Source organism: Caretta caretta, chromosome 3 (assembly GCF_965140235.1).
Source record: "Caretta caretta isolate rCarCar2 chromosome 3, rCarCar1.hap1, whole genome shotgun sequence".
Taxonomy (NCBI): domain Eukaryota; kingdom Metazoa; phylum Chordata; order Testudines; family Cheloniidae; genus Caretta; species Caretta caretta.
The window spans coordinates 64,010,923-64,155,101 of record NC_134208.1 but is presented as its reverse complement, the minus strand read 5'-3'; the positions used below and the strand labels follow the sequence as shown (position 1 = coordinate 64,155,101).

Below are 144,179 nucleotides of genomic sequence, written 5' to 3'. Positions count from 1 at the left end.
GGTGAGTAAAGATACTCAGTCTGGATCAGGTCTTTATACTGGCATTTTCATGATAGAGGTGCAAGTTTCAGCTCTGTAGTTAAGAATGAGTTAAGTTTTTCACTTAAAGGAGGGATTCAACTATTTAAATACAGTATACCCTCTCTGAACTACATCTCTTAATCTTTGAGCACAGAATGAAATTTCTGAGAACTTACAAGTACGTTCATTAGAGTTAATTAGTTGTAAAATGGGTCCTTAAATAATATTTAGCACCTTGTGCCAGACTGTGACCTTAATGATCTTAATAACTGAAAAATGTAGACTATCAACTTCATGTGGAGTTAAATCTCAGGCATAGGTTACATTTGGGTGTGGGGGATAAGGAGTAATGGTAATTTTTGACACTCATAATTGAAAGTTTCTAATGTTCTACTTCAGAGAATTCCATGGAGAACTTTTCCACTGGCTTTTATCTCTTGTAAGTCTCAATGAGCAACAGGCTGCCCTCATTTAAGATGTCCTTTTCAAAATGACTGCCATCTCCCATTATTTACAACAGGAATAAGGTCATATGCTCCTGCCTCCAACTGCTCTTCACCATACTTTTCTGCACTTCCTGACAGCATAAGAGGTTGTCACAGCTTGTGTGTGGGAGGTGGCCATTTTGGAAGAAGGCATCTTACATGAGGGTAGCCTAAAGCGTAAGTTCTATTAAGAACAATAGGTGATGGCAGCCATTTTGGAAGAGGAAAGTTGTTTGTTGAATTCTCTGAAGCAGAATATTCTTCAGCCTCTGCTGAAAAAGATACTTTAAGAGTAAGAGGGACGTGAAGATGCTCTCTGAATGCAGGAGAACATGGGAAGTGGAACTCAGGGGAGGTGCGGGGGAGCATGAAGGGCAGGAGGGAGAAAGAAAGAAACTGGGATGTATGCTCTGGCTGCTTTGTGCTGCTCTGATGATGCAAAGCTATTGTAGCCCAAGTTTAGATGGCTACTATGGTCTGGCTGTTCTGTACTGCTCCAGAGCAGCATAAAATATCCAAAGCCTAGTAGTGAATCTGGCCTTAAAAATTAAAATTGAAAAAAAACTGTTTAAGGTGGATACAAAATATCTTCAAATTAGAACGATCACATCATAACATTCTTTTGGGGTTTCTTGTTTAATGTTCACATATGAAATGTTAAACAAAACAACCAAGGGAATTACTAAATTGCGATGCAGTTAAGGCTGAGAGTACAGCTAATGCACCTAAACAACCTTACTTCTGTTCTGTAGTGACACCTTGAGAAAAAGCAAAGAAAAAATCTAAGTGGAATAACAATCAATTTGGTACCCAAACTCTGCATGTCTAGCCTTAATGTGTTAAGCTTAATTTAACTGAATTTCCTGGGTAGATAAAGCTTGATTTTGGTATAAACTTTGTGACGGGATCCCCAGAGGACAACCTGGAACTGTGGGACTGCTGTGCCCCTTTAACTCTCCAGCCTGGGTTGTCTCTCACAAAGCTATGCCATTGACAAGCAGCTAACCCCTCCAGGTGCTGTGATCACTCAGCCATCAACATGTGGAGCCCCACACCCAGGTAAATTGCAGGAATGCTCTCTGAGCCACTCAAAATGATACAGAGAGGGGCACCAGTGAATCATCCCAACCCTCAGCCTTGCACGTCAGAAATATACCATCTTACACTGCTCAAGAATTCCTTGGGCAGTGCAAGCTCATTAATTAGCTACTCCAATAAAGAGTAGTGGATGTGCAACAGCCCTTGTTAACCTGAGCTGAGATTCCCCAAGCACTTAAACCCAAAACCACACTGTTTTAGGTAAAATATAAAAACAGATTAACTACAGAAAGATAGATTTGAAGTGATTATAAGTAGCAGGCACAGAGATCAAACTTGGTTATCTATATTCTAACTTTAACAGACTTAACAGAATTTGAATCAAATAAACATTCTCACTCTAATAGATGTTACAGGCAGTTTTAAATTCTCAATAATCAAACTGAACTCCCTTTCAGCCTGGCACCAATTTCCCCAGTTCAAAGTCTGTCTTCCAGACAATCTTCCAGGTGTTGGGATGGGGGAGGAGATAGCCAAGTGATGTCACTGTCCCTCTTTTATAATTTCTTCCATATTCTAGAAACATCCTCGCTGTGACATGGGTTAGGCCGCCCCATAAGTGCCTTCTCTGAGAAGCCTCTGGAATAGTGGATTCTTCTTGATGGGCAATTAACACCTGTCTGGCCTGTGATGGCTGCTCCTTTGTTGCAACTGAAAAGCCAGCTATGAGTGTTCCCAACCTCTCAACATATTTCAGTAACACATATATCAATACTTCATAAATTCACATACAGGGGTAGTACATACAATCCACCAGGAAATTAATGTTCAGCAGATCAAGATTTTTAAAATGATACCTCACAAGGCATGTTTTGTACAAAACACATCATAGTCATATGACTAGTGAATATGGGGGCTGTAGAGTTCTACTGTGATGTACAGTGTGTCACAAGTTTGTAATTTTATCCTAATCTACTGTTTATATATAAAATTCTCAAACTTGACTCCATTTTAACAGTTTTTTGTCTGGGAACATTAATGTAGGATCCGGAGTCTCATATTAGAACGTCGCCTTACAAACAATTCTGCTGTGCTAAAAGATGGTAAAATCTGTTCCTTCTTTCATATATAATGCATAGGTACATATACAGCTTAGCAAGAAATACAAATGTTTTATAAAATATTTACAAAATTGCACACATATTCTTTAGTCATGGATTTCAAATAGTCTTTCATGAACAAAACTGTTATTTTGTACAAGGGAATATCTCCTTTCAAAATCAGTGGTGCGAATATTTAAGCTGTAGTTGAGTAATCTCATCAGTTAGAAATTGTTCAGTGCTTAATGGTCCTAGAATATTTGAAATTTGGCATTGCAAAAAGAAAAACCCGTCTAGCCAAAATGAGTTGTAACAGAAATGACCTGTAATAATAATAATAATAATACTTAAGAAAAAAATGTTACCCAACAGGACAAACTATTAAGGCTGAACTGAGGTAAAAATGAAAATGATTATGTGCCCCAAAGTGTGTGTGCCTTAGTGCTCAAATAAAGTGACATGCTCTTGTTTAAATAATCTTATATTGTAGTTTGACATGATACTACAAACAAAATGGCTGGGAGAGGGTAAACAGGGGTCACAGCAATGAAATTACACTGTTAGCAGCAAAACTAGTGCACAGCATGGTGGAGCAGAATTTTTTTTAGTAGCTGAAATAAAATCTGTTCACTCATTTTTTAGGTATCACATCAAAGGTAGGTCATGGGAGAGGGGGACAATGACCTGGGTACAAGTTCAGGGACAGCATAGAGAACTGTGTGAAAAAACTGGAGACCAGAATGAGAGGACACAAACAGCGCATAGATCCTGGCATCACTGGGAGAGTGGGGAGGGCAGGACACTACGTGGTAAAGACAAGGTCAGATAAGTTGGGAAGGGCCAAGTTCTGCAAGGCCTTGAAGGTGTGGAAAAGAAGTTTGAATATGAAGAGGTAAGAAGGCTGAGGAAGATTCTGAGGGCCAGCAGGAGAGTTTTAGTAGTGTGGACTGAGCAAAAATGTCCGATCTCAGAAGTGTGAAGGAAAGATTTGGACATCTCCTAGATGGAGCAAAGATATCTCCCAGGTAGTGGGCTGAATAACAGGGAGTATAGTGGTGTTGTCAAAAGAATGGCATGATGACAGGACGATTTCAGAGGGAAAAATAAGGAGTCTGGCTCTGACCATATTAACTTGAAATTAATGATGAAATGTCTAGGATGGGATATCAGAGAGACAGGTTACAATGAGGATTTGGAAGGAAAGAGATGGACCATGTCTGGATACGTAGATTCCTGAGTCATCAACACAAGACTGGTTGTGACAGGCTGCAGAACCTGCAATTGGAGGAATCTTAGTCAGAGCACAAGCTTCTCGCTCCTCCACACTTTATATAAGGAGTGACAGGTTTCAGAGTACCAGCCGTGTTAGTCTGTATTCGCAAAAAGAAAAGGAGTACTTGTGGCACCTTAGAGACTAACTAAATTGGTTAGTCTCTAAGGTGCCACAAGTACTCCTTTTCTTTATAAGGAGTGAGTAGGTTATGCTGAGTTTCTCTCATTTTGTGGCTCCAAAGCCCTCTAGGCTTGATCACTAGCAGTGTGGAACAACTTCCCTTTCCTTCTCCCTTACCTGCCTCCTACAAGTGGTGAGACATAAGTACATGGGAGATAGCTTAGCAGAAAGGTGGTGGGTGGGAATTATTATTCTTTTCTGGCTTTTGCCTCCCAGTTCCCTTATATTATGCTCCTGTGGCAGTCCCTGCCTGGCACCATTTTCTGCTGCAGCCCTACCTAGCAGCTAACGAACACCTTAAACTGGCCCCCACGCAGAGGAGCTCCTGCCTTCCGCCCCCTCCCCCCATGAGTCCCATTCCCTCCCACAGAGTTGCTTTTCTGATTGGCCTCTGCCACTCCTCCACCCATAAAGGTAAATGTCTGCCCTCTGTCAGGACTTTCTCAGAGTCCCTACCTCCCACCAGCTCCTCCCTGTCCTGACTGTTGTTTCCTCGGCTCCCTTGATTTCAAAGTGTTTCCTCTCAACCCCTTTACAGAGCTGCTCCACAGACTCTGAGCAGGGTTTCCTCTACCCCATTCCGAAAGAGCCGATTCTGTTCCAGACTGGTGCTTCTTTTGCTCCCATTCTCCCCAATCTTCCTGGCACCAGCTGCCCTTGGAGGTTTCTTCTAGGCTCTCTCACCCCTAGTAGCATGTGCTGCCCCCAGGCAGTGGCTTCCTTCTTCATTCTGGTGCTACCCTGCCATTTATCATTGTGTGCTGCTTTCTTTCCCCAGAGAGCTTGTCCCTGCATACTCTCTCCACCTCCCCCCCACACTTGTCTCTGCTGCCCTTCTCTCAAGCTCCCCACAAAGACAGTCTCAAGATAGATACATACATAAAGAAAGAATGAAGAATTGTAATTAAAAGATGGGGGAGGGGAGGTGATGAATCATTTGTAGGGGACATTGGATAGAGAATTAAACGCATGAGAGCAGATGTGATCAACTAAAGAAAGGGGTTGGATAGAGAAATGGATGAGTCAAGGGCAGGGCTCTGTGGCACCCACACCAAGAGTGGGAGAGGGAAGGAGCAAGACCCACCAAAACAGATGTTGAAGGAGTGCCCAGAGAGGTGGTAGGTGAAGCAAGAGAGGATAGTGTCACCAAAGCTAAGGGGAGACAACATGTCAACCAGGAAGATGTACTCCGTGACAAAAGCAATAGATATGCTGACATGATTACAGCAAGAGAGAACAACCTAGCATTGGGATGAGGTAGAATGAAAACAGGATAGAACATAGGGAATAAAAGCTATACCATTTCAATAACTGAGGGTGAGAACATGCCAGAAGAAGAAACTAATTGAGCTGGAGTAGTAATTAAATTGAACATTTTATTAAAATAAAAGGGAAGAATCCTGCATTCTCCTGCACAGGCAGGGAGATACACCAATTATATGATGACAGGTTTCAGAGTAACAGCCGTGTTAGTCTGTATTCGCAAAAAGAAAAGGAGTACTTGTGGCACCTTAGAGACTAACCAGTTTATTTGAGCATGAGCTTACGAAAGCTCATGCTCAAATAAATTGGTTAGTCTCTAAGGTGCCACAAGTACTCCTTTTCTTTTTGCAATTATATAATGCATCCTTTCGATCTCTGTCTTTTGTGAATCAGTTTAATTTAGCTTTTTACAACTTCCTGTGTGGAGAGATGGAATTGGGAACCCAGATTTGTTGTAGGATAAGCCAGGCAGAACTCCATATTAGACACAGCATGATTTATTTGTGGTAATGCAAGGATACAGAATTAAAAGTTCTTTCTTTACCAGTCCAGAAGCTCAGAGATGTATGCGTAGTGAGCTGGAGAATTCCATTGCCTCAGGACATTGGAGAAGTGCTCAGGAAACCTCCTGGTCAAGTGTCATTGATCCAAAAATGAAAGTGTTTTCATTGTAAGCCAAGAAACTAGTGTGTGCTGCTTGGTTTGACATCAAGTGTCAACCACAGCAGCTCCCACTCCCCCCAGGCTGATGTTAAAAATAGTTGTCATGTTAATGTAGATCATCAACTGTGTTCAGTATGTTTTGTAAGAAAGCATGAATCAGCCCTTTGCTCTAACAAGGGTGAACCATGTTTTGCTGAACTTGGTTGACCTTGTACACTCCAGTGAGACAACTGAGTGCAGGAGTTTGGTGGGTGGTAATGAGGAGTCATGGTGGACTTACTGTGTTGAAACATGGCTGGAATTTTAAAAATGCAGGGGAAAAAAATAGTGTCAAAGCATCAACAGGGAGCTGAAGGTCAGAGTGAAAATTACACTGGTTGATTGCTGGAGAGGAACAAATGTAGGTGATATGTCAGAAGACAGAAAGGGCCTCTGATGTGGTCTGACAGTAGAATATGGTTGAACTAATTTCATACATACTCACACCTAGTTACCCAGGTGCACCCTTTGCAACATGCAGTATGGGATGCAATTGACTAAGCAGAACCAGAGAGACAGTTTATCAAAGTAATGGACTAGACAGGAAAATCATCCACTTTATTTTTCTGCCATGCAGTGTCATTTACATTAGAATGAAGAATGGAGGCCAGTTTTCATTTTCAGCCTGATCTGACAGCTAGAAAATGCACACTGGATTTTTACGTGATGTTCTGCAGCTTTGCCACCAGGCAGTGAGCGCTCTGAAATGGGTTTCTGGCTGTTTTAGACAGCCAAACAGTAGGATTTTTCTGGCTGTGACTTGATTTGTAGGTTGAAATTTACCACCATGATCAACTTCATTCATATGCACAACTGGGAAAGAATGAGATGTGGAAGAAGCACAACAGAATACCAATCCAAAATATTCTGAACCAGTGATTCTGTTCCATTTTTCTTGCATTTCAATATGAGAGAAAAAAAAGAAGGTCTTTTGGGCAATGCTAATTAGATATAAAGAGTCACTTGTGGTATACAAGTTAAAACTGATGACCCTTATGTTGCCCCAGTCTTTGTTATATCTCCTTAGGAATTAAAGTACTGGTATGAGCAGGTGGGGAAGAGACTAATTGCAACCTAAACACACTTTTCATACTATATAAACTGAGCAGATTAAAAGTTTTTGCAACAGTCAGTCAAGGACATTTGTGGAAGGCTCATTCTGCAAAGCTCCTCTTTCTCTGCAAGGCTTAGGGCCCAGTCCATTTCCCACAGAGCTTAATGGGAAGACTCCTTATTTAGATGGGAGTTGTATATGAACCTTAGTGGGAATTCTGCTTTGTGCAAGATCCTCCACTTTGCAAGTCAGAGCCTCTGTTGACTCTTAACAGCTCCTTTGAGGAAATATTAAATCAGTATGAGAGCAGCTCCTTTGAATTTATATTTTGGCTCTCACCTGATGAGGTGAATGCACTGCACAACAATTAAAAATCCAATTGGGATTCCATTGACTTTTATACAATACGTGTCCATGGAAACTTATCAGGGCCACAGGATCAGACTTTGTGCCATTTCTCTCATAAAGTATTGAGATATGTCAATATGAGATCTGGTCATAAAATGGAAAACAGAAATGCTGAAAATATTGGCTTGGAAAGAAAAACATTTCTATGAGGTAAAAAATCTTTAGATAATGTTGAAACATAAATTTAATATCTGATATTAAACTATACTATAAGCTTTAAAATGCAATCAACATGATAGTCAAAAGGGAAGGTTTTGGCATTATTGAAATGAGAAAATCAAAATAATTTGGACAGATGACATTTTTCCCCAAAAAATTCCATTGAACTGGACACATTCCTGCAAAAACTTTGCTTTCTATGGACTGCATTGTCCAATTTAAAACTATTCCATCTAGGATTCCTTGACTCACTGTAGTCAGTAAGTTGTATGTACCAGGCTAGAACCGTTTAAAATTATAGAATACTATCATTAAATTTTCAATAAAAATCTGTACCTGAATGTATGCCTCTCCAACCCCATTTCTACTCTTTAATTACCTGTCTACAAGACATGTGCCATGGTATAGACTGTGCAGCAACATTGCCATAGGTAAAAATCAAAGTAGATATTCACCATTTCCACAGACAAACATAGGGTACCAAATACTGTAAGTTAAGGAATGTTTGTTGAATTGATGGTTGAAGTGCATGATAGAACATTAATTCAACACTATCTAAGGACCATCAATCATTCCTACTGCACAAAAGAAAAGATTTGATATGTTTAGCCAACAATCCAAACCATTAAAGCTGTGAGAATTAAATCTTCCCGTAACCCATATGACGGTCTATTCCGGATAATCCTAAACATGACACTCAGTATGTGCACTTTTTTGTGACAGAGGAGGAAGTAGAGATTGGACATCGGGCTCAATTGTGGCTTTCATACTGAGGGAGGATCAGAGTCTCACCATCTGTGTGGGAGCTCCAAGAGGGAAATTGCTTCACTCCTGGAGCTTCCAGCTATGCAGGAGGATGAATCCACCACTCTATTACTTAACCACTATTTCCCAATATTTTCCACTAGTATTCTGCTGTGTTTTCTACATCTCATACTTTCCCAGTTCTGCATGTGAATGAAGTTGACTATTTCATACTCTCCCTAAATGTCCAGCCAACTCAGCTGGCCAGTGCAGTTGGGGGAGAGGCCAGAGCTATAGAACCTCACCCATTAATTCCTGAATCCAACTCACAATAACTTAATAGAAGCTCTGCACTTGTGGGTTTAGTTGTTTCCCTTTAGTCATCCTCTCCTCTCCCGTCCTCATTTTCTCCCTCTACAATATACACTCATGTTTAAGCCAACATGCTATCTGTCAAGGTGCCAGGCTCATCATTGCAATATTTGCAGGAAATAAATGTGACATCTATGAAATGTATTTTTACATTCTAATTATGGGTAGGGGAGTTTATATTGCAGCCTACTGCACTATAAATACTATATAGTAGGAATTATCTAGAGCTTATCTGAACTTTCTTGGTAGGGAAATTGTGCTGTCAGATTAGGTTTTCTCCAGAAAATTCAACAGGTGCTTCCTTAATTTAGCCAAGAAGAAATACCCCAGAACTGTGAATGGGCATGTGAAAATATTTACAGTAAAATTTTCAAAAATGCCTCAGAAACTTAAGTGACTACATACTTAAGGCCCAGATTTTAAAAGATATTTGGGGATTGCTGTGCTCAGTCTTTCAACACCTAAGTCCCATTTTCAAAAGTGAATAAGGCACTTGGGAGGACTAAATCCCATGAGTCAATGGGATTTAGGCTCCTAAAGACCTAAATCTCTTTTGGAAATGGGACTTAGGCATTGCAACTTTTAGTGCAGAAACACCTAAATACCTTTAAAAATCTGGTCCTAAATTGCTTTTGAAGCTGGATTTAGGGCCAGATTTTTAAAGAGATTTTCAAATAGGATTTTCCAAAGCATATATGTGCCTAGCACCCATTGACATCAGTGGGAGTTAAGTGCCTAGATGCTTTTGAAAATTCCAGTAGGTGCCTAAGTACCTTTAAAAATCTAGACCGGGGGCTACTTAGGCACTTCTAAAAATTTTACTGTTACCATAAATGTTTTAGAATCTCCAGAAAGGTTTGAGTTTGTTTTGAACTTTGGGCAAAAGTTTGGATCTATTTCCTCTAATCCAGCTTGCCCTTCCATACTTAATGCCAAAGCTGTTTAAGACCTTGATCCTGCAATCTGATCCATTCAGATGAGTCCTTATGCTTTCAGTGAATCCCACTGAAGTCAGGAAGGCCTGGGCACAACCAGCCTACCCTGAGAAGAATGCAAGATCGGACCCTAAAGCCGGATAGTGCTGTCCTTTGAAAGGTGTGGTGAACCCATGAGACAAATTACAGTGCATTTTGCAGAGTCCTCTATAAGCCCTAACCTTCCAAATGATATTTTGTATTCAATACCAGATGAAGTGAATCTTGCCATTCTTTTCAGTGTTTAAAAATCAGTGTGTCTGATTCACATAGTTCATGGGTCCTCTTTGCTTTATCTGAAGAGTAAGTACAAAATGGCAGCCATGGTTAGTACATGCAGGTTACATGATTTCATAGATTTAGATGTATTGGTCAAAGAGTAAAAACACCTTTTGTGTTATAGTGGCACTAGTTTTTGGAAAAAAAGTGGAAAAATTCATTGCATTTTATGAAAAACAAAAAGAAAATTTGCAAAATATTGTGGAAATCTGGTGACACTGCAAAATTCACAATGAAACATTTTGTGAAATGTTACTGGATGAAGTAGTTCAATACTGGATGAAGTAGTAAAAATTTTAGTTATAGGTAAAGTTTCATTGACAAGGGATGGACTCAGCGACACTTAGAGTTCCCACGTCTCTAATATCTCCCTCTTGGATTTGTTTAAATGCAAGTTATAACAGTAAAAAGTAAATTAAACACACATAAAATCAGTGTTAAGGTAACATTTAGTCTGAGGCATAAAGTATATTTTGGGTAAAGACAGCCTCAGGACTCTAAAATCAGCTTTTTTTATGCATTAGGCCTTGCAAAACTTGTGGTTCTCTATCAACTGGTCCCAGAACACTGCAGTTGTAAAAAAAGGCAGCAAATTGGATAGTGTATGTACAATATCAAAATCCAGTGCTGTAAAACCATCAGGGAGCCTAATGTTTTGTTAAGCAATATTAAACTTAGTGAATTAAGTTAATATTAACCTCCTGTATTTCCCATGATGTGTCTGGGTTCTGAAAGGGAGGGCTCCATATAATGATGTAAATGAGTTCCAGGGGTGAAAAAAGGCTTGCCCTGCAAGTGCAGACAAGAAGATTGACAAAAGGACTTGCTGAAAAAGGGTCCTAAATTGTAAACCCAAACTGACTTGCATTGAGAACATCCTTGGCATGGTTCCAAATCCCTGCATATGTCAGAGATCCGCTATCTATTTCCTCTTGTCTTTGTCGCTTTAATGCCTCAGAACCATTAATCCAGATCACCCTTTTTTTCAAGTATGAGATTATTCCTAGTGTTAACAATGAAGAAAACATAAATAAAGCTAACTGTGAAAGTAGATTTCTAAACTTTTACCCCATGTGTTGGCCAACAGGCTTTTAAGCAGCCGTTAGCAGTATAGTGTAAGCTTTTATTATTCCTTCTGTACAAATCCTGTGCATAAGTGACCTTTTCCTGTGGCTGCATACCCCAAATAGATACAAAACCAGGGAGGCACATTTATTATAAAGTACAAAATACAGCTCTGTATTTAAAAACACCCTTGAAAGGTATAAAAAATGTGTACATCTTAAACACTAATTTTTGCTAGCTGAAGGTACTTTTTATGCACACTAGACAAAGTTTTATCTAGTAGGTTTCAAAGTATAATCTGTACATCTTTTAAATATTTTCCCTAAAACTCTGGGTGAGGAAGGAGTCTCTGTACTTAACTGTAGTCAGGCAAATGTTAGACCATAATGAAGAGCAAATATTCTAAGACACTCAGAGGAAATCCAGCCCATCCTACTCTAGAAGCTCAAAACTATGGTCTGAAAATAGATCCATGGAGATACATGATGGCATTATTAATAAATAACCACCGTTTCTGTCTGATACTTCCTCACTCTGTCAGCTTCCCTGTTATACCATAAAAGATGCTTCAGTTAAATACTACTGCTGAAAAATCTGCTTCTTATGAATAAACATTAAGTACAAGCTCTTGTTGTTACCCAGGCTGACAGTGCTCTTCAGAGTAATAAGAACACCCAGGTCTTAGTATATCTCTTGGTGCCTCTACAAAAAAAGACAAACACAAGGGAAAATCACTACTGACAAGCCAAATAACCAATCCATATTCACTGTGGGTCTGATCCAAAGCCTTCAGTAAAGTGCAAGCTTGCTAACATTGTCAGCTTTTGGTGATAATTTAGTTTGTTTATCAATTTGTGCTGATCTGCACTTTGTCTCGAATGTACTCCCAGAAGAAGTCCTCCTTAATCTGCGTACTTGATAAACAACATGAATATCAATACATATAGCTATCATTTAAAGCGCCAGACTGCATCTGTGCAGTGCTTTTCCTATTTTCATCTGATATGAGTCAGAGGTGATTAGCATGGTTAGAAAGTAGCTTGACAGCCTGCTGTTTCCCTAAGGGTTCTCTTTGCTGTGGGAGGAAAATCCTTCAGCAAGAGTGCACAATGGGAAGCAAAAGTATTTTGAAATTATGTCATTCACCTAATGCTTTGATGGGGAAGTAAAAGATTTGTTTGATCTGCCCCAGGATAAGATTTTTTTTTTCCAGAATGTGCAGTACCAAAGAAGATTCACTTCTTCATATGAAATTCTTATGATTATGTAAATCCGTGCTTTTTCTGTAATCAAAGTTGAACAAAAGTGAGGACACTGGAGTTTGTGAAAATGATTAACAGCATAATAATAAAATGTTACTGTCACCATCTCAGCTCTACCAGTGCTTGAGTGAAGACGATCATTAGATTGTTTTTAATACAAGGTTTCAAAATATAGTACAAATGAGCTCTGTAAGGTTTGATCATTTGACAGCAAAAGCTTGTTAGGTGGAGAGTAATCTAAGAGCTCTTCCAGCGCCGTAAAAAACCCACCTCCTTGAGGGGAATAGCTACCAGCACTGGGAACATGTCTCCCAGCGTGGGTGCACTGTCTACACTGTCACTTTACAGCACTGAAACTTGCATCGCTTGGGGGGTGTTTTTTCACACCACAGAGCGAGACATTTGCAGTGCTGAAAAGTGCCAGTGTTGACAAGCCCTAAGTCATGGGGAACTAGCCAGTTGGCTGTGAACAGGCAGCAGCTGAATGGTACATCATTATATTCTGTAACAATGGCATTTTACTCATGAGTGTAGTAGTCACTTCAAAAAGGCTGATAATTTTCTTCAAACTTAAATGCTTCAATGGTTTTCCTTAAGCTAGTTGTAATAAGAACATAAGACTGGCCATACTGGGTCAGACCAGAGGTCCATCTAGCCCAGTATCCTGTCTTCCAACAGTGGCCAATGCCAGGTGCCCAGAGGGAATGAACAGAACAGGTAATCATCAAGTGATCCATGCCCTGTCGCCCATTCCCAGCTTCTGGCAAACAGAGGCTAGGGATACCATCCCTGCCCATTCTGGCTAATAGCCATTGATGGACCTAATCCAACATGTGTCAGTTAAGAGTATGAAACAAGCCCAGTTTGAAATAGTTAGCTTGGTCATTTTTGAGTTATGCAAACATAGAATTTCATCCTTAATCTTAGAGATTTTTTTCCCCACTCTGCCATAAATGAAATTTAGCTGAATGGATTTTGCTCAAAACACTTTTATGCTGAGATTTAAATAGTAGTCAAGTCAATGAGGTTGCTCACGTGAGTAGTTATTTATGTGAGTAGGTGATTGCAATACTGTGGTCAAAAAGCACCGCTATTTCCATTACTAAAACAACAATAGGCCTGCAATTGTAAGAAGATAATGGAGTATTAAGAGTTTTTTTGTTTGTTTGTTTTACATAACCACATTTATAGCATTGCCAATGTAGCAAAATGGCCTGTTGGCCAGAAAGAGTCTGGATTTTATTCTTAAGTGTTCCCTCTTATCTCGCAGATTGCACCTACGGAAATGCTTCTTAGGGTAATATTAATAGGAAATATATCACTGAAGAGGAAGATTCTCCTGTTTAAACAACACAGGTTTCTCACACTTTTCCTGGAACTGAACTACAAAAGGGTGAAGAGGTCAATCTGCTGCCACTTTTCAATTTAAAAAAAAATGCTTTCTACTTTGAAAGTTGTCTGCATTAGAAGAAATGCAGACTGGAAATAAAGTAATACACATTGGTCAAGTAAAGATGATCTGTTCAGTAAGAAACCTGAAGTTGAGACAATTTTGTATTGTCCCTTAGATTTACATCCTGATAAACTGAATAAGTCATCCCATACTGTGTGCAACACTAAAGTTTTATTTTCATAGGACAAAGACTATATTATGAATTATACAATTCATTTAGTAAATCAGAGATTTTAGGCTGACTCATAAGCATTGGAAACAGAATTAACATGTAAAGTATTCTTGATAAGTGAGTCGATTCTGAATATTGCTACGAATTTCTGGTATAAGCTGTTTGAACCTGTTTTGTTGTTAATGAACTGGTGTCGTAAAATCACTTTGTATTGGTGTGATAATTGGGACTTAACCTAATTGTGAGCTCAACTGTAAGAAGTGAGTGTAAATTCATAAGATGTCACAATAACCTATAACAACAAATATTGTTGGGAAAAGGTCTGAAAGGGAATTCGTCCAAACCCAAAGGTCTACTGCTATAACTCAAGGGCTATGTTAAGATCATGCTTGGTAAACAAGAAAAGTGTGGAACTAGAAATCAGATAACCAGAATTGGTGTGTCAGAAACTAGGCTTAATTGGTGGACAAGATATAGACAGGGTGAGCTATTCCACCCACTATTCCCTTTGTGGGTCCTTAAAGAAAGACTTTGGGGAGAAAAATTGGCTACTGGAGCAAGCTTCATCATCATGGCTGCCACGCCCACCATCTCCTGGATCCCTAGACCTTCTTCTACTTCTAATCCTAAAAGATGTCCTGACTAGACTGGGCCAAAGAGAGAGGCGTCCAGTTGACATGGCCAGCCCAGCTGACTCCAGCTGAATCCCAAACACCACCATGGATGAAACAGGATCAGACTTTAACAACAACAGCTCCAGCCCATCTCAACTAACTTCTTCTCTTTTCCCCAGAAAGGACAATTATTACCATTTTTATATAATCTAAGAGACTGTCAAATAAGGGGATTTTCCTTCTAAAACCTCTTTCCAGATAAAGGGAAAAGGAATACTGAGTTGTTAAAAAGAAAACCTATCTTAATACTTTACTTTAACTGTTATTCCTTCTTTTCTTTACCTGGAATAAAAAAGTTAAAATTACGTTTAATGGTGTGTTTGCCATGCTACTAATCAGGATGAGGTCTCTGAACACCAAAAATGATAGTCCCTGCTCCAAAAAGCTTGAAATCTAAAATGATGTAATCAGCATTACAGTGGTCTTAATTCTCCATTGACTTGCACATTGTGTAGTTATTTACACCTGGAGAAATGGGGTGCACCCTGTATTCACATCCCACACACTACTGTAATAATCTTTGTACAAAATATAACTTGTGAGGTATAATTTAAAAACTAATAAGTCACTGGTCAATTAAATCATGGTGAAATGTATGTAGCAACATTATATGCAAAATTATGAACATAAACTGAAATTAGGTCTGAAATGTGTTTACCAGAGAAGGCTGGGTAAATCAGTTTCTCAAAGACGAAGGACAAGGTGACACCTCTGGTCAGGTGTCCTCATAGTTGATGGCCAGTCACCTATCAAGTGGCCATTATTTGGCAAGGAAGGGAGCAGGAACAAAGAGATCTGCGTCTTAGCAAACAACAGCATGGAACCTTTTATACCACATCACTCCAGCCTCCCAGTAATAATGAACTTTATCTAGAGGTAAACCACAGGAAAATGCATTTTAAAGGATGACTGAACTATTAAAGTGAGGGGCAAAAACACCCCAGATTATATTTCCCAATCCATCTCTGTCTTTTTCACCTAAGAAGACAAAAGAAACAGCTGTTGGATGTGGGAGTAGATTCGGACCTGAAACTTGGTCAGCCCTGTTGCTGGAAGCAAGTGGTAAGAACCTTATTCTGAATCAAGTCTAAATTTGTTGTTTTAGCACTAGAAAGAGTTCTATTTTTATTTCTCTTGTAACCATTTTTAACTTTAATGCCTTATACTCATACTCACTTAAAACCTTTTTAAAATCTTCTTATAGTTAGATAAACTTGTTTTATTCTTTAATCAAAACTAATACAGTGTTGTGAACTGTGTGGGTGACTCCATTTACAGTACCAAATTGTTATGTATTGATCCCCTTAGAGGGGCAACAAACCTAATAATCTGGACTGTCCAGGAGAGGGCTGGACAGTGCAGAACACCCTTTTTTGGGGAAAATCTAGGACTAGAAGTGTGGTGAGGTCACCCTGCAGGTGGTAACCAAGGCTGGTGGAAACCAGAGCGTGACTGATGTATGGCTGGCAGGCTGCAGTTATACACAGACATTCACGATGTAACCTGCATGCTGGGAGGCTGTTTGTAAGCAGCCTAGGTGGGAGCTTTAATACCCACTATGCACAGGTTTATGAACTACGCAAGGTTCAAGACAGTGGGAAATCAGGCCTATGGTGTAGAGCTTTTGATCCTGAATACCTTGAAAATATGCTCTTCACCACCAACTTTACCTTAACTTCCTAATTTGATAGGTCCCTGACTTCTTCCTGAGCTAGTGAGATGTCATGTGGCATCTTTCCAGGCAGTGTTCTGCCTGAGATGGTGTTAGTCTGAAGTTGCCTTAAGTCCTTACAAGCTTTTTTAATGCACATATGTTAAAGTTAAATGTTTGAGGTTGCAGGTAGCACTGATATCAATTGTAGTTTATTAGACCCTCAAGCAGATGGCTTCCTGGTGGGACAACAAGACACCTAGGATGTCTAAAGAGACAAATCCATTGGAGGATCTAGGACATACCAACATTTAGGGAAGGACATGTAGCCTCTTCAAATACAATTATTTATCTTTGTTAGCACTTTGCTTGGCCTGCCATTCTGTTATTCTGCCTTTAATCATTCTACTTGCTCACTGAAATGGTTGTTTTTCTTTTCCGTGTTTGGGATGCTGTCTGGCCACTTAGTCCCTATCATAGGGTTGCCAAATTTCTGATTGCAGAAAACTGAACACCCTTGCTCCACCCCTTCCCCAAGGCCCCGCCCCTACTCATTCCATCCCCCCTCCCTCTGTCGCTCGCTCTCCCCCACCCTTGCTCACTCACTCATTTTCACCATGCTGGGGCAGGGTGTTGGTGTGCAGGATGGGGTGAGGGCTCTGGCTGGGGGTGTGGGCACCAGGATGGAGCCAGAAATGAGGGGATCATGGTGAAGTGGGGGCTCTAGGGCAGGGGATTGGGATGTCATCAGCATTACAGGGGATTATGTCATCAGTATGTGGTGGAAGGGGAGAGGGCTTCGGCTGGGGATGCTGGCTCTGGGGTGGGGCAGAGATGAGTGTTTGGGAATGCAGGAGGGGGCTCAGGGCTGGGGCAGGAGATTGGGATGCAGAGAGGGGTGTGAAGGCTCCAGCTGGGGGTGAGGGCTCTGATGTGGGGCCAGGGATGAGGGTTTGGGGTGTGGAAGGGGATTCCTGGCTGGGGCCAAGGGGTTCAGAGTGCAGGAGGAGGTGCGGAGTGCTGGCTTTGGGAGGGAGTTTAGGTGTGGATGGGCTCAGGGCTGGGGCAGGGAGTTTGGGTGCGGGAGTGGGTGAGGGATGGGCGCTCTGAGTAGCGCTTACCCCAGGCAGCTCCCAGAAGCATCTGGCATGTCCCTGCGGCCCCTAGGTGCAGAGGCGGCCAGGGAAGCTCCGCATGCTGCCCTCACCCACAGCCACCACCCCTGCAGCTCCCATTGGCTGCGGTTCCCAGCCAATTTGAGCTGCAGAGCCGGCACTTGGGGCAGGGGCAGTCCGTGGAGACTCCCTGCACCTAGGGGCCGGACATGGCAGCCGCTTCCGGGAGCTGTGCAGAGCCAGGGCAGGAAGGTAGCCTGCCTTCGCCCCGCTGTGCTGCCAACTTTTATTGGCCTGGTCAGTGGTGCTGACCGGAGCTGCCAGGGTTCCTTTTAGACTAGGGGTTCCAGTTGAAAACCAGATGCCTGGCAACCTTATCCTCAGGTATCTTTCAGACTATCTGCCAGGTCAGGTCCCTATCCCCAAGTTTTATTGGATAGCAAGAGAATCATTCAAAAGATTTTGGGATTTGCAGTGCAGCTGGTGGCAGAAGTACCTGTAGTGGGGAATGGACATTACTGTTCCCTTCTGTCATATGAGTGGGAGTATGGACTTGTTACCAACCACTAGAAAATCCAATAGATGACGTAGCCTGATCTGGCTCCTTCCTGAAGTTGAATGTGGGGCAAAAGTAGCCAGGCAATGTCCCCTGAAGATCGCAGGAACAGAAGGCATAGTACTACCACCACTGAAGATTCTTAATGGAGATGATAAGGAAGCAGAGCCTGTGTGGCCAGGGACACAAGAAGAAAGCTGATAAAAGTAACATCCAAAGTGTGTCATAGCAGCTGTGTTCTGGTGTGATATTTCTGATATTTTGATTTTGCCATCTGATATGAATTTAAATCCAAGTTTGGATAAAATCCAAACTGAATTCAAACTCTGGTAGCTTTTGAATCCAGATCTGAACAAAGCAACCTTTGCCCATCTCTGAAAATTTATACGCAGGTTGAAAATCAGGCCTCTCTCTTGTAGGCATTCATATTTGAAAACAATGGCCTAAAAGCTTAAAAATATATAGGATGTGCTATAAGGGAGATGAGTATTGTAGTATAAACTTTAATCTTTGTAACTTCTTGGTCTCTTTGTGCTCGATTTTTCAATCTTAACACTGTATTGACATTAACTTGACATGATTTAAATATACAGAGAAAGAGATCAAAAATGGACTCAGTCGGAAAAGTTCTGACCTGGATTTGCTACAAAGAAACAACAAACTACAAAAACAAAGACAGAAAGAACAGCTTTACTTGCGGGTTGCCATAGACATATGTGGATTTTTTTCTCCATAGAACATGCCTACTAACTTTTTAATTCTTTCTATATTCAAATCTTTCCGTAGTAAAACAGTAGATTGCTGTAAATGGTAATGTGCCTGCCATTTCTACAGGGATTCTGATGTAAACTAACATACGGTTGACTATTTTCCCCCCTGACATTTTAATTTTAGCATAACACTAAGGTGTTACTCACGGATAAATGCCTCTTGCTCCTGGAGAATACTGAATGGCATTGTTAACTGAGTAATCTAGCCCTTGTCATGGAAAATGTCTGCCTCATATAACGAGAAAAGAAGAGAGAATTCAGATCCAAAGAGTACATAAAGCAAACCCAGGTTAATGAATTAGGGAAAAACAAAACACTAAGGAAAATGTTTTTCATACAAAGACATCAGTGTTTAAATACTTCAGAACATAGATTTAGTTTCCCTCGTCCCTAGTCTAGTGTCCTCAAACCTCCCACATTCTTAAACATATTTTTACCTCAAAAATCTGTTTCCGTTGTATCTGCTACACCCACAAAAGTCTCCCCCTTTCCCTCTTATTTCATTTACAAGTGTTTGGATCAAATTAAAAAAATAAACGTTTAGTATTATTTTTTAGCATTAACAATTAACCCAAGTTTTTTCTTTCTCTTTGCTCAGTCCACGCTCAAATAAGCAAGCAGACATTCCCTACAGCCTCTGCCACTTATTCCCATTAGGAGGAATGAAAGCTAAAAAAAGCTAAATGAAATATTTGCTACTAAACAAAATGGCTGTTCTAGTATATTATAATAATATGAAGATTCTTAATATTCTTTTGCAGACTCCTCCATTCCAGATATGAGAAACTTTTCAGGCAGTTCATGGCAGCCATGCATATAAAATTCACCAGACGTTTTCTCAGTAGAGATGGTGAAGTTGTGTCCAAAATTCAAGACCTCTTTCAAATTCTAATATTTAACAAATGCAGCAGTGAAGAATAATTTCTGCCTAACATTAGAGTGACAAATTTAGAAAGGCAGATATGTAACTACCTGAGGTGGAATTTGGCCAGGACACTGGGATCTCCTACTTCTTTGAACGTGGAAGGCCATGCTTTTGAAACCACCATGTTTGAATGTGGGCTCATTAACAGGACATACTCAAATATAAATCTGAGCATGCAACTTGTTCATTTTATACATTTATTTGCTGATCTGAACATCCAAAACTTGGGTTGCCCTATTGAGGAGCAAACATCTGAAAATTAGGCTCAACATAATCATTTTAGTTTTAAGTTTCAGATCCAGAATTAGCAAAACCTTAAAACACTTCCCTGAGGTTTTTTTGTTTTGTTTTGTGTCATTTTTGCCCCAAAATGTGCTTTGTTTGACAGAACAGGAACTATGTGCATACTGTGAATGAAACATTTGCAATGAATGTGTAATCCCTGAGGGTTTGTTTGTGTACCCAGTTTTCCCCTGCTGAGCCAGGGAGGAGTCTGTTAAATACAATGCCACTTGTAACAGTAACCTCAGGACAGAATGTAGCCCACAGACAGATAGGTGCTCTGAACTGGAGCCACTCAGGGCTAAATGATCATTTTCTGTGGTTTTATTGTCCACTTTGCATGTTTGACTCCTTTAGATGTAAGTGTTGCTCCTTTTAGTTTAAGTGGGTTTCCCTGTGATGTTTTGGGATGAGGAGAAGGGGAGAGATGCTAAAGTGTACACTCGGCCTCTGGAAACTTTTTCGCAAATGGAGGCACGGTTTTGTAACCACGAAGGAGTGACAAAAGATTCTTCAGCTCCTTACGTTTCTGAGGGTGTAGGGAGAAGTGACTCGGATTATAGTAACGTGTTGCCTAGATTTTTCAAAAGGCTCAGCCTCCAACGTTGTTGTTGGGGGGCTGGTCATCTTTGAAAATCTGGCCAAATATGCCTCCAAAGAAGGGGCTGCTGTGTTGTAGCCATGGGGACTGGCCTGGGGTAACATATTCTTGCTACACTTTGGAGCATGTTACTCTTTTGCTGGCTAGCCTCCTCCAACTTCCACTGTTCCTCATAGGCCCAGCTGTAGCAAGCCCCCATCACCTTAGAGACTCCTCTGTCCCTGTGCCTGTCCCTCACTGTAGGCTTCCCAGTTTAAATCCATCCGCATCAGGTGCTAGCAGAGTAAGAGCGTATTACCATGCCCTTCTATCTGCAGATCACAGCCACTTAAGAGAGACAGAACCAGCTCTTGCCTCTGCCCCAACCTTAGAATTACATGCTCACTCACTGCAGTCTCCCCATTCAGCTCCCTGACACCTCCCACCTGCATGCGCTCATGCTACAAGATCAGATTTCCATAACTCCCTGGTCCCAGTTAGATTCATCCTTCTGTCACCCCTCCAGACACCACCTCCCTCCTCCTCACTGGATATGGATAGAACTTTGCTCTTCTTTGGTGTAGGTTCAACCCACATAAACCTTATGGTAACTGGAGAGAGAAGCATGTGGAGACCAATTCACTGCTCCTCTCCTGCATGGTGTTCCTCTCCCCTGTCCCTGATCTACACAGAGTTCCAGGACCATAAGAGCATTTTGTTCTTTGTCCTTGAAAATTTAATGGTAAATTTATGCTGACTACCACACCATCACAATCTCCTCTCCAGTGACTTTTTTGTACAACTGGGACATATCCTAAGAAGATGTAGGGATTATGTTCTCAATTGAGGTATCTTTTTGCTGTTTATAACCTCCAATCTAAATGGCCAATGTACACTGCTTCCCTATTCCAGGGTAGTTTTATGGCTTCATTGGTGCATATGCACTTCATTAGACAATTGACATGTTATCAGACTTGTCTCTGAGTCAGAAGATCCAGGATTTCTCATTCACTATGAACCATGCCCAAAGGAACTGGAGGCCAGAATGTTATTTTTATCAAACTCTTGGAATATCAGAGCAAGTTTTCCTGAAGAAATACAAAAGGTATTTTTGTTATGTCTCCAAAAGGTGCTGCAACTGGGTTCAAATTAGGTGCTTCAAGACTGGCCAGGAATCGGCCCCTTTCTGGATGATGTGAACTCCTTACAAACCATACTTGATGAGGTTGCACCCTCCACAATATGTTCCCTGTGGCACCATTTACGATTTATTGATCAAGTCAACACACTGTGCCACTTTGTAAAGACTGCTAGTAAATTTGCTACAGGGTGTAGCTAGTTTTATGTGGAAATAAAACATCCCCGTGGTGTCCCTGAGATCATTTTAGATTATTGAGCTACTGGGAAAAGTTACTTTCTAGTTTCTACCTTCAAGGCAAGACTCCTTGGCATACATCCTGATTCTTCATTACATTAGATGCTTCAGCAGATTTGTCCACTTTGTCTCTTTTGGCAGAAGGCCAGACATGCACATCCTGTCTTTACCTCTTAACCTCCACATATCTATGTGGCCTTGTATGCTTTTTATATTTTGAAAAGGCTGCTGAACTAATAAGAGGTGTTGGGAGACAATGCTGTCAATGTTAACTGACTTTGTCCTATGGCACTGTAAAGCGGTTGAATAAAATACAGGATAATTAATTCACGTCTTTGAATGTACTATCAATCCTTTAGTTGTAAAAAGCAAAGTGAAGAAATAAGAGGAGATTTTTTATGAGAAAATGTTGGTTTTTTCCAGTAGATCAACAGTGCATTTCTAGGAAATATGTTCCTGTTAAAGTTCTGCATCATCTCCATTCAGTCTCCTTGAGACATATTCAACCTGAAACACAATACTTGAATACCCATGTAATGTGATGTCTAACCACAACAAACTCCTCTCTCATTCAATAGTGGCATAAGTTGGTTGCATTAAACCCTATTAGCCTTGTTGTAATGCCAGCATTTATATTTGTCTTCTTCCTTCAGATTTCTGGGGGTGGAGTTCTTGCACCTAATGGCTTTTCAGGTTTGTGACATTTGCTCAGGATGTTTGCTAAGCCACAAGCACTTAGCATTTGTCATCTGGCATCCTTTGTCTTCTTTCCCAAGAGCACTTTTAAAAGGTGACATTTAGTATTTTTTTTAAAAAAGTCTCAGCACATTCTATGTAGTTACAGAGGTACAGTGCATTTTACCAAGTGCACGCAAGTGTGTAAATGTAGGCTATTGTTATAAAAAACTGCATTATCTTCCGATGAAGTGAGCTGTAGCTCACAAAAGCTTATGCTCAAATAATTGGTTAGTCTCTAAGGTGCCACAAGTACTCCTTTTCTTTTTGCGAATACAGACTAACACGGCTGCTACTCTGAAACCTGTCATAGTGTACTAAAGATTGAAAGATATTTGTTGTAATGTTAAATAAAATAGGAGAAAACAAATAAATACTTAATTTTCTACTCTGATCTAGTCCATCAGCCTTCTATATTTAAGAAACCTGGGTCAAATTAATCCCTGATGCAAACCTACTACAGACCATGAAGGGATGTATTTGGTCCTTTGTTTATAAATAGCAATGCCGGTTTGGGATTATAAAGTACATGAGAATAAATTCTACAGTCTGAAGTCCAAACCCATTAAATGAGACATTTTCATTCAGCACTGAATACCTGGCTCTTAGCAACAATGCGCACTGGTTTGATACAGTGGAAGGTAGTTTGTACTTTCAGAGGACTGTGTATGTAGACAATTTACTGCTTACGAGGGAGAAGCTGTGGCATGAAGTGGTAACTAGTAAGGTCACTAGCACTGAATGAAGGCTACTTTAGCATTGGCCAGACCCTGTGTGCTTCAGAGGGGGAAACAGAATTGCCTTTCAAAGGAGTGTTGACAATCCATGTTTGTAGGGATGTGGATGTTCTCTACTTGTAACAACCAGGAAACACCATGGGCAGAGACACAGGTTGTGGCCCTGAGGCCACTGTTAATGCTTTCAGGGTTCTTAGCTTCTTGTTCAAATTCTTGGGAAGAGGGCATAGTATTTTTTTGTCTTGCTCTCAGCTTGTTGTTCTTGGTGTCTTGGCCCTACCACCAGATGTGAGAGACTTTTTCTGTGAAGTAACAAGATAATTTCTTGCAGTGGGAAACACTAGGTAGCCTGGAGGCATTCCTGGCTTATGAAACAATATACAGTTTGGAAAAATTCAATGGGACATAACTTACACCTATGCAGAAGAGACATGCTCTCTTTTCGTCCTTCATGGCAGTGGCAAAGGTTTTTTAAAATGTCTTGTGATGGAGTCTGTCTGTACCAAACTCTGTTGTCCATCAGCATCAGCCCACATTTCTTCTTTCCCTTTCTTTTGGCTATTACACAGCAATTGGTCCTGTGGTAAAGAACCTTCAGTGGGACTCAAGGGAACTGAGTTCAATCTTCAAATCTGCCAGACATCTTTTATCTCTCTGAGCCTCAGTTCTCTATCTGCGAAAGCAGGATAACAATAATAAAATACTCCCCTACCTCACAGAGATGTTGAAGATAAATTCATCAATGTCTGCGAGAGCTCCAGATATTACAGGATGATCTATTTAGGTATTTACTTATTTAGGGTCAGGGGATTTATGGGGGCTTTAGGGTAGGAGAGTGTGCCCTGGTGCCAGTCTGTTAATGACCACACCTACCCTCCCAGTCTACCCTACCCCCTAGTTTAGACTAAAGAGGGATGAATAGGAGTGTGCTGCAAAGTGCTGCACTGTAACTCCCTAGTGTAGATGCTTTGGGCAAGAACTAAAAGGTTCTGAGTTTACTCCAGAGGGTCTCTGAAGCGGATTACATTAGTGCAAACTTGGGACCTTTAAATTCATGGCTGTAGCGTCCACACAGGGGGGGAAGTTATCGTGCAGCACTTTGGTGCACACTACTATTCACATCCTTAGTCTGAACTGCAGGTCAGTGTACACGTGCCCACAGTTACTGAAGAGTTGTTGTAATTAGAGTTGGTAAAAAAAAAAATGGCAGTTTTTCCCCAAACATTTTTTTTTAATTACAGAAAACTTTTCAGGCTTTACGGTGAAAACCAGAAAACAAAATTGAAACCTTTCAATTTTTAAGACCATTTTAGGTACATTTTCAGTATCCAGTAAAAATGTTCTGTTTCAAATGATGAACATTATCAAAATCCAAACATTTTTACCAATTTTTTTGTTCTTTTTTGTTTCTGTTATTTCTCAAGAAACTAAAAGTTCGCTTGGATCAAAAAAGCTAATTTTCATTGGAAAAAAACAAACTTTTGATGAAAATATCTTGCCCGGCTCCAGAAGTAATGCTGATTCTTCCACATGCCTCCCTCTTAGTTGGGAGGACTATGCTGTAGGTTTTGGCAGAGTACATAATTTGTAGCAGTTGACCAGGGTGACCAGCTTGTTCTTTCAGGGAGTTTTCTAACTTCTGTCCAAAGTAGGGATTGGTTTTACCAAAACAAGGAGTAATTCTTTTGTTTCTCATGTCCAAATCCAACCCATGATGTGGTATTTCTATGAGTCATGAGTTTAGATGATCATGATGGTCCCTTAGATGATTATGATGGTCCCTTCTGGCCTTAACGTCTGTGAGACCACGGGTTATCTGTGAGGTATCAAAGGTGGAGGGATCAAATAACAGGCTTTGTGGCATTAAAAATGTGCGTAATTAAAACCTGCAGAATATTTAAATAGGCTTTCTAATTTCTAAGACAAAATATGTATATTACAATGAGGAAAAGCAAATGCACTTTTCAATTCTACAGTATAGTTAATTTCAAATCACATTTAAATTGGCAGCTTGCAAGTAAGAACTACATAAAGTATGCAGTGACATTGTTGAATATTATTGAGGTGCTTTACTCTCCCAGCTATGGTTTGCTCTTAAGTAGGGCACACATCTGTCAGCTGCCTCTGCTTCCATTTTAGCATACATTCCCCTTAGGAGAACAATGGTTAATTAACAAATTGTGCACAAGGTATAAAGGCTTTAATGAAAAGAAAGCTATTGAACTTATTGTTCAGGTCTTCTGCATTTTATGCAAGAAAAAAAACTGCTTAGAAAAATAAACATGATCAAAGCAATTATTTTCACAGACTGGAGCTCAGCATTGTTAAGAACAATGCAGAGTTGGAACTGAACTAGCTTTTCACCCTGAGATGGAAGCTGTCCTACAATCAGGCAATATCTTTTCCTCTGTTGTGAGTGGCATGTTGGACTCTAGCTTCACCAATATTTACTCCCTGTTCTGATATTCCCGGAACTATCCTGATTTTATGTGGTTTCTGTGTCTCAGCAGCAACATGACAGTAGGGCCCAAATTCTATTCCTTGGCCTACTAACCATTACAGATTTACTTTAGTTGAGTCAGGCTGAACATAAAGACAAGTAAAATGTTGCTCGAGTGACTAATCTCTCTAAAGTTTAGGAAGTGTAAGTAGTAGCTCATGTTTGGCAGTTAGGCCCAACTCCAGCCCAAAGAGCTCACACCAAATAACCAGGCTGCTAAGGAGAAGATCTGAGAAAGAAGGAAAATAATCTCTTCCTCTTCTCTTAAGCCATTGAACAGCTACAGGGCTGCTCTGTGGTTTCTGCTGCAGCCCAGTTTCTAATACCTCCATACTTCTTACATGTCCCCTCCATCGGGAAGAGTGGAATTCTCATAGCAGCAAATTCTCTAGTGTGGTCCCCACCTGACCTCTGTGCATTGGCACGCAGGTAGTCAAAGATATTGGGAGTTGAGTGCGCTCACTTGACTCCCATTGACTTCTGTTTTACTTTTTTTAAATGTACATCTTGGCTTAGATCTTTTTTGCTAAATCTCTGCTCATAGAAAATTTTCACTACTGCACCATAATGCTATGAGAATCCTAATTCAGAGTCCAAATTGGTTAGTATACATACACACACACACCTCTTATGGTAAAAAAGAATTGTTTGGAAAAGTGCTTCTCACAGTTGTTATTACATTATGACAAGTCAATATTTTTATTATTTGTACTGTACTAGTGGCCTAAAGCTACAATGAAAACTGGGTCCCATTGTGCTAAGCTGTATACAGATATAGAGGAAGCCATAGACCCTGCCTTGAAGAACTTATGATCTAATTTAAGACACAAATTATACAATTTTCAAAAGTAACTTCAATGTATATTGGCACCAAACTGTGCTATGGAGTTCAGACTAGATGTCCTTAATGGTCCCTTCTGACCTTAAAATCTATGCCATTTAACATAAAGTACAAGGTAAGGGGAAAGAAATACATAGGGCGAATTTATAGAGAGAGGCTAAAGTCTAAGGTAGCTAGGCGTTGCTGCGCTCAGCATTGAAATGCCTAACTGATTTAGGAGCCTAAGGACTTCCCTTCATGTACAGTGCTACAGCAGTGCAGCTGCACTGGTGTAGCTGTGCTGATGTAGTGCTTTCGTGAAGACACAACTATGCCCCTGGGAGGCTTTCTCCCATCAGCGTAGTTAATTCACCTCCCCAAGAGGCGGTAGCTGTGTCAGCAGGAGAGGCTCCCCCTCTCGACATAGAGCTGTCTACATGAGGGCTTAGTTTGGTATAACTACGTCACTCCCAGGTGTGGATTTTTCACACCCCTGAGCACTACAGTTACACTGATATAGGTCTGTAGTGTAGATCTGGCCTAAGTCTCATTTTGAAAACGCTCCTAAGTGCCTAAATCCCTTTTGAAAATGAGATTTAGCCTGCTAAATTGGTTAGGTGTTGCAATGCTGAGCCTGGCAATACCTACATATCTTTACAAATCTGGGCCTAACTCTCTTACTCAGATGAAAGGTTACAAATAATAAAACTGCAATATGGTGCAGGTTTAAAAAAAATCAATCAAATCATCACCTACATAAAAATATCAGATCAGCACAATAAATATAGATTCAACTGGAGCAGTTATCCACTGTATTTCCTTCTCTCTCATGGTTCAAGTTGCAGTGGGGGAGGTTTAGGTTGGATATTAGGAAAAACTTTTTCACTAGGAGGGTGGTGAAACACTGGAATGCGCTGTCTAGGGAGGTGGTGGAATCTCCTTCCTTAGAAGTTTTTAAGGTCAGGCTTGATAAAGCCCTGGCTGGGATGATTTAATTGGGGATTGGTCCTGCTTTTGAGCAGGGGGTTGGACTAGATGACCTCCTGAGGTCCCTTCCAACCCTGATATTCTATGATTCTATGATTCTAGGGCAAGGGTCAGCAACCTTTGCATGCAGCCTGTCAGGGAAATCCGCTGGCGGGCCGGGATAGTTTGTTTATCCGCAGCGTCTGCAGGTTCAGCTGACCGCAGCTCCCACTGGCCGCATTCCAGGCCAATGGGGGCTGCAGGAAGCAGCAGTCAGCACATCCCTCGGCCTGTGCCGCTTCCTGCGGCCCCCATTGGCATGGAACGGCAAACCCAGCCAGTGGGGGCTGTGATCAGCCAAACCTGCGGACGCTGCAGGTAAACAAACCGTCCCGGCTCGCCACTGGCTTTCCCTGACAGACCGCGTGCCAAAGGTTGCCAATCCCTGATCTAGAGATTTGAAGATGACTCCCCTCTGTAGCCCTATGCAAACAAACTTTAACCACCAAAGAGAAAAAAAAAGTAACCACAAGGATTGACATGCTGGATCAGTTCAGCTGATAAGGTCCAGATAATCTAGTATACGACCATGGCCAGGACCAAAGACTTCAAAGAAAGGAGCAAGAAACCATGCTGTAGGCAGTTATGGTATAACTGGATCCGTGGGAAACCCACTCTCAAATCCCAATATTTAAAGGCTGTGTTATGCCCTGAAGCATGAGGTTTATTTCCCTACCTAACCCCTTGTTTATTTCTTTCTAACAATGGAAAATATTTGGTTCTGTATCTGCTATGAGCTTGTAGTATATAATGCAATTAAAGATTTTTAAATGAGGATGAAATGGATAAAACAATGATAAAAAATAAGCCCTCGATCCCTACAAGACATGAAAATCTCAGTCAAAATCTTCCTATTGGGGTAGCTGAGGACAAATTGAAAATGCAGGCAAAGTACATTTTTGCAAAAGATTAATTAACATATGTGAGTGACACATGTTAATGGCCTGAGCCTCTCAAAATAATGTGAGAATGCCTAGCAACATCATGGCAATTTAATACATCTGTTAGCTGCTGCTCCCTGCTAAAAGCAAAAGTTCTGTGTAACGTGCATACCAGGTCTCACAGATCAGAAGTGTAATGTCCATTGCTACTGCACAAAGCCCCACTGTGTCAAAGAATATAATTGTGCTTAACATCTACATGAACACAGAGGCACAGTACATTGAAATGGTTCTGCAGCCTAGCAGGATGTGAGTTCCCCTGCCACAATCTCCTGTCATACAGACATGCGGTCAGTCAGTCAGCTAGGATAGCGTACTCTGCCCTGGAAAAGTGTATCTGCATCAGCAGAAAAGCTTTGCACCTGGGCATAAAAAAAAATGGTGTAGTAAAGAACAATGTGGATTTTCAATATACTGAGGGCAGAGTCACTGTAACCTTGTGCTATGCTTAATAAAGTAATAGAAGTGACACCCACCTGCTTTAATGGGTGGGGAAAATTGATGGGGTCAATGGTGAAAGGAGGACAGCCCCAGTAACAAGGGAGGGAGGCAAGTGCCAAAGGATAAAGTTCCTCCCATGGGAGTCTCTGGCACAGATTGGCCAGCTAGGGGACAGGCTGCTTTTTGGCCATCATTCCCCAGCTTGCAAGATTTAGCCCAGCTCAGCGGCCATGTGGAGCCTCTTTTGGCTCTGTTCCAGCCACTCCACCCTACTCACCCAAAGTAGAAATGGTAACCTGGCCTGACAGATGCTGAGGGTATGCTGACCACCTGTTTCGGGGGTCAGGAAATAATTTTTTCTCCCTTGGGCCACATTGGCAGAGGACCAGGGAGTTTTTTTTTCCTTGCTATACCTAAATGCCACAGTGGGTTAATTAGGAATGTGCATGGTACCTAACTGAGGTAATGGGGTGATGCTGCTTATTTGTCGCAACTCGCAGCTGGCTTACAGTGCCTTTAAGAGAATAAAATAAGGGTTCCCAGAGGTAAGAGACCTGGGATTTTGGTGATGGGTCATGGGCTCATGTGATAGGGTAACACCTCGTGCCTTTTGCAGGCCGAGATCACCAACCTGCTGCACCCTCTGTTTCTTTCATGGGGCAGGAGGGTTCTAGGACTCAGAGACAGCTGAGTCCTGGGGGGAGGATAGGCTGAGGAGAGCCTATCCCACATTATGGGTTATATGGTAAGGAGCCCTGCAATCCTGGCACCAGTTATAGGTTATATGGTAAGGAGCTCTGTAAGCCCCTCACTGGAACCAATTAAATGCCTGATATAGCAGAGTGTGGGTGATGGGCAGGTAGTACCTCTTCCTGGTGTTAAAAGTTTAATAAAAGTTGAGGCCTGCCGCATAATTCCATTCATGTGCCTGTCTTCATTTTGCTGCTGTCTCCACATCAAATACTGTTAAGTCTGTCTCTCCACAATGCATTAGCTCTAGACTACATTAAAAAAACCCCTACATTAAAATAACATTAAGGTTGAAAAGCTAAGCACGCACTCAAAAGTTAGGCTATGACAGAAATAAGACTGCCTGTACAACCTGAATTGAGCCCCCATTGTGCGTATGCCTTATGAGGCAGTCTTTAATTACATGATGACATACTGGTTTTCCACAGGACAAAATGTTGAGAAAGAGTAACATATTTTAACTGACAGAAAAAGCAGATATAGAATCATAGAATATCAGGATTGGAAGGGACCTCAGGAGGTCATCTAGTCCAACCCCCTGCTTAAAGCAGGACCAATCCCCAATTTTTGACCCAAATGGCCCCCTCAAGGATTGAACCCACAACCCTGGGTTTAGCAGGCCAATGCTCAAACCACTGAGCTATCCCTCCCCCCATTTCTATTACCTGAAGTCAGTGGGTTTTCCCTTTTCAGGCTATTCCTAACACAGTTAAAGGAGCATTCACAGCCACTGCTTTAAACTACAGTTAGGTAAATGATCACTATAATGCCTGCTGATTGTGTTCAATACTATAAAGCAGTGCGGTTCTCAACCAGGATCCGGGGCCCCCTGGGAGCTGCGAGCAGGTTTCAGGGGGTCTGCCAAGCAGAGCCAGCATTAGACTCACTGGGACTCAGGGCAGAAAGCCAAAGCCCCATCACATGGGGCTGAAGCCTGGGGCCCTGAGCCCCGCCACACAGGGCTGAAGCTGAAGCCTGAGCAACATAGCTTCATGGAGGCCCCTTTGGCATGGAGCCCCAGGTAATTGCCCTGCTTGGTACCCCTTAACACTGGCCCTTGCTTTTATATGCAGAAAACCAGTTGTTGCGGCAGAGGTGAGCTGTGGAGTTTTCATAGCATATTAGAGTGGGCCTCAACAAGAGAAAGATTGAGAACCCCTGCTATAAAGAATGTCAGTTCTCTATATTATGAAGGCAATGGTTCAGACTCCATAATTAAGGTTGAGTTTTAGGATTTAAATAGTGTTTAGACCGGAGCAAGCTAATGCTTTGATTTTTTTAAATTATTTACTGACACAGAAAATTATGTATTGTTCTGGCATCTCCTAGGTTTACCATGTTCAACACAAGGTATAGCTTTGAGGAGCTAGTATGTCATGCAGCACACTAGCACTTCTACGAAGACATCAGAAAGAAGGGGAAGAGTTGTGGTCAGGATTTTCCACTCCTTTCTCATATGCACCTATAAAAAGGGTCATATATGTCAAGATTCTTAAGCAGAATATTCAAAATGCCATGAAATTTCAGACCAGATGCAAATACTGTGCTATCTCCTCCCAATGGAAACAGTGTGGAATTATTGCATGTGTACCATCCTCATCAAATAACTTCAATCAATATTTCTCTTTAGTAATAAAATAAATCTCATTTTCCAGGTAATTTTAATATCTCCCTAGATCAGCGGTGGGCAACCTGAGGTCCGCAGGCCTGCACGCGGCCCATTAGGGTAATCCGCTGGCAAGCTGCCAGTTTGTTTACATTTGCACGGCTGCCGGTGAATCATAGAATCTCAGGGTTGGAAGGGACCTCAGGAGGTCATCTAGTCCAACCCCCTGCTCAAAAGCAGGACCAATCCCCAATTAAATCATCCCAGCCAGGGCTTTATCAAGCCTGACCTTAAAAACTTCTAAGGAAGGAGATTCCACCACCTCCCTAGACAGCGCATTCCAGTGTTTCACCACCCTCCTAGTGAAAAAGTTTTTCCTAATATCCAACCTAAACCTCCCCCACTGCAACTTGAGACTATTACTCTTTGTCCTGTCCTCTTCTACCACTGAGAATAGTCTAGAACCATCCTCTTTGGAACCACCTCTCAGGTAGTTGAAAGCAGCTATCAAATCCTCCCTCATTCTTCTCTTCTGCAGACTAAACAATCCCAGTTCCCTCAGCCTCTCCTCATAAGTCATGTGTTCCAGACCCCTAATCATTTTTGTTGCCCTTCACTGGACTCTCTCCAATTTATCCACATCCTTCTTGTAGTGCGGGGCCCAAAACTGGACACAGATGAGGCCAGATGAGGCCTCACCAATGTTTAATAGAGGGGAATGATCACGTCCTTCGATCTGCTGGCTATGCCCCTACTTATAATCCCAAAATGCCATTGGCCTTCTTGGCAACAAGGGCACACGGTTGACTTATATCCAGCTTCTTGTCCACTGTCACCCCTAGGTCCTTTTCCGCAGAACTGCTGCCTAGCCATTCGGTCGCTAGTCTGTAGCGGTGCATTGGGTTCTTCTGTCCAAAGTACAGGACCCTGCACTTATCCTTGTTGAACCTCATCAGATTTCTTTTGGCCCAATCCTCCAATTTGTTTAGGTCCCTCTGTATCCTATCCCTGCCCTCCAGCATATCAACCACTCGTCCTAGTTTAGTATCATCCGCAAATTTGCTGAGAGTGCAATCCACACCATCCTCCAGATCATTTATGAAGATATTGAACAAAACCGGCCCCAGGACCGACCCTTGGGGCACTCCACTTGATACCAGCTGCCAACTAGACATGGAGCCATTGATCACTACCAGTTGAGACCGACAATCTAGCCAACTTTCTACCCACCTTATAGTGCATTCATCCAGCCCATACTTCTTTAACGTGCTGACAAGAATACTGTGGGAGACCGTGTCGAAAGCTTTGCTAAAGTCAAGAAACTATACATCCACTGCTTTCCCTTCATCCACAGGACCAGTAATCTCATCATAGAAGGCGATTAGATTAGTCAGGCATGACCTTCCCTTGGTGAATCCATGCTGACTGTTCCTGATCACTTTCCTCTCGTGTAAGTGCTTCAGGATTGATTCCTTGAGGACCTGCTCCATGATTTTTCCAGGGACTGAGGTGAGGCTGACTGACCTGTAGTTCCCAGGATCCTCCTTCTTCCCTTTTTTAAAGATTGGCACTACATTAGCCTTTTTTCAGTCATCCGGGACTTCCCCCGTTCGCCATAAGTTTTCAAAGATAATGGCCAATGGCTCTGCAATCACAGCCGCCAATTCCTTTAGCACTCTCGGATGCAACGCGTCCGGCCCCATGGACTTGTGCACGTCCAGCTTTTCTAAATAGTCCCTAACCACCTTTTTCTCCACAGAGGGCTGGCCACCTACTCCCCATGCTGTGATGCCCAGCGCAGCAGTCTGGGAGCTGACCTTGTTCGTGAAGACAGAGGCAAAAAAAGCATTGAGTACATTAGCTTTTTCCACATCCTCTGTCACTAGGTCACTGGTGGCTCCCAGTGGCCGCAGTTCGCCGTTCCCAGCCAATGGGAGCTGTGGGAAGTGATGGCCAGCATGTCCCTGTGGCTCATGCTGCTTCCCACAGCTCCCATTGGCTAGGAACAGTGAATTGCGGCCACTGGGAACTGTGGGTGGCCGTGCAAATGTAAACAAACAGTCTGGCGGCCCACCAGCAGATTACCCTGATGGTCTGCAGGTTGCCCAATACTCATTGTAAAGACTACTAAACTAAGAAATGCTGCAGTATGTTGTATAATAAAATGATGATGATGGTATAGGTGGAGGAGGAAGAGGAAATACAAGAGTATGAAAAGCAGAACAAGACCCAGCTGAAGAAACAGAGGTTCTCAATGTGGGGCTCTTGGATGTGATGGAACTTCCCTTATGGAAAAGTTCTATAAAACTTGAATGGAAAATAATATCTTTCCCATAGGATTCTTGGTCTGTTCTATAGAACTTAGTAAAAAGATATGTTTCAGAGTAACAGCCGTGTTAGTCTGTATTCGCAAAAAGAAAAGGAGTACTTGTGGCACCTTAGAGACTAACCAATTTATTTGAGCATAAGCTTTCGTGAGCTACAGCTCACTTCATCGGATGCATACTGTGGAAAGTGTAGAAGATCTTTTTATATACACACAAAGCATGAAAAAATACCTCCTCCCACCCCACTCTCCTGCTGGTAATAACTTATCTAAAGTGACCACTCTCCTTACAATGTGTATGATAATCAAGGTGGGCCATTTCCAGCACAAGAGTTACCAAAAGAATCTACAGCATTTGCTCAAGAAACTCCCTGAAAAAGCACAAGATCAAATCCGCACAGACACACCCCTGGAACCTCAACCTGGGATATTCTATATACTACCCAAGATCCATAAACCTGGAAATCCTGGGCGCCCCATCATCTCAGGCATTGGCACCCTGACAGCAGGATTGTCTGGCTATGTAGACTCCCTCCTCAGGCCCTACGCTACCAGCTACCTTCGAGACATGACTGACTTCCTGAGGAAACTACAATCCATCGGTGATCTTCCTGATAACAGCATCCTGGCCACTATGGATGTAGAAGCCCTCTACACCAACATTCCACACAAAGATGGACTACAAGCCGCCAAGAACACTATCCCCGATAATGTCACGGCTAACCTGGTGGCTGAACTTTGTGACTTAGTCCTTACCCATAACTATTTTACATTTGGGGACAATGTATACCTTCAGATCAGCGGCACTGCTATGGGTACCCGCATGGCCCCACAGTATGCCAACATTTTTATGGCTGACTTAGAACAACGCTTCCTCAGCTCTCGTCCCCTAAAGCCCCTACTCTACTTGAGCTATATTGATGACATCTTCATCATCTGGACCCATGGAAAAGAAGCCCTTGAGGAATTCCACCATGATTTCAACAATTTCCATCCCACCATCAACCTCAGCCTGGTCCAGTCCACACAAGAGATCCACTTCCTGGACACTACAGTGCTAATAAACGATGGTCACATAAACACCACCCTATACCGGAAACCTGCTGACCGCTATTCCTACCTACATGCCTCCAGCTTTCACCCTGACCACACCACACGATCCATCATCTACAGCCAAGCTCTGCGATACAACCGCATTTGCTCCAACCCCTCAGACAGAGACAAACACCTACAAGATCTCTATCAAGCATTCTTACAACTACAATACCCACCTGCTGAAGTGAAGAAACAGATTGATAGAGCCAGAAGAGTTCCCAGAAGTCACCTACTACAGGACAAGCCTAACAAAGAAAATAATAGAACGCCACTAGCCATCACCTTCAGCCCCCAACTAAAACCCCTCCAATGCATTATTAGGGATCTACAGCCTATCCTGAAGGATGACCCAACACTCTCACAAATCTTGGGAGACAGGCCAGTCCTTGCCTACAGACAGCCCCCCAACCTGAAGCAAATACTCACCAGCAACCACATACCACACAACAGAATCACTAACCCAGGAACCTATCCTTGCAACAAAGCCCGTTGCCAACTGTGTCCACATATCTATTCAGGGGACACCATCACAGGGCCTAATAACATCAGCCACACTATCAGAGGCTCGTTCACCTGCACATCCACCAATGTGATATATGCCATCATGTGCCAGCAATGCCCCTCTGCCATGTACATTGGTCAAACTGGACAGTCTCTACGTAAAAGAATAAATGGACACAAATCAGATGTCAAGAATTATAACATTCATAAACCAGTCGGAGAACACTTCAATCTCTCTGGTCACTCGATCTCAGACCTAAAGGTCGCAATATTAAAACAAAAAAAATTCAAATCCAGACTCCAGCGAGAAACTGTTGAATTGGAATTCATTTGCAAATTGGATACAATTAACTTAGGCTTGAATAGAGACTGGGAGTGGCTAAGTCATTATGCAAGGTAACCTATTTCCCCTTGGTTTTTCCTACTCCCCCCCCCCGAGACGTTCCTGTTAAACCCTGGATTTGTGCTGGAAATGGCCCACCTTGATTATCATACAGATTGTAAGGAGAGTGGTCACTTTAGATAAGCTATTACCAGCAGGAGAGTGGGTTTGTGTGGGCGGGGGAGGGAGAGGGTGAGAAAACCTGGATTTGTGCTGGAAATGGCCCACCTTGATTATCATACACATTGTAAGGAGAGTGATCACTTTAGATAAGCTATTACCAGCAGGAGAGTGAGGTGGGAGGAGGTATTTTTTCATGCTTTGTGTGTATATAAAAAGATCTTCTACACTTTCCACAGAATGCATCCGATGAAGTGAGCTGTAGCTCATGAAAGCTTATGCTCAAATAAATTGGTTAGTCTCTAAGGTGCCACAAGTACTCCTTTTCTTTTTAGTAAAAAGATATATCCTTATGGTAGAAAGCTACAGGATAGTTAAAAAGAACCTATTAAAAGGATAATATTTTCTATTAAATTATATATGTTTTACAGTAATGTCTATCTAGCCCTATTCACTTTCTATATAATGCTACTAGTTCACTCACTGATAAATTCTCTGAGAGAGAATCTTTAAATTGTAGCTGTGGCTCCTCAGGCCCTGTGTCAGTTAAGGCTGCCTACAAGATACATACTTCTGCTATGGCCATGCCCTCTGAAAAGAACTGATGTAACTAGATGTATGAAGGAACCTCTTTTCAGTGCACAAGCACTGTCAGAGACTGAGAATCAAAGAGGAGGGTCAAGGCTGCGTTACCTGGAGTGAGGCAAGGCTGGCTCCAAGTCAGCCACCAAACTAGCTCCAAGTCAGCCCAACTGCTGCTGCTGCTGGCTTAAAAGCTGATGGGCTGACTCTTCCCACCAACCAGGTGGTGTAGCCAATCACACATCTTACTGTAGGCCATCTGCTCTTGCTTGGTTGCCTGGATACTGGCTTTGCTGCCGGTCCTGATTCCTGAAACCCACAAGCTTTATTGGTCCTACGAAAAGCATAAACAATAGAATCGGTTGAAAAGTTTCAGGGGAACAGTCGATGGAATGAAAGTGTTCCACAGGAATGTCGAGTCTATCAAAACTTTTGATAGAGATCTGGCAGCCAGCCTGATGGGCTGCTCAGTTTCATTAGCTCCCAGGCTCATGGGTTGCCTTGGTCCCCAGCCAACTGGGTTGTACAACTCCCCAGGGAGACAGCTGATTTACTGCTTGGGTTGGCAGACAGACTCCCCAAGCTAGCTGGTGGCTCCCTGCCCAGAATTTTTGAAAAATTCCATTTCTGTTCCTCCAAAATTGAAATTTTCATAAATTTCCGTTCCATGGAAAATTTAGCATTCCTGACTTTTTGTTCCAATTCAGAAAATGTGAAACTTTCTGTGGAACAGAAATTCTGCTTCCTGCACAACTCAAATAAACATCGCTGCTCATTCTTGAGTGCTATCAGCTGGCACATTTTCTGTTAATTAGCTGTTTACATATCTATAGATTTATAGCACTCCTGTAATTCCCCCTGCCCAGCCAGTGCTGTATGCTGTTGGAGTTAGAAATAAGCTAGAAAGAGAGCCACCCAGGGCTAAACACTGTTAAAATACTATGACTGAATTAGTTTAGTACACACTTTATAAGGAAGGAGAAGAGTAAAGACAAGAGGATTCTTCTGTTTAAATGTTCACTATCTGAGCCATGGTGAAACAATCAACATTTTTTTCATCATAGGACTTGTCTACACAGTGCATTAGTCTGTACCAGAGGGGTATAAATTCTGGTGATCACTAGTGCATCACACACTAACTGGCTCATGTGGACCCTGCTGGCGCACATAAAAGTTCTTTAATATGTGTTGAGACCGAACTACATTGACACAGACTAGAGAACTTTTAATCCACACCAGCAGGGTCCAGATGGGCCAGTTAGTGCATGCCTCACTGGTGCATTCTAAGTATACAGCCTTCTGGTGCATTCTAATGCACTGTGTAGACAAGCCCAGCCTTTTGAATTCAATGTTGGTTTTAGTTCTGCAGCTCTCTGTATTATTAATTCCACATGGAGAGAGCAATGACATCAAGAAGTAGGATATACTCTGCTGAAAATCCCCATGGAAAGTCATAATAATAAGAATGGTGGATAATAAGTTATTTTAACGAAGATATTTGGCCGCTGAACACTAGATCTACAATCTCTCCTGTCTTTCCAGTCTATTTTACCTCAACTACAATTTAATGATCTCTGCACATTTTCCATTGTAATCTGTAAAATCTTGTCAGATGAGGCGGGTGTCATGAATGCCAGAGTTCCCATTTTATTTCTGCAGTTTTCTCTAAAAATAAGAAAGAAAATTTCACTCCCTTACAGGAAAAGTAATATGGCTTGAAAGAGACAGCTCACGCAGAGGGAATATTACTTTTTGTTGTGACCCATCCACCCCCAGTCTTTATTCAGGCCCAGACCTATACAATGGTGTCATTAATTTTTGCAGGATTATACCATTGTAACATTCAAAAACCAGTAGGAGAGCACTTCAATCTCCCTGGACACTCAATAACAGACTTAAAAGTGGCAATTCTTCAAAAAAAAACCCTTCAGTAACAGACTTCAATGAGAAACTGCAGAACTGGAATTAATTTGCAAACTGGACACCATCAAATTAGGCCTGAATAAAGATTGGGAGTGGTTGGGTCACTACAAAAAGTAATTTTCCCTCTGCTGATACTCATACCTTCTTGTCAACTGTTGGAAATGGGCGACGTCTACCATGATTGCATTGGCCTTGTTAGCACTACAAAAGTAATTTTCCCTCTCTTGATATTCACCCCTTCTTGTCAACTGTTGAGAATAGGACACCTCCACCTTAACTGAACTGGACTTGTTAGCACTGACCCCCCCACTTGGTAAGGCAACTCCCATCTTTTCATGTGCTGTAATATTTATACTGCTTACTGTATTTTTCACTCCATGCATCTGATGAAGTGAGTTTTAGCTCACAAAGCTTATGCCCAAATAAATTTGTTAGTCTCTAAGGTGCCACAAGGGCTCCTCATTGTTTTGACCTACTTAGATGATTTTGAAAATCCCACTGGGTACCTACCTGCATATTTAGGTACCTAAACACCTTTGAAAATCTGTCCTAATGTGTTTTCCTTATTGTGTGGGGTTTTTTTTAACCACTGTAGGAAGCTAATGTTTGGACTGAAGTTTACTTTTCTTTAGTACTAATAATACTAAAGACTCCTCACAGAAAACATTAAGAAATCCTGCTTGATATCAGTAGCATTATCTGTCCCCTAGATTGCTGAGAGAATTACTAATTTGAACAATAAATAAAATTAAAACTATGTACAGTGCTAGAAACTACAAAGTAATAGCAATGCTGGCAGTCATCCATACTAGCATTTAATTTATGCACGTTAATGCCATTAGACCTCCAGCTATTCCAGATGCAGTACAATATTTAATCCTTTGAAGTAAAAAAAAATTGTTCTGAAGCAGACACCTGATTCTTCTCTCACTTACACATATTTTACATTGGTGTAATTTCATTGACATAGTGGACTTCCTTTAGATTTTCACCAGTTAAAGTGAGAGGAGGAGAAGAAGGCCCATAGTATCCATAATATTCGTTTTGGTGCTTTTACCCTTGGGAACAATTGTAAAATAATTCTTAGCTAGCTTGCAAATGCAAGTGAAAACCTGCAAAACAGAAACACAGAAAAGCATGAATTCTGCTGAAAAAATAAAAGGAAAGTTTGATGATGATTATTATTAATCTTGAATCAACCCTCCTTTTTTGTTCGTTAGAACAAGTCTCTACATATTGATGCAGTAAGTTACCAGCTATTTCTTTCCAAAATGAGGTTCTATGTATAAGGTGACTTTAAGTTTAATATGTTGAAAAATGATATCATGTGTCAGTTTAAGCAGAACCTCAGAGGGTTTAAGATTCAGAGAATATAGCTATTGTTCAGAGCATATAAGGGTGTACTTTGTTAGTACTTGTTAAAATTGAGGCTTATGTCAATTCTGGAAATAATTAGACCTGACAAAAGTTGTTCGTCTCTTAAATGATTCCAAAATGAAGTTTTCAGATAAGGATCCTGCTTATGAAAATGGAAAGGAGAGCATCAATGTTGTAAAATAGGTGGGTACGTGTGTACTAGCTAGTCTGATTCAACCCTGTGTTAATAAACTGTTTGCTCTTGGTAGATACTTGCTGTATTTTAATTTCTTGTGCATCTGTCCTGCACATGATAGCAAGATGACTACAGGGCTAAATCTGTCAGTGTTTTTTTTCTCCCCAGGTGATGTAACTGGAAGGGATTAAATCCTTTTGGTTCATATCTTGGCTATGACTTATTGTGATTTATTGTGTGACTTGAGCAACTTGCTTAAGTTAAATTTTCATAAATGTCCAGTAGTTGGGATGCCTAACTTTTTGGGTGCCCAATATAATACAACTAAGGCCTCGTTTCCAGAGGTGCAGAGCATCTTCAGCTTCCACTGACTTGGATTAGAAGCGTGGGTGCTCAGGACTTCTGAAAATCAAGCCCGAGTAGCCTCAGTCTGGGCAGCTAAAAATTGAGGTACCCAAAATGAGCAGATTCTTTGGGGTCTGTGGAGCTTTCCCGCTTTGTATCTAAGTGTAACTATATATAAAGTTAGGAGACTAATATTTACCCGCAGAAGAGGATTTCAATGGAAAGTGCTAATTATTTGCTCTTCAAGAAGCGTGTGCAAGTCCTTGATAATCAGTGGCATTATCTATCCCAGAGATTGTTGAGAGAATTTACTAATTTGAATAATGAATAAAATTAAACCTCTGGGGCAGCTCAGCAGGGTTCCAGATATGCATGTTTGGGGAATGGGGGGAACTGGTAATCTGGCTTGTGTGTACCACAGTTTTCCCATCCCAAAACCCAGAGGGAAACCAACATAAATTATTGCTGAATGGGGGCTTCTGGGAGAAGCCACAGGTTGGGATTGCTACTGGCAACTTTAATTGTTGCAGGAACCATTCCCTCCATAGAAGGCAGGGAGTAAGACATGGGTGGCAGTGCAGAAGCAGTTGGTGCCTGTATAGAAACTCTTTGTGTCTGGTAGATTCAGAGAGGCTGAAGATGTGTGAAATGGACCTCCCCCTCAGACAGATGTATCAGCAGAAAACTGCATGGGTGTAAACTTACACGATTGCACACTCAGTCTACTTGGGTTACTCCTCTGGGGAGGGAAGTATCAGACTATATTATCACAACTTAATCCCATCTGTGCCACATGATAGAGCTGGTGACACATATTTTAGACAAGCCATCCATAATTTCCAGGGGTAATCAGACTATTCCTTATAGTAGAGGTGAGAAATGCTATACAGACACTGCTTTGGAGGCTGCATGCTTCTAGTGGATAGGCAATTATTTGGTTAATGTCACCAGAGTGGTTATTTCCTCAGGAATATAATAAATCTGTGCAAATGACTTATTTTATTTTTCTTAATTAAGCTTCTTGCCCCATTCATACTTCAAGGTAAAATTTACAAGGTAGAGCATAACAAAGCATCCAGAGCCAAACCAGTAATGCTGTGTATTCAACAAACAAACTTTTGATGTAAATGATAAGAATTAGGCAGTTTGTATGTTATGTAGTAACTGAAGTAGCCAAAATTTGGGTAGTTTTAATCCTGCTTCATAATAGTATCTTATTGCTCCAACAAAGGGAGAAAACATATATTGATTTTTGTTGCATATTGTGCATTCTAATACTAATAATATAGCCAATTTACTGGTATTGTTCTAAAATGTTCCTTGAGCAAGTAGTGTTCCATATGTAGGATATCTATTCCTCTTCCTTGTTCTGTTTCTTTTTCAGGCTGCAATTTTTAAAAAAATGTGTATTTGTTTGTGTCTGGATCCATTCTAAAATCGTTTGGAAGTATTGAGGTCTTGCAGGTTCTCATTTTAAGCTTTATTGTTGGTAATATTTGCCTTCTTTCTATCTCCATCTTTTATGAAATAGATGTAGCATTTTTCACCTAGAAAACTGGACAATCTTTAATAGTGTTTGAACTGATTAATTTATTTTAAAATGTCATTTAACAAGGAACCCTTTAAACCAATGCTAAGGGAGTAGAGTATATAAATATGTAACAACATCCATTGCCAAATATAAGAAAAAATACTTTGTCATCCAGATTAACTTTGAGAGATAAAATGTGTGGCTATCTAACCCATCTTTCTAAAGTTAACTGCACCTTAATTTATAATATCAAAGATGGGAATAACTCACTAAATCCAAATCTGCTGATCCAGGCATCCAGTCTGCAATATCACATAAAATAAAATACATCTGCATGGTTTGTTGAACCTAAAACTTTAAATTTGTTATAATGATGAAAGCCTGGGTATAGTTGCCTAGGCAGCTGGTGTACTGTGACCACTGCTTATCATACTGATCACAATCATTTCAAATACTTAAAGTTAAGCGTGTGCTTAAGTGCTTTCCTGAAACAGGACCTCAAATATTTATTTATTGTTCAATAAAGACCAAATCCTACAACCTTTCCTTTATTCTTACTTAGGCAAAAGTCCTATTAAAGTCAGGATTTGGCTTTATGTAAATATAAGATATTAGTACTAAATATTATTACTTTTATTGTTTTAGTTATGTACCTTGTTCTTCGTATTTTGTTTTATTCAGTACTTTATCTTATTTCCCTGTTTATAATAATGCAAAACTGGAGTAACACAGTGGTGAATCAAACCCAACCGTTTTTCAACTAACCTGCTTGTTGTCATCCCAAATAGTTATGCCCTTCTAAGCAATTATTAACATTAAAGTATTGTATTTCTTATACACTTGACATGTAAATTTAAACCTTTTATCAAGGTCTACAAATTGGCTGTTTGAGGACTTGCCAACTAGATACTTAGTGATAACCTTTCCTAAATTGGGCCTTGACTAATAGTGAGCTAAATTTAGCTTTTTTTTTTTTTTTTTAAACAGATTATGAAACTTTGCATTCTGGTCAAATAGCTACATTGTACTGATGACATGGTTGCCAACTGATCTTATTAAAAGGATTATAGTAAAAGAGAGAATATTTAGACATGCTTAAAAAAACTTGGCTTTTACTACCCTGCTTAGATTGCCTCAGAGGAATATGCCAGTGGCTTACTGAGAAAAGCCAAAGCTGAATGGTTTGAAAGAATTCCCCATATCCTACAATGCTAACATTCAACTTCAGGAAAGGGTCAGAGCCGTGTCCCATGTTAGAGAAACTAGACACAGCTTTTTCCTCAGCTGATACAGCTAATCTTTGTAATAATTTGTTGAACTTCTGATTTGAAAACAATATATTCCCTGTTGGTCTGTGATATGGTTAAAAGAAAGTCTCTTTCCGCTGAGGATATTCATAGACCTCTCATTTATATTGTAGATGCTTTACACAAACCCCCAAACTAACCCAAATGGTACCTCGTATATTGAAATTTTATTGTCTGTGCCTTTGCAGCACATATTTCAATGCTGATTCACATGTTTTCCGGTCAGGAAGAAATTTCACCTCAGCAGACTCTCTCTTTCTCCACCACAGCAACTCGTGCTATTTTCTGGAGCATCAGCCTCCATTTCAGGTACAGCCACTGCTTAAATGAGATGGTCCCACAGTTATCAGTAGGGACAAAGAGATAGAGATCCCATTTAATGTAAGTTTGATATTATTAGGTGATTAATTAATGCTGTGATGAGTGTGTTATATTTAGAACATACTGGATCTCCAGACATGCAGTGAGGGAGGGGGGTGGGACATGATTCTTGGGGGTTCTTGCAGGAGTTGAGATTGCTGGTGGGGAAAGAGGGGTAAATATCAGGACTAAATGTTGCCCTTTCCTTCAATGCTGATTGGTCAGGGTACCAGAAAATTCAGCAGAGGGTGATGAGAAGAGAGAAAAAGGTGCATCAGGAGCAGGGAATGGTACTAGAGCTCTGTCCCTCACTTGGGAGTGCCTCCTTCATTTCAGTTCTTCCATTTTAAGCCCTTGTAGTCCATTTATATGAAAATGTCCAGTCAATTTATGAGGAGAAAATCAACTTCTGGGAATTTAGTGATACCCTGAAATGTGAGTTTGAATATTCCAGTGCAATGTTACTTGTAAAAATTATGTTAACAGTGTTGATACCTCTTCAAAAGAAGATTTAAAGCATGGAAAATATCAGTCGATTATGATTGATTAAGCTTTTCTTAGCCAAAGATAGATATTTTTTGCTCTGCTTTCCTAGTCTTACTCAATTTGTTTTCTTCTCTTTCATATGTATTTTGACACCTCTCAGGGCCACAAATGGTTTTAGATTAGGACTGGTAGCCATTTTGGTTGATTGGGGCTGCGAAGCATTTGATATAAATGACCCTGGGTTGTTTCTTTTCCAGTTAAGTTATATTGCTGGGGTGTTTGGAATTGCCTTCCAGTGGTTTCACTCAGATGTAGAAAATGGGGCAGTTGGTGGTAGTGGACAGAGGTCTGGTGACTATGTGCTGCTCTTTCTGACTGAAATGGGTGAGAGCATCTCTTGATGGCTATATGGAGTCAGGCTACATGAGCTACTGCCTCAATTTGTGTTCCCAGTATTCTGATACACAGGTTCTTGGGGGGTCAGCTCCACTAAGAACTACCACAAGAGCAGGTGGCTTTCAAAAGACTGCCAAATGCTTTATCTGAAGCCACAAGAGCATATTTGCAATGGAGAATCAGGGTGGATCCAAAGACATGCCTATTTCTGTGCCTAGCGATCCTGCTCTTCTGTCTCTAGTGGCTCACAGGCTTGGCAATTCTCTGATGTAGGCTACTCTCTTCTCCTCTCTTTCCATGCTCCCTTTTCATGTACTTGTGATGTGGAGCACTCTCCACACTAGCCTTGGAAGAATTGAATTAGGCCAGGTGGGCCCAATCAGCCAATTAAGCTGAAAATGGGGGAGATTTAGGCTGTGTGGAGTGTGTTAATTAGAAGGAAGCTCATCTGTGGAGGAACAGATAGGGCTTTCATAAAGCCAGGAGGCTGCCAACAATTTTGGAGGTGGAAAGTTAAAAGCCTTCAGGCTCTCTCTAAGGTAAAGGAGAAGGAAGGCTCTTTGAGGAAGGGTTTCTCTAGTAGGCCTAAGAGCGAGGGGTCTGACTAAGAAGGCTGGTGAAGGAGAAGCTTAAAGAAGCACCACAGGAAGTAGTCCAGGGAAGAGAGCAGTAAGACTGGCAAAGACCGAGATCTTAACTGTTCTCTATAGGGCCCTAGAGTGGAACCCAGAGTAGAAGGCAGGCCTGAGTTCCCCACCATCCACTGTAGAGTGGTATTACTTGGAGCAGTGAATGAGAAGACTGTCTGAGGAACTGTGGGAGTGGCAGTGGGACTGAGGACTGCCTGTTGCTGCTTGTGCAGACAGACTTTGAAAGACTCTCTAGGAAAGGGAATAGCAGTGTGACCTGGCCAGAGGGGCTGAGTCACAAAACAGCCCTACAGAGACTCTGTGACTGGAGGAGAACTGCTATGGTGGAAGAGAAGAAAGAGGGTGCGGTAGCTCACGAAAGCTTATGCTCAAATAAATTTTAGTCTCTAAGGTGCCACAAGTACTCCTTTTCTTTTTGCGAATACAGACTAACATGGCTGCTACTCTGAAATCCCCAGGAGCTAATCCCCAAAAGGAGGCACCACCAGTGGTGAGTAGAGCAACCAGTGGCCGTATTATATGGCCTTTTTGCTTTTATCCATTTGAATGTTAAGATGGTGACTCCTAATTATGTCTCTCTGATTTAAGGGGTTGACTTTACTTCTTATGTTAATATTCCTTTTATTTTTATTTATTCTATACTGCACCTTGATGGAAGGACGCTTTAAAAATAGAGCTGAACCTGGTTCTACTGTCACTTACACTGCTGTAAATTGGGGTAAAGCTATTAAAATCATTATATTTTCCCTGGAGTAAAACTGGTGTAAATTAGGAGAATCAGGCCCATTATTATGTTTTCTTAAGATCACCTGGCTACCCACTTCAGAAAAGACAAGAACCTAGATAGTGGAGTTTCTAAAAATGCACAGCTGATGAAGTGAGCTGTAGCTCATGAAAGCTTATGCTCAAATAAATTTTAGTCTCTAAGGTGCCAAAAGTACTCCTTTTCTTTTTGCGGATACAGACTAATACGGCTGCTACTCTGAAACCTATTTAAATTCAGGGACACTTGCTGAAAGCTATGATACAATATAAATGCATGGAGTGAAATCCTGATCCCATTGAGTTCCATGGAGCTAGGATATTATCCTGGACCTCCTGTATATTATGGAATCACTATTTCATTACATTTTTGAAAGCTAAACCTCACCTGCAATGGTGAGCTATTTCAACACCAATACATTTGAGCCTGACATGTAGTGGAAATTCCTTTGGGGAAATTAATTTTATAGTGAAAGTGTATGATCACCAAATGGCCTTATTTTTTGCTATGTAAACTGATGCTCTGACTCAGAGCACCATCTGTATGTTGGTATGTGTCAAGGTTCCTTCCCCACTCTGAACTCTAAGGTACAGATGTGGGGACCTGCATGAAAAAACCCCTAAACTTATTTTTACCCGCTTAGGTTAAAACTTCCCCAAGGTACAAACTATTTTACCTTTTGTCCCTGGACTTTTTATTGCTGCCACCACCAAGCGTCTAACAGATATAACAGGGAAAGAGCCCACTTGGAAACTTCTTTCTCCCCAAATCCTCCCAAGCCTTACACCCCCTTTCCTGGGGAAGGCTTGATAAAAATCCTCACCAATTTGCATAGGTGAACACAGACCAAAACCCTTGGATCTTAAGAACAACAAAAAAGCAATCAGATTCTTAGAAGAAGAATTTTAATTGAAGAAAAAGTAAAAGAATCACCTCTGTAAAATCAGGATGGTAAATACCTTACAGGGTAATCCGATTCAAAACATAGAGAATACCTCTAGGCAAAACCTTAAGTTACAAAGACACAAAAACAGGAATATACATTCCATTCAGCACAGCTTATTTTATCAGCCAGTTAAACCAAACCGAATCTAACGCATATCTAACTAGATTGTTTATTAACCCTTTCCAGGAGTTCTGACTTGCATTCCTGCTCTGGTCCCAGCAAAAGACAACACAGACCGAGAGAACCCTTTGTCCTCCCCCCTGTCCCTAGCTTTGAAAGTATCTTGTCTTAGCTTCTTAACCCTTTACAGGTGAAAGGGTTGTTCCTCTGGCCAGGAGGGATTTAAAGGTGTTTACCCTTCCCTTTATATTTATGACAGTATGTAAGTACTGCATGAAGGTCAAGTGAACACTTGGTAATCTAGCTAGTTTGTTTTACAAAACCAGCTCTGTTTTCGCATTTGATTTTTTTTTTTTTCTAATAATACTATGCTAATGTAATCTTTTGATGTAGATTTTTGCTTTTGTTGTACTGAGCTTAAAGTCCTCATGAATAAAAATTAAAGCTTTTTGAAATTTTCTTTAGTTACACTTTATGATACAGTGACCAACAAAGAAATAAACTTATCCTTACACTGTTTTTATGGTGGTTCTTTGCAGCACTTGGCATGCTCTGTGTCTCAAAATAGCTGGAGAAAGTGTTATGAACTCTTTTCTATTTATAAAAGAGGCTATTGAATGAACTGCAGCTGGAGGGGGTAAAAGAAAGCATACTGAAGAGATGGAGACAATAGGACAATTCCTCAACAGGTGTAAATCATTGACTTCAATGGAGTTACTGATTTATGCCAGCTGAGGAACAGGCCCAGAATGTACTTTCAGTCAGCTTTGCACATAGCCATCAGGCGAAAAAGACAAGCTTTTCCGTTCAGTAACCTAATTTTCAACTGAATTAGCACTTTAAAAATCACTTATTTCTCTGACCTTGGCTTCATGCAATTGTTTGCATTTTCTGTCACCTTTCATATCTATTTTCATTGTGTAGCTCCTGGTAGAAATTCCTTAGCTATGCTCTCAGATTAGAACAACACTGTTAGGACACCTTGCTGAGAGAAAAGGGTATGACTTCTGGCAGCACTTGAGTCCTCATATTACTGATAAATTACCAGAAGGAATGTTTCCTTTCCATGACTCAGTACTGGGTGTCTCAGATTCTCAGAGTCTAAGAAGTGCTCCTGTTTGCTGGCTCTGCTTTCTGTAGTCACAGTCAACTTCATACCTACTCGTCAACAGAAATCTCAGGCACAATGAATCATTCAGCCCTCGGTACAAGGAGGGAAATACTTGGATGGCTAGAAGGCAGGATAGAATTTCACTTAAAGCTGCATGAATTTCCCTAAAAACTTTCTTAGAAAAACAGCTTAATGCTGTTTTTGATGTGTTCTATTTGTCATTCAGAAACACAACACATTAGCAACTTTGATCCTCTGGGCCCTAAAACTATTTAAGTAACATAAGCAAATTGAATGAAGGACTGAATGAAGCTTTTTAACTCAAAATATTCTTCAGCATCTTTCCACTTCCCCAGTTAAAGAGTATAGCTCTTGTAAGGGGCAGAGCTACAGAACGTTAGTCAGCCAACCTATACTAGACAGTGTAAAGAAGAATTTGAACCAAGATAAATATCCAGACAGGTTTTCAAGCACAAGAATGAAGAACACTCTAAAATAAATAAAATATGCTGTTTGGCTTTTTAAGTTAAGATTTAATCCTTTTTTGGGGGGGGGTGTAAGAGTTTGTCTTAATCATATGGATCTTTGTTCCCCAAACCACCAGAATGCTTGCTATGGGGCAGGGAGGCGGTAGAGGAGCTGGAAGATCCCACTATTTTTGTTGCAGTGTCTGAAAACAATGCAAAGTCAAATTGCTCAACCAGTGTGACAAAATTCTACATTTAAAGTGTCATTTATTTACAAGATATGGTGTCTTAAAAATCTTTATGGGAAACTATGAGAGGGTTTTCCTAGTTTTTAACACATTGACATTTGTGCATTCAGAGAATTGACCTGTTTGTGGTACATTTTGAGTACACATCCAATGTGTGCTGTCAGATGCATGCCACTGTATATTTTCATGTTTGTGCAGCTTTTGCCAAAGGAACAGGGCTTCTGCGGATAGTAGCCCTTTGTGGATCCTGCATCATGGCGTGGTGGGGGGGAGAAAGCAATGATATACTGGATGGAGTACGTTAAGTCAGCATAACAGCGGAGAAGGATTGTTCAATAGACACTGTTTCCTTGTACGTCTGTTATGTATAAGGGCATTCTCTGGAATGTTAATTAGGTGAAGCAAAATTGTTAGTGTCCTGAATTCCTTCAAAGAAATGTATTGTTGGGATGTTTTTAACTCTTCATGCTGTTCAGTTTTAATTTCTTCCACCCATATATATTAAAATATGTTCTTAACTGCACTTTCATTGAAATGTTATATTAGAAAAATACTGATAATTTATAAGGGATTTTATTTAAAAGAAGCCAGTCATGACCAAGTTTCTTGAGCACATTTTGTTCCTCAAAATGAAGTTATGTTCATAATATTTGAAGAAAAAAGTGCTCCAAAGAGGAAGCTATAATTGAAATACATCTTAAAACAACATTTATGGGCCAAGCAAATGTCTGTCTAAACTTAAACTAGTGTCCGTTCATAGTCTTGCTAAGAAAAAACACAGGCCTCTGCTAGAAGGGAAAAAAGGGTATGTAGCCAAATTAACCTGAATAACAATAAAACCAATAATTATGGAACAAAGAAAGGTCTTGGGGGGAGAGAGACTACAAATGTGAAGAAGGGGTAAAAATAGGTCATAATTAGCACCAGACACAGCTATAAAATAAAAATGGTGAGGCACAGGATATAGGAAACTATTTCAAATATTTTAGCACTTTAAAACATCAGACAATTTGAGACAGTTTTGGAGGATTTATTCCCTTGGTTTGGAAGACCTATTAGACATGCAATAAAATTTGCAAGAACAGTAATACAGTACGGTGACATAGCAAGAAGAAACAAGTGTAACAGTAATACAAGCCAGTATTTTGTAATCTCGATCTCTGGGAAGAGACAAGGCAACTTATGGTATTAGAATCAGAACAAACACAAACATTTCTGAATTCTCTGCAAAATAGAATTCAGGGGAAAAAATCAATTTGGATCAATTTCAACTTTATTTTATATTTTCAATATGAAAAGTCATTTCAAAACATCATCCCATTTCAACATCATTGTTTCATCTTTCCAAAACAAAATTTCCATGATAATCAACAGGCAAAGCATTTCTGTTTCAGTGGAACGTGGGTCTATCAAAGTATTTCCAATCAGCTCTAATATACATATTAAGTATGTGTTCCTATTCCATTTTAGAACATCCTTGCAATGATACATATCTGCATACTATAAACATAGCCTCCTTAATTGAACAGATTAAAATGATAGAAACAAAATGGTTCTTGAGAACTAGAGGCAGGCAATTTACATGAGGTGGAACTGAAGACAGCATCTTCATTCTTGCTATGGTATGCTGCTTTTGTAGAAATTTGGCAGTTATAACTGCTCCTAATCCAAATGAAAGATTTTTCTCTAAAAATTTTCACTCACTGTTTCTCTTTCAGATAAATTTTATTCCCTGCACCCCACACCTTTGTATATCCACGGACCGTTGAAGTAATTAAAGAATAAAACTTGTAATTGCACAAAGAAAAGGAGCAGAATCTCTATTCCTTCCTCCCAGAGAATAGGTGTGAGGTTCTCCCAGGACGCTGGATCCATTTAGGAGCTTTTGTTCTGCTGTCCCAGAACACCTAAGAGGTAGAAATTCCACAGTGGGGAAGGGGAAGATGTTCAAATTAATATAAACTTGGACATGAACAGATTTGCTCCTGCAAGTTGTTGAAGAGTACCAGAATTCCAGCAAGCAACACAGCTGGCCCCTGTAGCCCCGCCCCATTCAAGCTTTGTAGCCAGTTAATTTTGGGTGAGAATTTTCTGAATCCCAGCACAGCAAAGGGAAAAACCTGCAGCTGGCCTGTGCCAGCTGACTTAGCTCACTGAAACAGCCCCTCAACCGGAGCCTCTTGAACCTATCTCCAATTTGTTGAAACCAAAACTTTTAATAGAAATGATCAGTTTCTATTAAATTAATTGGGAAGGTTTCTCAGGTGGAATTTCTTGCCAGAGAGAGAGATCAGAATTGGTGATCGCCCACTGGAGAGGGAACTCTCTGAGGATCAGCCTGATTCAGAGCAGGGATTTGACACTGGATCTCTCTTATTTGTCAGGTGAGAGCTCTGATCACTGAGCTATGGGCTATTCTGAGGAAATCCCTCTGATTTCTCTCACAAAACTTTGGAAGGTTGTGGTTTTTGTTCGACATCAGAATAGAAAATGTCCAACTCAAAATTCTTTGTGAAACAGACTTCTTATTTTTGGGGCCAGCCCTATTAGGAGCACAATTCCCTTTGACTTTCAATGGGCCTTGTGCACATAAGTCACTTATGCTTTTGAAAATTCCACCCTTAATTCTTATGAAAGTTGCCAGACTACCTTTATGTATACAAATTATTAGTACTAAAACAGGAATATCCTGCCTGCCTAAAACTCCCCAAGTGGTTACAATTGAAAGTACACACTTTGAGCCCTGAACTGCTGTGTAACATTGCTTAGCAGTGTTAAAAGGATTACTGGGTATTTCAATGATGTCTGAAACCATGTGTCTATATATATATAGTAATTTGTAAATCAGTTTGTGAAGTTTGGAGATCTATGGTTGAAAAGGACTATATAAATGTCAATAATTAATTTGTAATAAAAGCAGGTGAGAGCCTGTTCTGTCATACAGGTGTAATTTATAAATTTAAAAAAAAAATGGATGAAAATGGCTGAGAACTTTGAAAATAGGCTGGTAATAGCTTACAGATATCAGTGGTGGTTGATCCTTATGGTATTCTAATTAAAGAACTCTCAGCCATGCTTGTGAAGCAATGCAACAAGCTACATTGACTCTACATTTCAGAGTGACAATCCTGGAATCATCATATATAGAACTGTGTACTGGGGAAATTACCTGTTTTATATGACCACATTTCCAAATAGTATGTTGCTTTTCTGGCTTAGTCCCTTTGAAAATGCCTCAGATGGACTATGTATAGATTAGTTTATGTGGAGGAAGCATTTAGCTCAGTTGAGCATCCAACTCCCCAGCTCTCCTTTTAACTCTTCTTTGTTTTGACGGTCGTTCCCCCCCCCCCTTCAGATCGTGTTTGAAAAGAATGCCGATGAGACAGATTGGCAGTTTTTTCAGTTATTTTTGGTGCAAAAATTTTCACTGAACAGGCAAATTCATGAAAAATACTTTCACTGGGATGGTTTCTAATGCAAAAGATTCTGAAAAATGTCCATACATCATCCTAATAACAGTGACACTTAGGGGGAGGATTTCACCCTCGATTCTTATTGACATCAACAGGAAAACTCCCAATGACTTTAACAGGGCCAGGATTTCATCAAGAGATTGCTCTGTGGCATATTACCAGTGTAAAATATTTTAGTTCTACAGTTAGTTCATCTGAATCCTCCTTGATTCCCAGTTTGCCCTCAGTGAGCATGCCCTACCTGCAATATAAAGCTGTGCAGCCCCATCTAGAGAACAGTTACTAAGGGTTTGGTCCCACAAACACAGGCATACTGCAAGAAGTCCTACTGATTCCTAGCATTCATAGTAATAAGCAAGCACCTTGTAAGCATTTGCAGCATTGGGCTCTAATTTACTGCACTGAGCTGTATAACTTCCTATTCCTACTTAATCTGAATTTCAATTATCTGTACAGCAAAGTAAATTCTAATAAAGAAAGCTAGCTTGCCTCCCATTAAGTAATAAACAGTTAAAGTTGGCTGCACTTCGACTCCCAATTACTTAAAAATCAAACTATTCTTTGTTCATCAACGATATGAAATAAGTGTTATTTCAATTCAACATTGTCTGTAAATTTCTATATGTCCACTGATGACAGACACTCTTCCCCACAAGTGCTTCTGCTTCTCACCCTTTGTCTATCTTGTCTATTTGGATTGTTAGGTCTCGGGGGCAGAGGCTGTGTCTTGTTGTGTGTTTGTAAAGCACCTAGAACAAGGAGTCCCCAATCTCACATATGCCTTTGTTACTGTAACCATAACAGTAATAGATCAGGGAATTGAACTTCTGAGTCTTAGTCCAGTGTCTAATCCAGAAGATTTATCCTTGTGGTATGAGAAAGTGGTCACATTATTTAGGGCTAAATTCTACATGGATTCACACCCATGCAACTCTAGTGTCAATGGGTACGGACAATACCCGAGGACAATGAGAATTTGTCCCTAGGACAGTGAATTTTCCAATCATGGATTTTGTGATTTCCGGTTTTATGGCACTCCATGTGCCTAATGAAATGGCTTAGCTCCCTGCAACCCTTTCTGTGGCAGGGATGTGAAGAAGGAATTGCCAAGGAGGAAAGAAGGCTGAAGAGACAAGACTGAAGAAAAGAAGGAAGAAAAACATGGAGGACTGAGACATTTTAATTAAATTGTTTATTGAAATTTTCTTCAACAAATCCGCTGTCCTAAATGTAGTCTGGTGAGAACAATGGGAAGGTGTAGGGGACATTAGCCTCTTGAGCTCCTTCTTGTGGCTGGTTGAGGTATTGCAGTCCTTTTCCTGCTCCTGGTGGCTCCTGTACATGATCTGTCCGCCTTTGCTAATCTTCTGAGGCTCAGTCTTCCAGCCAGGTGTCACAGTCAAAAATGAATTCCTACCAGGGCAGCAAATAAACAGTCTATCTGCCCTCACAAGGGCTTGGTCTGAACCATTTAAATTCAGCCCTTCAACTGGGCTGCCAAATGAGCAGTCCCTTGGCCCCTTATTGGGCTTAGGTTAGGCTTCCTGCCCACCCACCCACTATTCTGGGTTCAAACCCAGGGACCCTAAACACAGTGGCCATTTACTGCTCAGTTCAATTCATTGCTGCTACATCCTTGGGCCTCTTCTCACCTGGCTTGTTTATCTTCACCCTTAGCTCAGAGCCAAGGTTCTTAGGTTCCTCTCTCCCTGGAAACCCAGCTATGCAAGTGCAGCCAGAGAAAAATCCTGGCTAGTCCTCAGGCTCCTTGGCCCAGAGAGGAACATGCTTCCCTGCTCCTCTGGTCCCAGTCACGGACTGCCTGCTAGTGCCTGTAACTCCTTTTATCTGAGCCTGGCTGTTGCTAGCCTTTTGGGCCTTTGGAAGACCAGGTCTTTGCAGTTTCCAAGATGGCTGCTCCAGAGAAGCCTCTCTAGGAAAGCCTGGAGGATCCACCTTCACTGCTCTGTTCCTCCAACGTTTCTTCCTTCTGGGGTGGGGTGTAATAAGACTGCAGGACCTCCTGTTGGGAGCTGCAAAGCCGCCCATCACAGATGGTAATTCTGTTTTTAAAAACCAGTGTCTTAATGGAAGTTGGTGGTGGTTTGTTTTTTTGGGGGGTTGAATTTAAAATATTCACTTGGAACCTGGGGAGTGTAAAAACTACAGCTTTGCTCCTCTACTATACAGATATAGTGGAGGTTGTCTGTGCTCTCTGGCCCCTGCACATTTGCAGAGAAGCCAGGCAAACATGGCCCTTAGTGGGACTGACTTCCATGCATAAGAGCCAAAACAATGTGGCATTTCTTAATAAACAGGTTGGAGAAATAGAGCAATCCAACTAATTCCCAAGATGATCACATTATTGGCTAGACTGTAACTCTGAAGATGCAGCTCTTGATGGGATGTTTTGTCCCTACTGTGGGGCTGTAAGACAATGGGAAACATGCTTCTCTCACACTTCACAGTGGTGACTTAGACTGTGTCTACACGGGCATGCATATTAAGTACTGTACATGCTCCCCATACCTGTGTGGAGTCTCCACTCTCCACATTATGCTGTACTGGACATGGGTATAATGCCTTGTAAACATACATAACCACATTCACACTGCTGCTCTGGTTCTGCAACATTAGCACTACCATTTCAAGGGTGGTATTCCCAGGGTTCTGTGTGTCAGAAGGAGACGCTCTCTGGAAACCACTTTGCAGTGCCAACAACACAAAGCACCTACCTTCATACATGCCAATGGCAGTTCCTGATCATGTCACCCTTTCACTGTTATTCTCTAACCAACTGGGTGGATAACCTGGAGCAATTGCATGAGGATCAGTTTCTGGTCCTGCTCCTTATTGTAGGACAAAAGGTTATGTAGTGAAGTAGGCAGCTGGGGAGATGCTGGATTGAATTTGGGCAGAATTTGCTGACCTGTTGAAGACAGTGAGGGTCAATGATGATTCGTTCAGCTCTCATGGGACAGATATGGTGAATGTCAATATTTCCACAGTATGCCCATGGGTGGACTGTTCCTTTTGATACAGGATAACTGGCACAGTGTGGTGGGATCGCCTAATTCTGGAAACCTGAGATGATCAGCAGTCGCTTCAGAACTTCTGAATGAGGAAACAAATCTTTATGGAGCTATGTGAAGAGCATGCAACAAACCTCCAGTGCCAGAACAATTAATTCAGGGAAGCCGCACCAATTCAGAAATGGGTTACTATTGCCCTGTAGAAGCTGACAACATCAGATAGACACAGGTCCATTGCAAACCACTTTGGGATTGGAAAGCCCACTGTTGGGGTTTTGGCTGTGCAGGTTCATGAGGCAATTAACACTGATCTACCCTGGTAGTTGCTATAAGAAACTTTTCTGAAATAATAGCTGGATTTGAGAAGATGGGTTTTCAGAACTGTGCGGTGGCCATCAATGGCACCCATATCTCAATAGTTTGCCTATCACAGGGGGCAAATGAGTGTGTGAACTGAAAATGTTACTCTTAGGTCCACTGAGCCATGCAGAATGAGCTTCAAAGCAGATCAATGAATATAAACATGGGGAAATACTGGAAAGGTTCATAATGCCAGGGTGTTGAGGAGATCGGGATTGTACTTGAAGGGAGAAGGGGGGTGTATCTGTGGCAACTGTAGTTTTGGGGGACCCTACATACCTGCATCTAACTTGGCTCATGAAACCGTACCCCAACATCAATGACCCTTGAAAAAGGGAATTCAATTAAAAGCTTAGTTGTTGCAGACTGATTGCTGTGTGCACATTTGGTAAACTGAAAGCTCCGTGGCGCTGTTCACACCCTGTACGTGCACATGCCAATAATGCACATAAGGGAATATTTTCACACACTTGTGGGACTAAATAGTTTTGTGAGGGTTTTGCTCATGCGTAACTGAAGGTCATTAGCCATTTGTTCATGTGATAGTGCACATATTAAAGGCAATTATAACAGCCTACCTCCATTTAGCTACCACCTTTAGGATTGGGTTTTGGTCTATGGAGGAAGAAAAGGAGTACTTGTGGCACCTTAGAGACTAACCAATTTATTTGAGCAGAAGCTTTCGTGAGCTACAGCTCACTTCATCGGATGCATAAAGTGGAAAATACAGTGAGGAGATTTATATACACACAGACCATGAAAAAATGGGTGTTTATCATACACACTGTAAGGAGAGTGATCACTTAAGATGAGCTATTACCAGCAGGAGAGTGAGGTGGGGGGGAGAAAACCTTTTGAAGTGATAATCAAGATGGGCCATTTCCAGGAGTTAACAAGAACGTCTGAGGAACAGTGTGGGGGGAGGGGTGGGGAGGAATAAACATGGGGAAATAGTTTTACTTTGTATAATGACTCAACCACTCCCAGTCTCTATTCAAACCTAAGTTAATTGTATCCAATTTGCAAATTAATTCCAATTCAGCAGTCTCTCCTTGGAGACTGTTTTTGAAGTTTTTTTTGTTGAAGAATAGTCACTTTTAGGTCAGAAATCGAGTGACCAGAGAGATTGAAGTGTTCTCCGACTGGTTTATGAATGTTATAATTCTTGACATCTGATTTGTGTCCATTTATTCTTTTACATAGAGACTGTCCAGTTTGACCCATGTAGATGGCAGAGGGGCATTGCTGGCACATGATGGCAAATATCACATTGGTAGATGCAGGTGAATGAGCCTCTGATAGCGTGGCTGACGTGATTAGGCCCTATGATGGTGTCCCCTGAATAGATATGTGGGCACAGTTGGCAATGGGCTTTGTTGCAAGGATAGGTTCCTGGGTTAGTGGTTCTGTTGTGTGGTGTGTGTGGTTGCTGGTGAGTATTTGCTTCAGGTTGGGGGGCTGTCTGTAGGCAAGGACTGGCCTGCCTCCCAAGATTTGTGAGAGTGATGGGTCATCCTTCAGGATAGGTTGTAGATCCTTGATGATGCATTGGAGAGGTTTTAGTTGGGGGCTGAAGGTGATGGCTAGTGGCGTTCTGTTATTTTCTTTGTTGAGCCTGTCATAGAATCATAGAATATAAGGGTTGGAAGGGACCCCAGAAGGTCATCTAGTCCAACCCCCTGCTCAAAGCAGGACCAATTCCCAGTTAAATCATCCCAGCCAGGGCTTTGTCAAGCCTGACCTTAAAAACCTCTAAGGAAGGAGATTCCACCACCTCCCTAGGTAACGCATTCCAGTGTTTCACCACCCTCATAGTGAAAAAGTTTTTCCTAATATCCAATCTAAACCTCCCCCACTGTAACTTGAGACCATTACTCCTCGTTCTGTCATCTGATACCATTGAGAACAGTCTAGAGCCATCCTCTTTGGAACCCCCTTTCAGGTAGTTGAAAACAGCTATCAAATCCCCCCTCATTCTTCTCTTCTGCAGGCTAAACAATCCCAGCTCCCTCAGCCTCTCCTCATAACTCATATGTTCCAGACCCCTAATCATTTTTGTTGCCCTTCGCTGGACTCTCTCCAATTTATCCACATCCTTCTTGAAGTGTGGGGCCCAAAACTGGACACAGTACTCCAGATGAGGCCTCACCAATGTCGAATAGAGGGGAACGATCACGTCCCTCGATCTGCTCGCTATGCCCCTACTTATACATCCCAAAATGCCATTGGCCTTCTTGGCAACAAGGGCACACTGCTGACTCATATCCAGCTTCTCGTCCACTGTCACCCCTAAGTCCTTTTCCGCAGAACTGCTGCCTAGCCATTCGGTCCCTAGTCTGTAGCTGTGCATTGGGTTCTTCCGTCCCGAGTGCAGGACCCTGCACTTATCCTTATTGAACCTCATCAGATTTCTTTTGGCCCAATCCTCCAATTTGTCTAGGTCCTTCTGTATCCTATCCCTCCCCTCCAGCGTATCTACCACTCCTCCCAGTTTAGTATCATCCGCAAATTTGCTGAGAGTGCAATCCACACCATCCTCCAGATCATTTATGAAGATATTGAACAAAACCGGCCCCAGGACCGACCCTTGGGGCACACCACTTGATACCGGCTGCCAACTAGACATGGAGCCATTGATCACTACCCGTTGAGCCCGACAATCTAGCCAGCTTTCTACCCACCTTGTAGTGCATTCATCCAGCCATACTTCCTTAACTTGCTGACAAGAATACTGTGGGAGACCGTGTCAAAAGCTTTGCTAAAGTCAAGAAACAATACATCCACTGCTTTCCCTTCATCCACAGAACCAGTAATCTCATCATAGAAGGCGATTAGATTAGTCAGGCATGACCTTCCCTTGGTGAATCCATGCTGGCTGTTCCTGATCACTTTCCTCTCATGCAAGTGCTTCAGGATTGATTCTTTGAGGACCTGCTCCATGATTTTTCCAGGGACTGAAGTGAGGCTGACTGGCCTGTAGTTCCCAGGATCCTCCTTCTTCCCTTTTTTAAAGATTGGCACTACATTAGCCTTTTTCCAGTCATCCGGGACTTCCCCGGTTCGCCACGAGTTTTCAAAGATAATGGCCAATGGCTCTGCAATCACAGCCGCCAGTTCCTTCAGCACTCTCGGATGCAACTCGTCCGGCCCCATGGACTTGTGCACGTCCAGCTTTTCTAAAAAGTCCCTAACCACCTCTATCTCCACAGAGGGCTGGCCATCTCTTCCCCATTTTGTGATGCCCAGCGTAGCAGTCTGGGAGCTGACCTTGTTAGTGAAAACAGAGGCAAAAAAAGCATTGAGTACATTAGCTTTTTCCACATCCTCTGTCACTAGTTTGCCTCCCTCATTCAGTAAGGGGCCCACACATTCCTTGGCTTTCTTCTTGTTGCCAACATACCTGAAGAAACCTTTCTTGTTACTCTTGACATCTCTGGCTAGCTGCAGCTCCAGGTGCGATTTGGCCCTCCTGATAACATTCCTACATGCCCTAGCAATATTTTTATACTCTTCCCTGGTCATATGTCCAACCTTCCACTTCTTGTAAGCTTCTTTTTTATGTTTAAGATCCGCTAAGATTTCACCATTAAGCCAAGCTGGTCGCCTGCCATATTTACTATTCTTTCGACTCATCGGGATGGTTTGTCCCTGTAACCTCAACAGGGATTCCTTGAAATACAGCCAGCTCTCCTGGACTCCTTTCCCCTTCAAGTTAGTCCCCCAGGGGATCCTGGCCATCCGTTCCCTGAGGGAGTCGAAGTCTGCTTTCCTGAAGTCCAGCGTCCGTATCGTGCTGCTTACCTTTCTTCCCTGTGTCCTGTAGTAGGTGACTTCTGGGTACTCTTCTGGCTCTGTCAATCTGTTTCTTCACTAAATGCTAACTGCATTTAGCAGCTGTTGTAGAGCCCTAATCCCTACTATGGTTGTAACTGCTTAATGTTTTGAGGAGGAGGAAGAAGGGGCTGTTGATTCATAGAGTAGTAGCAAATGCTATCATTGCCTGTATTGTTACTGGAAATGTTTCCGTTTTCTGCATGTGATCTAAGCCATAAAGCTGTTCATCTGATTATTTTCTGTGTTGTAGAGCAGTAGTTCTCAAACTTATTTGATTGTGTGCCCCTTCTTTGTGTCTGTAGTAGTTTACAATCCTCCTCCCCGCACCTCCAGGTGCCTGGCCAGCAGCTGCCACTCTCCAACTGCCCAGCTTTGAAGGCAGAGTGGAGAGTGGCAGCTGCTGGCCAGCCACCCAACTCCAAAGTCCTTCTCATCTGCGGCTGCTGTCTGTGGGGTGCTGCTCTTGCTCTCCCAGCAGAATGGTTTCTCTCTCAGGAGTTAAAGGTCCTGCCAGTTCAAAGGCAAAGATAGCATATTTTTTAGTGTTGGAAGAAGCCAAGTAATCTGCGCTCCTCCTCCCACCCCCCCAATAACATAACTTTGTTACAGAAGGAAGGCCACTATATTGACACTTTTCAGCATTCCAGGAAATATGACTGTTAGACTAGCATTGCCTCTCAGACAACTTTGGCAGCCCATGAGGAAGAAGCAGAGGTTACAAATGGTAAGAAAAATGTTTAAAAATATTATAGTTTTCATAGTGTCTTGGGAGGGGTGGTGCGGGGGGTTCCTTCCAGGGACTATGTTACCATATGGCAAGTTCTTCCTTAAAGGCTGGACAACATAGCTGTTTTTAAGGTACCATAATGGGGGGGGGGGTGGGAAAGGACGTGGCTTTCCTGTCCTGTGGAGGAGATTTGGCAATCTATGCCAGAAAGCTGTTTCTGCTAATGTCCATCCCTCTATATATTGCTGAATGGAGAGGTTTGGTCAGCTATGAAGTTGGACCAAGCAGATTTGCACAGCTGTTGAAACTCAAGAACTAGATGGAGCTTTTGCTACGCCAGAAATTTGCTTAAATATGCCTATAGGGCTGGGATGCAGTTCAATTGGAAATTGACCATATTCTCAGCTAACCTACAGAGCTTCTTTGTAAAGGGAAGTGTTAGACAAGGGACAATAAAAATTCTGTAATCTTCCAAGGGAGAAAGGACTGCTGTGACTAACTTTTTTTCTCCAGACAACCAAAGTGTTCTGCAAATGTATTCTGTTCCCTTCCCCTGCCCAGACCTACCCCACTCTCCACCCATCCTCAGCTGTATCCTTTCTAACCTGCTCCCTCCCTTCCCCAAGATATGTGGTCCTGGGAGCTGCCTGACTGCTAGCTGATAAAGGCACAGAGTCTATTATTTTTATTTAAAAAAATAATTTTTTTTATTAAAAATTGAGTTAAATAATTTTAGCCAAATGTATAATAATGGTTCATCTAAAATCATCGATTTATAATAATGTCATCTTGGGGACCATTTTGAGGTGGAGAGGAGTAGGGGCTCTATGGAGCGGAGGCGGGGGGAAGTTGGAGGAGTTTGGGAAGGCGATGGGGTTGACAGTACCTTGGATTCAGCACTGCAGTTCAAACTCGGACATAGCCATGTGTGGCATATTATCCAGGGAGGAAAAGTCACTGCACAGTACTTCAAATGCCCTGGACCTTAAAATCAGGACTCTAGAACCAGAGCATGAGGGCATATTGGGAGGCCACTGTAACTTACCAACTTCAGGTCTGCCTCATGTTTGTCAGGGGGGACAGGCTCCTCTGGGTAGAGGTAGAGAATCACATGCTTCTCATCCTCCAGATGTTCCGGAACCTCCTCCATGGTCTCTGCTGCTTCCTCACCCTGGTCCTCATCAGCATCCCATCACACAATCATGAGCCACTTCAGGCTTTATACTGGAAGCCCCTGACAGCATCCCATCGAGTTCCTCATAGGGGTATGTACAACGGGTCCTCTCTGAGTGACTGCTTGAGTCTTTTGCCTTCCTGTACAGGAGCCTCAAGTGCTTGATGAATTCCTGGCACAGGGCTGGAGCCCACTGAATACCCACCTTCTCCAGCCTCTGTGAAATTTCCTGGCACAGATGAATATTCCTGCCTCTCCAGCAGAAGTCAAGAAGGATGATGTGCTCAGGCAACACAGCTGTGGTCAGTGAGCCAGGTGGCTGCTCTCAGAGCACGACCCATGTTAATCTGAACAGAGTGCAGTGGAAAGCTGTACTGTTGTGGTCACACACTCCTCTGTCCTCCTGTTTTCACTGGCAGTAGTGGCCTATATAGGTTGGTAAGGGTAAGGAGGAAAAAAAGGGGTTCAGTGCATTGTGGGAATGAGGGTGGAAAGATCACTGAAACTTGAGACCTGGCACACATCTCTGACCCCTGTCCATGCTGCAAAATGGCACAAATGTAGGGCAGTGCCTCAGCCCAAGGTGTACAGTTACCTACACCCCTCAGGTATGCTAGGTTATTCATCCTCTGCTCACTGTCAGACATGTGCATCTAAAGGTTAGGTGTGGACCACAGGAGGATTATGGTACAACCACACACATGGACAGGTGTACTGTCGCTAGTGTAGATGTACCCTATGTGGAATTACTTGATTTATGGTATGAGAAGATAATCAGGCATGATATCTTCAGGTGCAGCAGAGACTCATGGGCCACAGTGTCCACACGTCACTCTTGGAAAGATATATTCCCTGACAACATAGTTCCATCCTTATCCTTCCTCTGTGCCTTTAGGTAGGTGTGATGGGGTGTTCACTCCACACAGGTAGTAAAATGCTTAATGTGGGCCTGAGAGGCCAATTAACATGTGGTTGCACTTGGAGGATGGGGTAGGCCTAATTTAAGATTCCCTGCTGCGGGAGAAGCTGCATGGTTTCTATAAAGGGAGGAAGTCTGGAACAGAATGGGGCTGTAGGGAGAGAGGGGAAGAGCTCAGTAAGCCACTTCTGGGTAGTGGAGAGCACAGGAGCTTCAGGAGGGAGTTTACACCTGGCCCTGATGAGAGAGGGGAGCAGGGATGAAGGAGTCTCTGGAAGTGGGCCTGAGAGACAGCCAACCCACTGGCAGAAGGTGTTGGAGGGGGTCTGCAGTTGAAGATCCTGACTAGAGGTAAGACTCCAGGGAGGTGACCCCTTAAAGTCAGTGCTCTGTAGAAGAACAGAGAGCTGGGGAGGACTCAAGATACATTTAAAAGTTGAAGCCGAGAGAAAGGGCAGGAGTTGCTTTTGAGTTTGGTTAAAAGACTTCTGGGAGAAACCCTGTGACTACTGTTCTGACAGGAGTGGACTAGAAGAGGAGCCCTCGAGGGATCACACATGTCCTTTTGATGACCAGTGGCAAGTGGGGCATTGTCTGTGTGGGACACTGATATTCCAAAAGGAGAGAAACTTTAAAGTGACCTTACTGGAGGGCCAAGTTGCAAGAAGTGGTAGACCACCATGGGACTGGAATGACCATAGGCAGGGAATGCTAGATGACAAATGAGCTTTTCTGCCATACCCAACAATGAGTCGGTGCACCTGTGGTGAGTGCAGTCTTCCACAGGAAGCTTGTGCCACTGTTTGCATTTGCATCATGGGTGTGCAAGGTTTGTGAAAGGAGGGAAGCTTTGTGCTTTCTCTCCTCAACTGTGTAGTTCTACAGAGCTAGTCACAAACTAGCACTACGATTTTACAGGTCAGATCTGAGACCAAACCTGCAAGCATTCCCTGGTGCAGAGCACCATGAACACAGAAGTTTGGAGTCTGAATCAATTGTAAGGGCAAGGGCCATGTCTAATTATAGAACAGGTGTGAATATGCACATTGTACTGACGAAAATAAGTACTAAGCAAAGTTTGTGTACTCTGCCTTTTTTTAAAAAAAAACTTCAATATCCATTTTTCCAGTGTCTTATTTTCAAACATAATATATTTTAAACGGAATTAAAAAAATTAAACCCGCAGACTTCAGCGGAGCTGGTGGCAGCTTTTATCACACTGTTCACTTCAACCTGCCTATGCTGACTCTGCCAGCAGACTGTTTAAAGTTCCTGTGGCTTGAGGACAAGCCAGTCCTTACTGAAAAGGAGATGTTTATCTGCTCAGATAAGGTGTGTGTTTTTTTAATTTCAATACTCAGCTCTGATTAAGGGAGGAGGGGGACATTTTTTTTGAAAAATTAAGTAGTTTAAGTCCTTTTTTCGGTTAAATAAAAGCATCTTCACTGGAAGTAGCCATAGTGTAGGGTCTAAGCACAGAGCTAAACTGAAAGCAAGTTTCATCTCTGTTTGTGCTCTTGTATCCTCAGTTAAGGTATCCCCAGCCTAAAGCAATACAAGGATGACTCAGGAGATTGGTAATGGGCTACAAAGTCTTTCCCTTTTATATCACGTCTCCAAACCCAGTCCAGGTTGATAGTCACTGGTTGCTATGTGACCAGACCTGGAAGTCTCAATTCACTTCCTAGTTGACAGGTATCTAGTTGTGACTATCCTCTCAATGAGCACTTATTAGCAAACTCCAGTAGACACACTGAGTTCCAAGAGAAGTCAATGAAATGTAGATTGGCCACCAAGGGCTCAATTGTGAGCAACCCTACTCAGCAGCTGTGAGGTTCTGGGGTGAACCCAGGCTAGTAAGGGGTTGTGTGACAGCCTGTCCTGCAAGTTAACTCTGGGTGCCTTAAAAGCTTTGCTGTGAGCTACAGCTCTGACACCAACAGCCAGCATACAAGTCACAGCTTGGCTTCCACCTTGGCTTCCCTGTTACCTTTTGCAGAATAACCCAGCACTCCCCGAGTCTGAAATTTCCCCAAAACAGTCTGCCCTGTAAAGTCCAGTCTTCTCGCTGAACACTTATGAAGTTAAGTTTGCTGCTTCCTTAAAGAGACAGTACCCACCAGATTATTACCTTACCTGGGTGTAGCACACTCATTTTTAATCAAAGCACTGAAGTAGCTTATAGTAAAAGTAAAACAGTTTATTAAACAAAAGATCATAGTTTTAAGTGGTACTAGGTATAAGGAGAGGGTTATAAGCAAACAGAAGTAAAAATACCCTTTTAAGACTACAATTTGCAACAAATTACAATCTTTGCCTAAGTAGATTTCTTGCCCCTACTCCGTTCCCAGAGACTTCAATCCCTTTGGTTGAAGGATCCAGCATTCTATTATCTCAAGAGCTCTGACCCCATTAGTCTGTCAAATGGTGGATGCCAAAATGGTCTTCTCTCTCTTATCTTCCCAAAGTTCATCGGCCCTGCTTCAAGAGACAGGGTGGTTTCCTGGGGATGCAGTCTCCACCCCACCCCCTCCCACTGAGATTAAGTAGTCATCTTTCCCCACTTCCTCTCCTGATGGCTTTGTTTACTTTGCAAGTAAGTAAGATTTCTCTTTTGTCCTTGGTCGCATCTTGCTTACTTTACATCAGAGACACATTCAAGAGGCCAGAACCGTATTCCTTTGTCTGGAACAGATGTGGCTAGGAACTGTTTGCCAACTACATTTAAGGGCATATTTGCAGCACATATCTATGAAGTCCTTTCTGGGTTTACCATATATGTGTCATGCAAGAATATTGAATAACAGTGAGGTATTAGTTCTCTAATGATATTACGTGCCACCATTTGGGTATATAGTAGAATTTTAAGGTTACAAACGTCTTGTGAATGGAGCTTGTTCATAACTGAAAAGTTCATAACTCTGAACAAAACGATATGGTTGTTCTTTCAAAAAATTACAATGGAACATTCACTTGATACAGCTTTGAAACTTTACTATGCAAAAGAAAAATGCTGATTTTAACTATCTTAATTTAAATGAAACTAGCACAGAAACAGGTTCCTTACCTGTCAAATTTTAAAAACATTCTCTTTTTATTTTTAGTCGTTTGTTACAATACACTACTGTTTTAATTTGCTTTGTTTGCTGCTGCCTGATTGCGTACCTCCTGTTCCAAATGTGGTGGTGTGGCTGAATGGTTTGTTTGTAACTCCGGTGTTTGTAACTCTGAGGTTCGACAGTACATCATGACAGTGTGCCAGCTGGCACTGGAGTGGTCTTAGGGTCACACCAGCACTAGGGATCTGTGTTCCCTGTAAGCGGCACGATTGGGCAGCCATGCAGGAGAGATTGAAGTGCCGCCCAGCTGATAGCAGAGTGTGCACAGTTGGCAGTATGTGTTCAGGTGCCCAGCCCCACGTGTTGCTCTGTCCTGCAACTGCTCCTGGGACCTTCCTGCTGGCTGTGCAGAGCAGAGCAGGGTAGGGGTGGAGTGGAGTGGGGGGTGGAGTGGGGAGGAGGGCTCTTATGTCAGGGTATCTTCCTCTCCCCACCCCTGCGCCATCTCCACGGAGTTGGGGAGGGGAGACAACAGGGCTCAGGACAGAGCAGGAGAGCTTTCAGTGACTGTCTTAAAGAGACAGCGCACAGCTTTCTGTGCGTGCACGCGCACACACAGTCTGTCTCTCTCACACACTGTCACAGTCTGACACACCCTGACTGTTACACAGACAAAGTTTCTATGTCAGTCTGTCTCACATAGACTGGACACATGCAGTCTGTCACTCAGTCTCTGTGCCACACAGTCTGTCACACACGCACAGAGTTTGTCACACCCAGACCTCTCAACACATAATTGTGGTGGTGTTACTTCCTGCAATGCACATATATTCTCTGTAATGTTATTCTTTCAAAGTGTTGTTTTACTGTTTTAACTGGTCTATATATTTCATAATTTTTATTTCTTACACTTAAAATTTAATTATTTGAGTCGTGAGTTCTAAAATGTCCTGGCTGGAGTAATTATCCCTATGGTAACTTTTTAAAAATATATATTCTATCTAGGTTTTTTGTTTCTACTGGTGGCACATGTCTGCACATACCTCGGAGCACATAATTTTTTTTCCCGCAAATGGATGGAAAAAATTAGAGGGAACATTGCTAGGGATTAGGAAATCTGAAGGCAACCTTTATGCCCCTGCACAAGTTACTGCTGTTCCCCTTCCCACAAAGGAAGACAGAGGTGAGAAATGGATGGCTCTTTGCCTCTGCCCCCTCAATGCAACAGCCAGCGCAGCTGAGTTGAGGGAGGGGAAAGTAAGGGCTTGTCTAAACAGGGAAATTTACCACTATAATTATACCAGTATAATTTTACTGCTGTAGTTCTACCATTCCCTATGTGGACACTTATGAGTGCCTTTGTCCAGTGTATCTTATGCTACTTTGAGTAACAAAACAAAACCATTAAGAGTGTCTACATGAGGATTTGTTCCAGTATATTGGTAAATTTCCTTGTGTAGACAAGCCCTAAATTGTAGTAGGAAAAAGGCTGATAGCACGTATCTTTCCCCATGAAGCATGAGGGAAGGACTTGCTCTGCTCTTGGGGTAGTAGAGCTGTTCATGTCGCCGGCCTCTGGAGAGCTTGCTAGGTGCCAATCTGCCCCTGAATGAGCAAGGAGACTGAAATACTACCCTCTGCAGTGCATCCCCATCAAAGTTACAGCATATTCCCAGGGCCATGTGGGGAAGCTAACGCTGCCAGTGCCCAGGATGTACTTGTTCTGTGGATAAGCAGAGCACTTCAGTCCAGGGTGGTCACATTTAGGAGTGGTGTACTCGCATGCGCGCGCATGCACACACAAATTTAAAATGCATGATTTTATATTTTCCAGTAAAATGAAAGTTTTTTCCCTTGGGTTCTCCTCCTTTAAAATGTTTACAACTCTACGAACACCCCCCCACACACACACACACTCCAATGAGGTTTTCAATGTGTTAAAAAGAAAAAAAAAACATTCTAGGAAAGCAATAATATGCTTCACTACTGGATTTTTCGTACGATAACTACATTGCTCTAGTGGCAGAAGCAATGGGTTTTTTGCTTCATCCTGCCTTAGAGAGGTCTTATAACACAACAAGTCTTTCTTAAAATTGAAAAAAAAAATGAAGCCCACCCACACCAATGGAGTATAAATTGGCAGGTCTGCTGTCTTTGCAGCATGCGTAATCTGTGCCAGGGGACATAAGTTGGAGTCCAATGAGTGTTCCCACATCCAAATCACTTGCACAGTGCAGAGCTCCAAAGATGTCATTTGAAAACTGGAACTGTCTTACAGGACTAATTGCAAGATTTTGCAGGGTTTCCCACAGGAGCCAATAATACAGGTTGCTCTTTTAGATTTGCTTCTCTAAGGTAAAAAAACACACTGGATGGCTTTTTAGCATTTGAAAGCTTCCCTTCTGATTTTTTTTTCTTTTTTCCTCCAGGGTAAATTAGTATCTCAGCATTATTCTTTATGTTGGTTTCTTTTTTGTTTCCATTCACGTCTTTGCTATTTTTGAGTGGACAGCTGTTCTGTATTAATCTAAATGGAGAGGTTTTTTGTGGTTTAATTGTGTTTAACTGTTTTTTTCTCCCATTTATCTTCTATTTCAAAATAATGCCATTTGATTTTTTTTAAATCATATTTCTTTTTGTACTTGGTCTCTTCTCTTCAACTTACCTTCCTAATGCTTCACACATCAATACCTATACACACACTGATCACACATTTCTGAGCCACTTAATGGTGAATGTGAAAACCCAGAAGATAATAAAAAAGCCAGTTCTGGATAATCAACTGCCACTTGATCACCCTATAGAGGCCATATGAGGGTAACTGTGTTGGGAGTGATGAGTTGTTATAGAATTAAAACAAGAACTGTGGAAAGGTAGATAGTCAATGATTCATTTCAAACAACTGGCTATGATAAATTAGGTGAAACTCCAGGAGGAGTTCATAACATTTCATTTTCTTCTACCAGTCTCCTCTTCATTCTTTCTTCCATGCCATTTCCAACATGTGGAAGAATCTTCATTTAGGACCGGCTCCAAAGCAGTGGGTGCTGAATCAAGTCTGCAAATTCCTTCTGAAAACACTTTTCTTCCATGATGCCTACACAGATTCATGTCAGTGTTTGTGCCATCAGAAAACAGTTAATATAATACCAAAGAGCAAGCATTTAGAATGTCAGAAAATATCTAGAGTCTCAGATTTAGTATCCATTGAACATGTATAAGGTTAAAGAGTTTTTGCTAGAGCCAGTGATTTTCAATACTGAGGGCAAGTCACCAGTTACTGTTTTAAAAGTGGTGGTTGTTCCTATGCAATATTATAGATTCTAAGATCGGAAGGGACCATGATCATCTAGCCTGACCGCCGTATAACACAGACCATAGAACTTCCCCAAATAATTCCTAGAGCATACCTTTTAGAAAAGAAACATCCAATCTGGATTTAAAAAATGGTCAGTGATGGAGACTCTGCCATGTTTCAATGGTTAATTACTCTCACCATTAAAATTTTATGCTTTATTTCCAGTCTGCATTTGTCTAGCTTCAACTTCCAGACCTTGAATCATTCTCTGCTATATTGAAGAGCCCATTATTAAATATTTATTCCCCGTGTAGGTACTTAGACTATAATCAAGTCACTCCTTAACCCTCTCTTTGTTGAGATCAATAGAGTAAGATCCTTGAGTCTATCACTGTAAGGCATGTTTTCTAATCCTGTAATCTTTCTTGTGTCTCTTCTCTGAGCCCTCTCTACTTTATTAACATCATTCTTGAATTGTGGACTCCAGAACTGGACACAGTATTCCTGCAGTGGTTGCACCAGTGCTAAATACAGAGGTAAAATAGCCTCTGTAATCCTGCTTGAGATTCCCATGTTATGCATCTCAGGATCTCATTAGCTCTTTTGGCCACAGCATCTCACTGGGAAATCATGTTCAGCTGATTATTCAACATGACTGCTTCCCAGAATAAAGTCCCCCCATCGTGTAAGTATCCAAGTGATCCAGATCTTAATCGGAGACCTGTCCTACTCATTATTTACTATTCCCCCAATTTGTGTGTTATCTGCGCACTTTTTTCCATGATGATCATAGAATATCAGCGTTGGAAGGGACCTCAGGAGGTCATCTAGTACAACTTCCCTCCTTCTCCTCCCCTCCCCCCCCCCCAAGCAGGACCAATCCCCAACTAAATCATCCCCGCCAGGGCTTTGTCAAGCCTGACCTTAAAATCCTCTAAGGAAGGAGATTCCACCACCTCCCTAGGTAACCCATTCCAGTGCTTCACCACCCTCCTAGTGAAAGACTTTTTTACCTAATATCCAACATTAAACCTTCCCCACTGCAACTTGAGACTCCTACTCCTTGTTCTGTCATCTGGTACCACTGAGAACAGTCTAGATCCATTCTCTTTGGAACCCCCCTTCAGGTAGTTGAAAGCAGCTATCAAATCCCCCCTCATTCTTCTCTTCTGCAGACTAAATAATCCCAGTTCCCTCAGCCTCTCCTCATAAGTCATGTGTTCCAGTCCCCTAATCATTTTTGTTGCCCTCCGCTGGACTCTTTACAAGAAGAATGTGGAAAAATTGGAGTGTGGGGTACAAAACTGGACACAGTACTCCAGCTGAGGCCTCACCAATGCCAAATGGATGGGAATGATCACAGCCCTTGATCTGCTGGCAATGGTCCTACTTATACAGGCCAAAATGCCATTAGCCTTCTTGGAAACAATGGCACACTGTTGACTCCTATACAGCTTCTTGTCCACTGTAACCCCTAGGTCCTTTTCTGCAGAATTGCTGCCTAGCCACTCGGTCCCTAGTCTGAAGCAGTGCATGGGATTCTTCCATCCTAAGTGCAGGACTCTGTCGTTGCTGAACCTCATCAGATTTCTTTTGGCCCAATCCTCTGACTTTTATGTTGTCTTCTAGGTCACTGATAATGTAAAATAGCATAGGGCCAACAACTGATTCCTGGGGACCCCACTGGAAACAAACCTGTTGACAATTTCTCATTGATAGTTACATTTTGAGGCCTATTAATTAGCTGGTTTTTAATCTATTAAACGTATGCCATGTTAATTTTATATTTTAGTTTTTAATGTGTCATACACTACCAAGTCAAATGCTTTTATAGAAATCTGTGCATATGTCAACACTATTTCCTTTATATAAAAAAAAAAATCAAGTTAGACAGTATTTGTTGGTTAGCTGTTAATTCATTGAATTCCATATCAGCTGGTTGTCCAGTTTACCCTTTTAAAAACTGGCACAATATTAGATTTCTTCCAGTCTTCTAGAACTTTTTCCCAGTGAAAAATCAACATTAATGGTCCATTAATGAACTTCTCATTTAAATCTGGAACTGCTGATTTTAAAATGTCTAACTTTTGTACCTTCTGTTTACTGTCCTCCGGAGATACTAATGGAATGGAAAGAGTGTTGTCTCACCATATGGTGAGACTATATCATGTGTTTCTCCCCCTCCACCCCCCCTCCCGATATAGAACAAATATTTATTGAACACTTCTGCTTTTTCTGCATTATTATTGATAATTCTACCAGTTCCATCTAGTCTGTTATTAAAAACAGATACCATAGTTAGGAGTTTTTTTTGTTTCTAATATATTTATAGGAACTCCTTATTGTCCTTAATTATGTTGCCATAGATTTCTCCTGGTTTCCTTATCAATTTTCTAAAATTCCTAGCTCTTGATTTATATTCATTATTATTAACTTCCCTTTTCTTCCACTTGTTATACATTTGTTTACAGCTGCCTCCACTTTCTCTAAATAAGGTCTTTTGGGGAGGAGGGAAGCATAACTTTCTTCCTCAATTGTGGCTTTTCAGGCATCTAGTAAGGTGTGCTTAAATGATTTGCAATTATCATTCAGATTTTTCTGATTAAATTCTTCCTCCCAGTTGCTCTGGCTCATCAGCTTTGGGCAACTGGTCCTATTAAAGCACCAAGCATATATATCACTTGTCTGGACATTCTGCTTGCACATAATCAAGTCATGATCATTTGTATCTAAGTTACCATTAATTTTTAGTCTGTGATCTGTTCATCTTCATCTGTTAGGACAAGGTCTAATAAAGAATTCCCTGTGTTGGCTGCCACATTTTTCATTAGATGACAAATTCCTATTATGTTTAGAAGTTCTAAGGATGTTTTAATATTGGCAGTATGAGACCTTTGGCATAAGTCACTCAGATTGAAGTCCCCCATGATCTCACCGTTTCTTCCCTATACGTTGTAGATGTCATCCGGTTCCCTAGTGTGATTTGGTGGTCTGTAGGAGATGCCCAATAGTACCCATCTTGTGTTTGATCTATTAGAATATTGATCCATAAACATTCAAGATAATTTTATTTCAAGTTATCAGTTATTCAGAAATAGGTAATGCCATTTTTGACAGAGTACCACACTCCTTTCCCTTTTGTCCACTCAATCCTTCCTAAATAGGAAAGAGTTCCCAGAGACACTGTTTCTAGGCCACACCTACATCTAGCAGTTAGTGAGAAGGAACAGCACTTCAAAGGCTTGGTCACTGATTCTTCAGTCTCACAGGTCTTCTGTCAAAAAGATCTCCTGCTCGTGTTTGTATTTCCATCAGTCCCTCGTTCCACCCAGTGGGATAGGTGTAAGAATTAGATCACCAATTATATGCAGTATTCTGAAACTGTTCTGGGCTGGGGTTGGTGTTGCTGTAGGAGTTGTCACAGATTACTGATGTATAATAGGTTTCAGAGTAGCAGTCGTGTTAGTCTGTATTTGCAAAAAGAAAAGGAGTACTTGTGGCACCTTAGAGACTAACCAATTTACTTGAGCATAAGCTTTCATGAGCTACAGCTCACTTCATCAGATGCACATCTGATGAAGTGAGCTGTAGCTCACGAAAGCTTATGCTCAAATAAATTGGTTAGTCTCTAAGGTGCCACAAGTACTCCTTTTCTTTTTGATGTATAGTACAAATTGTTAGTATATTTTGCTGAGAAAGCCCAGATGCTCTGGCCAGTGTTTTCCTGAAAGTGGAAATTCTAGATCAATCCAACTGATTTTCAGGAGCACTAAATTCCAATACATGCTGAAGGGAGTTGAGAAATATATTCATTATGTCTGGTGAGACTGCCCTAAGTTAGTTATTTGGGTACAAATAATAGAACAAATATACTAACAGGAACTAAAACTCCCAGTGAATTCATTAGTTCTCTTATTGGAACTTCTTGACAAAGGCATATAGCCATTCAAAGTGGAACTTTAATATCTTATCCTTTTTTATATTATGACCTTTAGCATATTGATGCACAACATAGAAAAAGAAATGCCTTCTGGTTGTGTAACTTTTAATTCATACTTAAGAATATAGATCAACCTTTCTCTTCTAAATAGATGACTCAGTTCTTAGATCAATCCCTCTGTATTCCACTTATTTGTGCTCGATAAAGTGTGAAATTATTTTTTTAATTGAGTTCGAGAAACTACTGTATTCTTGAGGAAAGTGGTGCTGAAAGAATTAAAACAGCTTTGTTCCTCAGCCGTTTGGTCAGAAGGAAATATTTTGAAGAAGTCTTAGTAGAGATCTAACTAGTATCTCTATGATCTATCTTTTGTTCACTCCCAGATTGTACTGCAATAACCCCCCCCCCTTTATAAATAGCTATTTATTAACTATAATCCCAGAGAAATGGTGATTACTATGAATTTATATAACTTTGTTAAATCTCATAGTAGTGACTCACTGTTTTGCACATGAAATAGTGACTTCTAACCCTTGTTCTTGCCATGTATAGTACATGGAAATGAATTTTACCACAAGTGTTTGTACTTTATGCTAATAGAAAACAATACAGAGGAATTGTTCCTGAGCAAATTTCCAAAGGCAAGGAGCCAAGGAAGAGAAAACCAAAAACAATTTAAGACATTTTGAGGACATTGGCATTTCAAATCTAAACAATTTGTTTGAGATAGGAAATGTGTTTTTAATGCTGCCACTTCAATCTGGGCATTTTCTTTGTTGTATAGGTTCTCTCTCACTCACACATTTTCTTAATGAAAAGGAGGACCTGTGGCACCTTAGAGACTAACAAATTTATTTGAGCATAAGCTTTCGTGAACTATAGCTCACTTCATTGGATGCATTCAGTGGAAAATACTGAATTTTCCACTGAATGCATCCGATGAAGTGAGCTGTTGCTCACGAAAGCTTATGCTCAAATACGTTTGTTACTCCTTTTCTTTTTGTGAATACAGACTACTTGTGGCACCTTAGACTAACATGGCTGCTACTCTGAAACCTGTCATTTTCTTAATGGTTAAATACTACTTGTCAGGCTCGAATAGTAAATTTGAGGGGAATATATTCAAAATATTAGAAATAGAATGCTGGGGATTTTAGTGTTTGGGCCATCTATTCCCAACATCCGTGTTCTGCATGATCTGATATTACTTACCAGGGCACACTTTGGACTGCGGAATCTATGGCACCAGTAATCCTTACTACTTTTCCCCCCCATCAATAATTCTTTCAACCAAAACTTATTTTCTATCCCCATCCAAAGTCTCTATGGCTAGGCTTACTACTTTCATTCCTAAACTTTAACACATTCCTCACTCATGCTTTTTGTCCCCTCATCCATTTCAATTCATTTCCCTCCACTCCTTGTGGCCCCTTGAACCTTCCTGATACCATCCTGTCCCTGAATAGAAAAATCAGCTAAGTCTACACTTGGAGCTAGGGCTGGGAATCCCAGCCCATATCGAGTTACTCACACTAGCTTTCACCAAGTTAGCACACTAAAAATAGCGTGGCCACAGCGTGAGCGCTGGTGGAAGGGGCTAGTTGCCCCTGTATGCTCAGGGTGACTAGCCTGAGCCACCGCTGCCTGTGCTACCATGACTAATGTGCTGGTTTTAATGTGCCAGCTTGAGGAGAGCTGGCGTGAGTATATCGGCGCAAGCTGGGGGTCTCACTGCTAGCTTCAAGTGCGGATCTAGCTTAAGCATCCACTTTTTTAATACCTTTCTTCCATCTCTGGGCCCCATTTTCCTTCACTGATCTCATATTTCAGCTCTTCTGACTCTTCTCCATAAAATCCTCTTCTGTCTAGCTCCTTCTTAAATGAAATAAATATCCCCCCCTTGTTCCTGTCATTTACCCATTCACTACAGCTCCAGCCTTCCCCAGCAAGGTTCTTGAAGATGGAAATCCTTTTTTTACCACACAGCAATGTCTTTGACAAGTGTGAATCCTGGTTGTGGTCTTGTTTTAGCTTGAGAACCACTTTTCTTCCTACCGCTGTAGGCATTTCTGGCTCCTTCAGGTGTTTGTTACTTCCTGTCTCTATTTTCTTAGAGTGTTTCTAATGTTGGCCACCTCTTTGTGTCTAGGACCCTACTCCTTTTCCAATACCTTACCTATCCATTTCTCTAATAGATTTCCCTATACTTCTCCCTGTTGGTCATCTTACTCATACTGTACCTTTAACTTTAAACTGTTTTTGTGCTAAACAGAAGAATAAATATGGTGTGTCATGGTATCTGGCATTCTCAGCTATGTCATACCAATCTCAGGTCCGATTGGAAAACAGAGCAGGCACCCCAAACTGGTGATATTAGATTTCACCAAGCCAGTGACAAATGTGCACTCAGACCACTATATTAGTCTTGGCATGGAGTCATGGACAGTCCCTTTCAGCTCTCCAGTGCCTTTTTGCTACCCAAACTGAACTTTGATTTTTTTTTTTTTTTTTTTGGTACAAAAGTTTTATTCATCCTGATCCTCCATTTGTTGCCTTTAAAACTTCTGGAACTGCTTCTTGGTGCCAGGAGCCTTTGTGACCTTGAGGACGTTAAATCTGACTGTCTTGCTGAGGGGACATCATTCTCTCTTCTCCCCCTCCCCCAGTCCTAATATCCCCAATCTGGACATCCCTGAAGCAGGGGGAGAGATGTATGGACATATAGTCTTCTTGTGTTTCTCAAAATAGTTGTACTTGCGGATATAGTGTAAGTAATCCCTGCAGATGACGATGGTACACTGCATCTTCATCTTGGTAACCACACCTGACAGGATACAACCACAAATAGAGACATTACCAGTGAACGGGCTAAAACCAAAATCAATCACACATTAGGTTACTCCCAGCCCCAAGGGGCCAGTCACTTACCACAGGACAACTGATGCATTTTTTTTTTTTGGTGAGATAAAGAGTAATAGCCAATTTCTTTAGTAAATTAACTATAGATTTATTAGCTAAGAAAAATGAGTTATTGAGAGGTTAATAGGTAAATTACATTACAGGTGAGTCACTTTGTATACTAGTTGATATGCAGTGATGTGGTATTTGCTAGTTTCCCATAGGCCTTTTAGGATAGCCCAATATGGCTTTGAGGATCTCTGTTTTGTATCTGGAATACCCTCTGACAGCATCCAAATAGATCACAGATACTGATTCAGGGGAATCATCCTGTATTTTTAGATCCTGCTCACAGAAGGCATGCTGACAAGCGCCTTGAACCACATGGATGCTTCCCATGAAGAAGATGATTAGGAAATGCATATTGGGACTGTGAAGCCATTGTTTCTTAATGGCCCTTGCTTTGAAGTTAACAACCTTTTTATTTACATTTACAAGCTCCAATGGGTAAACATAATGTAAATACAATGAGAGCCAGAATAAGAAATCCTTCAGTAGTTTTTCCATGAAAATATTACAAGTTAAGTGAACTCACATCTAAGTGTCCATACATTCATTTGTTCTAGGGCTAATCAAGTTGTAGATGAGTTAAAACAACATTAGCATTTCACTAGCTTTCAAGCATTCAGAGCAAATGTAATTATCGGTGCATATGCCATGTAAATGTAATGTGATAACATCTCTCTTTGTTCTGTTTTAACAAATGAATTGGCTTGAACATGCTTTCTTTAACATACCTTTTGGTTTCTCAATCTTGCAAAGACTAACAATCTTGGGCCCTAAACTTACAAAAATTTACTCATGTGTAACATCCTTGGAAGAGATCTTCTCTTTCTCTAAAGCACTGTGTAGAATATACTGACAGGTTTATGGCTCTGTATGTTATACTGGACTAAAACACAAGTGTAACCAATTCACAGTTCTCACGTTGCGGCAAAGATTTACTAGATGCTACTACAGTTACTCTTCAAACAAAAAGATATTTTGTTTTAAACTATACTAGATAGTAATACACATCGGAAATAAACTCATTCTGAAAATAAATGATTAATGTACATTTTATGCTGTATCTTAGCTTTTTTGTGTATTAAATTACTAATTTGAAAGAAAAGCAATTATGTGCAATGTGCTTCCCAGTCATTACAGCAAATAAGAAAAATTCAAATGTGTACAGAGTATGTTGGTGTAGCCATGTGTTTACACCATATTAGATATGACTGAAAAATGGGTTTGGGGGAAGGGAGCTTTTTTTTTTTTAATTTCCATTCCCTTCCTCCCAATTCAACATGGGTGGGGGGGGGGGCGGGAATGAAATTTTTCAATGTCAAAAAATATTTCAACATGGTGAGGAAGTTATTTTTGATCACTATTAGGAAAATTTCATGAAATCAATATACAATAACAAATGTGAGCTCTTCTTACCTTTCTAAAGTGGGGGGAAATTGTTTTTTTAAAAAGGTAAACTAATAAAGAGATTACAGCCTTTCTTATGGCACCCTCTTCTAGCTGGATCCCAGCTTGCTCATTATAGGCAGCACCCTCCCTGGAGGAATTCTGCCAGGTGTCTTCCCACCTCACCCAGGGAAAGTCATTTCCCTCAGGGTCAGCTGTTGTGGCTTTTTATTTCAAGTTTCCTAAAAAAACTTGAGCAAAACTTCCCCATTGTAGGGAGAGTGGTCACTTTGGATAAGCTATTACCAGCAGGAGAGAGAGTTTGTGTGTGTGGTTTTTGGAGGGGGGTGAGAGAACCTGGATTTGTGCAGGAAATGGCCCACCTTGATTATCATACACATTGTGAAGAGAGTGGTCACTTTGGATGGGCTATTACCAGCAGGAGAGTGAGTTTGGGGCAGGGGGGGGGGGGTGGAGGGTGAGAAAACCTGGATTTGTGCTGGAAATGGCCCAACTTGATGATCACTTTAGATAAGCTATTACCAGCAGGAGAGTGGGGTGGGAGGAGGTATTGTTTCATGGTCTCTGTGTGTATATAATGTCTTTTGCAGTTTCCACGGTATGCATCCGATGAAGTGAGCTGTAGCTCACGAAAGCTCATGCTCAAATAAATTGGTTAGTCTCTAAGGTGCCACAAGTACTCCTTTTCTTTTTGAGAAGACAGACTAACACGGCTGTTACTCTGAAACCTGTTCCCCAAGTCTGTCCCTCATCCTGCAAAAGTTTCTCAGCCCAGAGTTCCAGATTCTTACCTCAGAGCCTTTTGATAATAGGACTTTCTAAAGTCTCCCTTCTGTCCATTTTTGTTTCTGGGTTCTTCCCAGCAGTAGCTCCAGCCTCTGGCAGGTATTGCAGTTCCTTCTCTCCATTTTCTGATCCTCTTTTTATGAGGATGAGCCAGTTATGCTGCAGGTCTTTTCCCAGGTGTGGCTAATCAGCAGTCCAACCAGCTGCTGGCCTCTGAACTCAGTGGAATGGTAACCTTTATACCTTCACAAATTGGGGGGCGAGGAGGAAATGTGGAATTTGTGTAAGTTATTCAGCCAACTGTGATAAAAATATAGATAGATTTCAGAGTAGCAGCCGTGTTAGTCTGTATCCGCAAAAAGAAAAGGAGGACTTGTGGCACCTTAGAGACTAACAAATTTAGCTCACGAAAGCTTATGCTCAAATAAATGTGTTAGTCTCTAAGGTGCCACAAGTCCTCCTTTTCTTTTTAAAAATATAGATATTATCATATACAAATTATTGAGCAGTTTTGTAGTATTACATAAAGAAAATTGATTTTGGTTTCCCCAAATATCTGTTGTCTGCTTTTCACATGGTCATGGTGTATTGACTTGAGATTAGAATGTCCTCTTTCATTAGAAATGAAAATACTGAGAACAAAGCCTGGGGTTTCAGTTTTAAAGCCCGGGTTCAGCAAAATGCTTCAGCATGTGCTCAACTTTAAGCATGTGCTGATGTGCTTTGAGAACTGAAGTCTAACATGCTACAGCAGCAAATGCACAGTTTTATTGTAATGGAAAATAAAAAAAATGCTGAAGTGACATGTATGGATAACAAAAATTTAAAGTAGTTTCAGAAGACACCAAAATCCACAAACTTTTAAAGCGCAATGATATTTCAGAGTATTTACTATTTGAGGGCCAAAAAATAACTCTCTATCTTCCTTTTCTAGTGGATATTTTATGTTTGTCTTGAATAATGTCTTTCCCTAACAGAGGCTATGAAGTCACAGAAGAGAAATTAGGTTGCTTTGTAAAATATGCCAGTACAGTTGACCCATGTCTGCAGTAATGTGTGGAATGCCTGAGTGAGCTCTTGAAGCTCCTGTGATGTAAGGACCAGACATCCCCTGTGGCCACTGTCAAATGTACGGCCTTCCAGTCAGTCTTGCTGAGGTGACTGGATTCCATTCAGACTCTGCTGCTGAACTCCCTGGCCCTATACCAACTTGCTAATTATTCATTCACAGTATGCTGTTCACTCAGGGAATAGTGATCAGTTAGCAAATGATTAGATCAGCTGAAAGTTCAGCAAGTTTTTACTGTAGTCCACAATGCAGAAAATGTTCCGTTTGATCAGAGCTCTGGGTTGGACAGCATTTTTTTTTTTTATTTTTAAAAAATCATGTTTACTGACCAACATTTTCATTAACTTTTTAAAATTTTCTTGAAAAAACAATAGAACAAAATCAGATTTCCCAGGGATTGCCGCTCCTTCCATTATTTCCTACTTTTCCAGTGGGACAACAGGGAGAGAAAATGGAGGGGAAAGTGAAGACATCTGTTTTCAAATACCAAAAACATTTCATTAGTTTCAAAATTAACCAAAATTAAACTTTTTATTTAATCATAATATCTAATGGTTCCGTTCAAAATGTCAAACGTGTGTGTGTGTGTGTGAGAGAGAAATATACTTGGCCATTCTTTAACCAGCTCTAGTTATCAGGAGGATTTAAAAAAAAACACCAAAACACCTTATTACTTTTTTATTTTATAGGGAAATCCGAAGTATTAGACCATGGTGAGAGTAGTTTGACCCTTTCTCACCCTGTATTATCAATACTTCCAACAAGTCTGTCTACACTGTCACTGTCTGCTATTCCAATACTTTCTTACATCAAATGAGCAGGAAGAAAATCCCATTTCTGAAGTATTCGTGGTTTTAGCTCTTCTGAGCAAGTCCTACTACCTCCTTTTAATTCCATTGGTTCTGCCTCAGGGAATTTATTTTGGACCTTCTCTTTTTTGCACCCCTTTGACACCCCCTCCCCCCGGTTTCCAAACAAAACAACTTCCTGTTTCATGACCTCCTCAGTCAGGACATTAACTTCCTCCTGGGAAAAATTTTGCTTGCTTGATAACTGCTCTGTTGCTCTGCCTCATGATGTTAGTCTTGTGTGGCTCTACACCTTTTGTAGAGCAATTTAAAATGCCAGAGAGAGACTTTTGCATGCTGCAAATTAAGACCGCAATGGACAAGGGCAACTTACCTAAGCCGTGGTACCCATTGAGTCTGAGTTGGGAGAATTTTTAAAAAAACATTTTACTAGAACCCGTATGCATGACCGAGCAGCATTTGCATGTCTTTTTAAAGCCTAACGCCTGATTCTTGACCTGTTAACGACTTCCTTAAAGAGTTCTAGTGGATGAATAAATCACTGTACTTGGGTAATTATACCATTAACCCTGAAAAGAAAGAGAAACCAGATGGTACAGCAAGAGTGGCAGTGAGTTCCCCATGGGTTTTTCGACTCAAAGTTTCACTGGTATAATGTAAGGTATGAATTTAAACAGATATAGTTAAACATTGCAAAAGCCGTTTTCAGACCTTATTTTGGTGTGTGGCTTATTTTGATTTAGCTTAAGTCAATTAACAAGAGGTTTAACTAAATCAACATAAGTCACTCTTATACAGAAATAAACGCATGCATACAACTTCTTGTACTGGTTCAAAGACTGATTTATGTAATACTAGTTCAACGTTTTCTTGTAGCTGAGCCCTCAGAGAGAGACAATGCAGAGGCTGTATCTGATGAAAAAGCCAATCCTCATCAAATTGCTGGTGAGTTGACCTGGTCCTTTCCTACTTATTTGAGTTGACGCATTAACAATGGTACTATCAGGCAGTTGGGACAAAGACTTAAACATGTATAGCATGAATGAGTGGCAGCTGAGGGGGACAAATATTTAAGGGTATAAACACCAAGAAGGAAGTGAAAATTTTTGATGTGGTACATGGAGCTAAAAGTAGACTGAAAATCAGGGGAAACACCTCACGCTCAGGCAGGGTTTATCAGGCTTCTCAGAGGACATGATTGCAGTTCTCTCAGTTGGGACTTCTAAAAGCTAGACTGGACAGGACAGTGTCCTGTAGTGAACACTATGGCACTGGCAGGGATGATCCCTTCTTCAGGCTTCATCTCTAGTGTCCTCATGCCACACCCCTGCCCAGCCAACAGAATTCCTTATGCTTATGAAAAGTGCAGCTGTCCTTTTTTTCCACACACTTAAAGCATAGACCTATTACAAGGTGTGTGCTGAGGCAGTTTAGTCTTGCCAAGTTGCAGACTTAAACTAAATGGCATACTTTGTTATTAGATAAAGCTTAATAAACCCTTGTAAGTTTATGTCTGCTGGGTCCTTATTCTTACATCTCAGCATCCCATATGCCACTAGCCTGACCAATCCTCAGAATGGCCAGGATAGAGTGGTAGACTGCACAGAATGGCTCCTGATCCACTTCATGGCTGGGTCCAGCAGAGGAAAAGAAATGCCATGATGAGTTCAGACATTATTTGCCTCTCTATTTTTTTGTCACTTCTCTGCACAGTTATTTCCACCTGGTATTTTTTTCGGCACGTCATGCAAAGTTGTTCTCCCTGGCCTAATTAGCTACTTCTCCTCCTGAAGGATTAATCAGAATACTGTCTAAGACTTAGTATTTCAGGATAGGAAGCCTAGTACTATATGTGCTTAAAGACTGAAATCTTTCCCCTGTGTGTGGGGGGGGCGACGGGGGGGGGGGGGCAGCTTGAGGATATGGGTTTTGTTTCCATTCTAGCTATACCATTTCATACATGTTCCTAATGAGTAACAGGTGAATAGGCTATGGCATTGCAAAACATGTCTATAGACGCCTTAAATTATGCACATAATTTTGAGACACGTGAAACTTCCACATTGACTCCTGAACCCACACTGATTTAAGCAGGGGTGGAAGTGAGCCGGTTCGGGCCAGTACGGCATACCAGTAAGAAGCCAGTACTGGCCCGTACGCAGCCCACATTCAAGTGCTGCTGCGGCAGCGCTTTAATATCCCTACCCTTTTGCCTCCCCTGTCAGCGGCCCTGCCAGTAGGGGCCGTGCCGGCAGGGCCACCGACGGGGCTTGGGGGGGAAAAGGGGGAGTGACGTTAAAGCCGTTAAAGACGGCAAAGGACGCTGCTTAAAGCACTTTAACGTTGTTGCCCCTTCCCCGCCCCGGCTGCTGATGGACGGGGAGGGACAGCAAAGGGAGAAGCTGCCCTGGGGCCAGCAATTTAAAAGGGCAGCGGCGGCCAGAGCCCCAGGCACTTTAAATTGCCTCTGGAGCCCCGGGCAGCGCGGGCCAGGCAGCCTGGAAGGGCTGGCTGGGGGATGCTCACTCCAGACCCACCCCTTCCGCCTGAGGCCCCACCCCTTCCCGGGGCCAGAGCCAGCCCCTGTAACAGTCAGTCTTCAGAGTTACTTTCATCCTGGGATTTAAGCTTTAGTTGATGATCACTCACTTCAAGCAGCAATGTGACTGGGAAGAATGAGTCCAGGAGTGAGAAGCCAGAAGCTATGAGTGCTAATCCCATCCTCTGCCACTGACTCACTCTATGGCCTTAGGATACTTATCTCATACTTGCCACTCTGTCATGGAACTTACAAACTGCCAGTGGGAAAATGACTTTGAGGGTTGCTTGTATCCACTTTTGAAGGCAAGGCCATTACAAACTTGAAACATGTGAGGGATTAGGCCTGATATTCCATGCTGCAGAGGGCTGTGGTACACATGTACATAAGACAATCTATTTTACACAAAATATAAATGTTACAAAAATTTTGGAAATGCAAATACTCAAATACTACAGTATATAATATATTCTAATTATTCAAATTAACACAGTTGCTAGTCTGATTAAAAATTAGAAGAAAAGTACTATTTATATTGCCATCAGTTGAGAAGTACTAGGCTACTCTGGTGTAGTTTGTGGGTTATGTTTTTTTGTGGAGTTTTTTAAATTGGTCCAGCCGTAGCCAGATCAGTTTATTTTAATAAAATAAATATTATTTGGAACCATCCACCCTCATGTCTTACAATAGTTGGTGTTGGTAAGGCTAGAAGAATGGAAAACAAAAGAAGTCTATAGAATTTCTGTACATTTTATAGGAAATTGCTACAGATTTCTGTTGTCCATAATCATAACCCATTATTTTTGCCTTTAATTCCTTATTTGATAGGTAAACATAGTTAAGCTTGTGCATCAGATGCAGTTAATGTTCTCAGGCTACATCATGCCAAGTGCATACTCATGCCTTCTTGATTTCCAATACCTAGTATGAGTATATTATCAGCTATATACAACTGCATTCCTTTAATGTTCTTGCTTCTGTAGTCTAATTAGCAAATTAAATTCAGAACTGCTCTGGGGACAAGTTATTGATTTAACTAAAGGGAGAATGTGAGTGGAACTGTTTCTTTTGGATACTTACCAAAGTTTTATCGTTGAGTTCATAAACATTCCAATTCAAATCCCTGGTTCCCTACCTAATACATCTGGTAACACGAACTCTCATCAATATGTGCAGTATTGTGAAACTTCTTTGCTTGTGGTTATTGACTCCTTCTCTCCACCCCCTCCTCAGCACTAGTTAGTAGATCAAACTATTGTATGTATATACTGCAGTGTTTTTAATAATTTTTTTCAATTAGTGTTCAACTACACACTTAATACATCCTTTTTTAGGAGATTCTGTAATGTAAACTGCCATCATGTTGTAAAATCTAGGAAGAAACAATTTGTTGTTGTGTACAAACTAAGATATAGTTGTTCAACATAAGGAGAAAGCTAATAGACTGTATGAAGTGTATCTAATAGCATTCTTTGATTCTAGCCTTCCCTAATGGGTTATAATCAGGATCTCTCGTTATTAGGGTTGAAGCAGTCTTTGGTTAGTGTGGTTTCAAAACTAGTATGGATAGGATCTTGGGGACTGAATAGCAGCAAAATGCTTACGGTTGTAGACATACAGAACTAGCATTCACTTTACAATTACTCCAGTAATGTGCCAGTGTAGATTGGGTACTTATGGCCATGCTCAACTACAATTGTATAGATAACTTGTGTTCAGACATCTATATAATTTGGTGTAAATCTCTAATATTTGATCTCCAAAGCTGTCTTGGTAGCTTTAATGGCCTACATAGTATAGGTCAAAAATCTATAAACCTTTTTTTTTAAAAAAATGCACCGATACAAGGCTTGATTGTGCTTTTGCAGTTCTGCTGTGATTGCTACATATTTCTCCTCCCACTACAACTTTTTCATAGGATGCCTGATAAATCTGCTATGACTGATCTATTTCTCTCACTGTTTTAGGTACTTTGTGGTGTTTGTGATTGTGCTCTTGAAATACCGACAGTGGTGGTAATGATAGTATTAAAAGAGCCCTAAAAGGGGCTATGTTGTCACAGATTTACCCCATTTCCTGGGTTTCCATTTTCTTCACTATTTTCTTTTCCTTTTGGTGCATTTCTCCTTACCTCCAACTTCCCCTTTCGTAAGCATGTGAGTTGATACTGGCATGAATGCTTTATCAGAGAGGGAACCCTTGCATTTAGATATGAAGACAGTGAGGCTTGGGGTCAAACTCCTTTTATACTCTCTCGTTATTAGGGTTGGATGTGTGTGGTATTGTGTGTTGTGGGTGTGTTTGTTTGTTTTTCCCCTTGTACCCAAGACCCTTATCTTGACCTTTCTAATTGTAGCATCCTGATGGAACACATCTGTCTTGGTGGGTTCCTGATGGATGCATGATCTTTGAGATACCCCACCACAAGATTGCTAAAGGCCTTGTGGATTAGAACTAAGACTTTTAAATTCATTTTAGGAATGGATAGCTCAGAACTGGTGTGATCTGTTCATATCTGTCCATCAATATGGGCCTGATCCATCTTTCCTTGAAGTTTAATGGAAAGACTCCTACTTGACTTCAGTGGGAGTTGAATCTGGGCCTGAAGTAAGTAATTGCTTTAGGATTAATTAGAGTCTAGTGCTCAGAAATTTGTGGCTTCTGGTATATCTATATTGAGTGAAGGAAAACTCAGGCTAAAGCTCCTGAATATAAGACAATAGTACAAGAGTACACAAGAAGAAGAAAATGCGTATGCATTCTTTTTGTTCAAGTGATTAAGATTGAGACGAGAGAGAGATGATCATGTGGGAGTTGCCTGTGGCTGCAGAGTGCCACAGCATAAATTTTATTGTATCTTGATTGGATGATGATTATTTCTGACCTGTGACCTATTCTGTTAGGAATTTTCTATGCACAAATAATTAGTCAGGTGAGTGTATGCACCTGAGCGTATAGAGGGTGATCTCAGATGAGATACAAAGATACTTCAGAGACTATGCTACTACATTTCATTCGTGCTACCATTCAATTCAGTTAATTCTGATATAACTTCCTTCAAAGCTTTGTCCACTCACTTAGATAAAAGTAAGAACTGCCCTGAATCATCACAAAACAATTCCAAATATAGCCCCAATTTTGAAGCTCGAAAGAGACTGGTTGGTTAATTTAAAACCTATATATTAATTTAATCACCCCAGTGTATCATGTTTCTAGAAACAGAAATGCCAGATGATGCAAAGAAAGCTGGTTTATTCAAACTTCCTACTCTGTTATGAAGATTCGAAAGACTTAGAGTAGCATCTGAACTTCTGGGTATATCTAAACTGACTTTTTTCTGGTTCAGCCAGACAACAATTTGTAAAGAGACAGAGTGATATGCTACTTACTCCAATTCTCATGAGATCAGATAAACCTACATTATACCTAATGATGGACCTAAGAAAAGAAAGTTGCAAGAACAATGCTGTAGAAGGATATTTAGTGGGCTGTGTGTGTTAAAGCCATGAAAATGGGACATGTCTTTCCAGGTGACTCCATTACTTTGTTTCCAGCACATCAGGCCAGGCAGCCTGTCCACTGAGACTGTTTATCAGTTTACAGAACATAACGGTGTTGAAGATCTCCCCCAAACTCCTGAGCTCAGTTTATTCCTTAGTTTTTTTCCCTGCAAGGAACTTCTGATCCTACCTCTAATTTTCCTTCACCCTCACTGAGGAGCAAAATCCTTGTATACTTTGAATTGGAGCTAATAAGCCCCAGTGATCTGGCTTCAAGCATAAGTCAGCAGTATAGTTCTACCTCTCCCTGCATGTGCCTGACCTCTGACATCATGCCATAGGGAGACAGAGATTTGTAGCAAAAAAGGAATTGCATTAAATGGCAACTGATTTCTCAGTGATTTGCCCTCTTGTGGTTGGGTTTTGCTAAGCTGCCTTACTTTTGCTCAGAAAGCTTTCTGTCACATTGAATGAGAGGCTGCAAGTTGCTGCTTGAGGCCATGGCAAGATGTTGGAGAAAGATTTTAAAAATAGAGTGGCGGGATTTCCAAAGCCTGTGGAAGGCCCCAGGCTCACAGCACTAGCAATAACATTATCCCACCATCTTATCACACTGGAACAAAGATTCCTGAGAACAATTCTCCTCGTAACCATCATTGGGAACTTGGACACCACAGCTTAGGAACAAGTAACTGTGAGTGAATTATTTAGTTCTTATTTACAATGCGGTCTGTGGCTTGGTTCATGGCTCCCTCCTCCTCTTTGCCTCTGAGAGGCAAGAACATGGCCAATCATAATCCAGGATATTCCTGCCTCACTTGAAACCACATGTAGGACACTGATGTCTGTGACTGTCAGGTTGCCATTTTGGCACTTCTGGGGAGATTTGTTTCCAGAGACATGGAACAAAAGTTAAGCTTCTTGCAGCAGTGCTTTATTCATAGATGCCTTAAGCAATTTCTGCTGTTCATTGTGAGGAGTCTCCCCTTGCACACTTAGGTGAAAGAATTGTTCTTTTGTCAGCATCTGCAGTAATTTCTGGGGCTGTGGCAGACAAAAAACCGGTCCACTCACCTTACTCAAATGTCAGAGGCCCTCCTCACAGCAGCATTAGGTGGATAAATGATTCCAGGCGGTAGGGGTTGCAATAATGGATCTCTTTGCCCCTATTCCATTAAGTACCAAGCACATTACTGAGCCTTTCCTGAAAGGTTAGTCCTTTCCTCACTGAGAAATCTGAGGGGCTGTCCTGAGGCCTCTTGCACTCTCTACTACTTCCCAAGACTTGTCTGTTTGATCTGTGAATACTTTCTCTTTCAGAAAAGGGCCTTGATGTCTGGATTGCCCCCCCCATCCCTTTGGGGTGTTTCAGAATAGCCCCCAGCCTCTCAACAAGATGAAGAAGATGGATTTTCTGATTCGGTGTCTGAAGGACAGGCTTCAAACTCCACCAGCAGGGTCACCAACAGGGAGTGCAAATATTTACTGAGGCACATAGTTATAGTCATAGCATTTGAAACCCCTCAAGATGCTGATGTAACAGGAATCCCTGGCTTTCTGAGAGCAGGGAAGTGAGAGAAAGCACTTCAGTCCAGAAACTATAGAAACTGGCTGTGCTGTTCCTGATGCAGAGCCTGCCTCCAGCCATTATAAAAGCTCACTCAAAAATTCAGAGACAAGTGGCTTTTCTCTTGTAAGGTGGATTCCACACTTAAGTAATGCTTCTTGAAAATTGGCCTCCCTATGGAGTTCAACATTCCCTTCAGGGATTACATAGAAAGAGGTGGATGTAGTTGCTAGGAAAATCTTCAGTCTATGTGCCAACCGGTTGTCTTCAAGTATTCACTCCTCCTATAACTACTAGTAATTAATTTTCAAACAAGATTAATTTAGCCATTTACAAATTTTTAAACTCTAGTTTGCATTATGATCAACCTGAATTTCAAAAATAGCTTTTGAGTTAAGAGCACAAAGAAGCAGCCCAAAAAGGAAAACTTCTGTTGGAGAAGCAAGGGAGGATGGCAAGTTACATTCCTGCCTTACAATGACTAAGCTGTTTTTATTAGAAAAAAATAATTTGATAAAACACTGAGACTTTTTATGTCAAGTTTAAGCTCAGTGTTCTATTCATAAACAGCTGAAAAGGAGTTTAATGGAAATGTTAACAGACGCTTAATAAGTGGTGTGAATAGTAGTACACGCATATGCTGCTTATGTGGACCAACTAATGATGACTTGGCAGAGATCACAAGAAGCCTTCCCCCTACTCCTGCTGCCACCAGGAATAGGTGGTATAAAGTCAGCCCCCAGTGGGGCAGTTTAGCTCAGATACAGAGAGGGGGCTGGGACATGACCCCACCACTTCCCCTACACATCAACCCACAGAGTGACACTGGCATGCAGAGGAGTTATTCTGCACCACCTGAAGGCTAAAACAGGGCCACACTGGGCTAGCCATCAGCACAATCTACTCTTATCTTCTGAATGTTTCTTCAGAAATAAAGTTCAGTAACATAGAGCGGAATATGGCCTCTTCCTCATATCATTATTTGATGTGAATTTGGTGATATTATGTATTTGTCCATTTGTGTACATTATAAAGCCATTGGGTAATATTTTCAAAATTTCATTTTAAAAATGGCCTTAAGGCCAGATTTTTCATTTACAGTGTTGTTGTAGCCATGTTGGTCTCAGGATGCTAGAAATAATATCTTTAATTGGACCAACTTCTGTTGGTGAAAGAGACACGCCTTCGCGCTTACACAGAGCTTTTCTTCAGGTCTGGGAAAGGTATTATCTCACCCACCTTATCTCTAGTTTTTTTCCAAAGGTATTTAGGTGGCTAAAGATGCAGATAGGTGCTTTTGAAAATCCCACTAGGAGCCTATTTAAATATCTTTGAAAAATCTGACCCTGAGTGCCCAATTCACTTCTGAAAATGGAGCTTTGGCACTGTCATAGTTATAGGACTAACTATATCTCTGTCATCTCTTTTGGTCTCTGAGTGCACCCTCCTCAGGTATCGGGCCTCAGGCCTTGTCTCATCACCTTTCTCAGGGAGGAATCATGCAATTCTCTCACTCTTGCACCTGGTGGCATCACTCTTTGCACAGTCTTCACTGCAGAGGATAAAAGGGAGATTCCCACGGCCAAGCCATTCTTTTTAGGTGACAAAGCTGAGGAACTGTTCTAGATTGAGGTCTCAGTAGAGGAGGTTTTGGAACCAATTGATAAATTAGTAGTAATCAGACACCAGGGCCAGATGGTGTTCATCCAAAAGTTCCGAAGGAACTCGTATATTAAATTGCAGAACTATATAACCCACTGCTTAAATCCATCTCCATAACAGATGACTGGAAGATAGCAAATGTAAAGCCAATTTTTTTGAAAAGGCTCCGGAGGCGCTCCTTGCAGTAACAGGCAGGAAAGCCTAACTTAAGTTCCAGGCAAATTGGCTGAAACTATAATAAAGAACAGAATTATCAGACACACAGATGAACATGGCACCAAGTATCAGAGGGGTACCCGTGTTAGTGTGTATCCACAAAAACAACGAGGAGGCTGGTGGCACAAGTGTCAGAGGGGTAGCCTTGGTATTGACACCTCCTCATCAATTATTGGGAGTGGACCACATCCACCCTGACTGAATTGGCCTTCTCAACTCTGTTCTCCACTTGTAAGGTAACTCCCTGCTCTTTATGTGCCAGTATATTTATGCCTGTATCTGTAATTTTCACACCCTGCATCTGGCTGGTTGTTGTGTTTTTTTAACCTACAAACGCTCATGCCCAAATAAATCTGTTAGTCTTTACGGTGCCACCGGCCTCCTCTTTGTTTTTACAGATAAACATGATTTATTGGGGAAGTCAATATGGCTTTTGTAAAGGCAAATCATGCTCACCAATCTATTAGAATTCTTTGATGGGGTCAAGAAGGGTGATCAAATAGACATAGTGTATTTGGATTTTCAGAAAGCCTTTAACAAGGTCCCTCACCAAAGGCTCTTAAGCAAAGTAAGCAGTCATGGGATAAGAGGTAAGGTCATCTCATGGATCAGTAACTGCAAAAGATAAGAAACAGAGGAAGAATAAATGGTCAGTTTTCACAGTGGGGAGAGGTAAATAGCAGGGGACCCAAGAGATCTGTACTGGGACTGGTGCTGTTCAACATATTCATAAATGAGCTGGAATAGCGGTAAACAGTGAGGTGGCAAAGTTTGCAGATGATATAAAATTATTCAAGATAAGTCCAAAGCAGACTGAAGAGTTACAAAGGGATCTCACCAAACTGGGTGCCAGGGCAACAAATGGCAGATGAAATTCAATATTGGTAAGTGCAACATAATGCTCATTGGAAAACATAATCTCAAGCATAAACACAAAAAGTTGGGGTCTCAATTAGCTGTGACCACTCAAGAAAGAGATCTTGTTTTCAGAGAACTACCCACAATGACTCCATCTACGCAATATGCAGCATAGTCAAAGAAGCTAACAATGTTAGGAACCATTAGGAAAGGGATATATAAGAAGACAGAAACTATCATAATATCATTATAAAGCTCCATGGTATGCCAACACCTTGAATAATGCATGCAATTCTGGTCACCTTATCTCAAAACAAGATATATTAGAACTGGAGATGGTATAGAGAAGAGCAATGAAAATGGTTAGGGGTATGGAACAGCTTCCCTATGAGGAGAAATTAAAAAGACTGGGACTGTTCAGCTTTGAAAAGAGATGCCTGGGGGGATAGCACAGAGGTCTATAAAATCATGACTGGTGTGAGAAAGTGAAGTGGTGTTTACCTCTTCATATAACACCAGAACCAGGGATCTCCCAATTAAATTACTAGGCAGCAGGTTTAAAAATAATAGTAATTAATAATGCACAGTCAACCTATGGAGCTCACAGTGGGATGTTGTGAAGGCCAAAAATATAACTGGGTTTAAAAACAGGTTTCAGAGTAACAGCCGTGTTAGTCTGTATTCGCAAAAAGAAAAGGAGTACTTGTGGCACCTTAGAGACTAACCAATTTATTTGAGCATGAGCTTTCGTGAGCTACAGCTCACTTCATCAGATGCATACCGTGGAAACTGCAGAAGACATTATTTCTGCAGTTTCCACGGTATGCATCCGATGAAGTGAGCTGTAGCTCACGAAAGCTCATGCTCAAATAAATTGGTTAGTCTCTAAGGTGCCACAAGTACTCCTCTTCTTTTTGGGTTTAAAAAAAAATTAGATAAGTTCACAGAGGATAGGTTCAGCAATGGCTATTAGCTAAAATGGTCAGGGATGCAACCCCATGCTCTGGATCTCCCTAAGCTGATGACTGCCCAAAGCTGGGACTGGACGACAGAGAATGGATTGCTCGATAATTGCCCTGTTCTGTTCATTCCCTCTGAAGCATCTGGCACTGGCCACTGTCCGAAGACAGGATACTGGGCTAGATGGAGCATTGGCCATACTGGGTCAGACCATTCTTATGTTCTCAGCTGCAGTACCCTGTGCAGTAACAGTTCTTACCCAGCTGGTCTGACTAGGTTCGGGCACCTGAGCTACTTTCCCTTCAGGAGCTGTGAACAGTCAATTTTAGTGATTGACAGCCTCCTTTAAAGCAAAGTATTTGGTATTTTAACATTTCAGAGAAAAGGATCTTAAAACTACAAAAAGTCTACACGCACATCTCTTATCTAGCATTGAACCATCCTCCCGATGGGGGTCCTGGACAGTCAAATCTCCCTCAACTCAGCAGGCTCAGGGTTGTCGGTCTCAGAAGTCTCCCTCCCTCCCTTAAGCAGTGTCTGTTTAAACTTTTCTGAATCTTTTTGACCCCCCTCCTTTCGTAGGGACTGAGTCACTCCTGGGGCAACCTGCTTGAGAAGCCCAGTAGAAGGTCACAGCAAAGCGTCAAAGCAAATGGCTCTTGTATTGCCCCTCAATTGTTTGCTAAGAAATATATATTAGGAGCCACATCCCCCATTTCCTGGGTTCATGTACTGACAGCTTTGCTTTTGAACTATTCAACATATTCATACTGTAAATATCACAATAACCAAGTCAATGCATAATATTCACACATTATTACAGGCAACTCCGAACTGGCACTTCTGAAAATTTTGCACATGATCTGATTAAAAATTTCCTCTAAAGTAGTGTGTGTTCAGCACAGAAAATTTTCTTAAGCCTCCCCATATACTTGAGAAGATAACATGTAAATCATGAGCTACTGGACATGTTGTACAGAAAAATATATTCTTCATTACAGAAGCTTACCATTTGCCCCTCACCACATCCTTATTTATATTTCCAAGTTTATTGTATTCAGATGATTGGTAGAATGTGCTGACTAATACAATGCTTAATGGACGCCTCATGTGAGCCAGTACTGATATGTCTGAAATCATTTCCAGCTGTCTTTTTCTGGAATACAAACTGTACCTGTTTTTTCTTTCTACATTATGTATTTCAGTTTTACATAATTGCTCTGAATTTATTTTCCTAGGAGTGGATATAAATCTTGAAACAAATGTATCAGGTCAAAGTCCACTTGTAGTTCAGGGGTTTTATTTAGCCCATTTATGCAGTGCTAGGCCAACAACCCCTTAACATATTGACTGTTGATTCAAATACATTTTGAAAGATCTTTTAAAGGATCCAAGAACACAATCATTTCAACAGAGCAGCACTCTGAATCTGACTAGACATTTTCCAGGAAGAAATTCCAGACTGATAGAAACCTGCTTTTCTCAGCAGGGCAGGCCATGTAAATAACATTTCGAAAATATATAGTTTTCCTTCAATCCATTTCTAAAATAAAGATAAGCTGAAAATGTTCTGATTGCTTCTCTAAACAAAAAGATATCTTAACACAGTAGACCAGGTATTTGGCATCTGGCAACTAAATATTCATTGCTGGTCATAGAGGGAATGTGGAACTAATCAATGTTATCTGTAAAGGCTACTATGGGTCCCACTTTTAAATAGGGACCAGCTCTTAAGCTGGGGCAACTCAGCAGAGCTGTTCTAAAATCAATGGATCTATGTTGATCCAGGTTCTGTAGCCATTAAGTTGAATTAACTGGGCATAGTATTGCATCCTATTTTTGCCAGCCTTTTCAAATGCGTATGGGACTACAAGTAGCCATTTGGTTATCCATATGGGGGCACAAAATGGGCTGAGTGCTCGTGGGATTTCTAAAGGTTGGTTTGGGTCATGGTCTAGTGCCCAGCATGCTCTTGATGTCTTGTGCTGTCATGGGAAGTGGGGTTTGGGTGTGATTTTTGGCAATGAGCACTGAGTCCATATTTTCAGAAGAGCAGGAGTTCTGCAGACTCCAGATTAGCTTCCCTAACGAGCTTTTGTTTCCAGCTGAGGCTGTGGATGTGATGTATTGAAATAAGAGTCAGGTCCAAGGCATGTCTACCTTTTTGAGGTATAAATAAAGGTATTAAAGCAGCAGCCCCTTATTCACTATCCTGCAGTGTGTGCAGTCTTCAGTCACTCTGCAAACGGAATCTAACCTCTTGAACAAATAACTGATTATGTATGAGCAGAAATGGGAACTTCAGAATTTTTATCAGGGTTTTGAAGTGGCAGGGGAAAGGGCTAGGAAGTTGGTAGAAACAAGGGCAGCTTTACATGGGTGTGGGTGGAGGAAAAATTTTAAGGTTGGATACACAGGGTTGGAGAAGCAACTGTGGGAGATTGAAGTAATGCATCCAAACCTGCTGGGGATTTACACAATCAGGCAGCTGAAAGAGCACCTAAACTGTATTTTACACAGACCTGTAGACTCCTTATTCCCATTCCTAGTTTCCAGATGAGGACAGGGATGTAACATATTCAAATAAGGAGCAGAATTGTGGGAGAAACCCACAATAATAGGAGTTTTGAGCTTATATTCCTCTTGAATGCTCAAAACTCAGACATTTTCAGAATATGAGCACTATCTGCAATGAAAATACCCTACTTTTATCTCCACACCGTTAACTGGGTGCCAGCTACCTATGCTATGTTCCTGAAAGAGGATTTTTGAAAATTCCATTTTACTGTTGCTTTTGCTGGTGCTGTGTCCTAGGGATTAATGAATTGCCATACTGCATCACACTGTAGGTCCATCTGAGCCATTACCCGGTCTCTGACAGCTATGGCCAGCAACAAATGCTTCAAAGAGGCAAGAAACTCCTAAGTAGGCAGCTGTGGGATAACCTCCCCCGCTCCCTCTCTCAACACACACACCCTTTGAAGGGTTTATCCTAATCCCGAATCACTGAAAATTGTTTTAAACACAGAAATGTGAAATTTTCTCTCTTCCAATCCTCTTTTGGTTAGCATCAGCTACTTTAACTCTGAGAAATCTTGTTAGCTATATAAATGTCCAATCCCTCTTTGAATCTTGCTAAATTTCTAGCCCCAATAATATTCTGGAGCTATGAGAGCCACAGCCTAACTATGCATTGTGTGAAAAAAAAATCTGTTACTTCTTCTTGGCCAAGTGAAAAATGAACTACTACAACATAATGAGCCTCCAGTGCCTTGCATCTTGTGTAGTCACCTACATGTGCATAAAATGAGAAAAAAGTGGGTGTGAAATCTTGACACTAGTGAAAGAGGGTGGAGAATTTTTTTGATAGCATTTTACATTGTTTGCTCAAGTGTTAATGGATACACAAAGTGCAAAGCACTTGTAAAGCTGGTCTTCCCCTGCTTACACCTGGTGTGTAAATTACACAATCTTTTATTGTAATATTGAATGTAGTTCAAAGTGTGCATGAAAGAAGAAAGTAACTCAAATAGTGGACTTCAGGAGTAGGATAAATGGACTCTTTCTCTGTAACTATTGAGTGAGATCCATAATCAGTTCTACAAAGTATGACTGCTCTTGACTAGCAAACAAATACAGTATTGAGTCAAATATTTCTGTGCCAAATCCACTAAAGATTACAGCAACTCTACCTCTCTCAACTATCTTTCCATCTACTCTATCTTCTATGTGTTTATCCTATATGGAATTAATTTGTGCTAAATATCACTGAGACAACTCAGATAAACACATTCCAAAATGTGGTATCTAAATACCTTGGCTAATTACTTACATTGAGCGGAGGCGCACACAAATGCCTGACTTTCATTCCCTGCTAAAGTGCTTTAGTGTTCATGACCAGTGATGCTGGAACAATTTTTATAGTGGGCGTACTGAAAGCTGTTGAACAAAACTGTAAACGCTGTGTATGATGGAAACCACTTCAAGCCAGGGGGGCTGCTGCACCCCAAGCACCCCTAGTTCCAGCACCTATGTTCATGACTGGAATGCAGGATTTCTTTAACAATAGAATATCATTTGTGTATGAATGCATTGCACAGCCACATGGCCATAGAAGTATAATTGGGTAGTCAAACTAAAACTGAAGGAAACCTTTTTGTTGAACACAAGGCCAGTAAGAATATTTTATTTGAGCTGAGGTAGTTCTCAAAAATTCCAAATAGGATCAGGGTCCTATTATGCCAGGTGCTGTTATAAACACTCTCATTTACTTCATCCCTGTGCTAATAGCAGGGATGAAGTGGGATGGTGGCAGTGAGGAATTAAAGTGGCTGTAAACGATTTTATGCGTCCTGTATTCTAGTGCCATGCAGAAGCATGCTTGACTCAAAGTGTAATTTAGAGCAGCCTCAGGGCTGCACCAACTTGAATTCCATTTCCCCTGGGAATCCAAAATACCTGTAGCATCTTCTACCTGCTGCCAATTTTCCCCCTATTCCAAAGATTGGGAATAAGTCTAATTTAGATCCCTTATGCCAGCTATATCTGGACTGGGAAGGCCCCCTGCATAAAGTTTTCTCAGGAGACCATCTCCACACCCTTTAAAGACCCTTCCTGCTGCCAGAATGGCATACAGGGGGCATAGTGCAACTGAGAATGAGAACCATAATAAGGTGATATTCCCTACCCTGAAGAGTTAACAATAATGAATACCCATAACTTGAAAAGGAGCAGGTACAGTGTGACATTCTGACCAAGTGCCAGCTCTGGGCAACATGGTAGGTGGTAGCAGCAGGATGAGTGGGGAGCCACCTAAGCTAGCCTAGAGGAAATGCTGAGGTGAGGTACTTCTCTGGTCAGAATTCATAGCTGTGAACCCTCTCCTGAAGTTAGGAGTTTAAGCCAGGTGAGGTCAGTTTCTCTCATGAAAAATGAGAGAGCAAGACTCACTGTATCGTACCCAATAGCCCAGTGGTTAGGAGGCTCACCTTGAATGTAGAAGACCTATTTTCCAATCCCTGATCTGCCTAAGTTGGAGCAAGGGTTTGAACTTGGGTCTCCCAGGAGAGTGCCCTGGGAGCTGGGCTATTAGGAAATCGGGCTTGCTCAATCTCTCCTCTTAGAACTCCAAGCCCTCTATGGTACGGGGGTTAAGGTGTTCACCTGGTGTGTGCATGCTCCTGGTTCAACTCCCCTGGGCATCAATTGAGATGGGAGGGGGCGCCTCAATCTCTGGGGGGGAGGGATAGCTCAGTGGTTTGAGCATTGGCCTGCTAAACCCAGGGTTGTGAGTGCAATCCTTGAGGGGGCCATTTAGGGATCTGGGGCAAAAATTGGGGATTGGTCCTGCTTTGAGCAGGGGGTTGGACTAGATGACCTCCTGAGGTCCCTTCCAACCCTGATAGTCTATGATTCTAACTGTTCTATTTTGTATAAATAGCTAAATATTCCAAGGGCCAGACCAAGGCCTAGAACCCAGGACTCTTCTATCCCAGGTAAGGGCTCTAACCACTGTGCTGTAGAGTCATTCTTGGTGGCTTTGTCCCAGTGAATATATATTTATTTTATGTGAAGTAGCACAACTTCAATGGGAGAGATTGAGACCGCTCCCCTCCCCCTCAGAATATCCAATAGCCTGGGGGTTAGCCTGCTTTTAAGACCATGCCTCAGAGCAGGGGCTTAAACCCAAGTCTCCTACTTCCCAGGGAGTATTCTACCCATTTAGGCTATTGGATGGAATGGAAGCTGCTGCTGCCAATCTGTTTGCCTTTGGCTATCTTTCATGCAGGTTAGGCATGCACTGAGCACACCTATGGATTGGGCCCCACAAGCAAGACAGACAGGCAAATACCTCATTTGTGAATCCTGCTGGGTTTGGGGCATGAGCTAGGCACTGAGAAGTTCAGTAGCATCAGGGTTTAGGCAACTTCATGCATGGAGTTCAGCAGGAACTCAGATGGCTGGGTAGCTTTGCCCTCAAACTTAGGTGCTTAGGAATTTTAGGTGCCTACGTGGTTGTGGTGATCTCAACGGTGCCTACAATGACAGTGAGGGGTCTAAGCCCATTCTGTGAATGTAGTCCCAACTACCCAGCTTTGAAAATGGGTCTTAGGCTTCAAAATCACATTGGCACTTTTGAAAATTTTACCCTTTGTACTCAGATCAATCCCTGTTGAAGTCAATGGGGCTCTGTACCATTACAGAGGCCTATCTGCTTATGTATAACTCATTATGGGATCTGAGCCTTACAACTACCCTGAAGATTGGCTTTGGAAAGTTGGGATTTCTCACTGGAGCAACAAGTTGTTATTTCATGCCTTTTTAATTATAAAAATCTAGCAGCGATATCACTCACTGTGAACTACAGTAAATAGATGCAGCAATATGTCTGTCTGAAGACAGTCTGCGACAATTCCTCCTAAAGCTAAAAACTTTCCTTTTCTTCTCAATGTGTTTGACTCTGAAGAGTAACCATGGTGATTTAAATTTCAGTATTATTTGTTTCACTGTATATGAAAGGAGGCAAGAAAGAAGAGAAACTCGGACCGCTACCCCTTCCTGCTTTTCCACGTGGGCACCAATGATACTGCCAAGAATGACCTTGAGCGGATCACTGCAGACTACGTGGCTCTGGGAAGGAGGATAAAGGAGTATGAGGCGCAAGTGGTGTTTTCGTCCATCCTCCCCGTGGAAGGAAAAGGCCGGGGTAGGGATCGTCGAATCGTGGAAGTCAATGAATGGCTACGCAGGTGGTGTTGGAGAGAAGGCTTTGGATTCTTCGACCATGGGATGGTGTTCCAAGAAGGAGGACTGCTAGGCAGAGATGGGCTCCACTTAACGAAGAGAGGGAAGAGCATCTTCGCGAGCAGGCTCCCTATCCTAGTGAGGAAGGCTTTAAACTAGGTTCACCGGGGGAAGGAGACCAAAGCCCTGAGGTAAGTGGGGAAGCAGGATACCGGGAGGAAGCACAAGCAGGAGCGTGTGAGAGGGTATCCTGCCTCATACTGTGAACGAGGGGCGATCAGAGGGTTATCTCAAGTGCCTATATACAAATGCACAAAGCCTGGGAAACAAGCAGGGAGAACTGGAGGTCCTGGCAAAATCAGGGAATTATGATGTGATTGGAATAACGGAGACTTGGTGGGATAACTCGCTTGACTGGAGTACTTTCATGGATGGGTATAAACTGTTCAGAAAGGACAGGGAGGCCAGAAAAGGTGGGGGAGTTGCACTGTATGTAAGGCAGCAGTATGACTGCTCAGAGCTCAAGTATGAAACTGCAGAAAAACCTGAGAGTCTCTAGATTAAGTTTAGAAGCCTGAGCAACAAGGGTGATGTCGTGGTGGGAGTCTGCTATAGACCACCGGACCAGGGGAATGAAGTGGACAAGGCTTTCTTCCGGCAAGTCGCAGAAGCTACTAGATCGCACACCTTGGTTCTCATGGGCGACTTCAATCATCCTGATATCTGCTGGGAGAGCAATACAGCAGTGCACAGACAATCCAGAAAGTTTTTGGAAACTGTAGGGGACAATTTCCTGGTGCAAGTGCTGGAGGAAGCAACTAGGGGCAGAGCTCTTCTTGACCTGCTGCTCACAAACCGGGAAGAATTAGTAGGGGAAGCAAAAGTGGATGGGAACCTGGGTGGCAGTGACCATGAGATGGTTGAGTTCAGGATCCTGACACAAGGAAGAAAGGAAAGCAGCAGAATACGGACCCTGGACTTCAGAAAAGCAGACTTTGACTCCCTCAGGGAACTGATGGGCAAGATCCCCTGGGAGAATAACATGAGGGGGAAAGGAATCCAGGAGAGCTGGCTGTATTTTAAAGAATCCTCATTGAGGTTACAGGGACAAACCATCCCAATGTGTAGAAAGAATAGTAAATATGGCAGGCGACCAGCTTGGCTTAACACTGAAATCCTTGCTAATCTTAAACACAAAAAAGAGGCTTACAAGAAGTGGAAGATTGGACAAATGACCAGGGATGAGTATATAAATATTGCTCGGGCATGTAGGAATGGAATCAGGAAGGCTAAATCACACCTGGAGTTGCAGCTAGCGAGGGATGTTAAGAGTAACAAGAAGGGTTTCTTCAGGTATGTTGGCAATAAGAAGAAAGCCAAGGAAAATGTGGGCCCCTTACTAAATGAGGGAGGCAACTTAGTGACAGAGGATGTGGAAAAAGCTAATGTACTCAATGCTTTTTTTGCCTCTGTCTTCACGAACAAGGTCAGCTCTCAGGTTACTGCACTGGGCAGCACAGCATGCGGAGCAGGTGGCCAGCCCTCTGTGAAGGAAGAAGTGGTTCGAGACTATTTAGAAAAACTGGACGTGCACAAGTCTATGGGGCCGGATGCATTGCATCCGAGAGTGCTAAAGGAATTGGCGGCTGTGATTGCAGAGCCATTGGCCATTATCTTTGAAAACTCATGGCGATCAGGGGAAGTTCCGGACGACTGGAAAAAGGCTAATGTAGTGCCCACCTTTAAAAAAGGGAAGAAGGATGATCCTGGGAACTACAGGCCGGTCAGCCTCACCTCAGTCCCCGGAAAAATCATGGAGCAGGTCCTCAAGGAATCAATTCTGAAGCACTTAGACGAGAGGAAAGTGATAAGAAACAGTCAGCATGGATTCACCAAGGGAAAGTCATGCCTGACTAATTTAATTGCCTTCTATGATGAGATAACTCCTTCTGTGGATGAAGGGAAAGCAGTGGACGTGTTATTCCTCGACTTTAGCAAAGCTTTTGACACGGTCTCCCACAGTATTCTTGTCAGCAAGTTAAAGAAGTATGGGCTGGATGGATGCACTACAAGGTGGGTAGAAAGTTGGCTAGATTGTCGGGCTCAATCGGTAGTGATCAATGGCTCCATGTCTAGTTGGCAGCCAGTATCTAGCGGAGTGCCCCAAGGGTCGGTCCTGGGGCCGGTTTTGTTCAATATCTTCATTAATGATCTGGAGGATGGTGTGGATTGCACCCTCAGCAAGTTTGCGGATGACACTAAACTGGGAGGAGTGGTAGATAACGCTGGAGGGTAGGGATAGGATACAGAGGGACCTAGACAAATTGGAGGATTGGGCCAAAAGAAATCTGATGAGGTTCAACAAGGGCAAGTGCAGAGTCCTGCACTTAGGACTAGGGACCGAATGGCTAGGCAGCAGTTCTGCAGAGAAGGACCTAGGGGTGACAGTGGACGAGAAGCTGGATATGAGTCAACAGTGTGCCCTTGTTGCCAAGAAGGCCAATGGCATTTTGGGCTGTATAAGTAGGGGCATTGCCAGAAGATTGAGGGACGTGATCGTTCCCCTCTATTGGACATAGGTGAGGCCTCATCTGGAGTACTGTGTCCAGTTTTGGGCCCCACACTACAAGAAGAATGTGGAGAAATTGGAGAGAGTCCAGCGAAGGGCAACAAAAATGATTAGGGGACTGAACACATGAGTTATGAGTAGAGGTTGAGGGAACTGGGATTGTTTAGTCTACGGAAGAGAAGAATGAGGGGGGATTTGATAGCTGCTTTCAACTACCTGAAAGGTGGATCCAAAGAGGATGGATCTAGACTGTTCTCAGTGGTAGCTGATGGCAGAACAAGGAGTAATAGTCTCAAGTTGCAGTGGGGGAGGTTTAGGTTGGATATTAGGAAAAACTTTTTCACTAGGAGGGTGGTGAAACACTGGAATGTGTTACCTAGGGAGGTGGTGGAATCCCCTTCCTTAGAAGTTTTTAAGGTCAGGCTTGACAAAGCCCTGGCTGGGATGATTTAGTTGGGATTGGTCCTGCTCTGGGCAGAGGGTTGGACTAGATGGCCTCCAGAGGTCCCTTCCAACTCTATTATTCTATGAAATCTATGAGATAATCATATTTATCTAATTTGATGATCTATTCATCTGTCTGGATTACTGGACTGTGCTGATCACCATAGTATGAGATGGCATAATGGATATCTGCACAGATGTGTCTACTGTGAGTGGCATCTCATTTCTGCATCACAAGTGGGTGATCCTATGGTTTTAAGATGCGGGGGCCTATAGGATGAGGTAATATGAAATCCCCAACTCTAATAATTAAACAGTCCTCTTCATTCAAATGGTCCCACCATTTAACTCACATGTGAAATAATTCACCAGGCAGTTCCTCACCATATTTCATTTAAAAAAAATACTCAAGCAAATTATTCATTTTGTAACAGCAATCCTTTTGTACTTTTTCACCATGGCTGAGAAATAGTAAGATGTGGAATTTGTTGGTCGGGTTCAGTAGGTGTATGCGGGAGTAGTTAGAGCCTTTTAGGGGCAACCAGACTGACTGGTTCCTGATCCTGTGCTAAACTGGGAGCACACTCTGATCCTGAAAAGATATCCAATATATATTCAAACTCAAATGTAGAATAAATACAACACCTGGAAAAGCATTTACAGTAGTTTGCCTGTGGATGTACAGTGAACTAGAAGCTGTACAAATGAAATCTCTCCAGATTTGCCTGGCACAACAGCCTGCCTGAACGTGAATTGTGCCTTTCATAGGAACACTCTTATTAAATCAGAATTGTCACAAAAGCAATATTACGAGCTTGTTTTCAGGCTCAGAGCCACTGTAGTCTCTTTGGTCTTTAACATTAGCAGATTTTACTGTTAAAGAATAAACAAAATAAAACAAGCCCTTGGGGATATGCCTTGCTTTTTATCATTCTGTCCTGGCTGGCCCTTTAAGCAGTTATTGCTGCTGTGTAGTTTCACAATGCTTGTACTCTAATACTGATATAAGGCTAGCCTGTCCAGCATACCTAACTTCCCCTGCTACTAATTAATGCAACAAATCACCACCATTGCACCCAGAGAGAAACTTATCTCTCACTCCTTCCCTGAAATGGCAGATACTGTCAGACTGCAGAAAACTGAGCTGTTTTTAAACTGTTTTCTCCATGTTGAAAATTTGATACTCACCAATTCAATATTATTAATGAGGGTAACTATACTATTACAATTCCTGGATTTTGTAACCTTGTTGAGGTACTGTAGCCTTTTAAAATTGTGCCCAAAGTTATCTGACATTTCTGACTGTCTAAAACTGGACAGCTCCGTGTGGTACAAGTTCTTAAAGATTTGGCCCATTAATACTTAGCAATAAAATAGAACATTCAAACAACTAAACTTCACAATACCTCTTTCAGGTAATTAAATATTAGCCTTATCTTAGAGGCATGGAAATTGAACCAAAGACAAAGTGACTTTTCTAAGGCCACTCAGTAGGTCACTAGCAGCGGCAGGATTAGAATAGGGCTTTCCACCCAGGTTCTCATTCCTCCTAATTTCCACATTTTATTTTTGAATAGATGTTTGAAAATAGTTTTTCAAAGAAAAATGCTTTCCTTCCATATGGCTCTTCAGAGCCTTTCTGTGAAACCTCTAGAAGTTTGGGTTCTGCTGATGACCACAGAGTTCTGCAAACTTCTCTGCAGCTCTGTCCCCTCTTCCCTGTACGCTCCTTCTTTGCCAAGCAAGATCTTGATCTTTTCTTTGAAAAAGTTGGCAAGAAGGTCTGATGTGGCCTCCTTTCTTTCCTCCTTTGAATGTCTGTATTAGTTCCCTATTCTCAATTGCATAAAATTTCAAGTTTCTTGTCCTCACTTTCAAGGCCTTTAAACAGTTCTGCCCCCACACTCTTACACTCTTGACTCTTCCTCCTCTTCCAACTCTGCCAAAGATGTCAGCCTTGAATGCTCTTTTGCCCTCTTGCTCCTACAAATTTCCATGTGCTTTTTTCCTTGCTTCTACTGATGGATAGAATACCCTCCCTGAACCAGTTCATGAGACCACTACTATCTACCATAATACAAATAATAATAAAAAAAAATACATTGATTTAAATAGCCCATGAACATGTCTTGGCTCAAGCTAGGATTTGGTTTCCCTGCACCCACTAGGGAGTAAATTTCTTCTTTGATAACTTATCTATAGTGATTAAAGTACTAGGATCATAAGGGCATTCAGAGTGCAACTTTTTCTTGTGTTGATATCATATATAAAATGTCTGTCTAGCATCAAACATCTGTTGGAGAGTTCAGAGGATTTGAAGCAAAACTTATTTGTCAATTCTAATATTTTCTTGTTTTCCTCATGTTGTCAGAACTAGGAAAGGAATAATTCACTTGCATTGTGTCTTTTTTTTTTTCTGGCACCTGCTGATGCTTTGTTCTGAGAAGTCTTTGCAAGAACATAAAGCAAAGATGCATGTGAAAGGAAGTTTCCATGTTTGTGTGTGCAGCGTGGTGAGGGGGTTGGAGAGATGAAAAGGGAACAGATGCACTCTTCTTCCAAGTGCTGTTTCATGCAAAGAGAATGTGAGTTTCTCCCAATTCTGCATTTGAAAAATAGGTTTGAACTGGGATTTCTTGTGGGTTGGGGTGGAGAATAGTTTTGAAATATCCAAGGGAACTTAAATACTGTTTTATGGAATTATAAGCTGGATCTGATTTCTAATGATAAGGAGGCTTGTCTTCAAAACCTCTTCTTTCATTTTGGCTCCCAGACACACGACTGTTTGACATCAATGTTTCTTTCCAAGGAATTCCTAGGAAACATCAGGCACGTTGTTTTGTAAACACAGTCACACACCCATAAATCTCACCCACTCTCACTGCTCAAGATCTCTGACAAATAAAGGTCATTAGTAAAAGTGAAGTATTTTTAGACAGAGACATGCTTACTACTCACAAGAGTCCAGATTCTTACATTTACAACCTTTACATTCATGAGGCTTTCTTCACAATGTCTCAGTAGGAATAAAGTATGATGGCGTATAGTTGTAGTGAATACTAGAGCTGGCCAGAAACTAAAATTCGTTCCAAAAAGGAATGAAAAATGAAATATCCCACAGAACAGGACGTCTGAAATTTTGTTTTGAAAAAGTTGAGATGGCATTTAATTTCAACATTTTCCAAAGCTCCCCAACCTGCCCAGAGTCCCAGCAGCCCACGAGGCAGCACTGGCTCCAAAGGAGTCCATCTGGTAGGCTGTCTTGCAGCTGGAAATCTGGAATCCATGGGAGACCAGGCTGCCTTGGACCATGAGCCTGAAGACTTTGGAGCTGGGGGGTCCCAGGACTTCCAGCTTTCTGCCAGGTGACTGCTGAAGAGCTGGAAGCCTGGGCTGTCCAGCAACCCATTTACTACCCATTTTCCATCTGACTGTTTAGAGTCTTCCTGCCTTGCATGACTGTTGACTTTCTAGCATTGCTTGTCTTTCTAATGTCCTTCTCTTCCAAGTTCCAATGGATCAAATCTGCTACATCACAGGAGGTCTGAAAGACTTGAAGACAAGTGACACAATGCAAGGGCTCCAGCCACACAGGGCCTATCTAAAATAAGAAGTGTATTAAAGCATGTTAGCTAACACATTTCTAAACATCTATTGTAGACAGAGAAAGTGATGTTAAAACCAGTTAGCTTTTCATGATCAGCCTTAGGAGGACTGCATGGTTAACTACAACCATCTAAATATTTGGGGGGGTGGGAGTGGGGTGTCATTTTTCTAGTCTAGATGAGGTCAGGTAGTGACACTCTCTGCTCTATGGCAGTATTATCTGTGTTGGTAATGAAGGGCTCAAGGACAGTTCAGGGAAGGGGTGTGGCACTCAGTCTGTTCCCATCTTTGTAGATCACTGGCAAGAACGCATGTGGTTCAGCCGTGGTTCAGCATATGTTATCTGCAGCACTGTGTCAGGTATAAGGGCTCTGCAGGTATTCTGTATCTTGCCCCTGGATCAAGGAAGATCTTTTACTAACCCCTGTGAAGACTCCATATACAAAGGCTCTTTACTCTGCTTCTGACCTTGGGACCAGGATGTGACCCAAATACATAATGAATATGGAATTTCCATTTGTATCAATTTTGTTATCTTATTTACACTGCTGCTTCTGGACTACTCCCTGCTTCAGAGCTTGGCTTTCTGTTAGTTCATGTTGCTAGTTGAAAGTGTTAGATTAACATCACAATTAGGTTGTTCCTTGTAATGTGCTTGGATACCATGGAGATGAATACGGTATCGTCATAAATATAAAGGGAAGGGTAAACCCCTTTAAAATCCCTCCTGGCCAGAAGAAAAATCCTCTCACCTGAAAAGGGTTAAGAAGCTAAAGATAACCTCACTGGCACCTGACCAAAATGACCAATGAGGAGACAAGATACTTTCAAAAGCTGGGAGGAGGGTCTGTGTCTGTCTGTATGATGCTTTTGCTGGGGATAGAACAGGAATGGAGTCTTAAAACTTTTAGTAAGTAATCTAGCTAGGTATGTGTTAGATTATGATTTCTTTAAATGGCTGAGAAAAGAACTGTGCTGAATAGAATGACTATCACTGTCTGTATGTCTTTTTTGTAACTTAAGGTTTTGCCTAGAGGAATTCTCTATATTTTGAATCTAATTACCCTGTAAGGTATCTACCATCCTGATTTTACAGAGGTGATTCCTTTACTTCTATTAAAAGTCTTCTTGTAAGAAAACTGAATGCTTTTTCATTGTTCTAAGATCCAAGGGTTTGGGTTTGTGGTCACCTATGCAAATTGGTGAGGATGTTTACCAAACCTTCCCCAGGAAGTGGGGTGCAAGGGTTGGGAGGATTTTGGGGGGAAAGACATGTCCAAACTATGTTTCCCAGTAAACCCAGTTAAACTTTGGTGGTGGCAGTGGAAATTCCAAGGGCAAAGGGTAAAATTAATTTGTACCTTGGGGAAGTTTTAACCTAAGCTGGTAAAAGTAAGCTTAGGAGGTTTTCATGCAGGTCCCCACATCTGTACCCTAGAGTTCAGAGTGGGGAAGGAACCTTGACAGGTATAAATAGAGAGAAATAAATATGGTAGCAAAGTATTTCCTTCTATTTTGCTTAAACAAGACATAAGATTGCAATACCCTATAGTTGATTTCTTTTAAATAAGACTCCATTAATTACTTTAAAATCTATTGGGAGAAAACATTTTGTCTCCCCCTTTCAAAACCCCTGATGACACCATTGTAAAGAGGTCACTGGATTATACAAAACCTTCCCCCCCGCCCCCCATAATATTGCTTGTTTTCAACTAGTGTACAAGTTGGAGGCATATTGTCTCCTTGAGGCGTGTGAGTAACTCTTATTAGCACTAGCAGTAGTTATGTTTATCAAGGAGCAAATGTATACCTCAGATTATAATTGTTTGTTGCTTCTCAGGTAGACTTAGTTTGTGATAGAAGTCACTTGGCTGCAACTGATTCTTCACTTTTTAGGAATGTAATTTTCAAGGCGGAAAGATAAATTAAAGTATTTAAAATTCTGAGCTACTGTTTTAAAACAGCCATGAACTTCTGAGATCTGTTGCAGTTATTAATGAAGGGTTTCATGTGTGAATGAAACATTAATTAAAGCTTTGTCAATTCACATATCTTCATTCTTTGGTTTAAAGAAAACTAGAAACACTTGTCCAGTTTTTTCAAAATTGCTTCTAAAAGACTAGGAATACCTTGGCAAAATAGCTCCTACATATTGAGAATTCTTCTTTAAAAGGAGTTTTAGAAATTGTTTAACATATTGTAAGTGTCAAATGACTTTTGATACATGCATATCTGCACAGTAATTCTTCTTTGAGTCTTTATTCAACAAATGCAATCTCATCTAAGAAATTATCAAACAACTGACACAACCAACAGTTTCTGTTTAGGACTATGCTGACTGACTTTCTAAATGTGCTTTATCCTCTGAGGTTCAGGATAAGAAAGTGGTCTGAAATGACCACACTTTTTTTCCCCCCCTTCAAGTTACCACTTCAGGGATGATCTCAGATTATGGTTTAAAGTGTTTTGTCATGTCACAGTTTGACACACTGACAGAACTACATACGGTTAAGATAGCTCACCTGTGAAGTTGAGCTTCTGTATATTTTCTGCAGCTTACTACTCTTCAATCATTGACTCAACTAGGAAAAAAAATAGTAGCCATGTTAACATAGTTGGAAAGAACCTAACAAAATTGGATGTAAAGATGAGCCATAGCATGTTCAAGTGTATAATGTGCAATTTAACAAACAAAACTATTTCCCTAAAGACTAGTCAGTCAGTCACAGTAACTTTAATGACATAAAAACAGCATCAAGAAGCACTGTAACTGGGAGTACAAATCTCACACTAGGGCAGGAAGGCATTGCTTATCTCCTCTGCTGGCAGTGAATTTCCACAGCCCCTGTCCCAAACTGAGGTGTCAATAGGGGAGGTTTTTGGAACAAATTGATAAACTGAAGAGTAAGTCACCAGGATCAGATGGCATTCACACCAGACTTGTGAAGGGACTCAAATATGAAATTGCATAATTACTAACTGCAGAATATAACCTATTGTTTAAAACAGCCACTGTATCAGATAACTGGAGGAAAACTAATATAATGATGGTTTAAAAAAAAAAAGTCTTCAGAGGCAATCCTGGCAATTACAGCTAGTACCCTAACTTCAGTTCCAAGCAAATTGGTTGAAACTATAGTTAAAAAAAAAAACAGAATTGTCAGACCCACAAATGAATATGGTTTGAGGAAGAGTCAACATGGCTTTTGTAAAGGGAAATCATGCCTCACCAATCTATTATAAGTCTTTGAGGGAGTCAACAAGCATGTGGACGAGGGTGATCCAGTTAATTATAGTGTACCTAGACTTTCAGAAAGCCTTTGACAAGGTTCCTTGCTGACATTGGGTGATGGGGTTTTTTTGTTTTGTTTTTTGCTAGAGAGGGTTCATTTTCCTGTGACTTTGCTGAAAAGATCAAGGAAAATAATACTTTTATTTACATGGCACAAGATTTATATTTACTGACATAAGTCGGTCTGGCAGAATTTTTTTATTTTTGTATAATTCTAAGGGATAATTATTTTAAGCCTTTCATTTTTTCAATTTCAGGGCGTGGGAGGTCAGGCAATAATTATTTGACAGTAGACTTGAGATTCAAGAGTTAAAGTTTTATAACTATTAAAACACATTTTCAACATCACATGTCAAAATATACACCACAAATATTCTTAAACAAAACTTTTTAAAAAGTTCTAAAGCAGCATTTTCTTTCTTTGCCTACTTGTCATTTTCAACTATTATTGATGGAAATATGTTTTTGTCAGTTTGTGTGTGTGTGTGTGTATGGTAAAATCTATGTTTTACCTACATGTACCGATAAAAATCAAATCCTTCCAAGCCTAGTCACAAGCTGCCTCTCATTTCCTTTGCTCAGTGCCCATAGATGTTAGGGGCAAATGGAGTCCTGGAACAGTTCAACATAAAACACATCCCTAAAAGCAGTCACTAGTCTTCTGACGGTTATTCCTTCATCCTTGGTGCTCTATGGAAAGCTTTGACAAAAGTCTATTAAATAAATTCTGCAGATGATATATTTCATGTTTTTTTAATTTTGCTTGCTCTTGCTACTTCCAAAAAATCATCATAATGTCTGTGAGATGCAAGAGTAGGACTCTGGGCTAGCATAAGTAGCAATAACATATGCACTTCTAAAGAATAAAGGTTAGATTTTTGGCCTTAGGCCAACATTTTCAAACTCACTGCAGGTGCTGGGCGATCTGTTTGAATAGGAACTGCAGGTTGGTAGCCCCTCAGAACAGCAAGCCTCTTAGGTTAGGTGCTTCACTCTAGGCACTCATGTTTGAAAATCCTGGCTTCAGTTTCTAGCTTTTTAATAAGGCAAAATAAGTGTGTGTTTTGGAAGGGCGGGGGAATATGCTACTCTAAATAATATAGTAACTGAATTCACTTGCTACCATTTGTTATCACCCACTAGTGCTATATCAAGAGTAACAATAAAACACTATAATGGATTATCTGCTGCCCAGTTATTTATACCTCTGAAAAGGAGTTGTCAACCTCTACCCTTTTCATCTAGTATCATTTTACTCACTTTGAACAAGTGTAAGTGATCACACAAAGTGCACAGCCGAGCGGGAATCAGCCATACCATCTAGATACATCTAGACAAGCCCTTGTGTATTTGGAGGCAGACTTCTCTTAAGAGTCCTGGTTTCTGGCGCCACACATTGGAAATTATGTGGCAGTTTCATTTAAGTTTTTAAAAATAGTTTTTAATGACTAGGCGATGACTGTAAATAATACTATCAGTACCATGTTCCTGTTGTTGTTCAGTTTGATATATGAAATGTCATTTATTGTACAGCTTCCTCCTATAGTTTAATTGGTAACTTCTATGATGCAGCTATAGGTTATCACAGGCAAAGCTAGGACTGGATGCTGTAAGGTTCTTCTGTAGACAGTGATGCCAGAGCCAATGGTTTAGAGCTTTGAAGTTCCCACCCGCTCTTCTAATGGGAATATGGACCTGTTACATCTTCTGGGCTTGATCCTACTCAGATGTGATTTTACTCATGTGATCAATGCTATTGGTCTCTGTGGCACTATTCCTGAATTAAGTCACTTGGGTTCATATGTATTTGCAGGACTGGCCTGTGGACAGGTGCTGTTCACAACCAGCTCTCAAATAAAATCCACACACAGTATAAAGTAAAAAATGGATGAAATTAATATTAAAAAGTTCAACTCAAGCCGCCTCCTCCCCAGGCTTGGTAGCTTCTAAGGCTCCCACCTCAGAACTGCTCCTGTTCACACCCTGCACCAGTGGTCCCCCATACCCATTTCTGCCCCGGCTCCACCCTCAGCCCAAGCTCCACTGCTGAGGAAGCCTTGGCTGTGCAGTAATGGATGGGAGGGTGGGTGCACAGACAGATTCTGTTACTAGTGGGGGTGGGTGACTGAAAGTTTGAACACCACTCCCATAAACCCTGTTTAGAAAGTCTATCCCAAATCCCTTAATGGTGGGGGAAGTGGACAGGGAAAAATTAAGCTGCTATCTTTCTGAGCCAGCGGAGTCCATTTTAACCACTTCCCCAAGGGATCTATATGGTGGGTTTGGAATGATCATTGCCAGACTGTGATATGGGCCTTATATCTTCACAGAAGAAAAACAACGGGAAATGCTTCTTTTATAAGTAATTGGAATAAATGAACACTATGCTGAATTTAAATAAGGCAGCTTTTATAGCCCAGTCTGGAATGCTTTAATATGCATTTAGAGAAAAATAAAAATTCAGTGTAGTGATTTGTTAACTGACGTGTGTGCAAATGCCAAGCATTTGGTGAGAAGCAGAAATCTTCAGCAAGAGTATGAAATTCTAGGAACTCTTACCAAATATAAATGGTGAAACCACTAGGAATTTGTTCTTCATGTGCTGTTGTCTTGAAAATAAATCTCTGAACACCAGGATTCCTTGCACATTGCTTCCACTGTCTCCCTTGTGAAAGGGCAACAGAAAATGGAAGCAATAGAAAAAATGCACAGGACTAAAATGTTGCTCAAACACTTGTTCCGAAATATTACACTTTAGTCTATTCCATTTGCTCATTTAAGTCTTAGAAGCTACTGTTCCCACAGTAAAATAAATGCATCTAAATTGGCTTCAGCCAAAGACGACCACAGATCAGGCTGTCTTACCAGAGGGATTTCACCTAAATGTATGAGATTAATTCTTGTTCTGTGATGAGGGTTTGGGTGCCTTAAAGGCTTGCTTGTTCCCTTGCTGCATGCCTTGCAGTACCGATGAGTTTAGTATTTCATGAACAGACACTAGGGGAAATTGTGACCCTGTTAGTTCAGTAACAGACACTGGCATATCATCACGGTTTACAATGACCACCTTTGTGGACTTCATTCTTTACCCAGCGGGCTAGGCTGTGCTGACCTCTGATGTGTTTTTAGTTTCCAAATAACGCTGATCCAGAGAGGTGCCTAAGAGATCTACTGAAAATAGTGATGAAAGACAAATTAAATAAGGCAAAGAATCTTTTAAGATCCTACCAAAACATTTATTTCACAGCTTACCTAAAGTTAATCAGAATGCTGATTGCTTTCATAGTGAAGTCTTGGCTGCAGTATGGGCGAGAAGGGAAGTGTGCCCTGAAAGCTGTTTGGATTTACAAGTTTAAACATTTCAATCTGCCTCCCACTGATAAATTCACATTTTGATAGAGGGAACGGGGGGGGGGAGGAGGACTGTAGCACACTACATCCTAGCTAAACATTTAATTAGCATAACTGCAGAATTTGCCATCCTTATGTCCTGGAAAAGCAACTGAACTGAGCCAGGGAGGCTGCATCAGTGACCTGAATTTAACAACTAAACTTGTATGATGCGATTCCCCCAGGTCCACTCTACTTTAGTTTCATTGTTACACCTCCAAACATTGATCACAGGAACGGCGAGCAACAGGGGCCTGCAGTATTGGAGCTCAAAGTGACTGTCAATGAACACAAAAGTCACATTGCTGAGCTACCACAAAGTTCCAAGTTAAAAAAGGTTTTGAGCCAGACTGATCAGTCGTTTCTCCATCACGCAATATTCTGCAGAGATTGGACCCAACGAAGAGGTCACCTAAGGGTTTTTCCAAATCCTGCTCACCTTCCATGAGCCAAGTATGATCTAAAATCAGAATCGGTGCATTGTAACCCACATGTCTTTTTATTAGGGGTGCGCCTGGGCCAAATTCTCAGTGTTCAGAATGTGGGGGCATTCAGGGTGTAAGCTGAAATGACACAGCATTCAGGGCTTGGCTTCATTTCACTTTCACCTACTTTCTGATAGATGTTGTCCATCAAATGTCACCAATGTATTCTTAAATCTCCCTGTAAACAGGGAAAGCAGGCACAATTGATATTGCTGCCAGTGCTAGAAATGTCACATCTTCATTCAGAGTACAGCAGGGACAATAAACTGTAGAGAAGAAACATTCTTTGCCAGATCCCTTGCAAAAGCAGTATTGTCATGTCTATGGATGGTAGGTGAGTGAGAGTGAACTCCTCAATCAATTGACCTCAGAAAGGAAAAGACCATGTTCACCTCAATAAACGTCTTTCCTTGATTTGTAGCACCAGTATTTGCAAAGACATGTCTTTCACTTTCTCCTACTGAAGTAACAGTCAAATTCAGTCTCTTCTATAGGTAGAGGCAACATAGGTCATTGGACTAAATTAGAAGAGAAGGGTCCTATTTTTGGCTCTGCAGTGGATTTGCTGTATGGCCTTTGGCAAAAAATGTTAACTCATTATGAATCAGTTTCCTCAAATGTTAAATTAGTGTAATGATGCTTACCTACTCTGTGAAGTGGTTTGAAGGTATCTTATTATTTTAATTATACTGATCTGAACATGTTCAGAAGTAATTCCACTGCTTGGCAAAATAAATGAATTGATACGTCCAAATATGGAGTGGAAAGGGTGAATGGGTGATACTGTCAAATTCAGAACATTCCACATCCCATGAGAATGTACAATGAAGTACTTTGACATCGTTGGTCTTACTTTTAAAATCCCAGGCAGTATTTACAGTATGCTTAGAAAAAAGTATTTCGATACATATTCAAACTTGTCTAAACATTCCCATTCAGTGAAGTGCAGTCACTGTCCTTTCGCCCTGTTATGTTACTTCCTGATAATGTGGTAGCACTATGCAATAAACTCCAAGCCAGTGTCTGCTACAGAAATATTGAAATTGTAACATTTATTTAATAATAATAAAAAAAAAGTTGACCCATTTGCTGGTTCTGTCACGGACCCTATATACCAACTCTGCCAGTGGATAGGGGATGTAAAGACAACAGATTGCCATCCTGGGGAATACCTCCAGCATAGGAGAGATTCTCCAGTGTTGTAGAATTTGCATAATGATTCTGTGCTGACTCTCTCCCCTGCAGCCCCGTTTGCAGGGGTGTGGCTGGAGTTGGGAAGAGGCATGTCTGAGGAGGAAGGGAGAAGCTAGAGTGCACTACAGCTGTTCAAGGCTCCTACAACAGTCTTTGAACAGCTGTTGCAATAGAGTATAATGTAGAACGGGACCCTTCCCTGGGCTCTAAGTATAAAGAAGCCATCTTTGTTTGCTTCTCTCCTCACCACCCAATTGTTGTGCTGAGTTACCCTGGCCAGAAATAAGAATCAGGGTAATGGGCATATGGGGCTTTAATTTATATATTTTCTTTTAGAAAAAAATATATGTGCAAGGCTTTCCTAAAAATCACTCAGATTTTTCCTTTTAAAAAAACATCCATCTTTAGACCAGATGAACAAGACTGGTGAAAACCACAACCTCTGTTGTTGGGTCTGTGCTGATTCACAGAAACTAAGCTATCCACAAAGAATTATCATCATAATTCTTGGCTAAATTAAAAACAGTCAAAGTTATTTACCAAGTTGTTCCTCCCTGCTGCACACTGTCTAAATACTAATGTGTCTGTTCACTGTGAATCTGTTCTACCTCCAGACACTGAGTAGCTGGAGGAGCTACTCTGAATAGCCAAATCTGGAACGGTGTGACTTTTTGTCTCCCCTGGGCATTTGGTGTGCAGTACATGGGTTATTTCTGTGGGAATTTTTTAAATTTCCCCTGGGTTGTGAGCTTTGCACAGACCTTATGCAGCAGAAGACACCTTTGTTTTCTTGGCTCTCATATGACTGCTGTCCGTTCCTGTGGCCCCAATTCTTGGGTCCAGCCAAGCTGTGCTCGGTACAAGAACTGGAGCATGTAGCGGGGAGAGGGAGGGATATTGGCAAAATATTGTCCTATGCTATCTTCATGTCTCCTCCTGCAAATGTTATCACTTTGAACAAGCCTCAAGACTTCTATAACTTGGGGCCATTACATTGGTTAGGGATCAGCAGATCACAGCTCTGGCCATGCCTGCTCCTGAGACCAGCTCTATGCTGGGGGACCAGGAAGGCATGGCATGGAGCCAGGGGAATCCCCCTACGTGGCACCTCTGAATCTACATGAAGCAGCCATCCTGGGATAGAGAATTGGGTCTTTTATCTTTGTAGCTTGTAGAGCCTTCTGGTGCTAATCTAAGAACATGGTTTTATTAAAGTGCAGTCACAACCATACCTTAAAGAAGTTGTAATATTAGGGACCCACGATTAAAAACTGGATCTCAGGTTTGTTCTGTTGTAGCCACTCTCCATGTCATTTGTACACTATTTACTAAAAATATCCCTTCCCAATGCCATTAATATTTTACTTTTTTTTTTTAAATTAACTTATTTGGCTGTTCCAGTCCCGTGTGTTTATCTTCTGTGAATATTCTAGAAAATACAGTTTCACTAGCAGGAACACTCATAAAGCAAATTTTAAGCTCAGATATGAAACAAAAATGAATCCGTAATTGTAAAATTCACATTTCAACATACAATTCATGCTTTGTTGGTTGAACAACCTATGGTTCAACAACCTGTATTACCAATCAGGGAATAGAAATAATGCCATGTGATTTAACGTGTATTTTGAAAATTTGTAATGAATTGTTTTTGAATGATCTTCAAAGCAAGAAGTATTTGCTGAAGAAATGGACATATTTTGAAATGGCCAATTCAAGAAAATCTCACTCTGCTCAGAAAATTCATGAATAGAAAAAGTGACAAAATTCAATGAATGCATTATTTATTACAGATTATTCGCCCAACCCTACCCAGCAAGCAGCCAAAATTAGCTTTGAGCCAAGATAATGAAATAAAAATGGATTTAAATCCTTCCAGGTGATTTTAGTCCCCACAAATTACACTAGAGACAAGGCTCTCTTTAAATTTTAAAAGCACTCAGAATTCACTTGTGAGGCTCAACTGGTTTTCCCCAAATAGCAGCATCTGTATAAATACAGAGAGGCAGTTGGCCTATTGAGAATTGTTGAACATATGGAATAGCGTCTAAAGGGACCTGGCCCAATTTTAGTCTGAACAGAACTAGAGTTATGTTTTTCAGAAGCAAAAAAAAAAATGGTTTTTGATTAATTTTTTTTGGCTTCATTCTTACAGTTTAAGAAAAGTGGTAGATTTTCCCACACAGTTCCCACAAATGGAAACAAAAGATTATTCCATGCTACGTGTCTCTATGCCATCTCCCTATCCTTCATTATTTCAGAGTTATGCAAGAGGGAGATACAGAGCATTGTGAGATATCTGGGGTTCATTTCTTTTCACTGGTTACACCTCCATTATCCAAACCACAGGAGTATGAAACTTGTTGTCCAAAACAGATCAATATTTTCTTATCTCTTACGGATATTAACTATAGCAAAAATTTCCTCAAGTATCCAAAATTATTCAGCGTTGTCCATATTAGTCATAATAACTTGGACTTACCTATGCCTAAAAATAGGAGCTGAATTGGCTCCATGCTCTATTGGGCTTTTGTGGTGGGTTGTGACTGCACAGTATGATGTAGCATCACAACAAAGCAGGAGTTTTCTGGCCACAACTGGAATGGATGTTAAGAGAACTTAAGAATCAAAATATGCTCATGTCGAAGGTAAAAAATTAGAGATGGGCTGATAAGGCTTTTTTCAGTTCAGAGGAGTCTTGCAACTGAATCTGTGCTACCGATCTGGTTAGCAATCAGCGGCACCAAAATCTTTCCCAATGTTACCACTAAATGCCAGCCTCAAATGGCAGAAATGTCACGGGATCAACTAATCTGAGCTTTTGTTATGAAACGTTTGCCACATTTAAACTTGAAGAAACTAGGTGCCATCTGTTTTTAGATATGGTCCAGCAACAAACCATGGGGAAGGGGGCCAGAGCTAGTGAATTCCAATTCAACTTCACTTCGAGAAATTGAAAGGGTTTTCAATTGAGATTATGCTTTTAATGCTGCTTCTGTAATGGCCACCTTAGCTCAGCTTTAAATTAATGTGCTGTGCCCTCCAGTGCCTTGGTGTGGGATAATTTTAAAATAAAACTATGAATGGGGTCATTCCACACACACTGGTAAAGTTATTGGAATTTAGTAATTTACCTTATTTTAGTAAGCCAGTGTTACGTATTTTTTGTAAAGCATCTCGTCAATTATTTTTAAATTGTATGTTCAATTAATTTTGATCAAACTATATTGTGTGGCTGGGTGGATGGATGCACACAATAGCAGGAGATCACTGTTTTTCAGATAGTTTGCCACATTAGAGCTAAAAGGAAAGTAATCTGAAATCAGGAACTGTGCCCAGAATGCAAATGCACATAAAAAATTTCAAATATTGTATCATTGACGAGGATCCTGGCAATATGTCTGCCATGGAAAACCTTGGAATTTGGATTTTTACAGAGAATCTTTAGTTTTTACATTTTATGAAAAATAAAAACGTATTAACTATTAAATAAACGTTACTGAAAGTACCAGTGTCACTTATTCCAGTGGTGTCCAACCTTATTACACAGGAGGGCCACATAAACCTAAGCACAACCTTGTGTGGGACAAACAGATTCTACATATTTTAATACAATTTCAGCTTACAGCAAGAGCCCCGCCACACGAGGCGCAGGGCTGACAGCCGGAGCTTTCTTTTTTGTGCCTTTAAAAAAAACAACAGTTTTCTGATAATACCGACGGAGAAGTGTTTGGTATATGTAAGAAATACAAATTGCAATTCTATAAATTTTACTTTATTATAATAACTGATGGCACTGGTAGGCTTTGAACTTGCTTAAAAATTGTAAATATATCAATAAAACATTATGTTCAACTGATAACTATATATATTGTGACTAGGGAAACTAAAGTATTTCATTTTAATCAAGAAAAATGGTATTTTTAATGGTATTTTATCAGAGAAATTGGGGGGGGGGGGAAGTTATCACAGAAAACTGGGATCCCTGATCATCAATATGCAGCGTTCCAGAGCTTACTGACTTCTCTTTTTCGGCTGTTCACTCAAGCTCGTTCATGTTGCTGTATAGAGGGAATGGTTCCCATTAGATTTGACCATACCATTCGTTACTAAAAAAAGATAATAAAAATAGCATTAAAAAGAAACTAACACAGAGGAATAGATTCCACCTGCCTCACTGCCTAGCACAGTACAAAATCTACTCATGCCTGCATATTACAACTCTGCATTAAACCAAAGGGATAGCACCCTATAACTTACATATAACAAAATTAACTGCATATTAAAAACAAGCTCTTATTTATATATTTAAAAAAAACATTCAAAACAGGGTCTCTTTCCAGGCCTCTCTGAATCATGAGGCTGAACATGATTCATTCAGCATCCTCAAACACATCACAGCTCTCCTAGCACTAAAAAAAGATTTAGCTTTATGCTTGCTCCTGCAATCTCAGTTTGTAGTCTTACAAAGCATTATACTCTACTCCTGACTCTAAATTCTCATCTCAAAGATGACCCTCACTCCTTACTCTCCAAATTACTGAGGAGAATCTGGTTAAATGATTTTTAAAGAGCCTTGACATTCTAATCTTCCCATCAGATATGGCTATTTTAAAGATGTTGTCCTGCTGAGTGAGTCTCACAAAGTATTAGCTATTCCATAGGTGTAGATTTTGGTGCTGTTCGTTGTATTCAGCTGTAATCTCCCAGCCCCAGCATGAATGCACACTGCTATATAAAAACCCTATTAACCAGTAAGCAAAAAGAAATCAGCATCATGGAGTCGATTTATTCCAGGAATCCTTACCAAACACAGATTTTTGCTTTCAAAAGTGCTGTTCCTGCATTCACCGTGGTATTGCATGAGCTCTGTGGTGGTTGTTATTTTCTTTTAGGGTGGGGGAGTAGGAGCAGGTTAAAATCAGTGATGTACATGTCCACATTGTGTGTTTCATGTTTAATTACTTGTAAAACTTAATGGTGAATGGTTGTCCAAGAATCCTGGCCAATGGCCAAGTACATACATTTCCTTATTCAGGCACTTAGTTATAACAATCCTTGTATCTCTCAAGAAATAAGGTAGGTAATGCAATATCTTTTATTGGACCAACTTCTGTTCGGGGAAGGTGTGGGGAACAAGTTTTTGAGCTTCAGAGTTTTCAGGAACTGATCTTGATTGTTCATCAATCATGCATGCTTGTTCATTGGATCATTTGTCCAAGAAATTGTCAAGTCCAAGAAGTTATCTGGAAATTGACCACTATGATGTATTTGTGTGTGAGTGGTCATCTACTGTAAGTCATATGGCTTAATTCCTTTGCCCTGATTGGATGACTTGAAACTAGGAGAATGCTGAATGATGAACAGTGAATTGATCTGTAGCAAATAAATTTGTTCGTTTGCCTGTATGGCTATTTGTATGAATATCAGCAGTGCTTAGACACAGTTTTGTACAAACAGAAAACAGTTATTTGAATTTCCACAGAAAAATGCAGAGAAAGGTACATGAATGGGGTTCTGAAGAAGTGTAATGCCCCTTTAAGGAACAGGCTGGAGCCAACAGCTGAGACAGCTTGGGGTGTAATCAACTTAGAAACAGGCTATGTAAACAGGAACAGGAAGCTGAGTGAGAGGGGGGGAAAGGAAGTCATGCAGGCTGTGGTGTGGGTTGTTTTCTTTCAAGCTCTAAGAGACCAGTCTAGCCAAAGGCTTTGTTTTATGGATTTTAAGTTTGAGAGTTGAACCAGGATTCTGATGTGAGGTCCTTATGGCTTGTTTTTTTGTAATTAGTCTTTTCTGAAGTCTGATTACAGCAGGATATAGTATTTCGTTGGGGAGTATGTGTGGTGGGTTGGCCTTTCTCTTGGGCTGTTAAAACAAACTAATTGCCACCCCAAGCAAGGCAAATTAAGGTGGGGCACACCTGCAGCATCAAAATGCCCCTCAGGGGGCAGTACAGGGAATATCCACAGCTTTACAGGGATGAAATTGAATAGTGAGTCAGTTTTCAAAATAATATCAGCAAATGCAATTCTTATTACGTAGACTATCTGAATAGAGAGAATGAGGTACTCTTCAGAACCTAGAGTTATGGCAAACCGCAAACAATGATTTCATTATCATATGAGCTTTATTAATAAATTAAAGCTGAAAAGGGAAAAATAACCTGGACTTGTAGTACTCTCTGATTCTTTATTACATAATGAGAAGACTGAAGTTTATTATTTTTAATTCAGCTTTTTTTCCATTTTCCATTCTATTATCATGTAGCTTGGAAGACTCTGACTGGAGAATTAGTGAAATAATAGCATCACAAGAACCGAGAGTGAAAGCTGACTTGGTGAGAGGGACAGAGATTTTTAATCGGACTGTTTTTTAAATGTTTTGAATCCCCTCATTTCAATGACAAGCATGTTGGAAAAGGAAACTGGTTGGAAAAGGAAACTGATGATTAATCACCTTCATTTAAGTCTGAGAATTAATATTGACCAGGAAAGATCAGAATTTATATTTTGAAGGTTAAATAAAAGCCAACACTAGGCAGAGTTAAACTTTAAAAAGAGAGAATTTTCAGGCGTTTTATTCATCACAAAGTATTAAAGGGCATAAGCCCAGTTTGAAAACAAAAGGTGAAATCTTGGCCCCACAGAAGTCAGTGGCAAAATTGCCATTAACTTCAGTGAGGCCAGGATATCATACAATATCCTTTGCATGTCACTTAAGTCTGTCCAAATGCAGTAGTATTTTTTTAACTGATATATCATCTATCTTGCACTTTCAAGGGAGAGCTATTTGGTGGTCTCTCATCTCAAAATTAGATCATAAATTTGCTCTATATTTGAATCAAGGATAAAAAGTATTACTTACTATGAGAATTAAAAGAAAATAGCATGTGCAGGAAGAGTTTATCCACGCTGCTAGAACACTAGGATCACCAAATAGTCATCCTCAGATGCTCCAGAACAACATGCACTACCTTTGTAGCTGGTACATATAAGGTAGGCTTCCCCGGATCAGTGGGTTCAGAGAACCAAATACTCAACACTACTGTCAGAGCTTTGTTGCTCATGGGAGATAAATTAAAGATGCTCTCCTCCAAAAGGATTAGCTCTACTACCTTACATGCCCACAGTAATTGCACTGACACCCTCTAAATGGTGTCTAGCAGCTAGAGGGCTAGACCATCACAGCCCTCCATGAAATTTCATAGGTTACCGTTATGAGGCTACATCAAAACAGCACTGAGCTGGGAACAGACATATAGCACAGTGACAGGCCTAAAACACCTATTGTGAATTAAATGACTGTTCTTAATGTTTCCTCTGAATACTGTATTGGTGCCTCAGTTTCCCCTATGCATTTCTTAAGTCTCTAGGTGGTGGGATAAGAGGGGTGTAATTGTTGCAGAGCAAAGGGCCAGTGTACAGAAACGGCCGACACTCTGTCTCCTGGCAACTGATGGCCTGGGCCCTTCCCCGCTGCAAGGTGATAGCTAAAGGGTTGGAGAACAAAGGAATCAGGTGACCTCCTGGCCCAGGAAAGGGACAAAGCTGAGAGGAGGAGGGGGTGGAGGATGAGTCAGTTGGGGCTGCCTGGGGACGTGGAGTGAAGTGCAGATGTGGTTGTCTGACTCACTGCCCCCCAAAACGGACCCAGCTGAGGGGTCCTGTTCTCTGTACCTACAAGCTCTGTTTTAGACCGTATTCCTGTCATCTAATAAACCTCTGTTTTACTGGCTGGCTAAGAATCACGTCTGACTGTGAAGTCAGGGTGCAGGACCCTCTGGCTTCCCCAGGACCCCACCTGGGCGGACTCGCAGTGGGAAGCGCACGGAGGGGCAGAGGATACCGAATGCTCCAAGGTCAGACCCAGGAAGATGGAAGCCGTGTGAGCTTTTTGCCCTGAAGACAGTCTACTCACAGAAAGGAGGCTACGTAGGGTGCAGTTCCAGATCATTGCCCGGGGACTCTGTGACAAATGGCTTAAGTTTTAAAACAAGTAAATGGGACCTGGGGTAGATATAGTGTCAGACTGCACACAAACATCCTTTAAAATGACAGTAATCTCAAGGGAACCTGACATAACCTTAGCATTTGAATGAAGAGAGAAGCATACCTACTGGATCTTGTTCACTCCAGACTAGAGCTGAAATCTATTGAAGTCAATAGAAAAACTCCCATTGATTATAATGGAGCCAGGATTTCGCCCAAGACCCGAAGAGAACAACTTGCTATGGCACCACTTCCAGCAAGGTGAACTCACTTGAATATCTGTAGCAATCTCTCAAGACACCACACAACTTTCTAAACCATGTTCATGGCTCGCATACCTTTTCTATTCCACATGTAATGTCCTGGTCCAGGCCTACATTGCTGGTATTACAGAAGCCTAGATGTGAAGTTCCATCCGTTGAGACTGCCCATATCCAATAGTGGGGGTACACTAATTCGTCCTTGAAGTGAAAGATCATTTTGTCACTTCGGGGCGAATTTCCATAGTAAGACCCCTCTTGACTATTTTCATTTTGGAAGGTGTTTCTTATGAAATTTGGCTCAGTACAGAATTCCATGATTTACAGTTAATGGAAAATAATAGTTTCATTCTTAGTTTTAATGTTTCAAGGGTGTTTAAAGAGCTACAAACCATCCATTAAAAAGCCAGATTGTTTACAGCTGCCACCCTGGTTCCAGGTTAGTGTCAGATTATTATTTTACATAAATTCTGCTACTTTTATTTATCTAGGTGTATGTTTTCCTATATCTAGAAATTGTGCATTAAAAGAAGGCAACTTAGGTTCTATGATGCTATGGTTATAGATGCTTCTGTACTGTTATCAATGGTACTGACAAGATGCTTGAGTTATGCTCTACAAGCATAATTAAATAACTGTCCAACATTGAAATTCTGTGTCCCAAATACACTCTTGCTAAGGTACACATGGGTGTCTGGCTTAGATTTGGGGGCTTTTTTGCATGATTTTAGAGATTTCATCATTTTTTTCCTTAGCCTTTCCGTTATGTGGCTGGGAAAAGGAAACAAAACAAGCTTGTAACCTGCTGTGTTTGCTCTCCTGTCTGACAGCTGTGCTTTAGCTACAAACAGAATAACAGTCATTCATTCTTCTGCTCCACCAATGATGCCATCTTCATCTGACTGCTTGTTAGTTTCTCACACAACTGGGTCTGTGCCTTGTTACATGCTGCCCTATATTGTTGGAGTGCTCACCTTGAACTGATCCATAGGGCCATTCCCATCTCTCTTCAAGACCCACCAAGATGACTATAAGAAGTCAGCCGGTTAACAGCTACCTTGCGGGGCAGATGAGAATAGTTGTTTTTTTTTTTTTTTAGTTTTTTTTTAGGAAGCTGAAGTCTCCTTCCTTGTGCTTGCTCATTGGAATGGCTTCTTCCCCTCCTTGCATCGGTTGGGTCCTAGGTTTTTTTGTTTTAATGCCTGGGGCCTCCCCGCAAGGTGACTCCTCACACAAGGCATGCTGTCTCTTGGCAAAATGAATAATACTACCACTGTTGGCAAGGACCATAAAACCCAGTACAGAAGAAACAATAAAGTACATCAATACAAACCCCAACAAAGAAATGACACACCCAAAACAACAACATAACAAAGGGGGATGTTATTGGGAGCAGGAATAGATCTGGGGAAGGAAAGGGTTAGCGTTAAGTACTAAAACAACAAATTTCCCATCTCCAACACCCACACCTCTTTCCAACCCCCACCTCCCTCCCTGACACTTTCCCAGGCAGAGAGCACACTGAGGGTGAGTCCAGAGATGAGTGCTGCAGCACTGTGAACATTGGTCAGCTTGAACTGTGTCTTCACCCTGGATGGAGCAGGTTCTTCTCCTGGCTCCCTGGTCTGGAGCCATGTGGAGCTCTCAGCTGGTTCTCAGTAGCCAGTGCTGGATCAGATATCTGCCATTCTGTACACTGGTCTCTTCAAGGCTGGGACTGTCTAGCCATGCACTAAATCCTGCAGAAATTCAGAGCCCCATTGGGGGGAGTGGGACTCAGTCAGAACTCCCTGAGCATTTCCACTGCTTCACGCTCAGCTCCCAAACTCAAAGCGCAACACTGAAACTAAAACCAATAGTCTCTTTGCCTCTGTCAGGCTGTCTCTGCCCACTTGGGAGCAGGGGGCTGAGCAGCTCTGGCTCATAATTAACCAAGCAAACTGCTTCTCCAGATCAATCCCTTCAGAAGCCTCCCCATTGGTCTCAGCAGGAGTTTCTAGCCCACTCTGCACCCCCAACTCTGAGCAGACTGAGAAATGGTGTCAGAGGGCTCTGGTAGCCATTGTTGCTCTAATCCATATCTCTGCTTCCTAGAGCATAAGCCCTTTTGAGACAGGAACCATGGATGTGTCGTGTAGAAAGTCTAGCTCAGTGGAGGCCCCTGCTTGGAGCCTCTGAGTGCTACCTGTCAGATAAATATTAAATAGTAAACCTCTATGTCTAACTTGCACAAAATGATATTGCTAAATGGGTCAAATCCTGCAAGGTGCTGAATACTCGCCACTCCCAATCACTTCAGTGGGACCTGAGAGCACTTAGCATTTTGAAGTCCCAGCCCATTAGTTGGTAAAACAAAGGGGGGGCTTTCCTGCTTTTTTAAGTGCATTAGATTACAGCTCATCAAGATGAAATTGATTAAAAAGTGTATGAAATGAGTCAATGCCTACAATGTTTTTTTTTCCCTCATAGCTTGAGAGGGAGCACTAATTAGAGCGTGTTTCCAGACATGAGACTGGAAAATATTTGCTTCATGACATGAGGATCATCTTGATCAAAGCTGAGTCATAGTGACTCTGTGGCCTTGCAAGTTTGTTTTACTTAATGGGAACAATGTAATAACATTCAGTACAGAAGCCTGGTTGAGCTCCCTACACTTCGCTGTGACAGCCTGTAATCTCTGGGCACTCCAGGGAAAGCATAAAACTTAATCTTGATGGTGGAATATAAAAGCATCTCCTGGATTATCCATTAACGTTTGGAAGTAAATGGCCAATTGGAAGGGGAAAAAAGAGAAATTTGACCTCAGTAAAGACATCATTAGGAATGTACATTTCATTAAGGGATCCTGTGTCAGTTTCCAGACAAACTCTTTAAGGCAAAGCTATTCCTTGTTGTTAACTGTACATAGGGGAGAGTTATTAACTCAAGACCAGACCATGATTCCCTTATGGTGAACAGCACCTTACTCCATGAACAATCCCTACTGAGGTCAGTGGAACTGTTTGCAGAATAAGGTGATACTGAGTGTTAGAATCTGGCCCCTGGAGTGAAATTTCACGGCATAAGGACTAAGCAGTTGGGGTTTATATAGTGTGGGGCCCTTGTATTGTCCCTCTTCAGAGGGATGAATTTCACATAGTGATAATCCAGACATACTGTGGAGTCATCGCAGGAGACAGAGATTTTTTGTTTAAGAGTGCAAAGCAGATGAGGATGCTAATGATGATAATCATCATCTAGTCATTTTAACTTTTAGAACATTTTAGCCAATGGGTGGAAGTTTCTGGGTTTCCTTAAAATCTGCACATGGCTAGAGTCATTAAGACAGTCTTAAGCAATTAAGGGCAGCCTAGCAAAAAACTTTTTGCCAGGCAAAAGTGTTATTTTTGTTGTTGAGTCAAATATTATTACTTTACCATTATCATCAATAATCAGCTTAAAGAGTGAAGAGTCTCTGACACTTGTAAGCTTTTTGAAGGAGGGACTTTCAATCACTCTAGCACAATAGGGCCCTGATGTGGCTGAAGCCTTTAGGGCTATGCCAACACTATAACAAGTACAATGACAGAGCTTCACTACCCTGTCCCTGGTTTCCAGGCCAGTCGTATCTCTGCTTGCCCTCTGACTCTTCCACCCCACCTGCTTCAAATAATGTTTCCATTTTGGGGGTCAGGTTTATTACAATTTAACAAATGACGAACGGTTCCTTTCCCGGTCAGCAAAGTTTCACAAATAATATTTAGCTTTCTGGGTTCAGTCCTCTCTGTTGGTGCATCACAGAAGCTAAGTGGTGCAAGTTTCTCCCTCGAAGCTGAGGAATTGATTGAGGTGTCAGCAGAGGAGGTTTTGGAACAAATTGATAAATTAAACAGTAATAAATCACCAGGACCAGATGGTATTCACCCAAGAGTTCTGAAGGAATGCAAATATGAAATTGCAAAACTTCGGTGGTACGTAAGCTAGCACTTAAATCAGCTTATGTACCAGATGACTGGAGGATAGCTAATGTAATGTTGATTATTTAAAAAAGGCTCCAGAGGCAATCTGCCAATTACAGGCTAGAAAGCCTAACTCCAATATCAGGAAAATTGGCTGAAACTATAGTAAAGAATAGATTGACCAGACACAGAAGAACACAGTTTGTTGGGGAAGAGTCAGTATGGCTTTTGTAAAAGGAAACCATGCCTCACCAGTCTATTAGAATTCTTAGAAGGTGCCCACAAACATGTGGATGTGTGTGATCCAATTGACTATCGTAAACTGGGACTTTCAGAAAGCCTGTGACAAAGTTGCACACCAAAAGCTCTTAAGCAAAGTAAACAGTCATGGGATAAGAGGGAAGGTCCTCTTATGGATCAGTAACTGGTAAAAAGACATGAAACAAAGGGTAGAAATAAGAGGTCAGTTTTCACAATGGAGAGGGGTAAATTATGGGGACCCCAAGAATCTGTACAGTGACCAGTGCTGTTAAACATATGCATAAACGATTTGGGAAAGGGTCTAAACAATGAGGTGGCAAAGTTTGCAGATGATACAAAATTACTCAAGATAGTTAAGTCCAAAGCTGACTGTGAAGAGTTACAAATGGATCTCACAAAACTGGGTAATTGGGCAACAAAATTGCAGATGAAATACATGAATTGTTGATAAATGCAAGAAAATTCATGAAATGTTGACAAGTGCAAGGAAATGCGCATTAGTAAACATAATCCCAACTATATATACAAAAAGATGAGGTCTAAATTAGCTGTTGCCACTCGAGAAAGAGATCTCGGAGTCATTGTGGATAGTTCTCTGAAAACAGCTGCTCAATGTGCAGCAGCAGTCAAATAAGCTAACAATGGTAGCAACCATTAGGAAAGGGATAGATAATGAGATAGGAAATATCATAATGCCATTATTTAAGTCCATGGTACACCCTCTCCTTGAATACTGTGTGCAATTCTGGTCACCTCCATCTCAAAAAATATATTAGAATTGGAAAAGTTACAGAGAAGGGCACCAAATATGATTAGGTGTATTGAACAGCTTCCATATGAGGAGAGATTAAAATAATTGGGACTGTTCATCTTAGAAAAGAGACGACTAAGGGGGGATATGATAGAGGTCTATAAAATCATGACTGGTGCGTGGAGAAAGTGAAAAGGGCAGTGTTATATGCCCCTTACCATAATTTCATCAGATGGCCATTGGTTCTTGTGTTAATAGTCAGCTGATTTAAAACAAACATAAGGAAATTCTTCACACAACACACAGTCAACCCATGGAACTCTTTTCCAGGGCAAGATATGAAGGCTAAAAGTGTAACTGGACTCAAAAAAAGAATTAGATCATTTCAGGGAGGATAGGTTCATCAGTGGCTATTAGTCAAGATGGTGAGGGATGCGATCCCATGCTCTCGGTGTCCCTAAACGTCCAAATGCCAGAAGCTGGGACTGGATGACATGGGATGGAGGACTCAATAATTGCCCTGTTCTGTTCATTCCCTGTGAAGCAGCTGGAATTGACCCTGCTGGAAGACAGGATACTAGGCTAGATGGACCATTGGTCTGACCCAGGATGATCATTTTTATGTTCTTCTTCCTGCTACTGCTTGATTCTCTCTGACATCACACAGATCTCACATAGGATTCTACAGAACCTCCCAGAATTCCCTGCAGCTCTTTCCCACTGTACAAAAAGAAAGCCCTTTTATATTAGGCTGCCATCACTCGACTCCTTTTTGCTTGTCTCTTCAGCTAGTTATGCACACCTACAGCTGCTTCCAGGGCAGAGGTGTTAACTCTTTCCCTAACAACTGAGGGATGGGGTCGTGCACCCCATCACATACATTCTCCCACTACAAGTCAATATATGTGCAGGAAACCTATCCCCCTACTATTGCAGGGACTGTACACCTTGTCAAAGGCTAATAAGCATTCATGACAGCATTGTAATGCTCAAGTGAGGGTAGAATAAGCAGAAAACTGGAAGTCTTTCATGAAAAAATTATCACCTTTTGGTGATTTTTTTTTTTTTTTTTTTTTTGGAATTTGATTTTGGAAAATTTTGACCAGCTCCTACCTGAAGGGAATGATTGGATGGACATAAGCAAAGCAAATCAGCACCAAGACAGCTGGTTGGAAACTGAAATATAAAATGGTCACAGTGTTTGCAGGTTTTCATGCTGTATTAAAATAACATTAGCCCCTTCCTAAGCAATAAAAAGTGATAAAAGGTTCCAGACAGGTGGGATAAATATGTGGGATTAACGCCAATGAAAACTGGGCTGCCACTCTTACTACAAAGTGAAATTAATCATAGCAGAAGAAAAACCAACGATTTTGTCTTGATTCTTAAATGCATGTATTATTCTTCTAAATAACTCCTGAGATGTATGAAATAAACACACCAAACATACCAAACATACCAACAGGACTGAGAACTACAAAGCAAACAGAGAAATGATTTTGTTGTAGTTCATTTCCATTCATTCTGCAGGGTGCAAGTTTAAAAGCACAGCTGCATTAAAGCACAAATATCTAAGGACTGTGTTGAACATATATCTGATGTGTACCATAGTTCTGTGAGGAGCAATTTTCTCCTCCATCTTTTAGATGGGATACTGAGCTTCTCCTCAAACCTTTAACTGCATTTTGACAGATTTCCCCAGGGAAACAAAGGCATCATCTCTGACTCTCTGGAATGTGGGATTCAGCAACAGATTGTTGCAAAGGTAAATCCAGCTAAATTATAACCCAGGTTCAGAATTCTCAGTGGGCAGAAGAAGGAAGTAGTAATTGCATAGTCCTATCAAATAAGAGGTTTTGAAATGATGAGAGTCCAAGTTTGCCTCAGGATGAGTTTACTTCCACAGAGAGATGGTGGTAAATGGACAGCCAGATTTACTCACTGTTGTATTTGACTGCCGATTTTTGTATGTTTGTTTCATAATCATATTCATTTTCCATTATAAATATTCAGATTGGTTGAAAACTTTACTAAATTGGAATTATATAGTTATACAAACATATCTAACAAGTCCTCTAATCATTTTGGGTATGATTGAAAACCCATTGAAGTCAGTGGGAGTATTTCCATTCTTTAATACAGGGTGTCTTAGATCAGACACTTTGAGCACTAAACTCTAAAGAGAGCTTACCTAAAAGAAAAATGAAGGGAACTGAATTTTAACAGGATTGTGTGTGCTCTGGCACATAGGCTTCAATTTGGTTAGAGAAAATGTGAGATCAAGTAGTGCCTGTTCCCCATGGAGGTACACAAAGAGTCCTTGCAGGAGCTAGCTCCAGTGTCTTCGCACATCTGAGCATGACTGTGCCTGGCTGGCAGCACAAACCACCCCAGAAGAAGGCGGAGTTGTGGGGCCATGGTCCCACCTCTGTTCCAGCCATTGAAGCTAGCTGTCCACAAAGGAATATACTTCCTTAAGCATTACCCTTGTGTTTCCAAATCAATGTGTTACTCTCCCTGCCCCATGGAGATGCAAAGATAATCAGTTTTTCTTGTTACAGGAGCAAGAAACATTAGGCTTGTTTATTTAAAGTCATTTTCAAGGAAAGAGAAAATTTCTAACAAGAAATGGAATTTAAGAACAAAAAAAGTACTGAAGACTCTAGATGAGATTCATGAAGAGTTTCAGAAAAAGCCAAAATTCTAGTAGCCTTAAAAGAACTTTCAGATAGTACCTTTATTTTATAATCCATAAAAGCATTTCCTTTGATAATGACATCAGTCAGGGGCTGTGACCGAATTCATCCCTGTATTCATACCCTACACACTATCGTCATAATCTTTGTACAAAATATACCTTCCAACATGTTGTTTGAAAACTAATAACTCACTGCTCAATAATATCATGATAGAATGTGCATAGCAACATTATATGTAAAGTTGTGAACATGAGCTGAAATCGTGGCTGAAGTTTGTTTACCAGATAAATCTTGGGGAGGGGTAAGTCAGTTTCTCAAAGACAAAGGTCAAGGCGATGCCTCTAGCTGGCTGTCATCAAAGCTGATGGGCCATCATCTGTCAAGTGGCCATTCTTTGGCAAGGAAGAGGGAATAGGAACAGATCAATTTACATTTTAGCAAACAACAGCATGGAACCTCTCTTACCACCAGACCCCTTGTCTCCATCCTCACAGCAGGAATAAACTTTATCTAGGGGTAACCATCAGCAAAATACATTTCAAAGGGTGACTGAACTGTCAAACTAAGGGGCAAAACCACCCCCAGTTATCTCTCCCTGTCCATCTCTTTCCTTCACTTAAGACAAAAGCAACAGCCTTTGGACTTTGGGAGCAGATCCTGGCCTGAGAATTTGGTCAGCAATGTTACTGGGAACATACGGCAAGGGACTTCATCTTGAATTATGTCTAGTTAGTTAAGTTTTAGCACTAGGCAGCATTTTATCTTTATTTTTCTTGCAGTAATCATTTCTGACTTTAATGCCTTCTACTGGTACTCATTTAAAACCTTTCTCTTTATAGTTATATGAACTTGTTTTATACTTTAATAAAAAACTAATTCCATGTTGTGAGCTGTGTGGGTAACTCCATTTAGGGTAGCAAACTGTTTTATATTGATCCTTTCAGAGGGGCAATAGACCTACTACAGCTGAACTACCCAGGAAAGGACTGGGCAGTGTAGAACATACTGTTTGCCTGCTTGTGAGTGGCCCAGATGGGAGCTACAGCAGCAAACCATTGTGAGGCACCCAAGTTTGCAGGACAGGGGTGATGCAGCCCCTCACTGTCCTGAATTGCCCCCTGGAATGTCAGTCATTTTAGCTTTCTGTATCTTTACCAGAACCATTTTTTCCCCTCAGCATCCCTTAAGGGATTGCTCAAGTATTGCTACTTTAAATGTCTAAAGTATCAATTTGTAACATAACTGAATCTTAGTACAAATCTAATTGCAGAGAAAAGCGTTCTGAGGAACTTTTGGACTTCTGCCAATAGTCAAATGTTGGTGGGTAGGGGGCTTGACACCTGAGCTTATTGCATTAAATGCAGCAGTGGCTGAAAGGGAATCTGATGATGAATGGAAGACAAGCTCCTCTATTATTTTCGGTCCCTACCTTTTTGGTGTAATCCATGTTAGGAGAGTATAAATCTCTCTTCCTCTAGTGGCCAGGCAAGATAGAAAGCTAAATGTCTATTGTGACTGCCATCTTTGGGAGTAACTCTTTCAACTCACATGGTAGAGGTTAAAACTCTGAGCACTGAGACCATCTCAGGTTCAAACATCACTGACAGCCTAAGAAGAGGCTGCTATAGGAGTTGTCTTGAGCCTTGTAGATTTACTGGTGTTTGAGTCCCACATTATTCTGTGACTTATTATGATTGTAACTTGGATTTATCAGCAGGATTTGAACAAAAGACCCTCAGTGTGAAAACAACCCTCTTGAGATGAAGAAGAAACTCCATTATCTGGAAGCTGTTACACTTGCTTAACTTCTTGTGTGGACTAGTTACTAGAGGGGGACAAAGGCATGCACTGCATAGGTGGGTTACACTGGCATATTTGCCACTCCGAACCTTTCTGTTTTTATACACGCTTATTTCCCTCTCTCTTTATTTTTGACTTGTTTGTTCATTTACTTTTGCAGACTTTATTAAACAAGGAAAATAAAACACAGAATTTGACCACAACAACTGGGAACCTCCTTTTAAGTGTCAAATAACATGGGTGTGCTCCTATGCCATAATGACAAACGTGGCATAAATGTCCTTATAGATAAAGTTCAGCAGCATAACATTTTTTATTGTGGGACAAGTAACAAGGAAAACCTTCAGCTGTTTCAGGGGAGCTGAGCTGCGGTGGGCCCAACCAAAAAACAAAACCCATCATGAGCCTCTTAAAACCTCCACCCGTAGGTTGGATTTAAACCCCCTGCCAATCTACAGCTGGTTCCAAAGGAGGGGCCTTCATAGAGTACATCTACACTGTATTTTAAAACCCGTGCCAATGGATCTCAGAACCTGGATTTACAGACTTGGTCTCGCAGGGCTTGCACTATGATGCTAAAAAACAGCGGTGTAGAAGTTCGGGTTCGGGCTGGAGCTTGGGCTCTGAAGCCCAGGAAGGCGGATGGGTTTGAACCCACTCCTCTTCCTGGACTTCTGAGTCCCAACCACCACATCTACACTGCTATTTTTAGCACTCTGTAGACCTGGACTCTGATACTAGTTGCCACAGGTTTTAAAACACAGGATAGACATACCCATGGTGGGCCTGAGATGCAGGGAAACACAGTTCACTTAACCCTCCTGTTTGCAACTGTCACCAGAAGAGGGCAGCAGAAATAAGAATCCTTTCAATTAGACCAGGGTGGGAGATGGCTTTCCTATCCAGTGAATATTTTCAAGATTTCAAAAACATTCCCATTCCCTATTAGGACAAACCAGGTGAGTGCTCCAACCACCACTGGGCTGTTGGGTGTTCTGGGGGTGGGGATCTCTCAGTCTCGTCTGTTGGAGCTATACTACTTTGCAGAAATAATTCAATATTCAGGGAGTTATAGAGACTGATGTGATAGCCTAGTGGGTCAGGGCACAACCTGCGGTATGGGAGGAGACTTAGTATCAATGCTCTGCTCCAAATCCACTAGAGCAGGGATTTGGACCCAGGTCTTCTCATTTCCAGGTGAGTGCCCTAGCCATCGGGTTCGTGGTTATTCTGAGGTGGGTTATTTTCAGTAGCAATATTGTAAGAGGAGGGGCCAGACACAGAAAAGATAAGTAAGTCACTGGTTCAGCACTGAGGAGTGCTCTTCATATTCCTCGGCACAGGTTAGTTGCAGTTGCAGGGCGTGGCTGCTCTCAGGACCTGTGAGAGCAGTAACAGCTGTGCCTGGCAGCAGTTTTGATCTTTAGCGGAGACCATCCTTTTTATATTTAATTGGGAATTGTAAAATAAGCCTGCTATTAATACAAACCAGCTACAGATGGCTGGAGCTTTAAAACTAGCAAGTGAAAACTGGAAACATGTCTTTTTTAATGCCTTTGTTTTTTCAACATGCAGTACATTTGCAGTTGGTTTATATTATTTTTATACCATTTGTTACACAGCTGCTGCTTCAGCTTGTTTTTCATTGTTGATTACTTTTACTTTGGATGTGAGTCACACTCTTAGGTTTTTGTATTGCTGCCCATCATCCTAGTAGTTGAGCCCCTTGGTGACATTAGATCATCTGGGAACTATGTGTAGGGCCAGTGCTGTCCGCAATTCCATGGTCATGGAATTTGCTGCAGAATAAACTCCTCACTGCAGAATTGTGCTCTGGATTCTGATTTCATTTAAATGTAAACTAAGTTTCTAGCTGGATGTGAAGAAAACACCAAAAATATGGACCAAGTGTAAATCAATACCACCTGAGTCTGCAAAGAGCCTGAAATAATGACTCTGGGAGGTGTGATCTAGTCATCTCACACACAACCTCATGGACTACAAAGTTTAAGTTTAAGGCCAGAAAGGATGGCCTTTTGTGTATCATAGGCCACCAACATCACCCAGCACCCACACACTAAACTCAACAATCAAAATTAGACCCAAGTATTACAGCCTACAAGATTGTACAGCCATGGAATCTGACGTTTTCCCAAGATATCACAGAATTCAGATTTTTGCTTCAGAATTCCTTATTTTGAAGCAGCCAGGCATTTAGTATTTTGTTTTCATGTCCTGCCTTTCTCACGCTGACTTACAATTAGCTCTTGCTTCCAACCTCTTCCCCTAGGAGGAATTAATTGGATTATGCATGCTCCCTTCTCCGTTCTATAGAATCAGGCAGAAGTGGGTAAGGGAATCTAAGACAGGATCCATTTTCCAGCCAGTGAACAGAGGGTCCAAAAGTCCAGGCTGGGAACCTAGGCTGAGACCTTAGGAGTTGAAAAAAATGAACTGCTGAACCTGATTACAAGTAGAGCTGGGTGGCAATTTTGTCAATTTTTTGACAGAAAATGTATTTTTCACAAAATTTACTTTTTATAGAAAATTTAGATTTAAAAACAATATGTTTACCATCGGGAAAATCTAAATATTTTTTTTTGTTTTGAGTCAGTTTGACATTAATACGTGTTCACCTGTGCTGCCCTGGTATCTCATAGGCCTATTCTCCTGTCTGGGCTAGACTCTCTCCCTGGATTATATCTCCCATGATGCACCACATTTCACTTCTGGTTGAATCACTATGGTGTATCATGGGAGTTACATGACCACAGTGCATCATGGGAGATATAGTCCAGTGAAGGGGTCTGGTCCTTGCAGGGGCTTGAGTCACCCAAAGCACAACCCCCCACAAGGCACTGCATCAGCTCAGGAGGATACATTAACATTGAACCATTCCAAAACAAAATATTTGAATTCATTTCAACAAGCAAAACAAAATATTTCAATTCAGGAATGTTGAAATATTGTATTTTGATCAGAAACACTGAAACAAAATGTTTCAGCATTTCTGAATGAAAAATTATGAGAATTTCTGTTCCAGGAAAACATTTCAGTATTTCAATTTTTTGTTCCAATCTGGGACAAAGCAATATTTGAAATATTGGAATTTCCCTCCAGGACAGAAATTCCAATTGTTGATCAGCTCCAATTACTTCTCCTGCATACACAGGCTGGGAAAAACAGATTGTGAGCTGGATCACAGAGAGCTGGTCCATCTGGAGAGCACTGTGAACAAATGGAGAGGATGAAATTGTCTACAATGGCCTGTGGCTCATCTGGTACTCCTAGTAGCAAAAATCTTCAATAGCCGGAGAAGAGACAGTAGATGGGGATGGCTCTGAGTTACTACAGTGAATTCTTTCCTAGATGTCTGGCCAGTGAGTCTTGCTGACATGCTCAGGGTCTAACTGACCACCATATTTTGAGCTGGGAATCTTCCCCAAGTCAGACTGGCAGAGATCCTGTGCTTTTTGTTGTTGATGGGTTTTTTGTTTTGTTTTGTTGTTTTGCCTTTCTTTGCAACAAGGGGCATGTGTCACTTGCAGATTTAAACTAGTGTAAATGGTGAATTCTCTGTAACTTGAAGTCTTCAAATCATGATTTGAGGACTTCAGTATCTCAGGCAGAAGTTAGGTGTCTATTTCAGGAGTGAGTGAATGAGGTTCTGTGGTCTGAGATGTGCAGGAGGTCAGACTAGATGATCACAATGGTCCCTTTTGGCCTTGAAGTCCGAGTCCAAATCCATCATCAAAAATAATTGCTGAAAATAATTATTGACAAATTGTACATCAGGTAGGTATTTTGAGCTGTGGGACAATGTCATGTGTGTATTTGGGTGTGGGAGGAATGAAAAGGAAGGGTACATAACTGAAATACAAAACATTAACATTGTAACAGAATTTAGGTGTTTTTGCCACAGAATTTGGCCCCATTGTTCCACAAAGTAAATGGGGCCCTGACTAAGAGTGCTTTCTTGTTTATAGAGAACACACAGTTTATGACTTACTACAATAGACTGATTTGACCAATTTTACTGGGAAGGAGAGTACAGAGAAAAGTGATATCTGGAGCTGGACAAAACATGGGAAAAAACAATCTTGTGATTAAATTTTGAAATGTCAAAATTGTTTCAATTTTGCAGAGTTCAAAACAGAGCTATTTTTGCTTTTTTTCATGAAAATTCGGAAATAAATTTTTGAAAAATTGCAACATGTGCTTTTTCCCATTCGTCCTTCCTATCTCCACTTTTGTTTTACCCAGAGTGCAATACAATGAATGATGTTCAGGGTTAGTTTTTCCCTTTTTCTTGGAGTCTCCCCTAACACACACAACTTCATTTTTTTTTCTTATTTTCATTTTTCCTTTTGTCTCTCTAAGTTTTCCAAAATTGAGGAGCTTTTGAAAAGTTGGAGGGGCAAAAAAGAAAAAAACACCCTCTGAGTGTGTGTGTGTGTTGGAAGAAATCCCTAGACATGATTTATGCTATTCCTTTTTGCTAGCGAATAAACAAACACTGGGGGGAGGGAGAGGATATCTGGAAAAGTCAAGACTGAAAATTTGAGGGGGGGAAAAGAGCTTTTGGTTTAGAAAAAGGCTATTTGGGGATTGAAAAGTTTTGAGCTAAAAATCTCAAGTAGCTCAACTGCTGTCCTTGTCTCTCTAGAATCTTTGACCAGAACTTCCACACAATCTTTGGTACCTAAATAAATTGCCTGATTCCCTCCCCTCCCCAAAAGATCCTACGTACAATCAAGTTAGTGGGTCTTGCAGGTGATAGTGCACCTCTGAAAATCATTTAATTAAGTATTAGGCACCTGTTTTTGAAAATGTTGGCCTTTGGCCAGCTAGATCTTTGAGCTCAGTAAGCAATCCCATCCTATGCAGACTCCTACTCTGGAGCCAATTTGAAAACAAACAAGCAAATAAACAAAAAATAATAAAAAAGGAAAGCTTATACCAAATGAAATTTTACTTTTTTACAGGAGCAAATCCTGTCCTTAATTGAAGGAGCAGAATGGGCACTGTGCAGAATGGGCAGTCTCTGGCATCTTCGCAGCACCTTGTCTCTGTGCCTTTACTGTTTCTTAAAGGTCCGTGTGTTTTGTGATCTATCACAAGTTTGAAACTACCAAGACCTTGCGAATACCTTGTGAATTTCTCTCACACCCATTTTCTTGCCAAACATTCTCTTTCCCTTTTGAGTGCACCTGGACTCAGCCATCTGGAACAATGTACTATGGCCAGCCAAACTCCTGTGTGCTACTGCAGTTACTGTGCTAAAAGCATAGCTGCTGGGCTGCTGGTATGTACTGTAATAGCGGTTGACTTGGAAATAAAGGGGTGCAGGAACAATATATATAGTGGGGGTGCTGAGAGCCATTGAACCAAACTGTAAACCCTGCATGTGATGGAAGCAACTTCAAGCCAGAGGGTACTGCCGCATCCCTTGTTCCATACCTATGTGGAAACATGATAGTATTGGGTATCTGGTCAGCTTTAGGTCCTCAGAACATGCACAACTCCCTTTGACATCATTAGCATTCTACCACAAATCAAGGACATTCTCTTGTAACACAGATCATAAAGCCATTGATCCTAAACATTTAAAGGCAATTCAGATAATCTGTTAAAAACAATTCAAAAAGAGCTTGCCTTTGGGAAGACAGTTTAGGTCTCATTTTGCTCCAGTGTGTGTTAGCAATTAAACTTTATTAGAATAATGAAGAGCATTATCCCTAAAGTTATTCTGTCTCCCTCTGCTTCACTATAGAGCTCCCTAACCTGCCTGGCTGCCTGTTACAGATTTAAGGAAACAGGACAAACATACTCAAATTCTTTTCATCTGTAAGGCCCTCATGCCTCCCTGCAATATACCGTCTAGCTACTCAGGATGTTAGGGCTAGGATTTTGCTTAGAGTGTGTTTCTCTATTATTACAGATACATGCTTAAATTAGAGCCTTTCACTACCCTACCTCTCCTTCCTATTGGATCCTACAGAAAAAGTCATACTCCTTTGTTCATATCATCACTGACGGTTACCATTGAAATAGAAGCAATGTAACAAACTCAGCACCCCATTGCATCTTCCTGATAGGACTAAGGGAAAAGATTGGGGCTATGAGAGAAATACAAAGTATTTGGTAACAAATAAGATGATAGATTTTTCTGGCCAAGAGCAAATAGCTGTGTAATAAGTATCAACTCATTTTCATCGGCTACAGGCTCTTCAGAACTGGAATTTACTTGTCTTTTCTCTTGCTTTCATCTTTGATTTCTATCTTGTTTTTTTGTTTTGTTTTTACAAAATAGCATTGCTATTTTGGTAGAATCAAATGATTCTTAAATCAAACATACTTGCAGTTTCTGTAATGTTTTTTCATGTCAGATGTATTTGTCATTGAAAAGGAGTGAAATCTTATTTTGCTTTGCTTTTGATTGTCTTGTGTGATTTCATTCAGTGTGATCATGATTTTTTTTAAAGACTGATGGATTTCTGTGATAAATATTAAGTGAATGGATAGTTTCAAAATTTTCAGTAGTAGAAGTCTCACTTTAGGGATCCTAGTGAAACTTCCATTTTCTTCCACTCCCCTGGCAAACCAAATTAGACAAACCTGAAACTTTGTCGGGGTGAGAATGCTGTATTTCAGATCTACACAAAAGTAGCAGTGATCCAGCTAGTTTCTGAGTGGAAGACACTCCCAAGAGTGAGGCAGTAAAATTGCTATAGCACTGAGGTTAGACATATGCAGAATATGTCCTTCCTCTTTGCCAAAGAAAGTTTTCACTCTCTAAACCTGTGATGTTCCAAAAAATGCATGCAGATGACATCTCTTAATCGCTGATATTAAACAAGGCCATTCTGCCTCTGAGATAATGCCAAATAATACCGCTCAACTACAGTTTTATTTGTAATAAGATTTTTTTTAAATAGATCATTCAGGAACAAAACAATGCCATGGAGGTGGCTGATCCCCCTCCCCCTACTATGGGAGGAGTGAGGTTTCAAAACCATAAAGCACAATTTTAGCTGACTGTCTCTTGTCATGACTGCTCTGCTCTTCTTTTTATTGCTAAAACAAAAATGTTAAGCAACAGTTGCCTGTTCTTTGTCATGATTTCTATCTTCTTTCTGTCTTCCTGCCCTGTGAACTCTACAGACTGACTTCTTTAAAGCAGGAGCTTCCTGTCACTTTCACATACTCAGTCAAATTGATCCTAGTAGTTTTGAGGCTGAGATTTCATGGCACATTCCACAGAATCCAAACATTTTGTGTGTCATGCCAGCAGGAGCAATGAAATATGTGCTTAACCAGATACCAAGGACTCTAGCTAAAAGCTTCAATTACCTTGACAACTCTGGAATTATTGCTCAGAGAACTTAAGGTATACTTGGACCATAGGCATCACTGCAGGCAGTACACAAAACCTCAGCAGCACAGACCAATAAGTGGATCCTTGAACCCAGGCTGCATGCTATAATGATATTCCATCAGGCTTTTACATCTCTCCCCTCTCTCCGCTTACATCATATTTGATTTCTTACATTACACCCCAGTCAACTGATCATCTACTACCAGACTGTACAGGTGAATGCCCCCAACAGTTCAGCACAGCATCATAAAATCATTGTGCTGAATAACTTAATACTGATCCAGTATGAATACTTAGGGTCCCAGGTGTGAAAATGTTTTATTTCTTATCTGTAGGAGTGGGCTAGTAATTGCCACACACTGGACAGTAGTAAACAAACATAAGAGGACTGGAAAATTTAGGGAACTTGCCATCCTGAGATTTTATTGCTTAACCCTTTTTATTTAACTTCATAACATTTGCACAAGCTGTTTTGCATTTGGATTACAAAGTCTTTTTACACTACCAAAAAGGCTCTGTGAATAAAGAGAACAACTAAAGATTATATTTTGTAATTGTATTTTGTGTTTGTATTTCTGTGGAAATGTTTTACATCTTGTTTGTAATCTGCTATGCTCACTGACTGTTATTTCAGGGTCTTTATGTTTATAGCGTAATTGCTTCTATTAGTCTTTTTACCTGAAATGTAGAATTGTGTTTAGGGCTTAGAGCATACTGCTTTTTTTAATACCTCTTACCTCAAAAAATAAACAATGAATTGCAAAGGACTGGTGTGGGGCTCACACCTCTTTTGATGAGCTGGGGGTTGGACCTCCTGAGGTCTCTTCCAACCATAACCTTCTATGATTCTATGATTTACAGTCAAACTTTCTGAGACTGGTGCTTCAACTACCCCTGCAAAATTTGCAAGACCTCCCTTAGCAGAATGAGTAATTGCACAATTAAGCATCTGATCTACATGCTATTACCTAATCTGCATGCACAATTGCAGGTTTTGCAGTTGCAATAAGTATATGTGCACATTTTTATAGTACAATTTAGCAGCTAGTCTTTGAAAATTACTTCTGAGTTTAAAGAGGCATGTACTGTTCCTATAAAAGGACATAGAGAGCATATAACCATGTGAAAGGTCCATGTAGAGGAACAAGAAAATACGGCTTAGTTTGAATATGGGTATTTCCCATCCTTCTATCTGCAAGACAGGTGAATATCATAAAGGCAAGTGATTATGTGTGAATGGGGCACGCAACAGTAATTCTGAATCATCTTATACATATCTCAGATCATGAAAAGAGTGTTTAACATGATTATTAGCAGTTGTGAAAATGGAATATGTTTTCACACGTGCACATTCATAGATTCCAAGGCCAGAAGGGCTGGTCATATAGTCCGACCTCCTGTATAACACAGACCATAGAACTTCCCCAAAGTAATTCCTAGAGCATGTCTTTTAGAAAAATATTTGATCTTGATTTAAAAATTGCCAGTGATGGAGAATCCATCACAACCCTTGGTAAATTGTTCCAATGGTTAATAATCCTCACTGTTAAAAATGTACTCCTTATTTCTAGTCTGAATATGTCTAGCTTCAACTTCCAGTCATTGAATCATGTTATTGCTCTATTCTGCTAAATAGAAGAGCAAATTACCATATTTGTTCCCCATGTAGGTACTTATAGACTGTAATCAAATAATCTCTTACCTGTCTTTTCGGTAAGCTAAATAGATTTAGCTCTTTGAGTCTACCACTGTAAGGCAGGTTTTCTAATCTTTTAATCATTCTCATGGGTCTTCTCTAAACCTGCTCCAATTTATCAACACCCTTCTTGAGATGTGGGCACTGTATGTGGCAATAATGAATAACACCCCTACTTTAAGGAAATGGGCTCAGAGAGGTTAAGTGATGAGCCCAAGGTCATGCATAGCAAGTTGGTATCAGCTTGAATTACAACTCAGGTAGTCTGATTCTCAATCCAGTGCTTAATCTTTCTGAGCCCCCATATTCAAAAGTGAAAATTGAGAACAATAAGCACATACCTGTGAATATAACCCTCTATTGTTTGGGCATTTTTGCCTATAGTAAATATTAATGCCTTCATTTCACAGAGAGGAATTAGGAGAAAGTGACAGATTTTTCCAAAGTGCACTCTTGTACATATCTGATTTGAGTGCATGCAGCTCCCATTGCTTGAAAAACTGTCCCACAGATGCTAAATGACTTGTATGGGTGGCCTGGAGTGGTCAAGCTAATGAGGCATAGTTGTGGGAGTCAAGGGATTTGGGTTCTAACCCCTGGCTTGCTATCTGACCTCGGACAAATCATTTAACATATGTATGCTTTAGTTCTCACCTCTGTAAAAGTGAGAACAACTATATTTACTGCACAGGGATTCTTGCCATTTGTCTATCTGCATCAACCTATTGCTCTAGTCTTAAACTTCGATTGTAAACTCTTTAGGGCAGGGGCTGTCTTTTTGTTCTTTGTGAAGTGCCCAGCACAGTGGGGTGCTGGTATGTGACTGGTACACCAAAACAATTACAAAATAATATTAGGGATGCTGTCCGGCCTGACCAATATTTACTAGTTATGCACAAATATTGGGGAGTGGTAAATAATGAAGAAGACAGGTCACTGCTACAGAAAGATTTAGATTGTTTGGTAAGTCAGGAACAAGGTAACGATATGCATTTCAATATGGCCAAATGTAAGGTTAGACACCTAGGAACACAGAGCGCAGGCCATACTTACAGGATGGGGTCTTTGTTCTGTGAAGCCATGACTCTGAAAAGGACATTGGGTCATGGTAGATAATCAGCTGAATATGAGTTCCCAGTGAGATGCTATGGCCAAAAGAGTTAATGCAATCCTTGTATGTATAGGCAGGGGAATATTGAGTAGGAATGGGAAGGTCAAATTACCTCTGTATTTAGCATTGGTACAACTGGTAGCGGAATCCAGAGTCCAGCTCTCATGTCCATGCTTCAAGAAGGATGTTGAAAAATTGGAGAGGACTCAGAGAAGAGCTATAAGAATTATTAGAAAACATGCCTTACAATGTTTTTGACTCAAGGAACTTAATCTTTTTAGTTTGCGAAAGAGAAGTTTAATGGGTGATTTGATCTCAGTACACAAGAACCTACATGGGAACATAAATTTGATAATAGAGGGCCACCCAGCTTCGTCGATGCGGAATGATTGTCTTCCCCTAACTCAATGATTGGCTACTCCACAGATCCTCTTACATCCAAGTTCAAGTTACCATCAAGAAAGCTATGACCCTATTTCACATACTAGGACTTCAGCTAAATGCCAGCAAGCATTCTGTATTACCTGTTCAGTGAACCGAGTTCATAGGAGCTATCCTGGATGCTACAACTTTGAGAGCTTATCTACCAGAGGACAGACTTCTTACTCTGACAAATTTGGTTGCATAAGTCCAAATGAGCCATCAGATCACTGCCAGGTTCTGCCTGCAGCTCCCCAGTCATATGGCAGCATGCAACTTTGTCATTCTACACACCTGGTTACACCTCCACTGTTTCCAAGCCTGGTTCAGAACAGTTTATACTCCCATCAAACATAGTTTAAACAAGCTACTCTCCATTCCTCGCCACATGATTGTTTTCCTCAACTGATAGAAGAATCTAGGCAAGGTCTGCTAAGAGGTCCCCTTCATCAATCCATTCATCCCCCTGCCACCATCACCATAGTTTCAGACACATTGCTTTCTAGGATGGGTAGCTCATCTCCAGGAGCATACTATTCAGAGAAGATGGACCATCCAGGAATCTGTTTTCCATATAAATCTTCTGGAACTCAAGGCCATCAGCTATGCCTACCAACATGTCCTTCCTATGATCAAGGGCCAATCCATCCGAGAAATGGCAGACAATAGTGTAAATATGTACTATGTAAATCAACAGGGAGGAGTGAGATCACCTCCCTTTTGTGTAGAAGCATAAAGTTATGAAACTAGTGTATGACCAATGACATCCTCATCTCAGCTATTAACCTACCTGGTCTCCATATCCGATGGTCTCAGCCAACACTTCTCACATGATTATGGATGGGAACTCAACAACTCCATATTCAAATGGCTAGTTCTCATCTGGTGTTTCCCAGAAGTAGATCTTTTCATCACTGCTACCAACAGGAAGTGCACAAAGGCTGTCCTCCCAAAGATTTTCCAAATGGGTTTCTGGCTTTTTTCTGTCCTGTTATGAAGCTGCTAACATCCCATGCCCTCCTAAGTTTATAGCCCATTCCACCAGATCTCAGTCCACCTCTGTTGCCCTACTAAAAGATGTTCCTATTGCAGAAATCTGCAAAGCTGCCACATGGCCCTCCATCCACACATTCTTAAAGAACTATTAGTCAGAGCATGAATCCTGAGGAGATTTGGGTCTGCTATTCTTCAATCAGTTATCCTATTCCAAAGTGCCCACCTTCTCTGAGGAGTACTGCTTGGGAGTCACCTAAAATGGAGCACCCATAGTGACATTACATGAAGAACGAATGGTTACTTACCTTGTATACTAACGGAAGTTATTTGAGATGTTTGTCCCTCTGGGAGCTCTATTACTCGCCCTCCTTCCCCTCTGCTTTGGCATCTCAGTGCTTCTTTGCATTAGAGAAGGAACTAAGAATGATTAATCTGTCACAGCCCTATATACTGTTGGTATGGGGCACGAAGATAGCTAAGGTGCATGGGCAGACCGAATGGGCATTGCTGCCAAAAAATCTCCACTCATGCATGGGTGCATGTATACCTGGAGTAGAGAACCCATAGGGACAAACGTCTCAAAGAACTCCAGTTCCTGTAGAAGGTAAATAACCTCTCTTTTGACAATTGTAGCCTCTTTTCCTAATAATATAGTCTTAAACCTAGGAGTGTTTCTTCTTCTTCTTCTTCTTCTTTACATTGCAAAAAATACACATATACCATATCATATGTTTGTGGTTTGGCATGTTTCCGAGTACTTAGTTGGCACTTACATGGAATGTATTTTATTTGAGCAATGGATTATCAGAGGTGTAACTGACTGTTCCGTACAGGTTTTATGGTAATATATCTGTTGAAAATTATTTTGAAAATGTTTCAATTTTCATTAGGTAAATAAAACTTCTGGATCTAGACAAATTGTTCTTTAAATGTTTTTTGGCACTTTAAACATCATAGTTTAAGTTCTTTTTAAAATAGATTTAAAAGTCTGGCATATTCATTCTCAAACACAATATCTTTCCCTTGCTGTAAGCATATAAAGCGAGGAATTAAAATAGATTTTTCATAGATATCAAGGTCAGAAGGGACCACTATGTTCATCTAGTCTGACCTCCTGCACAATGCAGGCCACAGAATCTCATCCACCCACTCATGTGATAAACCTCTCACCTATGTCTGAGCTATTGAAGTCCTCAAATCATGGTTTAAAGACTTCAAGGAGCAGAGACTCCTCCAGCAAATGACCCGTGCCCCATGCTACAGAGGAAGGCAAAAAACCTCCAGGGCCTCTTCCAATGTGCCCTGGCAGAAAATTCCTTCCCACCCCAAATATGGCGATCAGCTGAACCCTGAGCATATGGGCAAGATTCACCAGCCAGATACCCAGGAAAGAATTCTCTGTAGTAACTCAGATCCCACCCCATCTAACATCCTATCACAGGCCATTGGGCCTTATTTACCATGAATAGGGAGGAACAAGAAAGGAAGGTAACATTAAAAGAAGAGGTAGCTGGGGGACCTTTAATTTCTCCTTCCCCTTCTCTTTTTTCACCTGAACCCAGGGGTGGCCAACCGGTGGCTCCGGAGCCACATGCGGCTCTTCAGAAGTTAATATGCGGCTCCTTGTATAGGCACCAACTGCGGGGCTGGAGCTACAGGCGCCAACTTTCCAATGTGCCAGGGGGTGCTCACTGCTCAACCCCTGGCTCTGCCACAGGCCCTGCCCCCACTCCACCCCTTCCCACCCCCGTCCCTCAGCCTGCCGTGCCCTCGCTCCTCCCCCCACCAGAGCCTCCTGCACACCACGGAACAGCTGATCGGGATGTGCGGGGCTGCTGGTGGGTGGAAGGCACTGAGTGGGGGGAAGGAGGGGAGCTGATGGGGGGCTGCTGATGTATTACTGTGGCCCTTTGGCAATGTACATTGGTAAAGTTTGGCTCCTTCTCAGGCTCAGGTTGGCCACCTCTGCCTTAGCCTTTCCCTCCCTCATCTTCCTACCTTTTTATTTTCTCTTCTTTCCTTTCCTTCTTCTTTCCCTCCAAACATTTCCTGTTTCCTTTCCCATCTTCTTCTGCTTCCTTCTTTTTCTTTCTTCCTTTTCTTCATCCTTTTCCTCTCACCTTTCCGTCACCCTACTATCCTGTCCTTTCTTTTTTTCCCTCCTCCTGGCTTTTTAAAATCTTCACTCCTTTCTTTGCTGTTTTCCCAGCTTATTTTAAAAGAAGTCTTCTCTGACCTGCTGTGTGATCTTGCAAAAGGCACTCCACAGTGCCTCCGTTTGCCCCTCTTTGTCTGTCTT

The 144,179-nt window shown here is 41.2% G+C and overlaps 1 long non-coding RNA gene across 1 annotated transcript; it reads left to right on the top strand.

Moving 5' to 3' along the window:
* The first annotated feature begins 64,687 nt into the window (after positions 1-64,687).
* LOC142071401 (uncharacterized) lies at positions 64,688-130,328 on the top strand. Its single transcript, XR_012667433.1, has 3 exons — positions 64,688-64,817; positions 80,430-80,498; positions 130,194-130,328. It is a non-coding gene; the product is annotated as an uncharacterized LOC142071401 (long non-coding RNA).
* The last annotated feature ends 13,851 nt before the right edge of the window (positions 130,329-144,179 follow it).